The 144,179-nt window shown below is 43.4% G+C and overlaps 1 protein-coding gene and 2 non-coding genes across 4 annotated transcripts; 1 reads left to right on the top strand and 2 right to left on the bottom strand.

The window, feature by feature from the left end:
• Positions 1-33,656: 33,656 nt before the first annotated feature.
• TRNAG-CCC lies at positions 33,657-33,729 on the top strand. The gene has a single exon. It is a non-coding gene; the product is annotated as a tRNA-Gly (tRNA).
• Positions 33,730-42,824: 9,095 nt separating this feature from the next.
• UBL3 (ubiquitin like 3) lies at positions 42,825-91,391 on the bottom strand. 2 transcript variants are annotated; one of them, XM_043477724.1, is made up of 7 exons: positions 77,387-77,390; positions 71,129-71,139; positions 54,606-54,610; positions 54,339-54,447; positions 49,813-49,899; positions 46,148-46,225; positions 42,825-45,844 (listed from the first exon to the last, which is right to left on the bottom strand). In XM_043477724.1, exons 3-7 carry the CDS (start codon positions 54,606-54,608, stop codon positions 45,792-45,794), a joined length of 330 nt encoding a protein of 109 aa, XP_043333659.1. In that variant the 5' UTR covers positions 54,609-54,610; positions 71,129-71,139; positions 77,387-77,390; the 3' UTR covers positions 42,825-45,791. The 2 variants fall into 2 exon arrangements, with proteins under 2 accessions (XP_043333659.1, XP_043333658.1); XM_043477723.1 differs by lacking the exons at positions 54,606-54,610; positions 71,129-71,139; positions 77,387-77,390 and adding an exon at positions 90,305-91,391.
• Positions 91,392-112,338: 20,947 nt separating this feature from the next.
• On the bottom strand, positions 112,339-112,445 carry LOC122447717. The gene has a single exon (XR_006271366.1). It is a non-coding gene; the product is annotated as a U6 spliceosomal RNA (small nuclear RNA).
• Between the last annotated feature and the right edge of the window lie 31,734 nt (positions 112,446-144,179).

Below are 144,179 nucleotides of genomic sequence, written 5' to 3'. Positions count from 1 at the left end.
ATGGCTACTCCATTTCTTTTAAGGGATTCTTGCCCACAGTAGTAGATATAACAGTCATCTGAGTTAAAAATTCACCCATTCCAGTCCATTTTAGTTCACTGATTCCTAAAATGTCAATGTTCACTCTTGCCATCCCCTGTTTGACCACTTCCAATTTGCCTTGTTTCATGGACCTGACATTCCAGCTTCCTATGCAGTATTGCTCTTTACAGCATCAGACTTTACTTCCATCTCTTCACATCCACAACTGAGTGCTGTTTTTGCTTAGTGTCTCTTCATTCTTTCTGGAGTTATTTCTCCACTGATCTCCAGTAGCATACTGGGGAGTATTTAAAGCATCAGTGCCCAGAATATTTTAATAACTACATATCAATATGAATGAACCCACCCAGTAAGTAAGCAGGCAATGGCAATTCACAAAAGAGGAAATCTGAATAGCCAATAAATATACAATGACATGTCCTACTTCACTAGTCATTGAGGAAATAAAAACAAAAATGAGATACCTCCTCACTCGCATAAAACAGCAAAACCTTTTCTATGTGGCGATGTCAAGTGTTGGAGAGGATGTGGAGAAGCAGGAACTGTCATACTTTCCAGGTAGGAGTGTAAACAGGTCCAAGCATTTTTTAGAACAGTCTGATGCTGTCTAATGAAGAGGAAGATTCCTAGCGATGCTCCCGAGAGAAACCCGAACATGTGCACAAGAAGACCCACAGTACCCTCAGATTTAGGCATTGTTTAACCTGGCAACAAAATACCCATCATTGCGAGACTAGACACAAAAATAGTGGTATATTCCCCTACAAAGAACTATATCAGGGACTTCCCTGCTGGTCCAGTGGTTGGGATTTTGCCTTCCAGCGCAATGGGTGAGGGTTCAATCTCTAGTCTAGGAGCTAGGATACCACATGTCTCATGGCCAAGACACGAAGGTATAAAAAAAAACAAAAACAAAGGCAATGTTGTAGCAAGTTCAATGGGGACTTTAAAGATGGTCCACATCAAAAGAATCTTTTAAAATAAATCTTAAAAATAATCTTTAAAAAGTACTATATCATAGCTGAAAATGAGTTCACTAGAGCCTTGTGTACTACCATAGATAAATCTCAGAACAACAGCACTGATCCAGAAAATCAAGTTGTAGCAAAATGCATATAGTAACATGGCATGCAAAACAATGTTTATGCACACAGCATCCTTATAAACATCTGTATAAAAGTCATAAAGACTTTTATGACACTAGAATATTAAGCACCAAACTCAGAACAGAAGGTCTGGGAAAGAGGAAGGGGAATGCAGTGGGGGAGAAGGGGGAAGACACAGCAGGCTGTAGCTGTGATGTTTGATTCATACTCTACACTCATTATTTTATTTTATATGTTGGACCTTTTTCTATGATGATCTACTTTTATCTAGTTTGTTTCACTTTTTCAGCTCTATAATCAGTGCTCCCATTTCATTCAGTTCATATTTTCCAATTTCTCCATCTTTTTTTTAATGTTCTTTCTCAAGCCTTTAACAAGTGTAGTAGAAAAGCTTTATATATGCATATATATAAATAGTATGCATAATGTATATATCTTAGAAAACTTATGCCTATGCCTAACTAAAAATTTTATGACATTTTTGAGTCCCCTTGTTTGACTTAGTATGGATAGAATGCTAGATTTCTAATTTTTTAAAACATAATAGATATGCAAGAAGCAACCCAGGTTTACTGTATAGCACAGGGACCTATAGTCAGTATCTTGTAATAACCTATAGTGGAAAATAATCTGAAAAATAATATATGTGTATGTGTATAACTGAATCACCCTGCTGGGCACCAGAAACATTGTAAGTCAACTATACTTCAATAAAATATATATATTGAGAAAAAAAATCAAACTTTCACCTTGACAATAAAGCCCCAGTCTTGCCCCCCACCCCCTGAGCCTGTCTCTGCCAACCTTTCCAATCTCTCCATCCATCACTCCCATGTACCACTGGGCTCTCGATATACCATATACACAATGACACCATTGTGTCATTTCCTGAATATATTTCTTTTCATAGTGCCATGACTTTACTGTTCCCTCCGTGTGGACCCCACCTGGGAAGCCATTCATCCTTCCACATTCATTTTGTGTATCATCTCTGTGATCTCCCAGGGGTGCTTCTCGAACTCACGTGCCCAGGAGTCATCCTTAGGTCTTCTTAGAACTCAGGTTCTGATTCTGCAGGTCTGGGTGGGGCCTCCATGAGGATCACATGGAGAACTCCATCCTTTTCCTCCAAAATCAGGATTCCTAGGCCTCCCCTACATTCCCTTACAATATTCATTGAATTGTTCTGGGTATGCTTTCTTTTTAAAAAAAAAAATGTATATCCATCTTTTCCATGAAACTCCTATGGCTAGTCATCTCTTAGGGTAGTTTTCCTGCTCTGGACTTCACTGAACCGTCAGCACCCAGCCTTCATTCTCTGACAACCTGAAACATTCCAACATTGAAAGCATAATTGCCTTTTGCATCTCAGGTAAAACCTTGTTAAATCTGTTCAAACATATCTGTTTAAATGATGTTTCATATCTCAGGCCAGTAGCAACAGGTAGGTAGGACAGTAAATGCAATATTGTGTGCAGATCAGGTCTGAATAAGTTCCTAATTACCGTGCTCAGCGCAAAAGGGGAGCTGGAAACCTTGAAAGATGTTCCAATCCCTTAGGGCAGAGAAAGCCATGGAGATGGGGGGAATTACTTACTTAGTCACAGGGCATGGATCTTGCTCTAGGCGTTAAGGTGGCTTATGGGAGCTTTGCAGAACCTGTTCGAAGAAAATAGGCCCTCTGAGAGCAGGAAGAGCAAAAGGGCAAATGAAGGGCTGCCGGATGAGTAACTCTTAATGGCCTGCCCACGGCTCGCCCGCCGCGCTGCCAGTCCTGTCCGTGGGCAGGGAGCCCGCCTGGCTGTGCCCGCGGCAGAGGCAGGCAGCTGAGTGGAGGGTGGTGGAGCCCGGCGCCGCCTGGCACCTGCCTGCCCGAGTCCAGGGCTAGGTCTGGGTCTTGGCGGCTACGCCCCCCTTGAGCAATTTCCTTCATCTTTCAGGGTCCCTGGGTGCCAGATTCAACAAATACAAATATTGCACAGGGTATATGTAGTCTCAAAAAGTATTCCTTATTTATCTGAGGTTCACATATCGTGGGGCATCCATATTTCATTGGGTCACTGTCTGTGGGCCTCACTTTCTTCATTTCTAAAATGGGGATGATAAACTGATAAACCTAATAAAGGTTGTGAGGAAGAAATGACTTAATACAGGGAAAGTGCTTAGAACAGAGCCTGGCTCCGGAGCACACGTTCACCCAGGTGACTTTATTATTCCGCCTTCATGTCACTGTTGTCAGCACCGTTTGTCTGAACCATAGGCACACAAGTTCTAACTGGTCACCCTGACTCTAGTTCCTTTTCCCTCCTTCCTTCCATGTGACGGCCAAGGAGATCACTTGCAAACAGAACTCTGAGCATAATTTTTTGCTTTCTTTCTTTCTTTTATTTTTTCTGGCCATACAACATGCAGGATCTTAGTTCCCCCACCAGGGATTGAACCCTGGGCCCCCTGCAATAGAAGGGCAGAGTCCTAACCACCGGGCAGTCAGGGAAGTCCCCCTGACCACGTGTTTTCAGTTCTACTACACATCTTCTCGTGGCTCCCCAGTCCACCGTTCTCTGACTGGGTGACCTTAATGAAGGAAAATCAGAATGGACCTGCTTTTCTCCACGTGTGGGCGCTGAGGAGGTGTGGCTTCTGCAGGTCTCAACCTGGATGGAATCTGAACTTCTGACCACTTCTCCTAAGGACGATAGCCAGAACATCCTCCAGAAACTCAAGATTCTTGTCAGACCCTTGCCCCACTCACGACAGCCTATCCACTGACAGGACCCCTATGCTAAAGCAACCCGCAGCAGCTTGTCCCTTATGAACAAGTACTCACTTCCTGTGTCAGAGAACAGTCTCATGGCTTTTGCCCCTCTCTTTCGGTTTTATCCCCAATCTGTGTCTCCCAAATTGCAGTTCTTAAAACCCCTCTGATAAAGTTCTTTGTTCTATAAAGCCTCAAGATAGCTTCATGTCCAGTGCCTACAAGACTTGCACCCCCTCACCTTTTCAGCTTCTGTTGCCACCACCCCTGCCCTCTGGGCCCCATGCCTGGCTCCTCTTTCCTCCCTCTGTACCCTTCCCGGGCTACCCCGTCTATCTGGGATCCCCGTCTCCCTGTGGCCCCTGAGGGACAGCCTCGCATCCTCTGGAGCTGTGTTAGAGTGCCTTCTCTGGCAGTTTCTCTAAGCCCCCACTGTGAGACCTCATCCACCTCCACATTTGGGTTCTCATACCTTTATCTGCTCCTGTCATACTATGTTATAATGATTTCCCATTCTTACATTATATTTTCTCTAACAGGATAACATCCGTGAGTACGTTAATCTTAATCCACAGCCTAAAGTTTTTATTTAATATTTGAAGTATCTTAGTCAGGAACTCATACATCAAGGTTGTTATCAAACATTGAAAAACAAATAAACAAACAAAACCCTGGCAGGAGTTTCCAGCCCAGAGGGGACTGCAGCAACTTCAAATACCTTTCTCACCATCTTCACCAGAGGCTGTGCTCTCTGGCTAAGATGCTTTTGAATGAAAATGAAAATGAAAATGAAAGCAGCTTTTCATTTCTGGAGTGGGTGGTCTTGAGGGAATACGGTGGACTTGGATGGACACCACTGTCCTGTCAAGAGTAGAAGAGAGGGAAACCCGAGGTCTCAACCCCACTTCACTTGGTCTTTCCACTTCCTGGAAGTTTCTGCCATCTGATTTGCTTAAGCTGATTTATTGTTGGCATACAGTTTCATTTGCCACCAGTGAAACTTTCATGCAAAGTGTTTATTGGAGAGTCTGAAAGAACAGAGAGCAGGGACTTACCCAAAGTTTTGGAACAGCTGGAGAGACTGATTGGTATTCTACCTGCTTGCTAACAGAAGTTGGTTCATGTTTGGACATGTGGCCTAAGACTTGCTCTCCTTCCTACACACACCTGGTAGGGACGGGGGCGGCGGGTGGGGGGTGAAGGGAGGCAGGATGCACCTGTACCCTTCTATGTATCCCAAATCATTGAGGCCACCATCATCTAGCAAAAAGGCCCAGACACAAACTACACCAAATTGCTTCAGTTTGCATCACCCTCATAGACCAATATTCAACACCTTTTTGACTTTGGCCCCTCCCCCTGCAGCTAGTACCACGTGGGTGTTTATACTGAAGGAGCAGGAAAAAGCCAAGACCCTTTATTGCTGAGCCAGCTTTAAAGCATTGAGGACAGACCCAGACATCTGGTTAGCAAATAGGGTCAGGATGAAAATACGTGGGGCTTCCCTGGTGGCTCAGCAGTAAAGCACATGCCTGCCAATGCAGGAGACATAGGTTCAATCCCTGGGTCTGGAAGATCCCCCTGGAGAAGGAAATGGCAACCCACTCCAGTATTCTTGCCTGAAGAATACAATGGACAGAGGAGCCTGGCGGGCTACAGTCCATGGGGTCGCAAAGGAGTCAGGTAAGACTGAGCGACTAAACAACAGCAACAATGAAAACATGTAGGAAAGGAAAAACTACACAAGAAAAGTTACCTTATGATACCTTTTTCTTGAAATTGTTTCTGTAAGAAACAGCTTTCCCTCTTGAAAATTCATACCAACCCATTAGCAGTTAAGGCATTGAAGAATCTTTTTTGAAAAAAATCCCTCTCACTCACTTTGCCTGTTGGTATTTTTCCTCAAAACCCATAACCTTAGTCTAATCATGAGAAATATCAGGCAAATCCAAATTAAGCCACGTTCTACAACACACATGGATAGCACTTTTCAGAACTGTCAAGGTCATGATAAACAAGGAAAGCCTGAAAAATTGTCAAAGACTGGCGAGACTATGGGGACATGATGACTAAGTGCCATGTGGGATCCTGGATGTGCTCTTGGAACAGAAGGAGGACATTAGTGGAAAAGCTGATGAAATTCAAATATGACTGGAGCTTCGTTGGCAGTACTGCACCAATGTTAACGCCCTCAGTTCAGTTCAGTCACTCAGTTGTGTCTGACTGAGACCCCATAGACTGCAGCATGCTAGGCTTCCTTGTCCATCACCAACTCCTGGAGCTTGCTCAAACTCATATTTATTGAGTCAGTGATGCCATCCAACCATCTCATCCTCTGCTGTCCCCTTCACGTCCTGCCTTCAATTTTTCCCAGCGGGGTCTTTTTCAAGTCAGTTCTTTGCATCAGGTGGCCAAAGTATTCAAAGCTTCAGTTTCAGCATCAGTCCTTCCAATGAATATTCAGGACTGATCTCCTTTAGGATTGACTGGTTTGATCTCCTTGTCATCCAAAGGACTCTCAAGTGTCTTCTCCAGCACCACTGTTCAAAAGCATCAATTCTTCAATGCTCAGCCTTCTTTATGGTCCAACTCTCATATCCATACACAATTACTAGAAAAACCATAGCTTTGACTGTACGGACATTTGTCGGCAAAGCGATGTCTCTGCCTTTTAGTACGCTAAGTTAGCTTTTCTCCCAAGGAGCAAACATCTTTTAATTTCATGGCTGCAGTCACCATCTGCAGTTAACACCTTAGTTTTGACTAACATACTACGATAATGAAAGCTGCTGCTATTAGTGGAAACAACATGGAGGAAATACAGGAATTCTGTATTTTATAATTCTATAAAAAGTTTTGCAGCTTCCCCCTAAACCTAGAATTATTCCAAAATAAAAGCTCATTTAAAAAGGAAATGTGTTTTGAAAATAAAGGTAAATATTTGACTGACTGGATTTCCTTTAGAAAGACCTTTAGGAAGATTAACCAGATAATCTTCACAGTCTGCTTAAGAAACAGGTGAGGGAGTGAACAGTTCTGCCTGATCCCATAAAGAGAGGAAGCCACAGGTCTGCTCCTGAGGGCAGCGACCTGGACTCCGGGCAGACAGACAGACGGACGCTCCCTGTCACGGAGGCGGGACCAGAGCTCTGCCATAGCTCGCCTTTCTCATGGCTGATTGACTTTGCCTGCCCCCTCAGCATACAGTAATCATGCCTCACTCCCCTGAAAGTCAGGGCTTGCCGCTGGACTGTGGGCTTTTCTTCTGAGAAGCCTGTGGTGACTCATTTCCTGGGACCCCAGAGTCTCCATGCCTGGTCTTCTGCTCTTGGACATCTCGAGGTCAACCCTCCATCTTGCCCATCTCTGCACTTGACATTGCTAGGGTAACAGTAGTAATGTCTTTGCTAAAACCGGGTGTGAGCTCCCTGTGCTTCCAAACCTTCACCTCCGTCCTGACCCGCCATGCCATTCCCATCCTTCAGCTCCCCAGATGGCAGCCGCCATTGGTAACCGCCGTGCGCCGAGGTCCTCTCCCATCCTCTCTCCTCCTGACACTTCATCCTCTGTGCTCGGGGAACTTCACAGTGTGTACACCCAAAGCTGTGGCCACCTCGGAGAAGACAGACAAGAAACTTGTAAACACATAAGACAACTCAAAATATAGACTGGCATCGTGAAGGAAATAAACCAGTCTGCTTGACTTGCAGATAAAGTGTCAGGGCGTTTATGTGGCGGCCTCACCTGAGGCATGAAAGGGGGCAGGCCTCGTGAAGATCCCTGGAGAGTGCAACCGGCGGGAGGCATAGCAAATTCAAAGGCCTTGGGGTGGGAATACTTGTGGCATTTGAGGGAAAGAAAGAAAAGCGGAGTGACTGGGGTGCGTGAGTAGGGGTGACTGAAGGATGTGGAGGGTGAAGGAAGGGGTAGGGAGTGAACGGGGGTGAGCAGGGGTAAGTGAGGGTGAGGAGGGGTGAGTGGGTGAGTGGGGATGGGTGGGGGGAGAGTTGGAGTGTGGGGGTGGGGGGATGAGTGGGGTGATTGAGGGTGAGTAAAGGGTGAGTGGAGTGGTGAGGAGTGAGTGAAGGGTGAGGGGGAATGGTTGAGGTGAGTGGAGGGTGAGGGGGGATGGTTGAGGTGAGTGGAGGGTGAGGGGGGATGTGTGTGGAGTGAGTGGAGGGTGAGGGGGGATAGTTGAGGTGAGTGGAGGGTGGGGGGGGTGGGTGTGGAGTGAGTGGAGGGTGAGGGGGGATGGTTGAGGTGAGTGGAGGGTGAGGGGGGCGGGTGGGCCAGGTCCACTCACGCAGGATGGGGGGAGGTGAGGAGACGCAGGTTTTATCCTACCTGCTTCTTGTGTATGGAACCGGGACAGCACAAAGGCCGTGAGTGCTGGGCCCTGACTTGTGAGGGGCACTTGGTTTTCTCCCCCAGCCTCAGGAGTGGAGTTCTATGGGCCAGGCCTCTGTCACATGCCCCACACGTGGCCCTGTTGGGAAGACATCAGCTCCTTCTCCAAGGATGCGGGGAGGGGCTGCAGAGGCTGCACACAGAGCCGCCCTGACAGGCGGGACCACACTTAGGAGGCAAGGCAGAGGGCTCTAAAACAGCTTCCTTCCTCCCGGCTCGTTAGAGCTAGGAAACCAGCCTGGCATTTTACATCAATCAGACCATCCGGAGAAAGTCTCAGTGTCTCAGAATGATTGAAAAAACAAATGTCTGTAACAAATGACAAATAGGTTAGAAAGTGGAAGAATTCATGGGGTGGAAGGAACTGGTTTATAATTCTGTTTCCAGCCCATTAGCCCTGAGCTTTGAGAGGTCAGATAAAGGGGTGTGATCAGTGAATTTCCTTCCTCTTTGTGATCGTAACCGTAACAACAAGCATGTTTTGAACACACCCTGCGAGCCAGGCACACAGTATGTTATCAGGCAGTTTACCTGGAAATTTACAATTTTCATAACCACCCATTTTTCAGATGAAGGCTGGGAGGTTGAAGAATCTGCCCACGATCATGTCACCAGAAGATGTAAGATTCAAACACTGATTATGGACCCTAGGGTCTTAACCCCTGCCCCTGGGTGGCCGGGCACCTCCCGTGTCTGCTCTAGGCCTGCTGGGTGCTGGTAGAGCTGCTCCCTGGGCCTGGCAGCTGCCCCGAGGCTGGGCTTGTTCAAGCAGGAGCCGCCACCCTTTGGGGAGCTGGCCATCACTCCCAGGGCTGAAGGCCAAAGTGAAAGGAGCCCAGGGACTGGCAGAGTCAGGATGATCGCTGCTTACATTCCCCTGAAGGGAAAGGGGGAAGAAACTGTGGTTTTGATGAACGTATTTACCCTGGCCTCTGGTTGACTCCACACCTACCTTATCTAGAAGCTTCTTCCTAGGTGATAGTTGAGATGTAAGTCTTTATTGAATTTGTTACAACATTGCATCTGTTTTCTGGCTGCAAGGAACATAGGATCATAGCCCCCTGACCAGGAATCAAGCCCAGGACTCTGGGTGCATCCACGTGGTGGGTTGAACTGAGGCCCCCATAAGACACGCCCAAGTCCCAGCTCCCAGAACCGTGAATGTAGACTCACCTGGAAAAAGTGTCTTTGCAGGTGTATTTAAGAGGTGAAATCGCTCTAGGTTTCTGTTGGGTCCTAAGTCCTAAGACAGGTGTCCTTACAGGAGCAGAGGGAGGTCTGGGACGCAGACACACAGAGGAGAGGGCACGAGATGAAGCCGAGGCTGGAGTGATGAGCACAGGTGATGAGGAAGTGGGGAGAGGGAACTAGGGTCCTCTTCCTCTGGGGCCTCCAGGGGGCCTGTGGCCAGGCTAGCATCAGGGGTTTGGACTTTTGGCCCCGGGAACCATGGAGGGTGACTCTCTGATGTTTTAAGCTGCCAGTTTGTGGTGATTAGTTACGGTGTCCCTGAAAGCTAACAGGGTTCTGCCACTCTCGTCCTTAGGCCTAACAAACTAGCTACACTGCACCCCCTCCGGCCCCAGGCAATGGCATGCAGTGCTGAGTCGCTCAGTCGTGTCTGACTCTGCAACTCCATAGCCCGCCAGGCTCCTCTGTCCATGGGATTCTCCAGGCAAGAATACTGGAGTGAGTTGCCATGCCCTCCTCCAGGAGATCTTTCCGGCCCAGGGATCAAACCCACATCTCTTATGTCCCCTGCATTGGCAGGTGGGTTCTTTACTACTAGCACCACCTGGGAAGCCCCATCCCCCAGGCAAAGGGTTCCCAGATTCCAGGGAGAAATGGAATGGATAAGGGCAGGCCATCTCTGCCCAGTACACTGGTCCTCATAGGCAGAGCCCCAGGGCAGGACGTGGATGCTGGTTATGGTCCAGCTTCAGAAAGGGCCCTCTTCCAGCACTGGGGGCCCCCTTCTCCCCAGACAGACTCTGGGCAGCTCTCAGGGGTCCAGCCAGACCCTCCCTCCCTGCCAGGGGGCGCAGATCAGTCTGTCTTTGATGATTCCATCTCTTCTCCCTGCTTTAGCCTCCAGGGGCAGGTGCTCCCTGCCCCTCTCTGAACAGGGCCTGGTGGGGCCGCCCAGTGCATCTCACTCCAGGCCACTTTCCTCCTTGAGTCTCCTGAGTGGTGAGTGATTCCAACTTCTCTAGTCCCATGTTTACCAACAACTCCCACAGACAGCTAATCTTATCTTTTCCTTTTGGATTTTTCTAGTTTCACTCAAAGTACAGTTTCCAAGCCCTCGAGGGGCTATGGGGGGGCACCTCATGGTTGGGGCTCCATGGGGACATCCCTCCCCAGCTGTTGCTACATGAGCCGGTGCGACAGTAACATGCCAAAGTGATGTCCGTCAGCTGGCGTTTGACACGGGCAAGTTCATCCTGACGGCGATTTTTCGTGTGTGTGTGTGTGCGAGAGAGAGAGAGACTGAGGATATGAGTGCTGTGAAAGTGTGAGAGTATGTGTGTTAGTGTCTATGAGAGTGTGTGTGTGTGTGTGTGTGAGAGTGTGTGTGTGAGTCTGAGTATGTGAGTGTTGTGAAAGTGTGAGTGTATGTGTTAGTGTCTGTGAGTGTGTGTGTGAGAGTGTGTTGTGAGTGTTGTGAGTGTGTGAGAGTGTGTGATGGTGTGTGTGTTTGACACAGGCAGGTTCATCCTGATGGCTCTTTTCTTCTCTGTGTGTGTGTGTGAGAGAGAGTATGAGTGTGTGTGTTAGTGTCTGTGAGAGTGTGTGCATGTGTCTGAGAGTGTGTGTGTGAAACTGAGTATATGAGTGTTGTGAAAGTGTGAGAGTATGTGTGTTAGTGTCTGTGAGAGTGTGTATGTGTGTGAGTGTGAGAGTGTGCGTGTGAGACTGAGTATGTGAGTGTTGTGAAAGTGTGACAGTGTGTTAGTGTCCGTGAGAGTGTGTGTGTGAGTATGTGAGTGCTATGAAAGTGTGACAGTGTGTGTGTTAGTGTCTGTGTGTGTGAGAGTGTGTGTGTTAGTGTCTGTGAGAGTGTGTGTGTGAGTATGTGAGTGCTATGAAAGTGTGACAGTGTGTGTGTTAGTGTCTGTGTGTGTGAGAGAGTGAGTGTGTGTTTTAGTGTCTGTGAGAGTGTGTGTGTGTGTGTGAGAGTGTGTGTGTGAGTCTGAGTATGTGAGTGTTGTGAAAGTGTGAGTGTATGTGTTAGTGTCTGTGAGTGTGTGTGTGTGAGTATGTGAGTGCTATAAAAGTGTGACAGTGTGTGTGTTAGGGTCTGTGAGTGTGTGTGTGAGAGAGAGTGAGTGTGTGTGTGAATGTGAGTGTGTGTGTGAGACTGAGTATATGAGTGTTGTGAAAGTGTGAGAGTATGTGTGTTAGTGTCTGTGAGTGTCTGTGTGTCTGTGAGAGTATGTTGTGAGACTGAGTATGTGAGTGTTGTGAGTGTGTGTGTGTGAGTGATTGTGTGTGTGTGTTCAGGTAGGAGGCAGTCGCTAGCCACCTAAGATTTTGATGTTCTCACACCGAATAAAGGGGACTTTGAAGTTCTTACTCTTTTTCCCGTCAGCACTAAAACCCTGAGATTCTGTGGAGCTTGTCCCAGAAGAATTTAAGACCAGAAATAACAAGTTCACGGGTGCTTTCAACAGCTCGCGCTTACAGAGAACTCCAAACCCACAAGAAAGAAGAAAGAACCCTAACCCTCCCTCACCGACCCGGTATCTGCAGCGACTGCCTTTGGCAGAATGCACTGCTTGCTGTGAGGGACTCCTGCGGTTGTTTTTAACAACATCTGTCCTTGAGCCACCTTCTGAGGGGCGAGGCTGCTGCCTGCCCACCTGCAGCAGGGCCCCAAGGCCGGTGTGAGCTTCACCGCCTGCCCAGGAGGCAAGTTGTCAGGCAGCCCCCTTGCAGCTCAGAGCACCCATCTTGCGGGCCCTCCCATCCACTCCCGAGCCCTCTTCTGGGCAGATTTCCTTGACTGCAATGTGTGTGTGTGTGCGTGCACTCAGCTGTGTCGGACTCTTTGCAAACCCATGGACCGGAGCCTGGTGTCCTCTGACCATAGGATTTTCCAGGCAAGAATACTGGAGTGGGTTGCCATGCCCTCCTCCAGGAGATCTTCCCAACCCAGGGATTGAACTAGCGTCTCCTGTGTCTTCTGCACTGGCAGGTGGGTTCTTTGCTGCTGAGCCCTGGACCATGGTGCATGCTCACAAATGAGCTGGGATGGGAAGTCTGCTGCTGAGCGCAGCAGGAAGATGGCAGGGAGAAGAAAGCAGAAGGGAGGCTGGAGGGAAGGGAGGAGGAGAAGGAATTCTGGAGTAGGGGTGAGGCCAGGACACAGACAAGGGTTTTGGGGTCACTACAGGCAGTTAGGGAACACCATGTTCTCAGGAAACTGGGGAAAGGAGACAGGAGAGGGAAGGTTTAGAATGTCTTCAAGGTTGAAGTTTGGCCAAGAAAGCCCAGTCCTCCTCCCTCCCTCCGACACATGTGCCAGAACCACATGTGTCTCCTGCATTGGCAGGTGGATTCTCTACTGCTATCGCCACCTGGAAAGCTCCCTGTCCAATCAAGATGGACAATAAAACCAAGGACCTGCAGTGAAGAAAGAAATCATCCCAGAGGCAGGCACATTCAGAAGCAGGAAACAACGTGATGAGGGTCCCACGGCATGGCTGTCTGGCTCTGTTTCATTCACTCCTGGATCCCCTTGGAGTCCCATCCTTCCAGACCCTCAGGACGTCAGAGGGACACTTACCTGAAGATGTTGTGACCTCACGTGCCGGCCCTCGTGGGAGAGCTTTGCGCTATTTTCCGTGCTGTTCCTTCTTCACTTTGTCTGCCCCATGTTTGCAGACGTGATTTAGGAAGGGGCGGAGGGTGGGTGAGTAGGGACTGATCTCCCAGAAAAGGTCCACGACTGTGCCGCCCTCGGCTCCATCCAGTGGAAAGACCAGCCCAGGCACAGACCCCACCCAGTGGTTTACGGGGATTGATGTCCAACTCTGGTTCCCAAAACAGATGATGGCAGAGGACAGAGAGACGGCCTAGGAACATGTGTATCTGGGTACAGCCTGAGAATCACATGGTCCAGTTATGATCTTGTCCTCTTGGCCTCCTTCATTCATTCATTCCATTTGGGACATACTGACTGTGAGCCTTCTCTGTGTCAGACCTTGTGCAGGAAGCTAGGGGGTAGACTGCCCAGTAAACCTATCATGGACCCCGCCCTGGACCCAGAAGGTTGGTTTCCTTTTCAAAGGCTGAGGAAGTGCCCAGGCAGAGGACGCCTCTGTCTCCTCCCTGCCCCCAGCGCATGGACACTGGGGTTCACGGCCTGCCTCCCAGCTCCTGTTTGAACGCGCCATCTCCACCTCTGGTCTGCAGGGAGCTGGAGCTCCATCATCCCAGCACCAAACAGGCTTTTCTGGTCCTGGCCCCTGGCCTTGCTCTTAAGGCTTAGAGCGCCCTCTGTTGATGACCCTGGCCTTGAGCTGGGACTGGTAGCATTTTCTTGTCCTGTGAACCCCATGTATGTGGTTGTCAGTCCATCCACCCTAACAGCCACTGCTGAGCGCCAGACCCTGTCCAAGGGGCAGAGGATAGGAAAATGTAAAGGGAAACTTTCAGCCTTCTAAGGCTTCAAGTTCAACTTGGTTTCAACTAAGGTTTCAAGTTCAACTCCCTTCCCGTGAATGAGGATCCCAGCGCTGGTGGATGGATGGGGCATTTGAGGTCCCATAATCTCTTTCGTTTTTTCCAGTAGTCATGTGTGGATGTGAGAGTTGGACTATAACGAAAGCTGAGCGCCGAAGAATTGATGCTTTTGAACTGTGGTGTTGGAGAAGACTCTTGAGAGTCCCTTGGGCTGCAAGGAGATTTAACCAGTCCATCCTCAAGGAAATCAGTCCCGGGTGTTCATTGGAAGGACTGATGCTGAAGCTGGAACTCCAATACTTTGGCTATCTGAGGTGAAGAACTGACTCACTGGAAAAGACCCTGATGCTGGGAAAGACTGAAGGCAGAAAGAGAAAGGGAGAACAGAGGATGAGATGGTTGGATGGCATCACCGACTCAATGGACGTGAGTTTGAGTAAACTCCAGGAGTTGGCAATGGACAGGGAGGCCTGGCGTGCTGCAGTCCATGGGGTTGCAAAGAGTCGTACACAGCTGAGTGACTGAACTGAACTGAATCTCTTTCAAGGGCTTCCCCGGTGGCTCAGCTACAAAGAATCTGCCTGCGATGCCAGAGACATGGGTTCAACCCCTGAGTCAGAAAGATCCCCTGGAGAAGGAAATTGCACCCACTCCAGTATTCTTGCCTGGAGAATCCCAAGGACAGAGGAGCCTGGCGTGCTGCAGTCCATGGGGTTGCAAAGAGTCGTACACAGCTGAGTGACTGAACTGAACTGAATCTCTTTCAAGGGCTTCCCCGGTGGCTCAGCTACAAAGAATCTGCCTGCGATGCCAGAGACATGGGTTCAACCCCTGAGTCAGAAAGATCCCCTGGAGAAGGAAATTGCACCCACTCCAGTATTCTTGCCTGGAGAATCCCAAGGACAGAGGAGCCTGGCGTGCTGCAGTCCATGGGGTTGCAAAGAGTCGTACACAGCTGAGTGACTGAACTGAACTGAATCTCTTTCAAGGGCTTCCCCGGTGGCTCAGCTACAAAGAATCTGCCTGCGATGCCAGAGACATGGGTTCAACCCCTGAGTCAGAAAGATCCCCTGGAGAAGGAAATTGCACCCACTCCAGTATTCTTGCCTGGAAAATCCCAAGGACAGAGGAGCCTGGCGTGCTGCAGTCCATGGGGTTGCAAAGAGTCGGACACGACTTAGCAACTAAATAGCAACAACAACAATCTTTGTCAAAGGATGCGAGCTGAGGGACCCTCCAGGTAAGTGGACCCTTTGTGGTTGTCCTTTGTGTCCTAGAGTTTCTGACCTGAAATGGGCAGATCATGTCCACTGTGACTCTGTGCTACATGTGGAATAATGGGCTCAACTCTTCTGGAAGATAAACTCCTACCCCCCAAACCTACCTCCACCCCCTGCCCCCCAGGACTCCTCCTTTCCCCTCCCTAAGCAGGAGTCCAGGGGCCATGGGCGTGAGGACCCGCAGGCCCCAGTCCGAATCTCCTGCCACCTTCCCTCCGGTCGATCACTGCTGCTGGGCTCTGCCTACACCTGCTCGCCCCCACCTGCAAGGTACCCCCAATCCCTCCATCTTCTGAAGGACAACCCGCACACCTTGACTCTCAGCAGTGACCGTGGGGAACCTGGAACCCCCTTTCTCGCTCCAACAAGACTCAGAAAAATGCAGGTGCTGTGGTGTGTGCTCCAGGGCCAGCAAGGGTTACCACTTGCCCTCAAAGTGAAGACCCAGCCTCTCCTCCAAGGGACCAGCCCTTCAAGCAGGGACCAGGCCTTCAAGCACAGCCTCTCTCACTAGCAGAAACACAGAGGACAAGCTTTTTTCTGTCCTTTTGTGGTATTTCTGTGGTTTAAATCTTTCTAAAAATATTTTATTGGAGTGTAGTTGATTTGCGACGTTGTGTTCATTTCTGGTGTACAGCAAAGAGAATCAGTTATACAGATCCACATATCCACTCTTTCTTAGATTCTTTTCCCATTAGGTTATTAAAGAATACTGAGAGGCTCTACAGCAGGTCCTCGTCAATTATCCATTTTATGCAGATGCATAGTCGTTTGTGTTTGTTCATCCCAATCTCCCAATTTATCCCTCCCCCTCCTTGGTTTAACTCTTTCCAAGCTTTTAACACAGCATCTTTATTGAGATGGAATTCATATATTATACCAATCACCCAGTTGAAGTGGACAATTCAGTGGTTTTTAGAGTATTCAAAGTCTTACAACTATCACTGCAATCAACTTTAGAACATTTTCCTCCCCCCAAAAAGGAGCCCCCCACCTCCACTAGCTGTCACTCCCCACTCCCCCCCCCACCCCAGTATGTCCTCATCTACTTTCTATCTCTGTAAATTTATCTATTCTGGATAATTCATATTATTAGAATCAGGTAATAGGGGCCTTTTGTGTCTGCCTGGCTTCGATCACAAAACAAACTTTTGTTCCTTATTTTATGTGCACTTTAATTAGACTGGTAATATAGTTTATCAAGAAACATGAGACCCTTGCTGAGAGAAGGGTGCTTGACCATTACCGGGTGACATCAGGCATGAACCGGGCCCTTCCGGCCCGCCTGGCAAAGGCGTGGGCGTCTTGCCTTCATCTGAACACAGGCCGCACCCGCTGCAAAGCCACCTACCTCCCCTTCCCCAAACCAAAAGTCCCAGGTCACCCTCAGCCTCCTCGGGTCTCACCTACACCGGAAGCTAATGTACTTCCGGTGTTGCTCACGCTCTGTTCAACAGCCGAAGCGTGCTTGTGATTGATGGAGAAATAAGACTAATTTCCCCCAAAGAGATGAGAACCAGCAGTTGTATTTCTCATTTCAGAAGCATGAAATCTGACTGCATGGGGTACACACTGCACAGGATAGCAGACAGGGAAGACAGGGCTGTGATGACAGACCTGAAAGGGGTGCCCAGAGCCTCGGGCAGCCGGAATGAGCTCCTCGGAGGCTTAACTGGGCGGGTCACGCGCCACGGCTCTGAAAAGGGCAGCATAATGATCTCCTGCTGGGCTGTTAAAGGCACCTGGCTCAGTGGCATCTCTGGCTGTGCCTCTCCCTCCCAGGACTGTTTCTGGTACTCTGGGGAATGTTCTCAGGAAATGAAAAATTTACTATTTTTTTAATTATAAGTGTCTGCTGGGTGGAGATGGAATTACGCCTTTTGGACAACAGCTTCTCCTTGAAACTGTTGACTCATGGGCACGAGATACAGTTCAGCAGTGGATGTTTTTAACCATCGATACCCTCCCGCCCCCCACCTTGCCTCCCCACCCTTCCTACAGTAAGGTGGCCAAGTACAGAGCTCTGTTATCAGCAAACGTCAGCATCACTGCCTTCATTGTTAGTACCCCCACACAAGAGACGCTCTACACACAATTATATACAGTAATCAAGAAGTCATCTTCTGCAAATCCCTGGCTCTGACCACATGTCTGCCCCAGCCTTGAGCCTAACTTCTGTAAGGAACCAAGTGATGTGTCTAGATTCGTCTATGTTCTGAATTCACCCCCCAAGCCAGTTTGGGGCCACCTGTCACAGTGTGGCCGGGGATTGCCCCGGGTGAGAGCCGGTTTAGATTTCCTGCTTATTCAGATGCAGGCTCCATCCTGGGAGCCAGACGTTTGTCTAGACGCTTCCAAGCCACGAAGGCCCCCTGGTGCTTGACTGGTTCTGGGTCCCCCGAGGCACATGTGCGCCTCTGGTGCCCCAAGCAGCTTTTGTTTGTGTGTGTTTTGTGTTTGAGCGCATCCATCTGGCTCTCCTTCTGCCACCTTTTCTTCTGTTTACACCCACAGTCTCAATTTGTCTTCCAGCTCTTTCCAAACCCATTATGCTAGGGACAGATTTAGTCCATTTCCCAGGCCAGATGCTCAGATACATCGTTTTCTGCATTAAAAATAATCGCAAGCAGGCTCCCAGCCAGCAGCAGGATTTACAGGCCCTTGGAATTCTAGGAGAAATCCACAGAAACTTCTCTGATTCTGGCTCGGTTCCCCCAGATTCATTCATCTGGAAGGAAAAAAGGCACTGATTTCATATGAGCATGGAAAACATCTGAAGTTGTTGGTCTCTCACAGACAGAAGACCTGGCCCGGACCCACCAGTACAGTTCTTTCCTGATGCGATATTCCTCTCTGGTGAGGTCGTGCACCGCTCCCCGACAGGGCGAGCTGCTCCAGAGCTGTCCCCCTGCATTTGTTCATCCATCGCCTCCAGCCTGGGAGGCTGGGGTTTTCTGGTCAGCACCATGCTCTCCACCTTCTTGCTGATTTGGGTGATGTTCATACAGATTCATCATCTTCTCCTCATATGTCGACTGTTTCAGCTGGGACCATCCTTTCTTGTCTCATTGGGAAGCTCCAGGAAAGGGCTTGTTGATGAAAGGGGTATGGCGTTCAGAGGAGAACAAGCTCCCATCATCACGCCCAGGGGAGGAAGCCAGGTACTCGTCTGGAGCTCCGCAGAGAGTCACCAGGACAAGCATGCGATGCTGCGGGCTTCCTCACTGATGGGAGAGTGGCCCCTCAGGCAGGGACCTCTCCGCCGCTCAGGCTCACACGGGGGCCATCCTTGGCATCCTGGAGAGAAAAACAAGTCTCAGAATCCAGTGTGGGAGAGACTGCCACCGACTCCCGGGGACCCCGATGAGGGGTCGCAGGTGAGGTCCAGGAAGCTGCAGGTGATCTGGACTCAGGACTCACCAGGGTGGAGTCTGGCCCCCCTGGGCCACGGCCTCTCTGAATCCTCCAGGCTGCTGAGCGCCAAACTCAGGTGCCGTTATGGCCGGAAGGCTGAGCCCGCAACGAAGGTCCAGTGAGAGCCCGCGGGGCTAGAGCAGAGGGGGCACGCACTGCACATGGGGGCCAGGTGGAGCACCCTGCGTGCCACCCACAGGCACCGCCAGGAGCCCCTTGTCAAACGTAAAGGCACAGAAACACCATCCCAAGTCACCGCCCCCCACCCCGCCCTGGCCCCGGGACCCATGGGTCCAAACGTCCGAGAGAAAGGGAGGGGTTGAATGCCACCCTTGACTGTCCCAACAGCACTGCCCCACTAACCCAGAGGGTCAAGGCTTCTTGACCTCATCTATTCACGGTCGACGCTACCCCTGACTATGTTCTTTGCTGTATGTATGACCCGCTTGAAGTGAAGTGAAAGTCACTCAGTTGTGTCTGACTCTTTGTGACCCCATGATCTATACAGTCCATGGGATTCTCCAGGCCAGAATACTGGAGTGGGTAGCCTTTCCCTTCTCCAGGGGATCTTCCCAGCCCAGGAATCGAACCCAGGTCTCCTGCACTGCAGGCGGGTTCTTTACCAGCTAAGCCACCGGGGAAGTGTATGACCCGCTTGGTGTCTTGTAATGAATGCTTACCCTGGGCCACAAAGTGGGGTCCTTCCTGTGGGAGGGACAGCCTGCGGAGACCCCGAAGAGGACGCTGCTCCCCGTTCACTCACTCCTCAGAGTGGGGTCCAGGGATGGTAGCATCAGCATCGCCTGGGGATGCATGTTAGAAATGCAGAATCCAGGACCCCCAGCCCTCCTGAGTCAGAATCTGCCTTTTAACCAGACCCCCAGGTGATTTGAGGCTTCCCAGGTGACACAACCGAGTGGATGAACACACACACACACACACACGCACACACACACACGCACACACACACACACACACGGCGGGGCCTGCTGTGTGTACAAGTTGGGATTTTCCCACAGGCAGTTTGGCACAGTGTCCTCAGTCAGCCAGGCTTGTTCTCCTGCTTTTTATGAGCGAACAGTTGCCTTCTCGTGCCCACCCTCTCCTAAAACTGTGCCATCACAGGCCACTCCCAGGCTACTCGGTTCTGTGGGGTGGCCCGAGGCAGTCAGCAACCCCTACTCAAGAGAATTTCATTCTCACCATCTGTATAAGGGCTGACATACTAATTTTGTAAGCATGATTTAAGTATTGAGAAAGGTTTGCTCATTGGACAAGCAAAGTGCTTAAAAAAGAAAACATATTTTCCTTATAAACGCACGATGAAACGTTCCAGGGAGTTTAATTAGCCAGAAGTTCTAACCTGCTTGTGTGCTGTCACGTCTGACTTTGTGACCCCGTGGACTATAACCCTTGAGGCTCCTCTGTCCAAGGGACTCTCCAGGCAAGAACACTGGAGTTGAGTTGCCATTTCCTTCTCCAGGGGATCTTCCCCACCCAGGGGTTGAACCTGCGACTCCTGCGTCTCCTGCATTGGCAGGTGGATTCTCACCACTGAGTCACTTGGGAGGCTTGAAAAGTTCTAAAGTCCTTTTGCGGAAAATTACTTGAATTTAAATAAATTTTTAAGTAAAAGAATAAGCTTTGTTAAGTTTGACTCATAAGCTTGAGAGAAGCTGGGTTTTACAATGCATTACTTTTTTGAACACTGTATTAATTGAACACTGTATTAATTTTTTAAACACCAAAGTCATCTTTTTGGGGACTCAATGTCTCCCTTCAGGACCACAAAAATTGTGCAGCAGCAAAGTAGAGAGGAGAAACCAGGTGACATGCTTCCCTGGGGAAACATGGTTTTTCTTACTTGCTCTTCTGAGCCTCATTCTGTTCTCACTGGATCTGCTTTTGCCCTTTGAGGAAGAGAAGAAAAATGTGAGTTCTCTGTGTTGCCGGAGATGGATGATTTCACACGCTGAGCTCTATTTTTCTGCTGGAGAGCAATTCTTTCCACCCCATCTACTCCTAATAATCGATCTTCCATCTTGATTCCATCTCCCTGAGATATCGCATCTCCTTCTGGATCCCGTACTTCTGTGACTTCTCTTCCAAACATCAGACCCCTGATTTATCCACCAGTGGCCCCCAGGACAGGCTGCTGTCATCTTGAATTCAATACCCCTATACCAGCTTCTGTGCCTCCCTCCCCTTTTCCTTGTCCCCAGGCTCAGAACTTCGGGCGTCTCAATGTCTCTGCCACGGTCCCACTTCTTTTTAATAAGTTCATTCTTTCTTAGAAATTTCCTTACCACCCTACTATGTGTGCATGCTAAGTCGCTTAAGTCGTGTCCGACTCTTTGTGACCCCCTGGACTGGGGCTCACCAGGCTCCTCTGTCCATGGGATTCTCCAGGCAAGAATACTGGAGTGGGTTGCCATGCCCTCCTTCAGGGGATCTTCGCAACCCAGAGATCGAACCTACATCTCCTGTGGCTCCTGCTTTGCAGGCAGATTCTTTACGGCTGAGCCACTGGGGAAGTCCACCTCCATTGCCACCATCAGAGGCCAAGTCCTTATTTCCAAACCACAAGAGCATTTTTTGGAGGGAGGGCTTTTTTTTTTTTTGGATTGGTATATAATTCACACACCGTGAAATTCACTCACTTAAAGTGCCCAATTCAGTGTGTGGTTTCTACTGTATCCTCAGATAGGTACAACTATAATTACTGTCTGATCCCAGAACATTTTCATCAACCCCCAAAGAAGTCCTGAAAATGACTTCTTAATGAGCCTTATAGCTGGTGACCTTTGCACTTAATTAAGTACACCTGAAGGTGTATTTCGGGTTAAGCTGTGTCCAGTGCAAATGCCAAGAGTGCTGTGTTGTCCTCACCTGAGGCGACTGTGGTGCCAGGACTGTGGTCCTGACTCCAAACTCAGCAATAGGACATTCACTGCTTTTGTGGCCTTACTATTTCTTGTGCTCAGTTTTATCATCCATAAAGTAGGACGACGATGGTATTTGTTGCTGTTCAGTTGCTCAGTCGTGTCCGACTCTTTGTGACCCCATGGACAGCAGCACGCCAGGCTTTCCTGTCCCTCACCATCTCCTGGAGTTTGCTCAGACTCATGTCCATTGAGTTGGTGATGCCATCTAACCATCTCATCCTGTTGCCCCCTTCTCCTTTTCCTTTGTAACAATGCTATACTACGAGAATAAATAAGATTAACTGGTGCAATGGGAGCAATCCATAAACACAAGTTATTCTATAGATTTCTGATCCAACTGTATAACCTTAATGCATCTTCTTAGAATCTTAATCTTGAGATGACTGCAGATTCACTGACGTTGATGGAATCATATAGAAAGATTCCTCAGCTTTCTCTAATGAGTTCATCCTGAAAAACCACGGTCCAAATCACAGCCAGAAAATCGACCCGGATGCAGACAAGATACAGAATGTTTCTGCGGCCAGAAGGACCCCTTGTATCGCCCTGTGACAGCCCCTACTCACTCTTCAGCCTCCCCCCGGGAAATCCCTGATCTGCTTTCTGCTTTGTTATTTCAATCACGTTAAGTCAGAATAGCTGGGATAGCTGCTTTTTACGATTCCCGTGAGATCCATCCATCAATCCGAGTTGCCGTGTGTCTCTGTCCAATGGTAGATTCACTTTCATCGCCAAGTAGTAATCCTTCGGTGTGGACGGACCACACATTGTTTAACCATCCTCCACCCACAGAAGAAGGACTTCCAAGTGGCTTCCAGATTTTTGCCATGACAATAACGTGTATTTATTCGGACTTCACAGCTTAGAAAGAAGTCTTTCATAGACCTCGCGTGTTCAGTACAGTTGCTCTGGGAGATACACCAACTGCGGGCCTCACTTTAGAGTGAGAAAATGGACTTGGCTAGCGTCCCACAGGACGTGCATGACAGACCTGGCCCTCGGATCATCTAGATAAATACCCTGTGCTTTTATTTTTCCTCACCATATCATTCTGCCTCCTTTATAAACTCATTCATTCAACAAACATTTTCAGAGTGCCTGGTCTCCGGGGACTGAGAAGTGATAAGAGGCTGGGCTTCCCTGGTGGCTCAGTCGTCAAGAGCCCACCTGCCAATGCAGGAGACGCGGGTTCAGTCCTGGGGTCGGGACGATCCCCTGGAGGAGGGCAAGGCTACCCACTCCAGTATTCTTGCCTGGAGAATCCCATGGACAGAGGAGCCTGGCGGGCTACGGGCCGTGGGGCTGCAAAGAGTCGGACATGACTGAGAGACTAAACAAAGACAAGGTAATGGCACCTTACCAAGTTTGTTGCCCAGGGCTCTGAACCCTGTTCCTGTCCAGCCAACACTAAAGAGGAAGAACGCATCCTGGGTTTTTCAGCGGGCAGGATCGCGTTCTATTGCAGGTCACAGCCCTGCCTTGGGCCTTCTTCTCCACGGGTCTCTGCATCTTTCCTTCTCTGCAGCAAAGGGTCCTTCTTGGTTTGCTGCTGAGCGGCTTCTGCAGTCCACTTCCTGCCCACATCAGCTTGGAGGTCCAGAGGCTTCTTTTCATTTTTGAACCGTCTCTGCCCCTTGAAGTTCACACTGGTGATGCACCCATCAATCCAAGCCTTATAAACGTGGTGTGGGTTTCCCCAGATTCACCGGGAATTTATAAAAGTCACACTCACAGATATTTTGAGACAGGGCCCCATCTGGCTTGGGATTTGATGGAGGACACTGTGAGACCCCACCCATGAGAGGCTTAGAAGCCTTCTGACCAGCTAAGAGGTCTCGGAGTTGTGCTCTAAATATTCCTGGAGTCATGAAAGAGGGTACCTTTCCCCTCACGGCCATCTCACTTTGAGAATAATTTGTCTTTCTGGAGAGACTGGGAGTGTGAAGCAATTTAATTCTGAACCCAGAAAATCCTGGCTTTTGAAAATTATATTCTCTAAGTTATATTTGAAAACTGAAAATTTCTTCTTTTAGTTCCTTTCTGTCTGTCCCTTACCTGCTGAAAGACAGCAGTTTGCACTTTCCACATTCTACCTGACACTTCCTTAGCCAAACCCACTGTCCATTGGTCATCGATAGCTTTCTTTTCCAACTTTCATTTCCACATCTGTCACAGTTTAGCAGGTGACAGGTTTGCTAAACTTTTCGCTGCTACATCACACATATTTTTTCCCCCTCCAGCTTCCAATAGCAATTTCCTCACGGCTCTTCCAGGGCTAATAACAATCTTCTGAAATTCTTTAAGCTGTGGCATAGGCTTAAAGCCAAGGCCTTATGATTTACGTTTTTAAATGTCAACGCCCCATTGCTGGTACTGGTTTCCGTTCTGGTTATCTGTCGCTGTGTGCCTCCCCACCTGAAAACGTGGTGTCTTAAAACAACCATGTTTTGTTATCTTTCATTGTTCCCTGGGTGGGCTGGTTACGGGTGAGTGGTACCCGCTGGGTCTTTCATGTGACAGCAGGCAGATGTTCCTGGGGTGTATGAGACCAGAGAAAAAGGTCAGGGTGTGACCCCAGAAGATTTGTGCGCCTGATTAAAGAACCTGAACTTTAAAACACAGTCAACGGGGATTCCTGGAAGAAGTTTGAGCAAAAAAGTGAGGTTATTAGCTCTTTCATAAGAAAATAATGAGAAGCCGTGTGGGGATGGCCGAGGGAGGTTGTTAGAAGGCCTGGGGGTGGGCAGCGGCCACCCCCGAGGGTGGGGGGTGAGGGCTGAAGTGCAAGGACATGGCCACTTTGGTATTCAAAGGCACCTCACAACCGAATATCCAAGACCAAACCCGTCATCTCTCCTGGATGACCCCCACTTCCAGTGTTTACTTTCTCAGTGAAGGGCAACCACAGTCTATCTGGTCGTGCAAGCCAGAGCCCTAGGGTGGAGATCGAGAGTGTCTTGTGTTCATGATTCCCCCTTGCCCTCATTTTCCTGGGGTGGAGTCTGATTCCCTGTCCCACTGCCTTTGCCCTTTGCCACTTGGCGTCCCTGGGCTGATGGTGTATGAGCAGACTCTTCTCAGGCCTTGTCTCACAAGAGTTTTGAAATGCGCTAGTGTGTTTTGGCTTGGCCTCTTGCCCTTCCTCTGTCCACCATGGAAGAGCTTGCCTCAGGTAACTGCAGCTTCTAGAATGAGAAATACACGCATCGGGACTTCCCTGGCGGTCCAGTGACTAAAACTACGCACTCTCAGTGAGGGGGCCTGGGTTCGATCCCTAGTCAGGGAACTAGGTCTCACATGCTGCAACTAAAGATCCTGCATGTGAAACTAAGACCCAATCAGTTCAGTTCAGTCACTTAGTCATGTTTGACTTTTTGTAACCCCACGGACTGCAGCACGCCAGGCTTCCCTGTCCATCACCAACTCCTGCAGCCTGCTCAAACTCATGCCCATTGAGTCAGTGATGCCATCCAACCATCTCATCCTTTGAGATGCCGTCCCCATCTCCTCCCACTTTCTATCTTTCAATACAGCCAAATAAATAAATTTTAAAATTCTATTTAAAAAAAAGAAATACATGGATCCCAACCAACCTGAGACCTATAACAAAGAAAAAGAAATAACTACTGTAACCACGGAGCATTTGGGTTATCCAATATTACAGTGGAAACCACTGACAACTGTTTGTTATTCCACTGTGGTGCAAACCTAATCAGTATAATTATCTTGTACTTCCGTATCTACTCCTCCATTTAGTGCTGTCAGTTTATCTCAGTAATATCTCTGGAACCTAATCACATCTCTCCGTCTGCAAGACCACCATTATCTTAGCCCAAGCTCTGGCCCATTTTTTGCCTGGACCTCGGCAAAGCCTCCCGCCTGGTCACAGCCCTCTGGCTCTGGCCCCTTGGCATAGAGTTCTCTATCTTGCAGCTAATATGACCTTTGAAAAGGACCAGCCTCATTTTAGGCTGGTCTCGCCAATCTCTTGGGCCAGCTGATGCTTTGATTCTCACTCTGCCCTGACTATGGGGGCTTCCTTATCCACGGTGCCCCTGTCCCCATCGGGGTACATCCAGGTTACCATTTCACCATGACCTCTTGCGGACAGAACTGACACATGTCAGGAGCCTTTGAACCAAGGGGGACAGTCTGCTTGGGCTGAACAAAGGGTGAAGTCCCTCTTGCTGGGCTCAGGATGTGGGGAGAGCATGCTGAGAGAATAATGGCCCCTCAGCCCAGGATCTCCCAGCCATGCGCTCTTCCAGGGTATAGACAGGCTGCCATGTGGGCCAAGGTCCCACCTGGTGCTTCTGGAGCAGAGGGTGGGCGATCCCTTCACACCCTCCTCTCTGTACGGTTCCTGCAGGCCAGTAAGTCCCTCTGGTCTCGTGCTCAGGCTCCCCCCGCCCCCTATACAGTCCGGGTTAGGTCTGCTCACTGTAGATGAACTTCAGCCCCTGACGTTCAGCCCCTGGGACATTGCCTTTTGATTCTCTGGATGCTCTGCGCTTACAAATCAGAGCTCTGGCTCTTAAAGCTTTTATCTCTGGACCAGAAGCCCGTGGCCAAACCTTGACCCCGTCTTTTGTCTTTGCCATTCAGGAAAGCATAGCCTTCATCCTCCCCTAGGAAAAGCCACGCAGGTTTAGGAGCTCAAAAAAGAAAGGCACAGTAAGACATGAACAGATTTGAAACATATCCTAGTGCCTGATAACGTCATTGTCGGTCTCCACTTAGGACTACTCCATGGCTTCCTGCTGATCTTAAGAATGAAATCTTAATCGTGGCCCCAGAGAGCCTGAATGGTCTGGCTTCCGGCTTCCCTTCCAACTAATCATCCCCTCCAGCCCCTCCAGCCTGCTTTTCATGCCTTGAAGGAGCCACACTCCCTGCTCTATTGAGTTCTCCTTCCTCTAGAAAGCCCCTCTAGCCCTCCTTCCCCCACCCCTACCACCCCCCCCAACCCCCTACCCCTCCAATTCCTCCCCTCCCCTGCCCACCAGGTAAGACCCTGTGATAAAGTCCCATAGCCTCTCTCCTTTTGAGGAATTCCTCTCCCTTGCTGGGTTATTTGGCCACCATCTCTCGCTCTCTGAGTCTGTAAGCTGTGAGAGAACTAGTATGTGGTTGTCTTTTTCATCATGAGTTTTTCTTTAGTGAATGAATAAATGAATGGGATAGATGGATAAAAGGATGGATGCAGGGGTGGTGGTTACTGGTTAAAGGCAATCTCGTGTCTCTGGGTCCTAATCCAATTTGGTTCATCAGAGAACAGACCCAGCCTGATGAATGGTTGGAACATTAGCTGCCTATTTGGGTTTGAAATGGAAAACTTAAATCCTTCTAAATCACTTGGTCCCACCAACTGGACATTTTACTGATTACTGTTTTTCTTTTGTGCTGGTCCTCAAGATCTTTTACTAAAATTCCAATAATTCTAGGAGACCTCAGTCCTCGAGGGCTATATTTCAGGCAGCAGAATTCATAGCTGAGCCCTGGAGATGAGAGGAGAAGGAGGATGGGGAAGCCAGAGAAATGAGAGGTGGGGAAAGGGGACAGATGACCAGGGAGACTCTAAGAGGGAGTCGAGCCAGAGAAGGCATCGTCAGCTTCTCAGATTTGCCAAGATCCCATCCTCTTACTTTAAAGCTTCATGACCCTGCAAAAAGTCATTTTGCTGTTTTGAATTTTGCCCCAAAGGACAAGGGTACAAAAACAAACAGGGGAAACTCCTTTCAAGGTAACTGGAAGCACATTTATCTATTTTTCATTATTAAAGAAATGTTGTCAGTCACATGCCTGGCCCTGGGCAGGGCATTAGAAATAGAGAATGAATGGAACAGACCATCCTTTTACCACATAGGATAGTGGGGACTTCCCACAAGGTCTTTTAGAGAAAAAGACATGCGTTCATTTGGGTCCACCCAGACTCCCCTGGCTTGAAACTGCCTGGAAGCAGTGGGGCAGGGGTGGGGATCAGGGGACAATTGGGGACCATATTGTTGGGAGTCACAGAAAGCATCGAAAGGGAAAGGAAAGAATATTCTCCTTTCCCATCTTCTAAAATTTTTGGTGCCAGGACGTGGCAAGATGAGGGGAGAGGGTGATATTGGAAGTTCCCACTGGGAAGTCCGGTTGGAAGCCGGACTCCAGGAAGTGTCATCATTGTGGTTGGGATCACTGTGATGGCCTGAAGCCAGCCTGTAGCTTTGAAGCTTTGCTGCAAATAGAGAAAACATGTCTGATCTGCAGAGGAGAGTTTAACTGACTGGAGGTGGGACAGTCAGTTAAATCTGCTGCATCTTATTGCATTTCTCTTATTTCCCTTTGTTCCTGGTTTTCAATTTCTACCCTTCTCCAGTTACATAAGAGCTGGAATCTTCATCTTCTAGCATCCTACCCTTAATGAAATCCCTTCTATTCCTTTTCTTACTTATATTACACATTCTTCCACTGCCCCCCCACCCCACCCCACCAGGCCATTACAGACGGCACGTACAAAATACAGCGATTCTGCAATTTCAATAAAAGCCATGTAATCACTTCCTAAAGCACTGCTGTACTTTGAAAAATCAATATTCCTCCATTGGCAATTTCCCATAATGTGGTTAGTTTAACAAAATAAAATTTGAAAAATAAAAATGTTGTGAGAACAACTGTGTTCTTCCAAGTTCTCTTTAATTTCCTACCCTCCAGTGTTTTTTAGACTCTTTCATGTCCTACCTCACTGCTGGCGAAGGGAGAAAGTCAAGGAGAGCTGACCTTGGACCATTTCAGAAGAAAAAGTATTAGTCAGGGTCGCTTGGTTGTAAGTGATAGAAACTCACCGGGAGTTTAGCCCAGATGGGAAAGGTGTGGAGGGAGGGGCTGGGCTTGTTAGCAGAGGGAGGGGAGAGGGGCTTGGGCAACAAAGTGAGCAGACATCTCCCCACTGAGACCCAAAGCAAGTGGTCCCTTTGCATCCCCACCCTCAGCTGGGCATTTATGAGGGTGGTGGGGATGAAGCTAGAGGAAGACGCTCTCCTGTTTGGAGAAGGTTTCTGGGCTCAGGGATTGAGGGTGGTTAATTGGGAAAATCATCATCTTTTTACCCCAGGGTTCTTCGGGGTCCTGTTCTGGACTCCCGCATTTGGCAAACAGGAAGAGGTTTCAGCAGAGCTATCTACAAGAACTGCATCCACTTTCTCACCAGCAGAGCTCCCAGCCGCCAGTCTCTACCCTGGAACTGTGCGTGGTTTGATCACCCACACCTTCCGTATGCCAACACCAGGGCACTCTACTGGACGTACCTGACCTTTCTTTTCTTCTTTGGCTGTGTCAGGTCTTAATTGCGGCATGTGGGATCTAGTTCCCTGGCCACGGATCTAACCCAGGCCCCTTGCACTGGGAGTTCCGAGTCTTAGCCACTGGCCCACCAGGGAAGTCCCGCCTGTCTTTCTTCTGGAGACACTATTACCTGGGCATCTCCAGTTCACCGGTGCCTGCTTTCTCCTCCTGCACCGGCCTCTCTTCCATGCTCTTCGGCTGGCTCTGCCTTCCCCGTTTGTCCCCCAGATGTTACATCTGCTCAAGGCTGGGTCCTGGGCCCTCTTTTAGTCTCCATGTCCTCTCATGAAGCAATTCCATTGGCGAACATTCCCACTTAGGTGTGCCCTGGGCATGTCAAACTCAACACGCAGAACAGAGCCCTAGAAGCACCTCCTTCAGTCGAGTCCGATCCCTTCCTGCTACTCGTACGAGGCACCATTGCCCTCACCCCCCTATCCCTTCACTATTACCTCTGGTTACTGGGATCCGTCCATGACTCCTTGCATTTCCACTCTCCACTACGGAACTGGATCTCTTGTTGTTTAGTTGCTAAGTCATGTCCGACTCTTTTGTGACCCCATGGACTGTAGCCTGCCAGGTTCCTCTGTCCTTGGGATTCTCCGGGCAAGAACACTGGAGTGGGTTGCAATTTTCTCCTCCAGGGGATCTTCCCAAGCCAGGGATTGAACCCAAGTCTCCTGCATTGACAGGTGGATTCTTTACCTCCTGAATAGGGAAGTCCCTTAGCTTGTAATTACCTCCTCACAATTCCTTTAAGAAAAAAAAAGATAGGGGAGAGCTTTTTTAGTAGCTGCAAAATTTTCAATAAAAATAAGCTCACCCTTAAACCATGGAACCATTGAACCACTTTTTTTTTTTTTTGAGATTGAGCTCTGATAAAAAGGTCAAATAAACTTGCTTTATTTTTCATTACTTACCATGAAATAGTCTTCATTCTATGTAGCTTTTGCTTATTTTTCAAGCACTTCGCTTTTAAGAAAGTTGTCTAAAAGTTTTACGTTTGCATGATAAAATACAACCATTGTAAAAGTTTTCTTTAGTATTTGTATTAAGTTTATAATTTCTCTGATGAGCAAATATTTGTTTTCACTCTTTTTTTTAACTTGTTAAATTTCACACTCATAAAAATATCTGTGAAAGAGAACGCCAGGACTTCCCGATAAATCTAAAGAAATGCTGACGTGACCACCTTGTTATTCTGAACCATCACAGGACACGTGCACTGTGTCTCAGTCACTACAATAACCCCATGGCTGAGTAGCACTGGTACTATTAATATTTTTCAGTTGAGGACACTAGGAGCTTAAGGAAGTTACAGAAATTCCCTAAGATCCCACAACTAGAGAGTGTAAAGTAGGAACCAAGAGCTGAGCCTGTGTGGATCTGACACCAAAGTCCATTCCACTCAGCCTCCCAACCCCGTGGCAGAAACCACCAGAAACTGTGCTTTGGCAATAACTCTGCTCCCAGTTTTCTAAGAGAAAGAGGTGAGGGGACCAAGTGGTGTTGTGAAGTGCTAGAACTGGGATGGAATTTCAGAACCAAGCCCAGGGCTACAGAGGGCGAAAACTGGTCCCGGCAAGTGAGCTGGGTACCCTGCGGTGGCACCGCACCTTCTGCATATGCTCCTAGCCAAACGCACCCTGGAGAAGGGTTTTTATTCTCTTTCTAGTTCTTGCCACCAAGAAGGCTTAACCCATTAGGAGAGAGGGGACCCGCATCTATGAAAACACCTGCAGAGGCTTTTCTCAAGTTTCAATTCCTGTAAATACCAAAAATCCTGTAAGAGTTTAATTACCAATGTATCATGTATTAAGTTGGATGATAAATACTCCTGCTATTGCTGTTAATGCTACCACTAATATTACTCTACTGGTTAAGGTAGAGTTAGATCTGATAGATCTAACTACTCTAGATCTGATAGATCTAACTCCATTGTCTTCTATTGCAGCTTCCCAGTGGACCTGTCATCTCCCGGGTGTGATGGAGCTTTGGAGAGAGGTATGTGAGTGTCGATGACAATTTACAATAAGGAAGTTTTACTGCGTTTTACGGCTTCCCAAGTGGCTCAGTGGTAAAGAATCTGCCTGCAAACGCAGAAGATGTAAGTTCAATCCCTGGGTTGGGAGGATCCCCTGGAGGAGGAAATGCAACCCACACAAGTATTCTTGCCTGGAGAATCCCAAGGACACAGGAGCCTGGCGGGCTACAGCCCACGGGATCTCAAACAGTTGGGCACAACTGAGTGCGCGCACACTTGCTTTTTATGTTCAGAATTACAAAGGTCACATTTTTAATTGGTACTCTAATATTTGAACAAATTATCTTTAAATTATCACTGTTATTTAAAGTTGGATAGTTTCACTATAAACTGATAGATACTTAATATTAACTTACATCAGGACTTTCTGTACACTGTTTGCTTCAACGATTTTTAAATAAAATTCATAGATTTCTTTTCAAAGGACAGAGCACACACACATGTGCATGACCCAATTGCTGCTGGATAGCCCAAGAGATATTTTTTAACCAGCACACATCTCTTCAGATTATTGTATTTGCTTTTGCTTTGGATCTCAAATATAAGCTATTTGCTGCTAAATTGAAAGGGGAAAATGTACGAATAATAATTGACAAAGCATTCATGGCTATAGTCAAAGTAAAAATCCTTTGGAAATGAAATAAAACAATTGGATGCACCAAAACTATTGTGAAACACAGTTAAATCTCTCAAAGGTATTGGAGGGGCTGTCACATCTGGCATGTTGCTCTATGTCTAAAATAAATTTCATCAGCTTTTCTTTGCCCAAGGGTTGATTTTAACTCAAAACACTTTGGATCCATACAAGTTGCAATAAAATGCAAGTGGTCATCAAGCCTTGTACAGTCCCAGGGCTGCAGCTAAAGGCTAAAGCAGGCCTTATGGGCAATATTCAAATGACGTTTTAAGGAATTTAGTGCTAAGAAATCAGAAATCCTTTGTGGTTTGGGTGTAAGTTCTATGTACTGAAATAAGTACACTGTCCTATTGGAGTTGTTTTTTTTTTTTTCCATAGAAACCATCACAATAAGGAATATGGCTCTGCTGAATTCTTAAGAAACTTCGAACTCTAGTTATTTTTGCATTTTTCTTTTTTTGGCCCACAGAGCAGAGTGCAAAACCTCCCCGACCAAGGATGGAACTTGTGCCCCTGTGTTGGAAGCAAAATTTTAACCAGTGGATCACCAGGGAAGTCCTGCGTTCTTCAAAGGCATAACAGTTTATTCACTCATGACTGTTCCTAGTCTCTGCACAAATTTAAAGACACTGGACTCTTGAAACTACCAACTGGACCAGAAGTACTATTTTTTAAAATAAAAACTTTACTAGCAAACACTGGAGACAAATTAAAAGTATATCAATAAGGAATATGATAAAAGACAGAAAGATCTCAGAGCCACACAATTAACTAAAAAAAAAAAAAGCTGCAAAGTAATATGCAAAATACCATAATATTTATAAAAAGACTCTTTAGCTCATACACACATGTACATACACCCATCAAATTGTAATACAGGCTACATGGGGCAAGGAGATGAGGATGGGATAGAAAAGGGAGATGTGTGTATTACGTTCTTGTTTATTTTGGGCATGCTACGTGGCTTGTGAGATCTTAGTGCCCCGGCCAGGGATCAAACCCATGACCCTTGCAGTCGAAGCTCAGAGTCTTAACCAAGAACCTCCAGGGAAGCCCCTGTGTATGCTAATTTGAAAACATTCAGAAGTAAAACCAAACTGAATGCCAACAGGCGAACAAGCAAACCCCAAGGATTGGAAACTACTAACTGTGTGTTAGGTTTCCCTGGTGGCTCAGCTGGTGAAGAATTGGCCTGCAGTGCAGGAGACCCCGGTTTGGTCCCTGGGTTGGGAAGATCCCCTGGAGGAGGAAATGGCTACCCACCCTAGTCTTCTGGCCTGGAGAATCCCAAGGACAGAGGAGCCTGGAAGGCAGCAGTCCACGGGGTCGCAGAGAGTCGGACACGGCTGAGGGGCTGAGCGCAGCACAACAGAGTGTGTTGGTTTGCTGGGACCGTCACAACAGAATCCCAGAGACGGCTTAAACAACAGAGATGTATTTTGTTTTCCCACAGTTCTGGAGGCAGGCAGTCCAAGTTGAGGTGTTGGTGGGGTTGGCTCCATGAGGCTCCCCTTCCCTGGCTTGCAAACCACACCTTCTCCCTTTGTCTCCAAACGGCTTTCTTCTCTGTGTGGGTTTGAATTCCAGGCATCTCTCCCCATGTGCCCTGATGCCCTCTTCTTATAAGGACACCTGCCATCTTGGATTCAGGTCCCACCCTAAAGGCTTCTTTCTTGCTTTAATCAACTGTTTGTTAACCGACTCTCTCTGTGTACATTCACACTCTGGGATACTGGGGATTAGGGCTTCAGTGTAGGAATCTGGGTCAGACACAAGTCAGCCACAATTCAGTATTTTTATTTTATTATTTTACTTTATCTTATGTTATGGGAATTACTAAATACAGCACAATTTTAATAAACCACATTTGGAGAACATGTTTTTGTGAACTTTGAACATGATAACAGACTTAATTGGATGAATTTTCTAAACCATTTTAACTAAAATTATGGTCTGACCATTTTTTCAAAACTTGAAGTATTTTTATTTTAAATTCTAGACCAGGGACTTCCCTGGTGGTCCAGTGGCTAAGACACTGTGCTCCCAATGCAGGGGGCCCAGGTTCAATCCCTGCTCAGGGAACTAGATCCCACATGCTGCAGCTAAGATCTCACATGCTGTAACGAAGACCCAGTGCAGCCAAATAAATAAACAAATTTTAAAAAATAAATAAATTCTAGACTAGATGGCTTATGTGCCACAGTATGTTCATTTTAACAACCATACGATTTTACACTATAGAAAGGCTAAGGGTACACCAAAGATGACTTTCAAAGTGGATTCAGGGGCGTCCCTGGTGGCTCAGTGATAAAAAAAAAAAAAAAAAAAAAAACACCAGGCTGCCGATGCAGGAGACGTGGGTTTGGTCCCTGATCTGGGAAGATCCCACATGCCGAGGAGCAACTTGTGCCATAGCTCCTGAAGCCCGTGTGTGCCGAGAGCCTGTGTCCCGCAACCAGAGAAGCCGCCGCAACGAGAGGCCCACACACCGCAACCAGAGAGGAGCCCCCACTCACCACGACTAGAGAAAGCCCACGTGCGGCAGCGAAGACCCAGCACGGCCAGAAACAAGTGCAGTTATTAAAAAACAGTAAAGTGTATTCTGTTGAAATCTCCTTCATCAGACTGGGACGCACTTTAAAGGTTGTTCCCAGTACTCAAGGTCATTTCTCTCAGGCGCCCTCCTTCACGCTCCCCTGGAAGGTGACTGATCCTGCCACGGTCCTGCTGATGGGCTGCAGCCCACTTGCAGAAGGCCCTGCTAGATGCGTTCCAGTCTGGATCGTGGCAAAGACTGTGTATCCACACGTCTTTCCATCTCCCAGCATCTAGCAAAGGTGTACCCTCAACAGGTGTCCCCACAAATTCATGCGTGGAAGCTCTAACTGCCGGTACCTCAGCACGCAACCTTACTTGAAACAGGTCATCACAGATGTAACTGGTTCAGATGAGGTCCCACTGGAATGGGGGGGTCAGCAGAGCAAGTCCTTGATCCACTATGAAAGGTGTCCTACACAGATATGCAGACACCTCGTGAAGATGGACAGACGCTGAGACTCCGTTACAAGTCATGGAACATCAGAGATAGCCCGTAACCTTGGGGAAGCCCGGACGGCAGTGTGGAACCGTTATGCCCCCCAGCCAAGCCCGCTGACAACTTGGTCTCGGACTTCTGGCCTCCATGAGACCGCCTCAGTGTTTAGGGCACCCAGCTTGCGGTACTCTGTTAGGGCACTTCTAGGAAGCTGATACTGTGAGGATCAACGAACAGAGTGGAAAGGAGCCCTAGCAGAGGTGTCGCCAGGGCCTTCCCTGGTGGCCCAGTGGTTAAGACTCTGTGTTCCTTGCAGGGCAGGAATAGAGATGCAGACGTAGAGAATGGACCTGTGGACACAGAGGGAGGAGGAGGGGGGGACAAATAGAAAGAGTAGCGTTGACATTGGGCTTCCCAGGGGGCTCAGGGGTTAAGAATCTGCCTACAATGCAGGAGACACAAGGGATTTGGGTTTATTCCCTGGGCAGGGAAGGTCCCCTGGAGAAGAAAGGGAATGGTTGCCCAGTTCAGTATTCTCACTTGGAGAATCCCATGGACGGAGGAGGCTGGTGGGCTACAGTCCGTGGGGTCACAGAGTCAGACATGGCTAAGGTGACTGAGCACAGCGTAGCACTGGCATACACACACACTACCATGTGTAGAATAGCTAGCTAGCGGGAAGCTGCCATATGGCAGCAAAGTTCGGGGCTCTGTGATGGCCCAGAGGGGTGGGATGGAGGTGGGGAGGTGGAAGGCTCCAGAGGGAGGAGATAAATGTATATGTGTGGCTGATTCACTGTGTTACACAGCAAAAACTAATGTGACATTGTAAAGCAACGATGTTCCAAGAATAAGAGAAAATAAACATCCTCGACAGAACAACAAACAGAAACCCTCTGTGCTCCCAATACAAGGGTGCCCGGTCAGGAAACTGGCTCCTGCGTGCTGCGGCTAAGGCTCAGCACAGCCAAATTAAACAACAACAAAAAGAAGTGTACCCAGTACAGCAAAACTAACACAAGATTGTAAATCAACTGATACTTCAATAAAATTAAAAAGAAACAACTTTGTATCCAGACAACAGGCATCACTGGGCCATGTGGTTCTCCTTCCTATAAATCACTTGCTGGGCTTGAGTCTGTTCAGTTTCTGGTCCCCTCTCCGCTGTGTCTCCTCCTGATAAGACCGCACAAGGCTCTAAAGCGATGGGAAAGAGACCTGCCTTCCCGTGCTGCACACACCGTCCCCATCTGTCTCGGATGTGGCAAATATTTCTTGAGAGCTGCCGAAGTCGTCATTTGCCCGGAGGAACGCACACCCAAAACAATGGCTCAGAAGAGACGGAAAATGAGCTTTCTAACCCAAATTCACCAGCACAAACTTATTTGCAGACTCACATTTTGAACCAGCCCAGCCTCTGTTTCCGGGCCAGGCACAAACTGTCGCAATGTTGGTTTCTGGCTCCCACACTTGTTTACGATCTTGGAGACCATTCTCAACTGTTTACAGCGATGGCTGCATTTCTTCCTTGGGAACTCGTCTTGGAGTTCCCCACAGCCGTTTTGGGGAACTGAGACAGAGAACCAATTTGCATTCGTGGCTCACGCACTTACCCCCTCCTGTTCCATGCCAGGTCCTGACTGTCCTCCTGTTTACAATTCAGGTGTCCTGGCCCCTGGGGGCCAGGCTCCACAGAGCCCGTATCTTCTTGTTTATTTCTTTGTTCAGTATGGATACCCAGCCTACCTCCCAATGTGTTCAGAAGCAAAAAACAGCTGGGATGGGTCCATTAAAAAAAAAAAGAAGAGGAAAGAGAGTTCACATCTTTTGAGCATTTACATGTTTGGGTTTCTGCGTGGATATTAGCTCATGGGAGCTCAACAATCATCCAACCACTGGGACACCGGGTGTTCTATCCCTATTCACATGGAGCAATGATGTGTAGAGGAGTGAAACTGTGCCCACACTCGTCAGACTGATTTATGGTGGGCCTGGGGCCAAAAGCACGTCTGTCTGTTGGTGGGGCTTGTGTTTTTCCATGTTACCTACAGAGGTTATGTAGAGCCTGGACAGCTGTGTAGACAGTAAACGGAAAAGGAGGCTAAGGGTATAAACAGCTGCCAGTGGGTGTAAAACAGAGCTGAGTTTCCGAGCACCAAGGAACAGATTGCCGGCTCTCGTCTGATAACTAGGTCAACACAATTCATGAAGAAGACACTTTTTTGAGAAATTTGCTGCAAAGACCTTCTGTCATTATGGGGTCAACCCAGTAATTGGTCTGGGTCTTCCCAGACCTTCCCAGACCAAGGTCTTCTACCATTCAGGAACTGTCGAATCTCCCCCTTTGGAAACTGGGGCTGCGCTGGTGTGGGTTTGGTTGTAGGACGTGTCCAGGTATGTGGGCAGCATGGGGAGGTGAGTGGCATCTAGAAGCAGGGCCCGGACACCCGGATTCCAAGGAGCTGCCGGGCCAGAGTCAGAAAGAATGGGCCAGTGCTGGGTCTCCAGGACACGTGAGGCTGGGCCCAGGGGTGTGTGTGTGTATGGAACCAGTGCTCAAAGAGGTCAAGCAGGTGGAAACAGGGTGAGTCTGGAGTCATTCCAACATAAAGGCAATCCACTTCTATGCTTCCTTTCTTTTTTTTTTTTCTCCCAGATATTCCTCTTCTTTTAACTGGAGGATAATTGCTTTGCAATGTTGTATCACTTTCTGCTGTACAAAGACACGCATCAGCTACACGTATACACACGTCCCCTCGCCCTTGGACCTCCCTCCCCCATCCCATCCCCTAGGTCATCACAGAGCACCAGGCCGAGCTCCCTGTTCTATGCAGAAGCTTCCCACCAGCTGTTTCACACACAGTAGTGTATGCATGTCAGCGCCGCTCTCTCAATTAGACCCACCCTCTCCTTCTCTTGTCTGGTCCATGTGTCCATTCTCTATTCGTGCCCTCTAGATAGGTTCACCTGTACCAATTTTTTCTAGATTCCACATGGATGCTCTAATATACAGTATTTGTTTTTCTCTTTCTGACCTACTTCACTCTATAATATCCAGATCACCTTCTTCTTTGTGTGTGACGGACTTGGGGTAAAACAAAAGTGAAAAAACACTTTTCATCTCTTCATCTTTAGGACTCTTTGAATTCTTTATAAAAAAGTATTTTGTAAAAATACAAAAGCAGTTTGGTAATTCATAATTTATTACGGTAGAAAGGCTGGAGGGTCCAAGTGTCTTCTGGGGGTGTGGATGGGGGTGATCTCAGTGCTCCAACCCCCTGCAGGCAAAGTCCAGATTTCAGAATTGGGGGGCTGCTGCGGAGTTTCCCCACACTGCGCTCCTGGCTGGTTTTTCAAGGCTCAACTTTCTCATGTCCTCCCCCTCAAAGTCAGGGACTTGGTGTTCTAGCCATACTGCGTGCATGAGCAATCGCTCAGTTGTGTCCAAGTCTCTGCGAGCCCCTGGACTGTAGCCCACCAGGCTCCTCTGTCCATGGGATTTTCCAGGCAAGAATACTGGAGTGGGTTGCCGTGTCCTCTTCCAGAGGATCTTCCCAACTCAGGTTTTGAACCCGCATCTCCTGCATTGGCAGGTGGACTTTACCACCTCGGGGCTACTCACAGTTTCCTGGCCAGCTCACCCACTCTCGTGTCTGGGCCTTTGCATTTCCGTTTGATCGCATCACTCCCCGCCACCACCCCGACCTTTCTCTCTGACCCTTCACCATGCTCCTTTTCCTGGGTAAGGCCTACTCATATTTCTGGGGGAAATAATTAATTTTTTATTAGGTTAAAATACACATAAGACAGAATTTACCATATTAACTATTTTTAAGTGTACAAGTCGGGGCATTACATACTTTCATCATGTTGTGCAAACACCACTGCCATTCATCTCCAGAACACTTTGGTCTTCCCAAACTGAAACTGAGTCTCTATCTCCCCAACCCGGCATTCCCCAACCCCTGGTCACTTCTATTCTACTTTCTGGCTCTGTAAACTTGCCTATTCAAGGTACTTTGTCTGAGTGGAATAATTATTTGTCATTTTGTGATTTCTTATTTCACTTAGAATAGTACCTGCAAGGCTGTTGTGTTGTAGTACGCATCAGAATTGCCATCCTTTTTAAGGTTCTGTTGTCTGACAATACCACACTTTGCTTCTCTATTCACCTGCTTGAGTGGTTGCCATCTTTTGGATACTGTGAATGATGTTGCTATGAACGCTGATCTGCAAATCCTTCTCATTTTTATGATTGCACTTCGACACTGTCTACTCCCCAAACCAGTTCTGAACTCCCTACCATTCAGGTAACCTTCCCCCTTTGCCTACCAAATTTCTGATTTTTTTTCTCTTTCCTGTTGTCCTGGGGTGAAAACAACCAGTAAAGCCTTAGCATGTAGGCTTTGCCTCAGTCTCTACTCCCTAGGGAACCTCAGCTCAGAAATATATACAGTAAGTCCTCTACATATGAACCTTTAACTTTCGAACTTTCAAAGATGCAAACATGTGACCTCACGCCCAATAGGTAAGTTAGCTCCTGAGCCTGGCGTACATTGTCTTGTGTGTGCATCTTCTACAACCATGTGTGTGGTTGTGCTCTTCTGTGCTTCACTGGACAGTACTGTACGGAGTGAGGCTTCCCCAGTGGCCCAGTCATGAAGAATCCACCTGCCAACGCAGGAGAGAGTTTCGGTTCCTGGTCTGGGAAGATCCCTTGCAGAAGGAAACGGCAACCCACTCCAGCATTCTTGCCTGGAAATCCCCAGGAACCTGGTGTCGGAGTCCAGCGGGGTTGCAAAGATACAACTTAATGACGGAACAACACTGTACAGAGTACAGTAGTTCAGTATCTTTATTTCAAGCCTTGGCAGGATGTCTGGAAGTAGTGATGTAGCTGGCACTGCTGAGAAGTGCCAGCTGGGATCCTGCACTGCTGTACTTTTCAAGGAACTGTATAGTCCACAATGTTTTTTATGTATTATTTGTGTGAAAAGTACTATAAACATACTACAGTACAATACTACATAGCCGATTTGTGTCAGTTGGGTGCCCAAGCTAACTTTTTGGACTTACGGACAAACTGGATTTACAAACATGTTCTTGGAATGGAGGGCTTTCCTTGTGGTTCAGCTGGTGAAGAATCCACCTGCAATGCGGGAGAGCTGGGTTCGATCCCTGGTTTAGGAAGATCCCTTGGAGAAGGGAAAGGCTACCTATCCAGTATTCTGGCCTGGAGAATTCCATGGACTGTATAGTCCATGGGGTCGAAAAGAGTCAGATACAACTGAGCAACTTTCACTTTCTTGGAATGGAACTCGTTTGTATGTAAGGGACTTACTGTACTAAGGGATGGTCACATTTCAGCTAAAATGTGATGGTAGTTCTTTGGAGACACTGAGGATGAAGGAAGTCTTAGTAATTATGTAGGGGGTCCCAAGACAATCTTCACTGGTAAGAAAGGCCACACTGGAGGGGAGGAGGAAGGGGTGGGTGCCTAGAAATGAATGAGGGGTGTGGTGAGAGAATAATCCTGCAGAGGACAGAAAGAAACAGAGAAACTCAGGAGGGAGTCAGATTTAGCTCCTGTGAACTAATCCATTCTTGCACCCAACGCGTGACTCTCCTCTGCACCTGCCTGCAGGAAAGGGCCTTTGTTCTGACAGCCTCTGCTCGAACACTTCCTATAACAGCAGTCTCACTACTCAAAAAGAGCTGCTTTCATTTCTGCAGTTCAGAACCAAACGGAATCAAAATCTGCCTACTTGCAATTTCTGCCCGAGCTCTGTTCTGACCAGCAGCTCACATGAGGTACCATGCCTTGCATTACAGACCTTCAAACATGTGAAAAGTTATCTGCTTCTGTTTTTTCTTTGGGAGTTTAACAGCTCACTTGTGACATCATTTCCAGGTCCTTCGGTACCCTGGTTGGTCACCTTTGGACACACTCAGGTGTGTCACTGAGCCTTCAAACATGGGGCCCAGCACAGAACCCAGACACAACGCCCCAGGAGGGGGTCTGGGGCAATGGTGGGAAGTGGGCAGGGGGTGGTACTGCTCAGCCAGCATGCACAACGGCTCCTACAATCCTGCCTGGTATGTCCATCCGGCTTTGGTGACTTGAACCCAAGGCGGCCGAGTTCCTCATTTCCGTCTCCAGCCTCTCATCCCATTTCCATTTCTATTTTAACACCATTTGTTGCAGTCTTTCCAATTTTCCTTTGTGTTTTTGGTCTTTAAGTGGTTCAGTTTCTGGCCATCTGCAAAGAAGGTGACCATTCCGAGCCACGAGTGTTCAGGTTTCACTCAGCTGATGTGAGAAGCCCAGGCATTAACATGAAAAAGTGAAAAATTAAAAAACTACCCCCCCCCAAAAAAAAAACTCCCCAGGTGGTTCCAGCGTGCAGCCAGGGTTGACACCCAGCAGCATATTGCTGCCCTGTCCTTTGCAAACACAGTAAACATGTACTTCTTATTTCCTCTCCACCCAGCTCATTCCAAGCGAACATCATTCTCCGAGGTGTTAGACACTTACTAGACTCACCCTTGATTTACGTAGCCAAGCTCCCCGTCTGCTCGTGCCTAAGTTATGAGACCGGAGAGCTGACTTGTTGCCTTGATGATCTTTTCAATGTCTTTTTTCCTTCCTCATCACGGTAACTTCTGACTATATGGTCATATTTACTTGTAAGAGATCTGCATGCCAAACTTTCATTTTTTCTCTCCTTTTCCTAATCTACTTCTTCGGAACGTCTAGAACCACATGGGTGCCTGGCCTCTACTTCCATCAGAAGGCCCTTTGACAGGGTTGTGGATTGGTCAGGTAAGTTCTTTGGTCGATCAGTGCTCTAAATATTTATCTTAAAATAATCCTTACGACCCTACAAAATAGGTATTATTCTCACTCTACACATGAAACCACCAAAGCCCAAAGGTTAAGGAAATGGACCCTGAAGCCCTGTGGTTTTCCTGCATGGTAACCTGTGTTCTGAGGGCTGAGGGGCAGGGGTAGTCAGGATGGAGATGTGTTAAAATAACCAAATTTTTTAAAATGCCTGAGAAACACTGGTAGAAAACAGCACGCTGATTAGTGGAGCTCTGTTAAGAAACCCCACCTCCCACCCCAGAGAGAAAACCATGGTGCGTGATGAAGAAGGGGGGACTATGAGGAGGCAGGCTCCAGAATGCCAGAAAATCCACCTTATTGAGCAGACAGCTGAGAATGAAATAAATCCCTCTATTTTATCATCACGTGGAACATGTGGCCAGACCAAAGAGCAGCATGGATTAAACCTGGAGGTTCCCACTCTGCTTGTGGTCAGCACTGTTCCCCTCTACATCCTGCTCCCTCATTACTTAAAATGAGACTTCTTCTACTACAACCTAGACTCCCTGTCCATCAAAATAAGATGTCTGTAGAAAATATAAATCAGATACTGAATGTCTGAATGTACACTGCACTCTAGAATTAAGTCAAGTCTCTACCTGAGACACTGTTTTCAAAACAAATTACTTCTAGATCTACATTAATAAATAAATGTGTATTTTTCTTTTTTGGCTGCACCAGGTGGCATGAGATCTCCCAACCAGGGATCAGACCCCGGACCCCTGCAGTGGAAGCACAGTGTCCTAACCACTGGACTTCCAGGGAAGTCCCTCAATTTCTGCTTTTTATTGGTTGAATCAAAGGAGAGACTGGCACCCCCCCTTTTCACAGCATTAATTTACAATGCCTACTGTGTATTTCTTTAAAGTTGTCATCTTGAGAAAGAGGCAGAATTATAAAAAATATTACAAGACATTTGATGTCACTGTCAAGAGCCACAAAATAACTTAATATCCACTGCCCATGGGCAAGAGGCCTGCTCTGCCAGGACAGGGAAACTGCGGAGGAGACGACCAGCAGCCTGCGGTGTGGTTTCAACCATAAGTACAGGCTATGTGCGCTCCTTCAAGCCCTCCTCCAACCCCCAAACACCTAGTTTGGCTAACCAGCGACTATATCACAAAATAATGGGGAAAAAAATTAAAGAAATGCCTGTGACAGTTACCAATAAGGACAGTGTGAAGGCGTACTCAATCTTACTTGATCACTTTCTCTTTGGTTTAGGTAACACAGAAGAATAAAGGGCTGACACAATACTGATTTTACTGAAGAATGTAATGAAATAAACTGAAGGAAAAAAAGAGGAAAATAGTGGAGACACAAAATTTTACACCAAAATTACAAACAGAAGTGATTTAAAAGAAGAGAAATATTCTACAACAGATGAAGAAAGTTTTAATTTTTCACATTAAACATCGTATACCACAATCAGCTAACAGAAATTACTGTAACATTGGTCAAGATGACATAAAACTAAGGATAAATGTTTGTTATGAGGAAACCTCATTTAATGTGAGTGATGATGTCAGATACTATACTTTTCATGATAAGATACAATTTATCTGGAAGAGAAAGCAAATAAGTCAGATGAAGGAGACATGCTGAGGTTTTAACAAAGAAGAAAAGCTTTGCCTTTCCCAGAATGCTTGAAGTCCAGGACAATTTAGGTAAAAGACAGGACTTAAACACCAAATGCTAGGAGGGTCACAGGTCCGTAACTCAGGCCTGAGTTACAGGACTGAACCTCTGCAGCCCTCACCTTTTGGTGAGCGAGCTGTTTCTGGCAGAGGGATCTTCACTGGGATGTGGTATTGATTTTAACCGTCCGGCAGTCCAAAGAATTATTTTAAAAAGGGACAGTTGAGTATTTTCATGTATGCACTATTAAGGCATCTAAATTTTTGGTGTTTTCAGTATATAATCTTACTGCTATTTTTTATTCTTTTTTCATTTTGCACAACAATGATATTAGGTATTAAGTGACACATTTCTCTACTAATGATCCAGTTTATCCATTTTGCAAACTCCAAATTGCAGTCTTGTGAAGGGAAATTTAGAACGTGGGAACTCACAGAAAAATACATAGAAAACCAATAGGGAATGTGGTTAGCCATCATAAAATTTCAATTATAATTTAACTGATAGTCTTTAACTTTGGAAAAATAGAAGAATAATTAGAATTAAAATAGGTATTAAAAGTAATTACCAGTAGTTTATATTAGGAAAGAATACAGCCATAAATGGCTTAATTGCCCAATTAAGTAACCAGCAGATTCTTCTTTAGTCAACACTAACAGAATTCACATTTGAGCCAGTCAACAAAGCATATAAATACTTAACATCTCGAATAGAACATCTTAGTGATAACAGAGACTACGTAATTCTACCCATTGTCATGACTGTGCACAAATTAACCAGGTTAAATATCAGAGATACACTGGGAATCCTCCCAAAACTAACAATAGAATATTCAACAAATTTTCTTAAAGATTCAGAAATAAAAATTGAACAATTATAACATGGATGAGACAGTACTTAAACAACTATCAACCTAATCAAAGACCTTTAAGATTACCACCAAAATGCACTGATATTTTTTTATTTAGTGTACAGAAAGAATCTATAAGTACAGGTTGCAGAAAGAAAATGTTTAGTGCTATTTACATTCATTTTAAAACTCTGCTCTATACAAATTTAATTCTGATCAGTATGAACAATATTTTTGTAGATCTACTGCATATAAAGCCTTTTCATCAAAGCATTAACAATGAATAAAATAACCTGATTACCTTTAAACAAAGCTGACTGAAACCATTTACACTTACTGCTTGGGACACTCGTTTCAGTACAGAACATTATGTCAGCCTGCAACTTCATTTTTATAAAGGCTAGAGTTATTTATATGGAATATTGTTCTATATACTACACGCCAATCTATATTTAAGTTCTATAGTTAGGTATTTTATGAGGTTTTTATTAAATATATTCTACATATATTCGCAATTTCACCCAGGAAGAATCTCTTCCCAGTGACAAAATATAAAATCTTTTATATTTTTTTAACAGGTTTAGATGAAACTAGCTCATGCTTTAGTGCTGTGCAAATTGTTTTTAGCATATCAATTTTTAAATTATCAGTACAAAACAAAAGAATGGCATCCCTAATCAAGTATGCCTTGAAAATCAGCTTTTGATTTTAATACAATTGCAAGCACTAATACCCAAGGCAAACTACATAAAGAAACAAAATCAGTCCTATGGAGAATTTTTAATTTTAAGAATTCATCTGAGCTCTCATTAATGATTAAGTATGACACGGGACACAGAGATGAGCAATAATTACGGAAAATTCAATTTGCTGATATTCAAATACATAAAAGTGGTGAACCAATGAGGTTTTCTAATATTTCTGTGCAATCATGGAAATCTACGAGTGACTGGAACTCCCCCCCCGCGTTAAGGCTAGGACGTGCGCGCTCCCTCTTGTGCTGTGTGAACAACCCCCAGTCAGTCTGACTGGAGCGCACGTGTGAAGGAAACACTAATTTCATGAGCCCTCTGCCGAGCACTTCCAACAACAGGCACACTGTGTCTTTTCATTTGTTGCAGTGAGAACAGCCGCGCTCAGGGCAGGATTCTGGGCCAGGGCAGCCGCCATGGCTGACTTCGGTAGAATTCACCCAACATTTTAGTTTCTTTTCCATTTTTTCCTCTCAAGTTGGCCCAGCAATTAACTTCATTAATTGCTGAGCGTCTTCCAGTGTGGATTTGCACATATGAGTATTTCTAGGTACCATAAACCATGTTATAAATTCTGCTGATGAAGAAAATAATTGTCAATCATTTTTAGTGCAAAATTGTATTTGGAACACTTGACTTGTTAGTTCTGGTGATGAAAACTTTTGTGGCAGCAAAATGGTTTCTGCTATGAAAAATCATTTGTTAACTTTTCCCCTGGAGATTGACTTGCATTCAAAAATCAATTTATCTTTATATTTTAAAACTGCTTAACATAAACAAAACTACTAGAAATAAAAAGTCATAGTGAAAAATGTTCTTGGTTCTTTTTACTTTCATGAGAGAAGATGACAGTGTTCACGTGGTAGTTGAGGTCCATGGGTCTACAGGCAGACTCTTCCTGAAGGTTCTGAAGCAATGCCGGGTCTCCCCTGGCCTGGCAGCATGAAACACAAAGACCACGCCATACAACGCCAGGCAGACCAGTTACAGGATGACACAACAGTTACTCTCTCCAGTCTTTTCACGATTCCTCTGACCTAGAGAAAATGAAGAGAAGCCTTGTTTATAAAGATGCTTGGGGGAAGCAGAGGGATTCCAACATAAGAAACAGGGTTTTTTTTTTTTTTTTTAATTAATGTTGGCATTTTTTAAAATTAAAAGGCTATAATAAATACCCTTTTAGTTTTAGCCTGTTTCCAAAATGCCTGGTTATCTGATTAGCGAGCTCTGACCATACACTATGAAAACATCCTTTTCCCAGAATGTCCAAGAGAACTGGAGCCATTTGTGAACGCCTGCCTCTGTGGGGCAAGGCAGAAAGCTCCCAGCACACGGCTCACCTTGGGAATTTGGCTCTGGCAAGGTCTCTCTGGCCACCAAATGCATCACTGTTGTTTTGCCAAAAGGAAGCTTTAATGCTGTGTGAAAAGAAGACCGTTTGTTACATATACATCAACCTGTTGGAATCACTCACCAGAATTGAGACCACTTTAAAAATTGGCTGCTTTCTGTATGATTTCCTCAACAGATAGCACTTCTTACTGGATACAGCATTTCTTACATAATTAAATTAGGTTAGTATTATCAGAAGCAATTTTTAGAATTCAGAAATTATTCAGCTATGACTATTAGTTTGACATATATAAACATATTGTGTAAGAAAAGGGAAAGAGAAAATACATAATTGCTTAACCTAATTTTATTTAGTCACCTAATAAAATTCCTGCATCAAAGAGGTCACCACAATGTAGAAATAAAAGAAATGACATATTAATGATTTTAAACATAATAATAATAATAATACATAATTTTATTATTTTTAACCTTATATTCTTCAGTTAGAAAACAATTTTCTTTAAAAGGTTACTTTAAATAAACGAATCACTGTTTGGCATTATTAGTAATCACTGTTTTCTAATCAAGCCTTTAAAAGGCTTTTCTCATTTATAAGTAACAATTTTTATTATGAAATATTTCAGACATAGAGTAATATAATGCACCCATGTACCTATGAACCAGTCACACAAAGTAAATCCCTTTGTCATTCTGTGTATAAAATGAGAACCAGACAGTGGAGCTATGGCCTGGAGCTGTTTCTGCAGCTGCAATGTTCTAGTTCTGAGTTTCAATCTACTCCCCTCACTTGGAAAATTGAAGGCAGGCTCAGATTAGTACTCAACAAGCTCAGTCCTCCTGCCACCCCCTCTTTAAATCTTCTCTATAGGATGATGTTAAGAAGAGCCCTAATAATCTTCAATATTCCTAATATTTCATATAATCAAGGTGACTTTCCACCTTATTTAACGCTGCTGCTGCTGCCAAGTTACTTAACGCTAGCCAGCCACTATTTGGTCTATTCTCTTAACTTCCGAAGTTGAAGTGAAGCATAATGGCCCCAAATACACAGTAGGCTGAAACAAGAGGAGTGCCCTTACTGGATAATCTCCTGGGCCTGCTTTAACACTGAAATGCAAACAAAATTTTATATTACCAATCATTTCACTAAATGTATTGGGAAAGCCTGACTGAATTTGCAACGTCTACACACCACGCTGTGTGCAGACGACTCTCACACCGCTTCCTGACCACAGGCAGCCGGCCCTGCGTTAAGAGCGCATGCCTGCCACTCACAGACTGTGAGATGGCTTCTGAGTGCTATCTGCCTCCTCCTGATGCCTCAGTTTCCCCCACCCAAACTGGGAGACGAATTTGAGCACCCGCCCCTTACCACTGTACTGATTAAAAGAAACAATCCAGGGACGTGCCTACCTCAGGGCTTGGCCCAAAGAAGCACCCCATAAATTTTATTGCGATCACCATTATCATCTTTCTGAGCAGCAAGAAAAATGGGTCTCAGAGAACAGGTATGCAAACTGAGATGCAAATATGGAGAAACATTGTGGTCAGGCCTAGGAAGCTGCTGAGGGGCTTACGGATTCAGGCTACCCATGTGATTAATGGGGACGGTTACTGTTTTTCTCCATCTGAATTTTAACTCGAAAGAGCAGACACTGACACTAACGGTATCAGAGCAGAAAAAGGAAGAGGGAAACGAGACCTGAGACGCCCTCTCTCCTTCATGTGGGGCTCTGCCTTCTGCTGGGGCAGTGCACAGCAGCCGGCACAGGCCCCACGCTTCACACAGGAGCCAACGGGGGCGGGACACCCCGAGCAGACGGGGACGGACTGGGCGTGCAGAAATCTGCACTTAAAGGAAGATTCCAGCACCCATGGGGTGGCAGGGTTACAGTACAGAGCAACCCTCAAACTGTGGAGAGCACGCTCAGGCCTGCTCCATGCTGGCCATTCAGTCGTATGACCCTGTGCACTGGCTCCTCATTACTCACATTCAAGAATACAGGAGACAAAGAAACACAATAACTAAAACCCCCCAAGGGGTGAATGTCATTACCCAGATTTACTGATCAACTTAGACGATCCAGGTTATACTCTTAATGTTATTTGTCTAAATCACAAGACCGGAGAGATGGTTTGGTTTTGAACAGACTGATAGCAACACAGTAAATAATGTAAGTCAATCTATTAATCATTCAAAAACAAATTCCAAAAAACAATCAATGATTTGATTTCAACACAAATTCTATGATCTTTAACATGAAGTTGGAGCTTTAGGGCCAAAACAGAGAGGTAATTAAATTAAGTAGGTGAGAAAATGCTCACACAGGTCAATACTTAAAGGGAAGTGGAGTCTCAAGACGCCACTCGTGGAGTCAATAGGTTAATTCAGGCCACATCTCCCAGTGACATTCCAAGAGTTACCTGAGGCACAGATAATCAAAGAAAGACTAAAATACGGTCCCATTTTCAATGAATGTGAAATACAGCCACGGACAACACTTGTAATTACATACTGAAACATTCTATTTATCTGTCATAATAATCATTTGCATTCATCCACTCCAGCCCTCGTCACACAGTATTTTAACAGTGAATTTTATCTGCTTCTACTATCTAATACCAGAGTACCCTGAAGGAAGACAGTCTATCTTTTTCAATCCTGTATCTTTAACTGTTTAGCACCGTTGTCACATAATAAATAAATAGATGCTGAATGAATGAGTGAATGAATGAAAATATCCTACCTTTAAGGAAGATCAGATTAAACACTTCAATTGTTAGGTTTAGAGGAAAAAACTCATGACTATATGTATACAAAGATACATTAAGGTAGATCACTTCCTCTGCCTACAAATTTCTATTGATAATTATCATTATATATTTGGAATACTTGTACTTAAAGAAAAACAAATTCTGCTCATGGTGGAAACTGCTCCCCCATGAGGGGGCACTATTGAGCCACGTCTCTATTCACACATAAAGAGCAGTGATAACTAACGAAGTGTGTAACAGGTGCCAAGCACTGTTCTGAGGCAGGCACTATGGTTATTCTAACTTACTGACGAGGAAACCACGACACTACGACAGCAAGCAGGGAAGGGACTGGCTCAAGGTTAAGGAGCCAGTGAGCAGTGGAGCTAAGCTCCAACATAGACAACCTGGCTCTAAGGTCTGCTCTTACAGTCACTTGTACTTCACTGTTTCTCTAACATGACTCACTTACCTGTATTTCTGCATGATTAGCCATTCCACCAATTACAGTCAAAATGAAAACATCCCTTTAATATTATATCTGAAAATCCACCATCATAAACTTCGCCGAGTTTGTGTGTCTGGCTTTAACTTAAAAATATGACATCTAAACTATATTATCCAGAAGTAAAATTAAACTACATTTATAAAATAATAAGTGTGGACTCCCATCTTTAATGGCTTAAGAGTTTATTTTACAAGATGGTAAACACTTCAGCATAGAGCTGAAATTAGAATGCAAAATGCAAAAATGTAGACATACCAAACCTAGGCAAAATTCATAGAGTTTGAAATTGTATGTTTTTAGCAAAACCAAACATAAGCATCTAAACAAACAAATGAGTGATGCTGCTGCAAGACGGGCACTAAGTCTCATTACAAAGGTGACCATTACCTCCTAATGTGACATTTCCGTGCAGAAATCGTCCTTGATAAATAAGGCGTAGAATATTTGGACTGCTGACCTGCTCTTCTTCCCAGTCTGAAAAGAACCAGGGAATTGTTAGGTGCATTTCAACGTAAAATTAAGGTGTTACCGCATTGTTCCAAAATTCCGATCTCAATCAGATGGAGAGTATCAGAGCGGTCACCTGGAGCTTCCTGCTAACTGAAATGACCACAAGTCTCGCGAGCACTGCTCTCGCTGCTTCTCACTGCACAGAGGAACTGCTTAAGATTAGTCTTTGCTTCTGAGAGAACACAAAATGTGCCAGAACACGGTCCTGAAGTTTAAAAACTAAAACAAATGAGCTGGGGAAAGTCTAATCCTAGTTAAAAAGATGTCAGTTGAAAATTAACTTTTATTGAAATAACAGAAAACATTGCAATGTTCCAGTATCTGTACCTGTTAAAACATGTGTTTGAGGCTGGAAACAGTAGGTTTAACACAGATTTTTAAAAGCATTAGGATATTGGTAAAGAGCATAACAAAAAAAAATTATACCTCAGTAACTAGAAAATAAAAATTTTAAAAAGCAGAACAGTGTCTACTTTTTGATAATGTGGATAACTTTATTGCTTTTTTAAAAGCCAATTGATAAACATGACAGAAGATACAATTTTAGTTCACTTTACCCAAAATTCTCAGAATGAACTTGAAAAACAATAGATATTAGAAGGTACTATAAAAGTGTGAAATCTAGGATAATGTACAAAGACAATCAAAAGACAACTGGTGTGTAGAATGGATAACAAAATACTTCAGTTTAGCATATAACTTACCTTATTATGGTAAAACATGGAATACGATTCTGTCAAAATAGTGGTTTGAGGACACTCTATCATGACAAAGTATGGGGTTAGTAATTTTCACTACCTTGTATATACAGAATTTAAAGTTGTGATTTTGATAGAGATTTGAGAATTCCATCATCACCTTTCTTAAGAATTCTAGCATCATGTGTGTGTTTTCTACAGAAGTTCCTGCTTTCATGAGATAACTGTCAACACAAAGACTAGTTTAAAGCACTCTCTCAAGAGCAAGTGACAGAAGATAAAGGAGGTGAGTGCAAGGCTCTCCCTGTTGCCTTGTTTTGACTGTTCAAAATGAAGAACATGAGTTTGATACAACCAGTGCCTGTCGGTGACTCAGCATGAATGGAGAGGAGAAATGAACCTCAGCCTCACCCCAGCCCCGCCCCCAGCCTCTCCTCCCATCCTGTCCTCCTTCAGTGCCTTCTGACTCCCATGATCCCAGGTCCCTCTCCTCCAGAAGGAAGATCAAATAATTTGTTAACACTTTGGTATGGATTACTTTGAATTCATCACACCCAAGATTATTGTAAATAGAATATTTCCTTTTTTTCCTTTAGCATTGTTCATTTGTCAATAAATTTGGAAGACTCAGCAGTGGCCACAGGACTGGAAAAGGTCAATTTTCACTCCAATCCCAAAAAAGGACAATACCAAAGACTGTTCAAACTACTGCACAACTGCACTCATTTCACATGCTAGCAAGGTAATGCTCAAAATCCTTCAAGTTAGATTTCAACAATATGTGAACTGATAACTCCCAGATGTACAAGCTGGATTTAGAAATGGCAGAGGAACAGGAGATCAAACTGCCAACATCCACTGGATCATAGAAAAAGTAAGAGATTACAGAAAAACATCTATTTCTGCTTCACTGATTATGCTAAAGCCTTTAACTCTGTCAATCACAACAAACTATGGAAAATTCTTAAAGAGACTGAAGTACCAGACCACCTTACCTGCCTCCTGAGAAACCTGTATGCAGGTCAAGAAGCAACAGTTAGAACCTGGACATGGAACAACAGACTGGTTCCAAATTGGGAAAGGCATTTATGTCAAGGCTATATACTGCCACCCTACTTATTTAACTTATATGCAGAGTACATCATGTAAAATGCCAGGCTGGATGAAGCACAAGCTGGAATCAAGAATGCCAGGAGAAATATAACTAAGATCATGGCATCCACTCCCGTAACTTCATGGCAAATAGATGGGGAAACAATAGAAACTATGACAGACTATTTTCTTGGGCTCCAAAATCACTGCAGATGGTGACTGCAGCCATGAAATAAAGACACTTGCTCCTCGGAAGAAAAGCTATGATGATCCCAGACAGCATATTAAAAAGCAGAGGCATCACTTTGCTGACAAAGGTCCATATAGTTAAAGCTATGGTTTTTCCAGTAGTCATATACGAATGTGAGAGTTGGACCATGACGAAGCTGAGTGTCAAAGAATTGATGCTTTTGAACTTTGGATTTGGAGAAGACTCTTGAAAGTTCCTTGGGCTGAAAGGAGATCCAACCAGTCCATCCTAAAGGAAATCAGTCCTGACTATTCATTGGAAGGACTGATGCTGAAGCTAACGCTTCAATACTTTGGCACCTGATGCGAAAAGCCAATTCACTGGAAAAGACCCTGATGCTGACGAAGACTGCGGGAAGGGGAAGGAGGAGGCAACAGAGGATGAGATGGTTGGATGGCATCAATGAATCAATGGACATGAGTCTGAGCCAATGCTGGGAGATAGTGAAGGACAGGGAAGCCCGGCACACTGCAGTCCATGGTCTCAGAGGTGGACACAACTCAGCCACTAAACAGACAGCATCACTCTCAGACATTTACAAACGCTTTTCACAGTCTCACTTTCCTATCCTGCCTGGCTGTGAAGACGATCCAGTATTCTAAGTTTAGTTACTTCAGCTCTTCTGAAATTCCTTCTTATCTATGACCTTTAGCTCCAGTCTCTTTCTGATTCAGGAGCTAGTGTTGACTTGTTCCTTGGTTATCAGCGAGAAGAAAGACCCAGTCATTTCAAATTATTTGTCTAAAGCAGTGTTTCTTAAACTCAGGTCTATGAATCCCTAAGACAGGTTCTTTGGGTCTCAAAGTCCTCGTCAAGAATTTTTAGATTGTGTTTTCATTTTAATGATAACCTGGATGAGATTATCTAGATAATTCAAATTATTACCTTACAACCAAGAACAGCCTTGGGACTTTAGTGCTCATGTATGCATTTAAGCTTATGATTGTACTGGTGCCAAGCAGTACTTCTTTAATTGTCAAGAGGTTAACAAGAACAGAACAAAGGTTGACTTAATCCATAAATGACATGTTCCTGTCAGTGAAGGCTGAATGACAGTTTGGTACACTGTGTGAATGAAGGGTCTGTGGTAAATCCACACATACCTGGGTTCTCATACAGCCAGCGGGAGAGGAGGCACGCCGTACTCCACAGTACCATATTCATGGGGCAAGCAACGAGTGGGTTTTAGCAAAAATATGCCACATGGCACATTAAAGTTGTTAATTTGAACATTACTGGTTTTAGAGCTATATTTGCATTTTCTTTGTAGATCGGTTTTAGTTTCATGGTTGTATAGAAGTTAATAAGGATTAAAGAGTTTCTTCTAAAAGAGTTTCATATAATATTATTTTAGGTTGAGCAGTACTGATCTAGTTGATTCATTTTGTATACACTGTGTTCTTTGTTAACACAAGTCTTGTGCTTTAAAAGTACAAACTGTTTTGGCTAGTTCCTCTGTCCATGGGATTCTCCAGGCCAGAATACTGGAGTGGGTAGCCTTTCCCTTCTCCAGGGGATCTTCTCAACCTAGGGATCGAATCCAGGTCTCCCGCATTGCAGGTGGATTCTTTACCGTCTGAGCCACCAGGGAAGTCCAGTAAAATTAGTGAAATCAGCACAGTCATATCACTAGGTACATGCAATTGAGAGGATCAAAATGACTTGGGTTAGCTTCACAGGAAGAACATAAGCTGAAGACTCATTTGAGGATGGCATGAGTCTTATTACATGGAAAAGAACCAGAGAAAGGATCTCTCTCTCTCTCACACACACACATACACACACACACATAAACGCACACACTCCAAAATTCTGTCCTGGATATTGGCTTGAAAATGCAAAGCATAAATGGATTTTATACCTCCTTGACCTTGTAGTAGTTCAAAAAACACAGGAAGTGACATGAATGAGATATTCACTTTCTGTCAAATGCCACGCTAAGCAGGTTGTGTATAGAATAGACCAAAAATAAAAAACATGTGTTATAATTTGTTAAAGATAGTTTTTCTTTGTTTTTACTTTGTACTTTGGTGTAAAGAGAGTTACTGATATGAAAGTGTGTGTGTGTGTGTGTGTATTGGCTACCTTGTGTTTTCCTTTAAAAAATAATTTTCTTTTCCATTAAAACAGCTATAAGGCCACCCAGCAACCTGATGCCCAGGCTCCTTTACCATTCTGCACTGAGGGAGCTGAAAGGCCAAACCCAGCAGGGATGCAGCAGCCCCTTCAACTTTAAGCCTTGTACCCTCAATCATTCGCTTGTTTTTTTATATTTTACTTACAACTTTTTCAAAATGTCTCTGAAACAAGACAGGGCATAAAGAATCAACATTATTCATTCTCAAGAGAAAAACACCACTCACCCATCGGCCAGTTGTCATACACGTGCTTTGCGATGTCAGAAGCAGAATCATTAGGAGAAAATAGGAACTCTTTCGTTTTCCCGCTTACCAAGATGAGGCGCAAGTTTATCTGAAAGAAGACAATGATTCTTTTAAAGTCTTAAAATTTTTAAAGTAAAGTAACGACTCATAGCCTTTTCATTTCAATCACATTCTCAATTATTACTAATGCTATTTTCTGTTTTTATTTTCATTATTTAATACGTGTGTGTGTGAGGATATATTTACCATATAAATGAACAAAGGGAAAGCAAAATTCATTACGCTTTTAAATTTACTCCAGCAATGTTCAGAATTGGACTTTTACAAGTTATCGCTATAACTATAAAATACACATTTTCCACTGAACAGCTAATACAAGTTGTTACCCTGCAGATCACATCACTAAATAGGAAAAAAAATTCAGTTGCTAATATGCTTCTCAGAAAAAAGGAAGAGAAAAAACAAACTACATACAACTTTTTATCCTATAAAAATCATTCAAACCTAAACAAATTAACCAGAAACTGTAATTTTGAAGAACTTTATTAGAGTTAATTGAAGATTCAGTAACAGTAGTTACTTTAATCCCAATTACATGATCATTCACTTTCGTGGAGCTCTGTGTAACAAAGAACACAGATTCACCCTCAGTGGAAAACCTAAGAAGGACAATAGAATTAACATTCTTGAGAGCCACTCGATTTACACTTCCAAGTCAATATATATTTGCTTATACCATTCTTAATACAGTTTCCAAAATGTTCACTTTAAAATTTTTATCTTTGTCCAGAATTAACAATTTTTTTCAACCACAATATTCATTCATCTCCCTTATAAGTTACAGATATATACGTGAGGTTTTCTATACCTGTAAGGCCTCTGTTATACGAGAGGAAATAACACGTTCTTTAAAAAGAAGGGTACAGCCAGAGCCCAGTTTCTCTACACACAGAGCACAGAGACTGCCAATGCACCAGGTTACCCAAGTTCTCCTCCTCAGTTACTAACATCTTTTTATTATTATTAAAAAGAAAAAAAAAAACCAACCCAGTAAATCTGTAAGATGACAAAGTCTACAATGAATAAACTGGAATCCACTGCAGCACCACCAAGATACCAGGTCACTCATTTACTATCTGCCACCACCATGGCCACTGTTATTCCCAGTACCTCAAAATCACCACTTTGAAAATGTATTGATAATTATAAAATATCTCCTCTAGGAAAATGCTATACACACCCAACTCTGCATTCAACGGGATGTAACTGGATTTCACAGCAGATGGAGTAGAATCGGGTTCCATGTTAGAATCTGTATTCTAACTGCTATGTACCCTATTATCTCAATTTTTAAAGTATTTCAAAAGATAAAAGAAAAAGAAGTCTACATCTCAGGTGAAAAGCCTTTTCGATATGACCTGTGAGAATTTTTGCTGCCTTTCCTAACTAAAATGAAATTATACCAAAGAACTTACTACAGGAAGAGGTCTGATGAAACAACACTGTTGGCAAGAAGTAATTTGATCCAGGAACTGTAAGTTCCATCAGAATAAAATTTAAGGAAGAGTTTACAATAATGATTCAGCTGTAAGAAAGCACCACCTTCTTTCTTTCCCACAACAAGTAAGTAACGAGTGACTGCTAAAGCACGGAGCCTAATGTCTACACAAGACAGTGTGAATTTTAGTTCTCACACACACATAACTATTCAACACTGTCTCTGTAGGTGTGAATATGGGTAAATATCTATTTGCTCTGAACTTACAAGGAATCTTTTAATAGCTTCAAACTACTGTGGAAGGGCACTTCAGCCATTAATGCCCAAGAAATTATGCCCTTCAAAATGGGTCAGCCACATGGCTGCTTCAATCAGAAAGAAATATAATTAAATTCAGGCTTCCGAAGAGTTATGTAAATAATAGGAACCTACTATTTCCTGGGATCAACTTTGAAGTTAAAAATTAATTTCTACTGAGCTTTTATTCAAGTTATAATATTTTAAAATAATGAAGAAAATAGGAGAAGAGGACTTAACCATTATTTTCCGCAAAGGTTACACTGACACATACTTTAGATTTTCCCTAATATCCATCAGCAAGAAAATGGAAAAATAAATGATAGTGCATCCTTATCATGGAAGCTTCCTACAATCATTAAATGACATGAGATACAGACCTATATGATTTGATGTGGAAAGACATCCACAATGCATTAAACAAGAAACAATACACACACCTCACCTCATAAATACATAATGCTAACTGCATTCATGCTGCAAAGTTCTTGGCTTTTCCTATTTTAAACCTGATACAATCACTGTCACTAATAAACTCTTTCACATTTCAAAATCAACGGTTTAACAAATTTATGTTTATCAAGATGATCAGAATGTTGAAAACTTTTGGCCTGTAGATGTGTCTGACACAGTTAATTTTTGTTTTAAATGTTTACAGGTGGATATGAACTTTTCAGTTTGACACATAACCTCTCAATTTACTCATGCTGGTCTGCTTTATACACTTATACCTGGATGGCCACAGAAATTAAGTTTATAATTCATGGTACAGTTTGAAAGTGGCTTTGAGCTACAAATTGAGAAAAAAAAGTCGAGTAAATCTTGAAGCAATCATCCAAACATCTAGCTACATGGGTTGGTCAGTAGTTAATTGTTCTTATAGTATAGTTAGGATTTCCTCAGTGGGTAAAGAGGGCAATGCAGGAGACAAAGGAGATGTAGGTTTCATCCCTGGGTCAGGAAGATCCTCTGGAGAAGAAAATGGCAACCCACTCCAGTGTTCTTGCCTGAAAACTCCCATGGACAGAGGAGCCTGGTGGGCTACAGTCCACAGGGTCGCAAAGAGTCGAATACCACTGAGCAACTAAGCAAGCACAGTATAGGTAGAATCTATCATGCTTATTCAGATTAAATGTTAATTACAGCTCCTCTCAGTAAAACATATAGCAGTTTCTACAAATGTGAGCTAGTTTCTTTAGAAAGATTAAGTATTAATTATTTGAATACTTTTTAATGAAAGACCTTTTTTCTTCTTTGAAGCCAAGGTAAGTCAATCTATAAAATACCTTAAAAATACCTCTGCTTGTGAGGTACTGGGATTCTCAACACATCAACAGTGGGTTACAAACAACACTCTTATTTATAGCTTAAAATGTGATATACTCATATACATACTCATCTAAAAACAAAACTGTTCATCAGGACTCTGAATGACTTGGTAGGAGATGGAGTTCTTATCACGGAATAACATACCCAGGGGATGGCACTTAGACCATCCAAATGAATGATATACATTTTATAATTACTTTGGAGGCAAAACAAATCAAGACAAGACTATCAGTGAAGCAGAACTACCAGGATCATTTCCTGTAAAGACAATGGAAACAAAAGAAGCTCTTTCATGCATGTAATTTCAAGTTTGTTTGTTCTTTTTAAGATTTTCGGTCAAACTGATTGCGATTCCTATTTGTTGGATTATAACAATTTGGAGAAAACTTATCTACAGCTTAATTCACTCAACCATTTGTTCTGAGTAGGTCAGGATGGAAAAAAATTAAGAGGAAAGAAAGAGGGGGAATGGAAGACGGGATTAACTGGAACAGCCTTTGGAAATAAAACAGATTATGGAGATGGACCATGCCCTCTGAAAGAAATATGACTGTTTTTCACAGAGATCAACACACTGATCAAAAGGGGAACTCCTGACTTCTCCAAGAGTCTCTGAGGAGCAGAGTGAGTCCTGGGGCACAGAGGGGAGGCCTCTGCCTGTGCCTTTGTGGGGCTCATTCCTGCCTGTTTTTGCTAAAGGACAGGTAAGTGGCCAGTGGGAAAGAGGTTAGACTTTCTTTGCAAATCACTTTTAAAAAGTTCTCAATTTATCTCAAGGGGATTATATTGAGTTAAAAAAAAAAAAGTCAATTCAAAAGATGACACCGTATATATGATTCCATTTATACAATATTTTTGAAATTACTAAATTAGAGATGGAGAAGAGTGGTGGCCGGGTTCTAGGAAGAGGGGAAGGGAGACAGTGGCTGTGTCTATAAAGGGACGTGTAGGGATCCTCGGGGTGGAACCAAAACGTGTGCTGCTGGGTAAGCAGCCTGTGAATCTGCACAGAACTACATACGCACAGACACTAATGAAAGCATGCGAAATTGGAGAGCTCCGAATAAAGCCTGTGGATTTTATCAGCGTCCACTCCCTGAAGCTACTGAACTAGTTATAAGATGCTAGCTATCATTAGGGAAAACTAGGTGAAGGGTGTATGGGATTTCCCTGTACTATTTCTTACTATCCCATGTAAATACATAATTATCTCAAAAAGATTATTTTAAAAAATTAAGAGCTTGACTTGCTAAAAATGTATATGGTATTATATGTTTGTCTTTATTTATCTTTCTTATTTTCACCTGAAGGTGAACAGTGCTTTTTAAAAAATAATCCTGTATCAAAATAGCCGCTTGATCTAGAGGAAAAATATAAACCATCAGTGACTTAAGGTATGAGGCTGAAAATAGATAAGCGTATTTTTTTCCCTAGAACTATGGACTTAAATGGCATGTTTTGAATTTCTGTTAACTGCATGTTAAAGAAAAATGGAACGAAGGAGGAACATGTTCACGTTTCTACACAGGACTGATTAAAGACAAATTATTCAAATAACTGCAGTGCTTAGAGATGATGATTACATATTCATAAGCTTTCTTTTAGTTTTTCACTTATTCAGACATTTTCTGAAACAGATCTGCACTTGGTGCCTGATTACAAAATATTTAACATGAAACTTCTGGAGATTTCATACCCTGGAAGCTAGGAGACATACAAACAACTGATTGTGGAGGAGGGGGTGGCTACAAAGGGCTCAACAAGTATCTGCCAAATGAATATAAAAGAGAAAAGAGAGGAGAACCTTTTGTGAGTTGGAAATTCCAGGGTAGGGCATGTATGAACAGTGGCCAGAAGTAAAACTGCTACTACCCATGCTCCCTGAGTACTTTAGTACTCAGCCTAGCGGACTCTGACGCTACCACCCACATCTAGAGTCCTGGGAATGACAGGAGAGATGTCAGCAAGAGGGAAGCTGAGAGCTGAACCCAGACCACCACCACCACCAGCAATACCTGCTGTGTGCCACCATGCTCAAGAGACCAGTGGCCCAGGCAAACTCCTCAGCAAGGTCTCCATGATTATCCTCTGTCACCCCGACCACTCTTGCCCCCACCATGCCCCAATCACAGGGACCCTCTTTCAGTGCCTCAAGCTGCCAAGTTCTTTGCCTCAAGGCCTGTATCCAGGCTGTTCCTTCTGGCCGAAATGCTCAGTGCCCAACTCCAATCCACACACACCCTGGGCTCACATGTTTGAGAAGGGATGGCATAAAAAAATTCTCCTGTGCCTAGTCACCCTGGATGAAGTGATAAACTATATTTTCAAACAAAGAGCAGAAGGAGAATTTCAAAATATAACTGAAGAAGCCAAGAAAGCATTCCTACTTTTTTTATTGGAATGAAGAAGTTTTGTGAGGCATTCTTTGTGAAGAAGTTATTGTAAGGCATTATGAAAACAGATTTTAACTTCTAAGAAAATACACCTGGATTCTTGTCTCTGAATTTACTTGTATTATGTACTCATAAACTAAGGTACACTGAGATTTACTAAATGGATTAAAACTATGGGATCTTTACCTTCTTTTTAACACTTAAAATGATGAAAATGATGTAGATTCTAATGTACATGAACTATTAAATCTGTAGCGGTAAAAACTCAATGGGATTCCTTATTTTTTAATTGTAGAAACACCTACTCAGAAATATAGGTAAAGGAGAGGTCAAAGAGTCCTCTAGCTTAAATTCCCAAGTAAAATTATCAGGGAACACAAGCCCTGCAACAGACCACAGTGATAAAACAAAAACAGTTGCCCTGACGAGGGAAAAAAAGAGCAAGGCATTTAAAAAATCATCCTATTCTTTACAATATGTTTCTCAGTCAACTGATTATTCAAAAGTGATAGCCAGCTCTCCTGTCCAAGAAGAACTCATTCTGGGCAGCCATGAAGACGGCGATTGTCTCGGCCGCCTGAATCCGCAAGCTTATTCAGCTCGCAGACGGCTCGCGTCGACCTGTGACTAGGGATCCCGTCACTCAGTGGTGCCCCAGAGAGCCATGACCTCATGTGCTCCTGACATTGAGGTTCTCATTTATAACTGGACATCTCTGGAACACTCGTGAATTCTTACTTGGATATAATTGCTTTATTACTTATTATTTATTAAATTTTAAAGTCACAATAAATGATTTTACTTCAGTGTGGCAAATTACTTTGCCGCGAAACTCCACGAAACGAGCAGAAAATGAAAAAGGCAAACATGATAAATGCGTCTACATCAGTATATAATGTCCAGTACAACTGCCAGTAGAAGACAGCACAAAAGTCTGCATCTATGCAGGATATGCCACCTGAGCTGAGAATGTCTATCATTTATTAACATAATCACGGAATGCCCCTCATTAGGGGTGAATGCATCAAGGCTATTCATTTAGAAAAACACAAGACCTGTGTGTTACTGAAGTTGTTACTGAATATAAATCCAGCAGCATCAAAACATTTAGCATTACAATACAGAAAGCAAATGCAATAGCAGCAGATGGCTTCAAGGAGATTGTAAACTCCTCAAGGGCAGAAATCACAGCCTTGGATTGCAGGAGGCCCTGGTTCAATTCCTGAGTCAGAAGATCCTCTGGAGAAGGGACAGGCTACCCACTCCAGTGTTCATGGGCCTCCCTTGTGGCTCAGCTGGTAAAGAATCTGCCTATAATGCAGGAGACCTGGGTTGGAAAGATCCCCTGGAGAAGGGAAAGGCTACCCACTCCAGTATTCTGGCCTGGAGAATTCCAAGGACTGTATAGTCCATGAGGTTGCAAAGAGCTGGATACAACTGAGCAACTTTCACTTTTCTTTCTTTGGATTCCTTCTGTCTTTACTTCCTTCTACTTCCTCCCACCATCAGCCAGTTTTTTTTTTTTTTTTACAGATTAGGTATCTGTGGCAGCATTACGTATTAAACATCCTAATGAAGGCATGCTACAAGTACTGAACCAACTAATCATGCTCCCTAAAGTGCGTCAATAAAATCATCAGGGGGCCATTAGCGAGGAAGAGAAAGAGACCATGATCAGGACGCTGTCTCTAAGAAGCCACAGCAACACTGAAGAGGTAAGCTGACAGTCCGAGTGCTTACTAACAATCCTTATTCCAAAGTTTCAAAGCCCTCTGAATGTCTGCAGTCGCCCTACACACTTTGCAGTCTTTAAACTGCTATTATTTTGGGGATTTAAATCTGAATAAGTTAGCCCGAGCATGTACAATTAGAAAATATGTGGAAAACAAAAACTTCTAAGCAGTCTTGCTATGCTGCAGCACAGCTATTATACAACACACCTGTATACGTGAATTACTTCTCAAATGAGAATTTAGCAAAGAATTCAAAACTCTGTAAGACTCAAACTACTCATCAAACTACCATTCTGGTCGTTTTTGTTGTGCTTGATGTTACTGGTGGTGGTAACAACAAAAAGATTTACTGACTACTTAGCGTGTGTGAGAAACTGTGCTAACTACTGTTGTATAAAGCAGATAGTATCTTTATTTTCCAGATGAGCAAACTGAGGCTTAACTGAGGTTAAACATCTTGCCCGAGGGAGATTTCTCCAATTGACTACACAGCGGGAGTTTGGTATCAGCCCGACCGCTCACCAGCTGTGACATCCCGGACACCGTGGTAGCACATCACTGCTCTGGGAGCTAGGTTTGTTAGTTGTAACACCACTACCACCAACATGTTTCAAACTGCAGGGTTCACAAAAATTTATATACAGTCTCTGGATACTCACACCACCCTCATTTTCTCACCCACCCAAGGTCACGTGCCTGGTGGCTAGACGAGGGCTTACATACAGAGAATACCCTAACTACTCAGAATCTACTTTAAAGCTCAAATGAGACCGTATGTGAAAGTATTGTTAACTCTAAAACTTTCTGTAAAAACAAAAAATAGCATATTATTATCCAAGTTCCCCGATTAGGGAGGAAGTGATTGTATTCAATGATCTCGAGAGTTCCATTCAGATGTAAAACTGCAAGTTACAGGAGTTAAGTTTTCCTTTGCCATTAGAAGCTAATTTTAAAAAACAGATTCCCACCATAGGACTATAAACATTTTTTACACAGTATGATCATGCTCAACAGAATCTTTCTTTTTCTCAAAATAATGTTAAGAATCTCTCCATGATATTAACCATGCATTCAGCCAAAAAAATAATTAGTACCTACTACACACAAACTGGGTATGTAAAGAAGCAAAAGAACCAAAGATCACCTGTGAGGAGGTGCCATGAAACAACCAAGACTCTGGAACAGGCAGCTTCAGGGGGACTTCACTGAAGGCCTCGCTGAGGACCTAAAACAGGACCCAGGGATGCCAAGAGTGGGCAGCAGGACACTCCAGGCAGTAAGCTGGGCGCTGGACACTCCAGCGCTTAAGAAGACTTCAAGGAACAAAAGGAAGAACCTGAAAAGTGCAGGGGCAGACTAGCGACTGAGGAAGGGTGGCACAAATGCAGCTGAAGAGCTCGCAGGGGCTAGATCCTCTCACACAACCTGGGAGGCGTCTGAGTGTTCACAGTGAACTGTGAAGCCATTTAAAAGTTTTAAACAGCGAGGCTCATAATTCAAATGCCACTGAAGATCACCTTGACTGCTGTAGGGATAAAGCGGCTGATGAGATGACAGCCCAGACTGACCCCTGAAGAAAGCTAACACTTTCAAAGCAAATCAGAGAGAGCTGGCAAAAGAAACTGAGAGGGGGTAGCTGAGGAGACAACACAAAAAAGCGATGCATGTGGGGTCCCGGAAACCGAGAGAAGAAAGTGTGTAAAGGAAGACCAGATGCTCTCTGCTGAGAGGCCAAGTACCGTGAAGACAGAAAAGCATTTCCTGGATTTATATCCTAGAGATCACTAATGACCTAGAATAGTTCCGGGGCATGCAGCCCATTCTGTGCACAACCTTTGTAAATATTTAATGACTACTTAATTTCCCACTAAGTGAAAATACAGCCATTTTTTCCTCTAAAAATGAGTTTCCTACATAGGAATTGGATGTTTTTAAATTCAATTAAAGAACATGATTTACCTTATTTGAACTAACATTGCTTATAATACAAACCAGGATGAACTCGCTCTCGACACAGGAAAAGGAGCTGTACAAAGGACACAGGGACACAAAGCTCCTCTGTCTGAAAGGCTGGCTCCTGCGCTGGTGCTGTTTTCCCTCACCACCAAGACTGATGAATTTCTAGCCTCTACAATCAGGGCCTGAAAGGGCTACTCAAATCTCCAGCACCACGTATGCCCAGGCCCTTGACAACTCCAGGTCAGTGGGACAGAGGTTACAGTACTTGGGGAGGAAGGCCCTTCTCAAATAAAGCACTGCTCAGGAAAAGCCTCTTGCCTTTCCATCTTTTCACCACCTGGAGCATAATGTGATGTCTGGAGTTACCTTTAGACCACCGGACAGAAATCCACAGGCTAAGGAGAGAAGAGCAGAGAGACAGGAGGAGCCTGGTCCCTTGAGATCAGCATCAGGCCACTGTACTAACCCTAAACGGTCACCATCCAGATTTCTTGCTGCAGGAAGCATGTAAACCCCTCACTTTTTTAATGCCACTAAGTACAGTTCTGCAATGATGTTAACAGTTAAACACAATGCTAACAGGTTCATACGACGTTCATTTCTTTCCTTCCTCATAGAGTGTAAGAAGCAACCTTTAATACAAAAGGACATCAGAACTGTAGCAAACTTCACTGCAACTAGGAGTGGCCATGTATCTAGTTCTGACCAATGAGGTACATGGAAGACTGTCCCAGGCGGCCCAGTGGTAAAGAATCCACCTGCCAATGCAGCCAATTCGGGTTTGAGCCCTAGGTTGGGAAGATTCCCTGGAGATGGAAATAGCAACCCACTCCAGTACTCTTGCCTGGGAAACCCCATGGACAGAGAAGCCTGGCGGGCTACAGTCCACGGAGTTGCAAAGAGTCAGACATGGCTGAGTGACTAATTCATTCTTGCTTTAGAAAAATTATGAATTAAAACACCCAAAACCTGGGAAATGTTCTGCCTAATTCTTTATACAAAATTGACCCTGCTTTTTTAAAACTGACCCTTACAAAATTCTATTTGTTTCAATATGGAAATGGTGTAAAAATTAAATTAGTCTATCCTTCCATTAATTAATGTTGAGTAAATAAATATTTTAAAAATATTACTATTAGTTCCCAAACTACATGAACTGACGCAACCCTGGGCAAAACAAAACAGCAACTGAAATGTCAATCCGGTGTAACTCAGCACTACAGCGGAAACCCTGTGTCATCCATCAGGCACACAGAGCCAATAAACACCAACACAGACTTACAGGGCCGAACACAGCATCCCAGAAAGGCTCTATCCTACACCGAGAGGTCAGGGAGTTCACCTGGTGGAAAGTGGATGACGGGAAGGACCTCTTAAATACACCTGCTTCAAACTCCTGAGATCCTCTCATTTGGACGCTACAGAGCCATAAATGCACACACTTTGAGAAATCATCATGAACTGCCAATCTGCCATGGATCAAAGGAATCAAGGCTATTAATGTTAAAATTACTTTACCATGTTAGAAATTTCCTGAATAAATTTGGGAGCCCCAGAAACCAAGGAATACATTTAACCCACTGCAAAGCCAAAAAACATCTTCATTTTATTCTCAGTTTTCTGAATACTATTTAATCCCCAAATATGTACTACCTTCTCAACTCAGAACCAAAAAACAAAAATTCAGATGACATTACTGGCATTTTGTGGAAATTCTCAGGAAGTTGTGCTTCCTGAATTGCACAGAGATCTAAGTTACTAGATGAGTTCCATACCAGGGCAAACAACTGGCTTTATCATTCACAGGCTGATTAAAAGATTCCAACCCACAGAGAGAAGCACTCAGTGGAAGACGTCTGGAAAACTATCTTAAGGCAATAGGGGAAACCCATGTAGTTCTTTCTTAACTTTATTTTCTGAGACCAACTTGTGAACAGCTGCATGATCCATACATGTCTAGGGGAGATAAGCTTAGCGTCTTTCAATATATATCAAGTAACCAGTCTCTGCAGGGCGCCATTATAAATATCGTTTATCAACAACGATGCCTTTAGGATCTATTAGGTAGATGCTCAGGGACATTTCCCCCCAAACTTTCAGGATGCTGCTGCTGCTGTTGCTAAGTCACTTCAGTCGTGTCCAACTCTGTGTGACCCCACAGACCGCAGCCCACCAGGCTCCCCAGTCCCTGGGATTCTCCAGGCAAGAATACTGGAGTGGGTTGCCATTTCCTTTTCCAATGCATGAAAGTGAAAAGTGAAAGTGAAGTCACTCAGTCGTGTCCTACTCTTAGCGACCCCATGGACTGCAGCCTACCAGGCTCCTCCGTCCATGGGAGGAATTGTTAGGAATTCTGCCACTTTTTAGGATTTTTTTTTAAGCCAGCAGACTCTCTGAATTAGAGGAAATAATCTAGAGTTCCATGGTTGCCTAGTGGTTAGAATTCCAGACTTTCACTGTCATGGCTGTGGGTTCAATCCTGGGTTGGGGAACTGAGATCCCACAAGCCACATGGTGCAGCCAAAAAAAAAGAAAAAAAAGAAAGAAAGAAATCTATCAAATAAAACACTTGGAATGAAAGCATTTTGTTAACTTTATGAAAATCACTCCATAAATATATTGCAATTTCATCAGTATTCTTTATGTCAATGTTACTGTTACTATGTTACTATGTATAGAGTTCCTTCTTCCCCTCAGTTAAAGCACTGAAGATACTGAAGAAACTAATTATGAAATATAATCACAGAATTCAGGGAATTTACTTTTAGATCCAACTAACAGTAAGGAGATTTTATCACAGAAGTTGCTTGTGGTGGCTATCCAGAGAGCTTCTCTCTTGCTACAGGCTGAGATAATCAGTTTTAAACTGTGTCTAAAATAAGAGCTTCCCTGGTGGCTCAGTGGTTAAAGCATCTGCCTGCAATTCGGGAGACCTGGGTTCGATCCCTGGGTCAGGAAGATCCCCTGGAGAAGGAAATGGCAGCCCACTCCTGTATTCTTGCCTGGAGAATCCCATAGATGGAGGACCCCGGCAGGCTACAGTCCATGGGGTCGCAAAGAGTCGGACACGACTGAGAGACTTCACTTTCACATGCCATCGATGCTGACCTCTGGAAATCTTATAACCAAAATCAATTTGGTTATAAAATTTGCTGTTTGGAGGCCTTCATTGTTATCTTCTTGGTCTTAGCTAAACTCTACACAGCAGAGACTGCTATAGAAACAGCAACCTATTGTTGTACAGACCGCTACACAGACAGGTAAATTAGGGGTTATCTATCCCATGCTGTGTTACATCCTGATCAAGATATGGAACACAAACTATCTTAGGGGCACGTAGCAATCCTCAAGGGCAAGAGAACACCATGGCAATGCTGCTATGTCACGTCCTCTTTATCCCCAGACAATTTGTTCTGAGGACTGTTCAATTCCTAGCTACAGTGCAAAATGCTAAACCACTTCAGTTTTTAAAATCAGACGCAGAAGGTGAATATATAAATTTAATTTGTCTGCTTCATTCTTTCTAGAATAAAAGAACAAGAGCATTTTCTAGTTTAGAGTCTGAATGTCAATGTGGAGAAAGGCTACTACTAAACAGCTCGGTATGCTATAATGTTAAGAATAAAAGTATAAATTACAATAAATAAATTTCAGCTCCTCTGTTTTGGTCTATTTCCTGTTTGACAGATTTGTAGAGGCAGCAGAAACTCTGAATTTTTAAAAATCTGATTTAAGTTGTTCAGGCTTGCTCTTGCGATGTGTGTTTCAGTCCCCTCCCCACCCTTGGGGGTGGGGTGTGTGTTGAGAAGGACAGTCTCAGTAATGGTAATAAAAGACTGGGTCTCTCAGGGGAGGAACAGGGAAAGGGCCACAAACAAAATTGTTTACATGTATTAGAAAGGATAGGGTTTCCAGAGGCTTTTGATATTTTAATGTCAACCTGTGATCCAACTCTTCAAGCAGAAAGTAATCACAGGAGAAAATACATCTCCAGCCAACAGAAGATCATCAAGTTTGCTAAAAGCGATATTCAAGTGCAAATCCACAGGTACGGATAAACTTGCACATGGCGCCAATCCCTACTCAGATCTAGAACTAGGTCAGGGTTTTGAGACAAGAGCAGGTAGCTGGGTGAATGGCAACCAAATGCCTTCTCTGTAAGCCAGGGATGCCAGTGAAACTCGAATTCAGAGAAGTTTTTAAACTTCTGCTTTTATTCAGCTCAAGGATTATAGAAAAATAACTTCTAGCTTGAACTGTTTGCAAATGTTTATTTTTAGCTCTCCATTCACCCTTAACTGCATAGAGTGGGGGGAAAAAAAGGCGGCAGCAGCAAAACAAAGCTAAAAAATAAGAAAATAGCCATACTTTACCTCCAGTTCAGATACACTCACAAACTTTCTAATTCATGATGAACTCTAAATTTAGACAAAGGAAAAAAGATTCTATCCTATACATCCTCTTCAGTCAGGAAGAGAAGGTTAATAGTATCTGTGAACCACAGGAATTCAGAGACACTTAACATCAATTATTTAAATAACTACTAACCTATTACAGAGCAAAGGAAAAAGAGAACAAACTGTTTAGGTCACTGACCAGAGGTACAAGCACAATTTTCTTCCTTTTCTTTGCAATAAAAAAGGAAGATAGCAACCTAATAATTTCCCACATTAACGCCAATTAATCACCTGAAATATATTTCTCTGTCCAAGAACTATTTTTACATCTTTAGGCAATTTTTTTAGATTTCAAAGATAGATTGTTACTTATCGAAAACATTCTTACTTCATATAATCTGAATAAGTGCAATTATGCTCAAAATCTGTGGTCAATGTTTAAGTTTGTATATACTGACAGCAAAGTGAGAACATTTTCTACTTCTTTTTAGAGGTAAGAGAAAAGATGAGAATGCTAAGAATATTGTCTACAGCAGGATTAGAAAAGAAAGTTGCTACACTATGCCTTCTTCAGGTCTCAATGTTCATAAGACAAAAAAAACCACTTTAATATTAAACAGCCTTTGAAACATTAAATTTTTCAGTACCTTCAGTTCAAAACTACTAAAAAGTGGCATGAATACTTGTCTTTATATGCTTTGTATCTGTAAGGCTGATAATGTTAGGTAATTATTGCTAATTTTGAAGCCGTAATGATTATTGTGGTTGTTTTAAAAAGTCATTATCATGTATATTTCATTCATACATATCAAATGTCATATGTAATATGATCTGTTTCAAAATCATCCAGGAAGAGCAAGTAAACATAACTGACCATGAGTTAATTATTGTTGAAACTGGAATGTGGATACATGGGGGTTTATTATACTTATCTCTCCACTTCTGTCTAAAATTTTTCATAAAACTTAAAATAAGTATTTACAAAATCCCACCTAAGGGACTCTTAATGTTGTAAGCTAAAGAAGTTGAGTCAAACTGTAAAGCTGGTCATTTAACTCTGCGACAGAAAATGAGAAACTATCATAGCATAAGATGGAAGTCAAAGACTAAATAAGGTGTTTTGTTGCATCTATATCAGAAGTCTTGGCATAACAGTTATAGAGTTTACAAGGAATGCAGCCACCAGGGAATAAAATATTCCACCAAATCCATGAACTAAGAAGGATGTTATAACAGAACTGTTACAAATCTGGAAAAGTTAACCTACCTATTCAGACAGAATACTTAATAAAGCAGCTATATACTTTGTCCAATCCATCCCAGATAATCAGTTTACTTATAATAATAAATTAATGAAACTAGTAGGGCATTGCAAATTATGTAAATTTCTTTCTTCTGAGCAGTTTTTCAAAATAAAACAAAATGTGCTCTTCTTTCCACCAGAAAGATAACTGTAGTGTTTGAAAGCGAAAGGCGTTTAGTCATGTCCAACTCTTTGGGACCCCTTGGACTGTAGCCTGCCAGGCTCCTCTGTCCATGGAATTATTCAGGTCAAAAGACTGGAGTGGGTAGCTGTTCCTTTCTCCAGGGGATCTTCCCAACCCAGGGATCAAACCCAGGTCTTCCGCATTGCAGGCAGATTCTTTACCATCTGAGCCACTAAGGAAGCCCAAGATTACTGGAGTGAGTAGCCTATCCCTTCTGCAGTGGATCTTCCGGATCCAGAAACTGAACCGGGGTCTCCTGCATTGCAGGTGGATTCTTTACCAGCTGAGCTATCAGGGAAGCCCTGTCACTAGAAAAGACACCATTTAAAAAAAAGAGAGGGAGAGGAAAGTTAGAAGAGAATCTGATTAGCAATTTGGAGAGAACCAATCTAGAAAGATATCCAAGGACCACCCTCCCACAAAGAATTAATGAACAACACTCACTAATGTTAAAGGTTGACTAAAGGAGTGGAGATCTCCATCACAGGGAATAAATCAAGGGTAATAATCCCTTTTCCCCACTCGTTTTTCTACAGACAACTGTGAGGATAAAATGTCAATCACTTAGAAATGTGGAAGATTCTACAAAGCTTAACAGAATGATTTATGTTGTTTGGATACGCCAAACAATTCCTCCTAACTTACGGTATTTTCTTTTCTGGAAAGAAGCTTCTCTAATGAAGATAGTGAGTAGTGTGTTAGCAACCCTGCAGAAAAGATGTACTGGAGATAAGCAGAACCTGAGAGGTCCTCAAAGACTTTTTTATACTAAGAGAGAATGAATTCTAGGTTCACACTACTCCCAGATTCCTTGCAGTCTTAGTTTATTTTACATTCATGGTTCCTATATCTGAAATGGTATTAGAAATTTAAAAAGATTAAATTCAAGTTGTTTTTTCCTTGAGTTATCTTCCACTCTTTGTTCTTTCAACTTAAGGAATCAGATATGGACACCGTTCAAATCAACATGCTAGGTCACAACCATGATATAAACAATAAACTCAACTGTGTAATAAAGACATTAAAGATGACCCTTTACCTGGCTTGCTATTCATTTGTTAAATAAATGCTGCCTTTTTTGTGTGTCCACAAAATGAACTGGCTCATTTTTAATACACACAGTAGTACTGAAGAATACAGTATACCTTCCCAGAATTCCCTGATAGCTCAGTTGGTAAAGAATCCACCTGCAATGCAGGAGACCCCAGTTCGATTCCTGGGTCGGGAAGATCCACTGAAGGGATAGGCTACCCACTCCAGTATTCTTGGGCTTCCCTTGTGGTTCAGCTGGTAAAGAATCCACCTGCAATGCAGGAGAGCTGGGTTTGATCCCTGGGTTGGGAAGACCCCCTGGAGAAGGGAAAGGTTACCCACTCCAGTATTCTGACCTGGAGAATTCCATGGATTGTATAGTCCATGGGGTTGCAAAGAGTCGGACATGACTGAGCAACTTGCACTTTCACTTTTCCCAGAATTCCAGAGATGTTACACTCATAGCATAGGCTCTGAAAAGAGAATACCTGGATCTGAATCCTGGTTCCACCTGTCACCAAGATATTGCTTAATTTCTCATGTTTCAGTCTCCTTATTTGTAAAATGGGGCTAATAATTCCTAGCTCATAGCACTGTAGGGAAATCCTACTGAATGAATGTGTGTGAAGCACCTGGGATAGGGCCCGCCTGGACACTGAATACTAGGATAAACTATTTACATTGAAAACAACAAAAACTACACAAGGCGGCTAATCAACCTAGGTTCCAAAAGGACTGTGTTAATAAGACTGAAATCTAAGCAATGTTCCAATACATCTGATGTTACTTGTGCGTTTTTTAAAAACCTATTACTTGAAGTATCTGATTTATTACACTAAGTTCATCAGAGAAAAATAAAATACCTCTGAGGTACAAAACTGTAACACAAATCAGGACTGAACTTGTGTTTATTATTTATAACTATACTATGTCATTTCACAGTAGTCATGGTTCTTGGGTAACCAAACAAATTGCTTAGGAAGCTATTCTGCCAAAGTTTCTTGGTAGGTCTAACTTTGCTGTTTAGTTGCTCAGTCATGTCCGACTCTTTGCGACTCCATTGACTGTAGCCTGCCAGGTCCCTCTGTCCATGGGATTTCCCAGGAGAGAATACTGGAGTGGGTTACCAATTCCTTCTCCAAAGTCTAACTTTAAAACTCTTAAGTAAGAGATGGTGTTATTATTGCTTTGCAGATATTAAATTTTACCTTGAACTTGGAGAGTCAATCCTTTCCAAAAAGATCATGCTAATTTCTTTGGTTGAATTTTCTACCATTTTCTATTGTGTATCTTTTATTCATTGAATATGTATTCCACAGTTAGCAAAGTTTAGTACGCCAATAAAAAAACTTTTAGTTGCTCTGTATTTCTCTAATACAAGGCCATAATAAAAACTCTTCAAACTTCCAGTTTATATTAGTATTGTATACTGATTTTGTAAACAAATACATGTTATGAATTTACTGCACATAAATCCCCCAAATAGAATCATTAACAGTGCCTCTCAAGGAATTTAAATGAAATTAAGAGTATTTTATAAATAGTTGCCAGGTGATTGCAACTGGTCCTCTACAGTCTTATTAAATTACTTAAATTAGAAGATCTAGAAATCTGATCTCCTTTAGGACTGTTGAGAAATAGTGTTGATGTTCTTAATTTTGATATAATTAATACCATCACTGGAATACACTACCTCGGTAGAATACATGTGGCAGATAAAATAGCTTATAAGCTAGCAGAGCCCTAACTCAGTAAGTCAATAACCTTACACAAATGTGATTTCTGAAGAGCAAAAAAAAAAAAGTGTACATTTTGTGAAGTACAGTTATTTGTACTTTAAAATTTGTAAAGTACAGTTAGAGACTCATTTTTACTTATTTTTGACAGATGACTGGAGAGTAAATAAAATTAAAAGTATAAGGTTTTAAAGTATAAGGATTTAAAAAAAAATCATAAACATATATAGATATTATTATCTTTATGTATATACTTCCAAACCTAGAAACAGGATAAAACAAAGTACTAGCTGGAGAAGGGAAAAGCTTTAAAAAAAAAAAAAAAAAAAAGACAGTTGAGATCTTTTGTAAGATCAGAAAGATATTAAGCATTCCTACAAATCTCAAATATTATTCAATAAACTCAAACTCCTCCTTCTTTGACTCTACTGAAATAAAGTACTCTGATTTAAGTGAATTTTTGTTTTGCTTTCACTTTAGGGGAACTACTGAATTAAAATTAGCAAAGTATTTCTAGTCATTGGTGCTCCATATTAGACTCCACAGAATCCCCAAAGATGACGACTGCATTTTAAAAAGCAAAAATGTACACTCCAGTGTTCCCAGCAGCACTATTCACAATAGCCAAGACACAGAAATGACCTGCAAGTCTATCACCAGAAGAATGGATAAAGAAGACGTGGTGTATGTATATGTGTGCGGGGATTTCATAGTAGACTGAGATGGCCACTTGAACTATTCCAGGAAGACTTCAGTGTACAGCTAGTGGTTCTACTTGAGATTTCAGATATGACTCATAAAAATAAAAAAATAATAATAAGCTTACATCTGCACTCTGTAGTATAAACAACCTAAGAATGAGCCCATCTCCACTTTAGAATATAGATATTTAGGGAGAATGTTTTCCCAGTTTTCTGTCTTCATTGGCAGCCTGTCCAAAATCCCACAGGAGTGAGGCAGGCAGGGCTCTGGGAAGTCTAAGAGCTGTCTGCCTGCTTCCTCGGCCAGCTGGGAATCTGACAGAACCACCAAGAGGCTAGATGTCTCAGTCTCTTAGTAAACCTGTCTTTCTCTGGGTGTGAAGAGTTAAATACGGAACACCTCTTAGTAAACCCTGCATCAAAGCACAAACTCAGTGGCTGCTACTGAACCAACAACCCTCCCACCAGGTAACAGAGAGACTCACCTGGGCAGGATTAAAAAGGATCAACTTCAGAGCAGAAAGCAAGTATTATTAACGCTTGTCCAGATTATATATAATAGCAAAGCAAAATATTTTGACAGAGAAGGTTAAGAAAAGGTAGATATGGACACAGAAACTGAAAAACTGCAGTGACTTCAAAAAAAAGTGGACATGCTGAATTTTTCTAACACTTCAATATGGAAGAAAACTCTATGAATTATAATGAAAACAATGTTTTGACTACAGTAAAATATCTGACAATGAGTTAAAATCCATGCAACCTTCACCAAATTACACAAAATGAACTTTAATTGGTCCTTATCCAATCGCCCCTGCAATCTCTGCTGTTGCCCACTGCTACTCTTGCTTAGGTTTTTCCTTGGATGGCTTTCCTCAGAGTCAAACTTTAAAAAACAATTTTTCACCATAACTTCGTTCCTTTTCTCATTTAAAAAATTATGCTACCTCTAACTAGAGGCACTATATACTTTTGGGCTGCTCTCTCATCTCTTAGTGAATTCATCTAATGTCATTTAGGTATTTTTTCTTCAATTTAATGCCCACATTAATTTATATTTTTAGCCTTCTCTCTTCTTTTCTGAGGGCTATTCCACATTCTTACTTAATTCTTATTTCACGTTAGGAAAGGCCAAAGATGACTTCCAGGCCCCTATACCATTTGCTCTTTCTAAAAGAACTCCATTAGCTTGATTACATGTCTTTCTATGTCATGTAGACTAAAATCCAAAAAGTTAAAAGAAAGGTGATGACAGTGTACACAATGACAGTAGCAAAAAATGCTGACAGTGAGAGAACAAAAATTACAAAAAGTAAAACCAAAAGCTGAGCAGTTTGGGACCATCTGAAATACAAGCCAAAAAAAATTTAGAGAGCTCTTTGGTCCAGTGAGAGAAATAATTATGTAAACTATATAACTGCACTTGAGAGAGATAGTTATGTAAACTATATAACCACACTGTCCAATACCACCTGTAACTATTCATATTTAAATTCATTAAATAAAATTTAAAATTCCGTTCTTCAGTCACACACCACTTTCCAAGTGCTCAACAGCCACGTGCAGCCAGTGGCTACTCTACAGGACAGCACAAATACAGAATATTACGATCACTGCAGAATGTCCCACTGGACAAAGCTGCAGCGCTGGCTCAACACTCACCTGGCATTCTCTATACAACAGGTGCGGTGCTATTATAATAGTTCCTATTATATAGGAACAGGGGTATAGAGAGATGAGGAAGATAAAGCTTCTCTCTGCCCTCAGAGAGTACACAGTCTGTCTAGTGGACAAACAAAAATACTGACAAGTGCTCAGTTCAGTTCAGTTCAGTCGCTCAGTCGTGTCCGACTCTTTGCAATCCCATGAACCGTAGCACGCCAGGCCTCCCTGTCCATCACCAACTCCCGGAGTTTACTCAAACTCATGCCCATCGAGTTGGTGATGCCATCCAGCCATCTCATCCTCTGTCGCCCCCTTCTCCTCCTGCCCCCAATCCCTCCCAGCATCAGGGCCTTTTCCAATGAGTCAACCCTTCGCATGAGGTGGCCAAAGTATTGGAGTTTCAGCTTCAGCATCAGTCCTTCCAATGAACACCCAGGACTTTATTTCCTTCAGGATGGACTGGCTGGATCTCCTTGCAGTCCAAGGGACTCTCAAGAGTCTTCTCCAACACCACAATCCAAAAGCATCAATTTTTCGGCGCTCAGCTTTCTTCACAGTCCAACTCTCACATCCATACATGACCACTGGAAAAACCATAGCCTGAGTAGAGGTAATAATGTGGATGAGAGAAGGACTGACTGAGAAGCTCAGCTCTTGGAACTCCAGACTAATCAGCTGGAACTGCAATCCTTTCACCTTAGTTTCCTGTGGACCGGACCTTGTTCCTTGGCTGTTATGATGGTACAACAGGTAACGCTGAGACTCATCATTACCTAGCAATTGTGGGCTCACTGGAACCAGAGATGCTGAAACCTGAACAGGAAGTGTGTTAGCTCTGTCCCTCTGGACTTGGTGCTTCAACTTGCTGGCAGCCCTGGAAGGAGAAGGCCGTGCTGCCACTCTTTTTCCCCTTGGTCCTTCCCAGGGCAACAGCTGTGCCTCCACTGTCCCTTTGGTTTGGACCTCCTAGCATGTGCTATACTTAGAATGACCAAGCTCCTGACCAAGTAGTTAAGGCATTACCAAGGAATTAACACTGCCACGAAGCACAAGTCTTCAGTGCAAATAAAGCAAGAAGGGAGGGGGGAGGTGCCCCAAGGCAGAAAGGGTAGGCTAAGCAAGGATGAGAGAAGCAGGAATGTTGACTGAGGGTCTGTGGGCCAGCAGAGAGTTCATTATAGCCCCCCACAGGGCACACACAGCGGGCAACTGTAGCAGATGAGGCTGGATCGGAGCCCAGATGCCAAGAGCTTTAATGCCACCACCTAAAGAGCTGGGCGTGGACTGGCCAACCATAATTAGGTAGAAGAGCTAAACAACGAGATCTCTGTAATGAGATCTGTGTTTTCAAAAGACAAACCTGGGGAAAGGGTGAAAGGCAGATAAACAGGAGTGGGGGGGGTGGATAAAGGGGGATGATATCTGGATGAAAACACGGCTGAATGCAGTGGAGATAAAGAACAGGAAATTCATTCAAAAGACACTGTGTGTGTGTGCTGACATCAGAGAAAACTAACTGGCTCCGACTACCGACAGGGTCTATCTGGCACACCGGCAGGCGACAAATGTTTGCTGCACAATTAGTGAGGAATTAGAGTGTCATCACGCAGATGACACAGAAGGGCAGGGAACAAAAACCATGAGAAACACAAAAATTTAAGGGAAGGACTGACAGTGAAAGAAACTGAAAAGGAACAAGGAAATCAAACAAGGACATATCCTACTGCCTGGCATGTGATCCCCCAAGACACTGGATGGCCCGCAATGCCCTCAGACCCCTTCCCAACGGTCTCCCCTGATCACCCTATGTAAAACTGGGCAACACAGCAACTCTCCCTCAACACTCTCCAAACCCTCTCCCTTATTCTTCCCTGGAGAAAAAAATACCACCACCTCACATACTATGTATTTTACTTATTTATTGTGTTTAATGTCTATCTCCCTCACTCACTGCTGTACACCAGAGCCTAAAAATGTGCCTGGCATAAGCACATGCTCAACAAATACATACTGATTAACTAAAGAACGAAAAGAAAGAAACAGAGCAGGATTATTACCCATAGACAAGTAAGCATGGAAGTACAGTGATAGCTAACATGGAAATTGTATCGATTACATTGAGTGCTAAAGGTAAAAATCTATGTAATAGTCCTTTAAGTACAAAAGGCTCAAAGACCATTTTCTTCAAATATATGTTTTTATATATATCAAATATATGCATTTAATAGTAACACAGGCTTTCTATTTCATCACAAATAATGAGAGAGATTTTATGGCTTGAAAAACCACTCATAATACTTGGTAGCTACACTGCAAATCCACCACTTCAAGTATTTAAATCTTATTAATATTTCTTCAGCTTCCATTACAAATTTCTAATTTCCTTTCTGAAATTTTGGTTATTTTAAAATGTTAAGCAAATGCAAGAAGCTAAAGTTGAAATACCAGAATATAAGTATAATCACAGTCATTAGCTTTGAGATATAATGAAGATGATATAACATTAAAATGGTGAAAAGTTAGAAATGCAAAAATATCCAAGAACACAAAACGGGCCCACCTAGCTGGCTGGCTTCGGGAAAGTGACAAAATATCATTAATTCTCACCTTCCTCATCAGTAAAATGCAGCTAACACGAGCACCTACCTACCTGGTAAGCTTGTTCTGAGAGGTTTTTTTTTTTTTTTTTTTTAGGATTAAGTCTGTTTCAAGTCATTAGCTTAGCACAGTGCCTACAATATAATTACTTCTTAAGCCCACAAATACTTATGAAAAACCTACTATATAAAAGGCATCATACTTACTGGCCACAGTGGCCAATGAAAGAGATATACCTACCCTAACAGAATTGTTGACAATTAAAACAAATCTAAAGACAAACTAATGAATTACTAAGTGTGACAAGTGCCACAGAGGGAGCCCATGGGGTTCTGAGTCAGAAATGGAGAGATGAGGGAATTCAATTTTAGATGTGAACAGAAAGAGTACCTCTGAGGACAGGAAGCAAGACAGCACTGCCCACAGATGTAGGGTACAGAAGGACACTGAGGAGGATTTCAGGCTCAGCCCAGGTGTGGGAAAGAGACTGTGACCTGTCTGAGAGGACCCAGGATAACTGAAGCATAGGAAGTCAAAGGAGATAAGATTATAGAGACAGGCAAGAGCCAGATGATGCAGGACTCTGAAGGGCCACTTTAAGGATCTGTGATTTTATTCTATGGGAATTTATTCCTCAATGGAAAGCTGCTGAAGTTTTCCATTTTTTTTTTTTTTTCCAGAAGGAAAGATGATCCAATTTATGTCTCACAAAAATCACTTACGCTATTTCTGGAAAATGCATCACAGGGGAACGTAAACAGAAGCAGAATAATTAGCTCCAAGACTAATGCTGTGTCCAGGAAAGAGCAATGGTACTTGCAATGCGGTGGTGGCATGGAGAACAGGAGTTGATGGATTCCAGATGCAGTTTGAGATGGATTGAATTTGGGGGATGAGGGAAAGGGAGAGATCAGAGATGACTCCTAGATGTCTGACTTAAGCAACTGCCTGGCTGATGGTGCCATGGTAAGTAACACAGTTAAGTACTGAATTAATTTTAGCTACTCATAGCTACTATCAGGATAGAAGAGAGAGAGGGGAAAAAAAAAACTTGGTAATCTTAGAGCCAAAAGGGAGGCAGGGGAACTAACGCACACAAAGGGCAATTAGGTCAAGCCATGAGGAAGAGCAATATCAGACCAAAGTCCTCACTGAAAGCAACTACAAAAGTGACATAAGATACCAAACAAACAAACTGAGCTATCTGAATGCACACAGAAAACCACCGAGAGAGCCAGGACATCACATGCCGAGAGAAGGGACACACACGGATGGCCCCTGTTTTCCCCTTGAGGCATCTGCCAGTTACCAGTACAGGGCATCCAGGCCAGGCAGAACAGGAGCCGGGAGCTTGTGGCAGTCCCGCTGGGATGGGAAGGCAGAAACTGGACTTTTGTGCTACACCAGAGGAGCCAGGATTGAGGATCCCAGATAAAAAGGAACTGCGAAGGAAATGGCAACCCACTCCAGTGTTCTTGCCTTGAGAATCCCAGGGACGGGGGAGCCCGGTGGGCTGCTGTCTATGGGGTCGCACAGAGTCGGACACGACTGAAGCGACTTAGCAGCAGCAGCAGCAAAGAACGAGCCCAACATCCTGCTCAGTGTTTGCCCTCCAGGAATGTGCTGAATCATAAACAACATGGACTGAAATGCAGAAAAGCTCCTCAAAAAGATGTTGCAGAAGATAAAAAAGCTAAGCAGAGCTTTTATCAGCCTCATCATATTTAAAATTCAGGGCTTGCCAAGGAAGAAGAATCTTGGTAAACACTTTAAACTTTTAAATGAGACCTCAGAAGAGCTATGTGTTAGAAGGCTATCTGAATTTCCTGATCACCCTGAATTCAGGCTTATTTCTTATTAATCACTAATGAATCAAAGTGATCAATGTTTACCTAACTACCTGCCAGAGAATATTAGTATTTTTTATCTGAAGAAAGATAACATCATTCAGACCCACTATAATGTTTCATCACAATGTTATTAAAACATTACCAGGCATATTGGGAAAAAGGATCAAATGATCAAAAGCTAGACAACAGAAATGGACTCATGGATGATGGGGATAGTATCACAGTTATCAGACAGAAACACTGCAACAATGTTTACATACTCAAGAAAAATAGGTAAAACGTGAGAATTTGAATCTGTATAAGTTTTAGGACTGAAAATACAAAAACTGAAATTAAGAACTTAATAATTGGGTATAACTGGATACTGGACAGAGAAGATAAGTGAACTTGAAGACAGTTCAGCAAAAACATCGAAATAGATACACAGAGGGGGAAAAAAGAATGAAAACTGAAATGACCCACCACACATGCATTTGTAGTCCCAGAAAGAAAGAACTGAATAGAAACAGTACTTGAAGAACCCTAGCCTACAGAGAGGGTGTGGAGAAAAAGGAACCCTCCTACACTGTGGGTGGGAGTGTAAACTGGTGGGAGTGTAAGCTGGTGTAGTCACTGTGGAAAACACTATTGAAGTCTCTCAAAAAGCTAAAAATAAAATTACCATACAATCCAATCAGTCCATCCTAAAGGAAATCAGTCCAGAATATTCATTGGAAGGACTGATTCTGAAGCTGAGACTCTGGCCACCTGATGTGAAGAACTGACTCATTTGAAAAGACCCTGATGCTGGGAAAGGTTGAAGGTGGGAGGAGAAGGGGATGACAGAGGATGAGATGGTTGGATGGCATCACCGACTCAGTGGACATGAGTTTGAGTAAACTCCAGGAGTTGGTGATGGCCAGGGAGGCCTGGTGTGCTGCAGTCCATGGGGTCGCAAAGAGTCGGACAGGACTGAGCAATGGAACTGAAGTGAACAGAATGTTCACAGCAGCACTTTTCACAATAGCCAAGACATGGAAACAACCGAAATGTCGATCAACAAATGAATGGATAAAGAAGATATGGTACATATATACAATTGAATACTATTGGGCCACAAAAAAGAACAAAATAATGCCATTTGCAGCAACATGGATGCAACTAGAGATTTTCACACTAAGTGAAGGAAGTCAGAAAGAGAAAGATAAATACCGTATTAATACCATTAGTATATGGAATCTAAGATATGCCACAAATGAACCCATCTATGAAACAGAAACAGAATCAAGCACATAGACTAGACTAGCGGTTGTCAAGGGGAAAGGGGTGGGAGAGGCTTGGATCAGGAGTTAGAGATCAGCAGATGAAAAGTGGTATATATAGAAAGGACAAACAACAAGTTCCTACTGTATAGCATAGGGAATTACATTCAATATTCTGTGATAAAGCATAATGGAAAATATGAAAAAGAATGCATATACATGTATCAATATAACTGAGTCATTCTGCTACAAAGCAGTAATTAACACATTTTAATTCAACTATATTTCAATAAAAAATAAATTTAAAAAAGAATTCCAGCTTAGAAAATTCACAAAATGACAAAAATAGCAAGCCATAGACTCAAAATGCTCTACAAATTCCACGCATAAAGAATACAATAATAGCTATGGACAAGCACATAGTTAGTAAAACTGCTAAAAACCAAAGACAAAGATAAAATCTTGAAAATAGCCTAAACACATTAAGTTCAACAGAAGTTAAACAGAAAACACATTAACTTCAAAGGAAAAATAGTAAGACCACAAGTTGACTTAATAAAAACAGTGGGAGCCAGAAATTATAAAATAACTTAAAGGTGCTAAAGGAAGAGACCCTTTAAAGATGAAGGTAAATAAACACACTTCCAGGCAAACAAAACTAGTTATTAATAGAAGACCTGCAAGACAAGAAATCTGAAAATTGACTCTGTGAAAGTCAATAGAGCAAGAAGCAGCACAAATTACCAACAATCAGATTTTAAAAGCACATTTCATTACAAATACTACAAACATCAAAAAGATAATAAAGAGATATTGTAAAAAAAAAACAAAACAAAAACTTAAGCCACATTGGAAAATTTAGAAAATAGATAAACACCTTGAAAAGCAAAACTTGTCAAATTGACAAAAAAGTAATAGAAAACATGTATAGTCCTACATGAATTGAAGAAACAGAATCAATAATCTCCACCCCCCTCCCCAACGAAAACTCCAAATTCCTTCACCAGTGAACTCCTCCAAACATTTATGGATGCAATAAAATCAATTTTCACAAACTCAGAAAATAAACATTTCTCAGGTCATTTTACGAAGTCAGAATAACCCTGATAGCTAAATGTGTCAAAGACTTTACAAGAAATTAAAAATCACTAGTCAATCTTTTTCATGAACAAAACTGAAAACAATGTAAATGAAATATATTGTAGCATATTAAGAAGATAATTCATAATGAAAAAGTTAGGTTTATCCAGAAAATCAAGGATGCTTCAAAATTAGTGAGATGTGTATCCCTACCTCACCCCAGTTGTTAGCACATATCTAAACATACAGCCGCTACATTCCTAAGAATTTTATCCTAAGAAAGTAATCAGACAAGGCACAGAGACATACTCTAAGATAGGCATTACAACATTGTTTTTAATAACTTTTAAATGCTTTATGAATATGGAATAGCGAAACAATTTTTGTACGTCACTCAGAATCAGTTCAAAATTATAACATGGTTCTATACTTATTTGTATGGATAGTTGTTAATGATATATGACTAAATGAACAAAGCCGGAACATTTCTATGGCAAAAACACTAACTTTATAAGAGTAAACAAAATCAAACATCTGTCTTGACAGAGCATTTTGTCTAGACATAATGAATTGCCATGTTGATTTATGTTCATAAATACGATATAATGCCTAACTTAAGATAATTTTCCTCAACAGAAAGAACATTTTCTTTTCAAAACCTAGTTATAGAAGACTGCCCATGTATATATTTTATTTAGACCATAAAAAAAATGCTGCTAGGCTGTAATCAATCAACAGAGAATCTGCATCATACATAAGCAGATATTAGTAGGAAGACAAAAACAAAACACCCTGAAAGCACTAAATCAACCTATGTGTCTGTCACATATATAATGCAACCACTCCAGTGTTCTTGCCTGGAGAATCCCAGGGATGGGGGAGCCCGGTGGGCTTCCATCTATGGGGTCGCACAGAGTCGGACACGACTGAAGTGACTTAGCAGCAGCAGCAGCAGCAGTCTTTGAATTCAAAGTGTAAGTTTATAGGAAAAAAATTCTATTGTATAATATATATACAAGAGGACTCAAAGCTCCAACAAGTTTAAAGAAAATTCCCTTGAATTTAAGCAGTGAGTAAGAAAAGCGTGTTACTCGCTGCTGAGTCGTGTCCTACTCTTTTCGATCCCACGGACTTTAGCTCACCAGCCTCCTCTGTCCATGGAATTTTCCAGGCAAGAACACTGGAGTGGGTTGCCATTTCCTTCTCCAGAGGATCTTCCCAAACCAGGGATTGAACCTGGGTCTCCTGCATTGCAGGTAGACTCTTTACCATCTGAGTCACCAGGGAAAAACCCACCTGCATTACAATCACTCCAACCCATAGGTTACACAGCATTCTGCAAAGATACCTGGAGCAAGGTGTTGGGAGGAGATCCAGGTACTCTGCTGAACAGAGGGCCTGAGGGGTTAGCACTGTCTGCTCAGGTACACAGGGGAAAAGCATGGGGTGTTTATCACTATTGCCATGAAACCCAAATTCCTACCCTCGCTCTGTATTTTCCTAACTATGTGATTCCAAAGAAGATCCTTACCCTCTCTGAACCTAGGCTGAGAGAAAGTAAAAATAGCTCTGCTGACAACCACTCTGTGACAGACAGACAAGGCCGGTAGAAGACCAACAGGTAATGAACTCTCCCAGGGCCGCACTACAGCTCCACAATGACTGACGAGCTCCGTCAGCCCGCTTCCTTTTTCCTGCCTCCTAAACAAAGACAGCTGAAAGATCCAACTACCAACCCACTTCCACTCTGTCTGCAGCATTCTACCCTGTGCTAGTCTCCTCTCCCCCGGCTCCCTCATCAGCATCATGAGGCAAACCCCACTGAGAACCTCTGCGATACCCTCTTCTGTGACTGCGTGGCTGCAGCAAGTCAGTAAATTCGACTTGTCCCACTACAGATGTATTCCTGGTGCTCTTCACCAGGGGGGCAACAGCGGCCTCTTTTTTTACTTACCAACCTATTTCTCCAGGGTCACTGAGAGGATGAAACTAAATGTTATCCTGTCAAATGCCAAGCATCTGCCTGGGAAACAGTTAGGACACAACAAATATTAGCATCTCTCCCCTCTGAGCTCAAAATAAAGCTACCTGTGTAAATTTATTTTTAAAATTATCTATGGAGTTCATCCCTGCAAAAATCTACATCTCTCCAAAACTCAGTCAGGAAATAAGCCCCTCAAGTAAACAGAACTCTTAACAGCCAAAACAGACATGACCAAGTCCATGAAATAAAAGACTATGCACTTTCCAATAAGAATGCCTGAAAATCCCACTTGGACGTCGTTTACTCCTTTTTAACACTTTGTCCTAATAAACTTTGAAAATCTGATTTCTACACCCACAGCAAATTAGAATCAGCAACTATGAAGTCAGAGAGGGACAGTTAGGCATACTGACCACAGAAAAATACTCAACAAGGCAGGAGACGGGAACACTATATCAAACAGAACTCAAAATACTTAGAAATCTGAAGTCATCTTACAGCTTATAAAGTTTGACTGAACATCCCAACCATAAAATACTTCAGCATACAATGTCAATATATATAATATATTCATTTATAAACCATACATTTTATGCAAATTATAAAACACACTAAAACAAAATTAAAAGATTAAAATTTTGTTTTAATTTTAATTAACTATCTTAAACATTGTTTTCATCATGCAACCACTAAAAACACTATTACTCTTAACATTAAGACCACTGTTACTGAGTATGACTATTTTTTGATCAGCATCTAAGATATTCATCTTAAGTAAAATAAAAATGTGTTGTTCAGTTTTGAGTTCTACAACTCTCTGTGGTACTTTGACAGTGAACCTCTGCTCCCCATCTCCATTCAAAGTATCATAGATTCTCTTAAAAAGTACCTAGGGCTTAGAGAAATGCAAATCAAAACCACAATGAGGTACCATTACACACCAGTCAGGATGGCTGCTATCCAAAAGTCTACAAGCAATAAATGCTGGAGAGGCTGTGGAGAAAAGGGAACCCTCTTACACTGTTGGTGGGAATGCAAACTAGTACAGCCACTATGGAAAACAGTGTGGAAATTTCTTAAAAAACTGGAAATAGAACTGCCATATGACCCAGCAATCCCACTTCTGGGCATACACACTGAGGAAACCAGAGCTGAAAGAGACACGTGCACCCCAATGTTCATCGCAGCACTGTTTATAATAGCCAGGACATGGAAGCAACCTAGATGCCCCATCAGCAGATAAGGATAAGGAAGCTGTGTACATAACACCATGGAATTTTACTCAGCCATCAAAAAGAAATTCATTTAACCAGTCCTAATGAGATGGATGAAACTGGAGCCCCTTATACAGAGTGAAGTAACCCAGAAAGATAAAGAACATTACAGCATACTAACACATATATATGGAATTTAGAAAGATGGTAACGATAACCCTATATGCAAAACAGAAAAAGAGACACAGAAATACAGAACAGACTTTTGAACTCTGTGGGAGAAGGTGAGGGTGGGATGTTTCAAAAGAACAGCATGTATACTATCTATGGTGAAACAGATCACCAGCCCAGGTGGGATGCATGAGACAAGTGCTTGGGCCTGGTGCACTGGGAAGACCCAGAGGAATCGGGTGGAGAGGGAGAGGGGAGGGGGGATCGGGATGGGGAATAAGTGTAAATCTATGGCTGATTCATATCAATGTATGACAAAACCCACTGAAATGTTGTGAAGTAATTAGCCTCCAACTAATAAAAAAATTAAAAAAAAAAAAAATACAATGGTTACCATAGAAATATGAAATAAAAGGGTTTTGGCAGTAAAAAAAAAAAAAAAAAGTACCTAGGGCTTCCCTGGTGGCTCAGTGGTAAAGAATCCACTTGCCAATGCAGCAGACGTTGGTTTCATCCCTGGTCCAGGAAGAACCCACATGTCACAAGGTAACTAAGCCCATGAGCCACAACTATTAAACCTGTGCTCTAGAGCCCGGAAGCCGCAATTACTGAAGCCCATGAACCCTAGGGCCCATGCTCTGCAACTAGAAAAGCCAACAAGAAGCCCCTGCTCACTGCAACTAGAGAAAAGCCTGAGCCGCAACAAAGACCCAGCACAGCCAAACATAAATAATTTTTAAAGAACCTATATAAAAGACTATCATAAAAAAACTGCAAAAACTATGAGAAACTCATAGTCTTGCTGTCTCCACATTACAAAATTCTCATACTGTCCCTCAGGAAAATGTTCATTAGAATGTGGACCTAGAGAAGCCTGGAGGTTTTTTAGACCCAATCTATGTATTAATAAAAAAAAAAGTTCAATTTCTCTTTCTTTTTGGAGCACAAAATAAACTAGAAGTTCTAATATTTTTATTCTCAAATCGCAATTGACTTGCCTCATCTTACTTTGCCAATTACTAGTAGTGAAGGGGCACAAAGCTTCAAAAGCTGTATCAGATGCTGAGCTAAGATGCTGTAGTTTATAGAATAATGACAGTACATTATAGAGAAACAGTCAATGAACTTCATTGAACTGAATCAATATTATTCAAATGATGGCTCGAAGTCACCAAAAGTAAGTTAAATTATGTGCTGCATATTACATGTAAGCAAACAGGACAGAAATCCAAAATAGACTGGGATATTCCCCAAAATAATGATCATGTATCCAAAAAATTTACTGATTCAGAATAATTTATTACCCAGGGTCTCCAGTTACCATGAATTCTAGTCACTTTCAATTTTCCCCCTCCAGAAAGAGAGGAATTCTTAAAGAGCATGTTGAAGTTCAGTCTCCTAAAACCTATTTACTCTTTCATGTTATGAAAACTAGTAAAGCCATCAGTATTTTATCCACTAATTTAAAATAACTTCCAAACTACACTAAAAATACATTTTTCATATTTAAAGTAGTATCAGACATCACAGACTTCATGCTTAACACCATTATTAGTAGTAGTAGTAGTACGGGACAATATTTATGTTCCCCATAAATAACAGAAAGAGTAATGCCTTATGAGTCAAGAAAATCACTCAACAGTTTTTAAATGTTTTAGAAATTACGGTAGCTATAATAAATACAAGACATATATTCATGTAAATTTGACATCATGTAAGAATATGAAATAGACAGAAAATGGTTCACAGGAAGGAAAGATCACTGTGGACTAGAATGGACTAAAAGCCAGTTTCACAAGAGAGGGAGATGAGCTGGAGTAGGATTCAGAGCTGGAAAGGAAAAGCCATTCAAAATGGAGGGAAATAAAGTGCTATTTGTTTTCTCAATAAAAATGTCTAATTCAAGATACCAAATTTAAGACACATTCAAGTAAAACAATTTAAAGAAATATACCATAAGAGATATACCTTTTTCGAGCATGACATTTTCCCCCTGGTATACTCTATATCTGTCATTTAACTTAGAAAAGTGATAAAACTTCACTTTGAAAAGAAATCCATTTGAATAATTTCCTGTCCACTAGAGGGCTCCAATATTTCTTTCACAAATGGAAAAGATATGACATTACAATAAAAATATTCATTAAGCACTGAAAAAAATCAAATTATCATTAGCTCACTTAATCCCAGACTAAACATGGTTACATGTGCTACAATTTTACATTCATAGCTTAAAAAGGTACAGGATTCTTTATCACCTAGAATGCTTCAAATAACCAAAACTGCTTTGCCATTATTCTCACACTGTCAATGTCTCTCTTACATAGGGTTTTCAATTTTATAGATATCATATAGTTCCAAACAGTAGTTCCAATTTTTATATAATAATTTTATAAATATATTATTTTACATCTTGAAAACTTTCCAAATCCAGAAAACGAAATTACCAGCTTATCTAACCAGTCTTAGGCTTTATTACTGATAGAAAGACTAAACACTTTCTTTCAGAAAGCCTAAATCATTAACATAATTCATGCTACAAGTATAAACAATGAATACAGCCGCATCATGAGCTATGATTTGGGCTGAGAGGGAAAATGAATCACTTAAATACAATGTTTTCTAATGACACTCGGTTCAGGATATTTTCATATTTTTCTCACAAATTAGTTATTACACTGAAATGTCAGTAAATCTCAATTCAAACTCAATCACCTTTAGCAAAGAAAAAGCCAACATTTTAAGTAAATACATTTATACCATTTATAGAACATCTTTACAGAATGTTAATTGAAAAAGTATCAACTGCAAATTATTTTTTGTAAAGAATATAGCAAATCCATTCACTAGGGGTACCTACCATTCGTACCCTCCCCTAAAAGACAGACTTGCTAAATTTGGATTCTAAGAAAAAGAGACCCCTTATGGTACACAAAAAAATATACTGAATGTTTAAAAGTAAATTTTAAATATTGGTTATATGTACAAAATAAAAGTCATGCTAAAAAAGAATCGATTTTAAAAAGTGAGTCACAATAATTGCTATCAGGAGACTTTACCAAAAACATCAACTGCTTTAGCAATTATTAGAACTCAAGAATGAACTATCTCTATTGAAACCATGACAGGGTTTATTATAATTTCACTGCCCCACCTCTTCTCCGAAATAGGATTTTCCTATACAGCTGACAAGCACCATTAACAGGTGAAAAAGCGTAACATTTGTTTCTAAATAGCACACACTGTCACCAAGGAGAAACTTAAAATGCTTACTGCATCTAGCAAATATATGTATTCATACTTGCAAGAATATGCATCCCAATCAATTTAGAGTTATGCTTCAACGGAAGTATCAGACTGTGGAGAGGTGGGGCTGAGAAGGCTGATGCTTTTCAAGAGTGGTGGCATTTTCCTCACTTTAAGTCAGAATGTAAGTGCAGATTGTCAATTATTGATAATGAAAACTTTAACAAACACGAAGTATTGAGTCCACGACCTCTAACCGGTATTTATCATGTTATATTTCAAAAAGCTGTAATTCTAGGTACATATAAAAGGAAGACACTTCTTAAACAAAAATGCAAAATGAGTAATAGCAAATGACGGTTTAAAAGGTTTTAATGCTGGAAAAAAATCCTGAAGGCCTCCAGCGAGTTGTATGGCTAGAAAATGAAACATAAAAATTATTCAGAATCATCTAATCTGAGCTGTACCTTAGACACATTCTGAAACGGCATCACCAAGGAATTATATGTTTATTACATAATACTGCTTTGCCCTTGCCTATCACCTTTAATCAAGGGATCTCAAAGCACCACAGAATCATCAAGGCCTTAAAATACAGTCCAGAACAGAAACAGTTGTATTTGATAACTACAGCTATTAATACAACCTTGCCATCCCTTCCCAGCACCCCGATCCTAACACTAGCTTCCAAACCTCCTCTCTGACTTGGAAACAGTATTCTCCAAATCACCCCAATTTGCGAGTGAAGCTACGCACATTCAGCTCCTTCTCGTCACTGGGCCTAAATAAAGGAAGTTGTTGCACTGTTTTAATCTCACAGATCTATTGCACGACAACTTCTGTGACAGACATATAGTACGTAAGGTGATCATATCGCACAGTGTGCATGATGATATAAGACGGAGGTTTTAGCCAGAGAGCAAGTCTTTGCTGGAGGGTATGAGCCCACAGAGTATCCATCGGGGAAAGAGGGTTTTCCTGCTCCATCCAGAGACCTATCTAGGCAACTTCACCAACAGGGTGAAGGAAATCCAGTCTGGCTAGCCTTAAGCTGGCAGGAGACTATGCTCCGGTGTGTAAGGGAAAGGAAAACTAAAAGGACAGTGCTCGAGTTTGAAGACTCAGGAAGGAGAGTGTTGGGCTGCTCTGTGGCCACCCAGGAGACAGAATATTGTGGTTCCTTTGCATTTAAACAGTGCACTGAAAGGGAAATCAAACACAAGCAAAATGTCTTTAAACCAAGGTCAAAATATGCCATTTAGAGCCATTTAATTTTACAGCCCGTAAATGGGGTTCATTCTAACTGAAACATCTGACATTTTAAAATTTAATCCTCAGCAAAGTTCAATTTTGTTTCTTCACTGAAATATACAAATGCTCAAATGTTAACTTCGTATATATGAGCATAACTATGTTCACTTCAATTCTTTCATAAAGGAGATTATTCTCCTCCCTGTTAATTGCATTACGTTTGTCCCCAAAACAGCAAACAGTAATTTCACCTCACACAAACCCACCTTCCCAGCGCTGTAAGCCTACACGGTTCCTGTTAATCAACAGTCTCATAAGCTTAACCTTCTTCATGAACAAAAAGAAAAGCGTCAGTAAACAAGAGTACTTTGGTTTCCAGTTCTTAACATTCCAGGATCAAGGTTCAATCAATAATGTGTTTTATTAGCCTTTAAAAGCCCAGTGATGTCATACTACTAAGTATTTGGTACTAAAAGTCCTGGAATATTCATTAAAAGTACCAAAATACAGTCAGCCTGGATTTGTGAACATTCCAAAACGTCTATTTCTGTCGCCGTACTTGTTCTCCCAAACGTTTCGAAAAAGCTCACAGCAAATCCTGGCCGAGTTTCTAAGAGATAAGACGTCCCCACTTCTTGGAAATACCCAGCTTGCACCTACTGCATCCATGACCAGTGTCACAGGGCAAGATCCCCGATTTCCTGCCAACCTCTGTATCCAGCAGGGACACCCGGCCTCAGCTCTGTCGTTTTCAGAAGCTTTCAGACACAAGTATTCAGAGGCTTCTAGCAAAGCGGAAGAGATTTTTCTCCACTTCAAGGCACCTTGCTACATGTTCCCAACTTCTCCATTGTCTTTAACCATTTAGAAAACGCAACCAAGTGAGAAGATCCGTATTAAAAGCAGCGCTTTCAACGAGAGCGACACCAGACCCTCCAACTTCTTCCACAATCTCCCAGCACCGTGGCTTCCCCACCCCCACCCCGCAAATCTTCACCCTACGCCTGCATCCTTTCTGATTAAACGAGATTAGAAACCACAATTAAATCAAAGGCTGTCGTTAACTCTTAATCCTTCACTTACCATATCCGCCGGGACATTACTGGACATCTTGCCGTTTGACATATACCCAGATGTTTACGCAAAGAAAAAAAAATTTTTTTAAGACAACAAATTAAAAAAAAGAGAAGTCTTCGAGCTAACAGAAATCAATCTTCAAGATTGATTTAATCTTAATTAGTTCGAGATGTGCTCTCCAAAAATAATTTTTTTAAATAAAACAGTAAGTTCTTTCCGAGCCGAAGTGCCGGCCTGGCCGGGGGCAGAGGAACAATCGCCGGCAGAGCTGTGGCCGGAGCGGAGCAACTCCCGGGTCTCTGAAGTCAGCAGCAGCGGCAGCAGCAGCGCCAGGACCGGCCGCGCCAGGTGGACCGAGCCGAGTGACACACGGACATGGAGCGGGGTGGGAGGGGGTTAAATCGCCTTCCTCCTTTCCCAGCCCCGCCGTGATTCACACCCGCTCCCGAGTCGAGTCCTCATGAAGCGGGAGGAGGATACCCGGGCGCCGCGGCACACAGAGAACTTATGTGGCTACACATGGACGTGTCCCCGGCGACCGGCGCGGGCAAACGGCTCTCAACTCGCGCGGCCGGGGCCGCGGAAACCCGCGCTCAAGGGCATTTAACTCGTTGGCAGCCGAAGCGCGAGCCCGGGCCGGAGAGCCCGGGGCGGCGAGCGGGGGGTTGGGGGTGGGGGGGAGCGCGGGGCGCTGGGCCCGCCAGGAGCGAGATCCCCACGGCCCGTCGGGGCTCAGGCCGCGGGCGCCTCCGGGCAGCCGCGGGGCTCGGGGCGCATCGTCTCCGGCTTCCCAGCGCTCCTCTCCCGCCTCCTCCGCCTGCGCCTCCCCCCCACCGTCTCCGCCTTCCGCTCCCCTCCCCGGCCTCGCGAGTTCCCTGCGACGCCGACTTCGGCCGGACCCCGGAAGAGGCCGGGTCCTTCCTCTCCTCAGCCCGGGAACCTTCTCCTCTCAGAACTCCGTCCCTCTGCCTCCTCCTCCTCCACTTTTCAGTCCCCGACGCCGCAGCCGCCTCCTGTCATCACCCCTCAAGCCAACATGGCGGCGGCGGCGGCAGCTGCTGGAGCGCGAGCCGGGGGCCCGCGGAGAGCACGGCGCCCCCTCCCCCCTACCTTCCTCGCAACCACCGCCCCCGCCCTCCTTCTCCCCACCACCCCCCTTTCCGCGAACACCGAGTGCGTCACTACGGAGACCACCCTGGAGCATCACGGGAAATGTAGTCTACGCGGTGGGGGTGGGGTGGGGAGCGGGACACCAAACGCGTTCTAGCCGGACTCCGAGGCCACGCCCCTCCTAGCAACAGTCGCTAGGAGAGGAAAGCTCGCTCTAGCCCGGCGACTGCCCAGGAGTTTAGGGAGATACCTGCTGCCAGGAGGGCTGTGATCCTGCGAATTACTGGGGGGGAAATGATTCTGCACAGAGAAATTCCCTCATGCACAATATACTCGCAGACTTAAAACATGGTTTACCTCCAAGCAGAATCGTTCATTTTAACGACAGCGTGCTCTCCACATCCTGCAATCTCAAAGCATTTCATATAGTGATTTCATCTAGGTCTCTCCTCAACAATACATTTGGAGGATCAGAAGCAATCATTGATTTCCAATAAGGTCCTAGAAGTTCAGCAAGAGTAAGGATATCATTAAGCAGGGAGAATGTTTGAACATGTGTTTCTTGACGACCCAGGGCCATAAAACTACAATCCAGTTAATTGAAATTACCCAAAACTACATTCAAGACAATAGTGTGTGAACAAAAAACTGTGTTAGATACAATAGTGTATGATGCAAAATCTCTATCAGGAAACAGCTACCCATGCCAAACCACATGGGGTGACACGAGTTTACCAGGCTAGCCCTGAAATCCCACTTAACTCAGAATGTTTTTGAAAACTTATACACCTGCAGTGATTAGCAAACAACAGAAAATAATACCATCAGTGAGAGACTTAGATGAAGAATATGTCTACCCTAGATTTAGGAACGAAATGCAGAGACCGCAAACGTCTATCTGACTCATATCTCTCTTAGTTCTCTGAGTGTTTTAGGAAAGGCCATCTCAATAAGATACCTGTATAAAAATGCCAACAGACTTAAGTATCTGAAAGCCACCTCTCCAACCTCCAGCTCTGTGACCTCATCTGTGAAACAGTCTTGCCTACCTTCCAGGGGTCAAGTAGGGGCAGTTGTGAGGATGAGTCCATGCATGGGAAATAAATCACTTTGTAAATAATATGCATCGTTTGATGTGAAATGTTACTACTTATTCATTCAGCAAACCCTCCAGGCCCTCAGCGAGGCACCGGAAGTTTAATAGATGACTAACCTAGGCAGTGTCCTCCATTGGCTAGGAGCCTGTGTCATTCTCCCAGCAATCTCTTCAGTCAGGTGTGTCTATCATGATGGAAACCCTCAGGAAGTTTAGAGTACCTACCTCTTGAATAGCCTGGCTGGAGAAATTCCAAACACTCCCGGGGGTGTACATCATCCTGGGGTGAGTTAGGGTGGTAACCAGGAAGGAGGAGGGTATGTCAAATTCCCAGAAAGACCAAAGGGCAGAAGACAAAAGAGACCCAAACCTTGCCTGGAGTAGATTTCAGGACCTGATCTAGATATGTCTAAGTCTGTAGCTGTGTGAGTCTCCCTGGCCTCATTCCCCACATGTAGCAACCTCAGCGCCCTCTCCACCAGCCCTCTAGGAAATAAGGACTGCCAAAGGTGCTTCAAGGAGCTCACCAAGTTCATCCCCCACCCCACTCCAAATCCCAACTTTCATCCAGCTGCTGCCCTGGCCAAGGCTCTGCTAAGTCTGAAAGTAGAAAGACAAGAAGGAGAAGACAGCAGGATGTATAGAAGCCTCAACCCACTTCCTCTGCTCTTTCCCAATAATCATACAATGATAAGAGAGGTAATGACCTCCGCCGCCAGCCCAAAACCTTGGCATCTCTGACACATGGTACTCTGTTTGCTGCCACAGCAAAACGCCACATCTTTCAAAAGTAAAGTCCTCACACCTGGCTGTGTTGCTAATCATTCTTCTAAGAGAGGCTGCGACATTATTCTCCATAAAATTCATTATAGCTCTTCCCTAATAGTGTTAAGGCATAAGGAAGCATGACCGGACACCACCACAGATTTTTGCACTCTCCTGTCTACTCTGTACTTCCCGGTTCAGGTGGGTAAGATGAGAGGCTGGAGAAAGAACCCCTGTGTCCACAATAGAAAAGGGTAGCATCTTTTTGATACCTTCAATCCACTGTCAGCAACAATCTAAAGAAAGTGAATGACACAGCATTTTTTAATTGGGAAAAGCAACTCCATGGGAAATCAGAAGCCTTGCCTCTGCCAATGAATTTGCTGTGTGACCTTTGCCAAGATGCTTTGCTTCTCTGAGCCTCAATTTCTTTATCTGCAGAGATTGGACTAAAAGTCTCTAAGTCGCTTCTAAGAGTCTATGAAGTCAAGTTCCGGAAGAATAACACATGACACCCATGATCTGTTAAAAATATCTCTCCCAAGTGACTGCTCACATGTATAAGGGTTTTTTTTTTTTTTTGGAGGTGGGGTGGGGTGGAGCCGAGTGTGATGGAAATATTCTAAAATTAGATTATGGCAATGGCTGCATAATTCTAGAGTAGATACACCATAAACCATTGAATTTCACACTTTATGTGGATGAATTTATTTTTTATTTTTAAAATTACAGTTAAATATACATAATATAAAATTTACCATCTTAACCTTTTTGGGGCACACAATTCAGTGGTATTAACATTCCCTTTGTTGTACTACACTCACTACCATCCATCCACAGAACTCTTTCATCTTGTGAGACTGAAACTCCAAATCAATGAACAACCTCCCATTCCCCTTCCCTCCAGCCGTTGGCAACCACCAGCCCCTTTGCCACCTCCATCCAATGTTGCCCAAGGCTGACCCGGTCTTCTTTGGTTCTAGTGTAAGAGTCAGTTTGATGTTTTACTTTGTAAAAGTATACTGCATTTCTTTCTCATGAGAAAACCTATATGAAGCCCCCTAATGCCAATGTGAAAACTATCAATAGAAGTGTCCTCAATAAATGTCACTTTCCTACCATAATAAAAGATCAAGGACTTTTTCTCTGAAACAGGAGATAATTTGATAGTTACTGGTTTAGTAATGGACTTTCCTCTTTTAGTCATATATATATAATTGACTATGCCGGGTCTTAGTTGCCGCACGAAGGATCTAGTTCCCTGACCAAGGATCAAACCCAGGTCCTCTGCATTGGGAGCACAGAGTCTTAGCCCTTGGACCGTGAGGGAAGTTCCCCCACCTTTAGTCTTTACTCTTTCCAGAACAGAATGAATATACTATGTGTGTTTGTAGATTTAAGAACTGTGCTATGAATACATTTTTTGGGATGTGAAAAAAAGTTAAATTGTCTAAGGCAAGGGAACAGGCGGACACGTGGCTGGCCTGTTTTCACTCCTGAGGAGACCCTTACACAGGAGTCGCAATTATGTCTAGCCTTTTAACCTTACACTCCCCTAACCAGACATTCCCAACCCTGTTCCTATAAAAATCACTAGGAGCCATTTCAAAAGATGGATGCCCCACCCCTACCCCAGCACAAGTAAGTCAGACTCTCCTGAACCACACATGACGCCACTATCTTTCAAAGCTCACCCAAGTAATTCACTTGTGTAGCCACAATTGAGAAACACTATATAAGTCAAATTCCTTCAAGTTCAGCTTCTTTCCTATGTGATCCAGCAATACCAATCCTGGGCACATACCCTGAGAAAACCGTAATTCCAAAAGATACATGCACCCCAATGTTCATAGCAACACTATTCATAACAGCCATGACATCAAAGCAACCTAGGTGCCCATCAACAGAGGAATGGATAAAGAAGATGTGGCACATATATACAATGGGACAATAAAAAGGAATGAAATTGTGCTATTTGCAGAGACATGGATGGACCTAGAGACTGTCATATGGGTGAAGTAAGTCAGAAAGAGAAAAACAAATATTGTATATTAACACACATATGTGGACTCTAGAAAATGGTACAGATGAACCTCTTTGCAAAACAGAAATATAGACACAGGCGTAGAGAACAAATGCATGGACATAAAGGGGGTAAAATAGGCGTGGGATAGATTGGGAGATTGAGATTGACATATTAATATGGACACTACTATGTATAAAATATATAACTAATGAGAACCTGATGCATAGCACAGGGAACTCGACTCAGTGCTCTATGGGGACCTAAATGATAAGGAATTCAAAAAAGAGGAGATACATGTATGGCTGATTCACTTTGCTATACAGCAGAAACAAACATAACACTGTAAAACAGCTCTACTCCAATGAGATCTTCCCAGCCCAGGGATCAAACCCGGGTCTCCCACATCGCATGTGGATTCTTAACTATCTGAGCCACCAGAGAAGCCTTACTCCAATAAAAATTCATTCAAAAGTAAGATCAGCCTCCTTCCTCTTTGTCAGTCTTGTCTTAATAATGAGTGACAACCTGCAGGTACTGTGATTTGCAAAGGCGGCCACAGTCATAAAGATGAAAGGAATAATCATCATTGCCCTGCTCTCCCCTCCCCCACCCCACTGTGCTCATTCAGCCACCCAGATGTTGACCTCTCCTCTGATACAGCCCGAGTCTCTTTATCTCAAGACATTTCCCTCTTTGCTTAGAGTCCAGTAAGAGATAGAGATGGGGAAGGTGAAATTTAAAATACCATGTCATGTGTTGATAAATGCCACCATGGGAACTAGCACCCAGCACTCAGAAAGCACACAGGAAATGAGGCAAATTTAGCTTTGAGGTATCTGGGATTGAACTGGGTGAAGGCTGGTTGAACAGTGGGGTGATCAGAAAGAGCACACACACACATATGTACACACTCCACCCAGATAGGAAACCCCTTACCTTTAGAAACTTTTGATCTGTCCAAGACTGTGTATGCTAATTTATTGTTCAGTCGCTCAGTCGTGTCCAACTCTTTGCAACCCCATGAACTGCAGCACGCCAGGCTTCCCTGTCCTTCACTGTCTCCTGGAGTTTGCTCAGACTCATGTCCATTGAGTCGGTGATACCATCCAACCACTTCCTCCTCTGTTATCCCCTTCTCCTCCTGCCCTCAGTCTTTCCCAGCATCAGGGTCTTTACCAATAAGTTCGTTCTTTGCAACAGGTGGCCCGAGGATTGAAGCTTCAGCTTCAGCATCCCAGTGTGTGTTCAGTCATTTCAGTGATGTCCAACTCTTTGAGACGCTATGGACTGTAACCTTCTAGGCTCTTCTGTCCATAGGATTCTTCAGACAAGAATACCGGAGTGGGGGTTGCCATGCCCTGCCTCAGGGGATCTTTGAAATCCAGGGATTGAACCCGAGTCTCCTGCAGCTCCTGCATTGCAAGTAGATTCTTCACCAGAGTCACTGGGGAAGCCCTTCAACATCAGTCCTTTCGATAAGTATTCAGGGTCAACTTCCTTTAGGATTGGTGTGATCTCCTTGCTGTCCTTTGGTTGAAAAAAATCCTGTTCCTTGTGATTTTTCATTTTGCATTGAGATGATTTCTATCTGGTCAAACCTTTCCCTGTGTGTAAGAAGTAAACATTTCTGAAGGCTTGCCTTCAGAAACAGGGCAGCAAGCAGAGTAAGGTCCAGGGCCAGGGTGGAGCAAGCCCCAGAATCTTGCCTGATGCACAGCTGGAAGGGGCCCCCCACAGCTGGAGGATGCATCTTCCCCTGGCTGGGCATGGGTCACACGACCCTGGAGTTCCAAGGGTCTTTTATTTTGCTGCACTGCCTGGCATGTGGGATCTTAGTTCCCCAACCAGGGATCAAACCCACACCCCCTGCACCGGAAGCGCAGAGTCTTAACCACTAGACCCCCAGGGAGTCCCTTAAGGGTCATTGTAGTACAGCTATCAATCAGGTAACAGAAATTATTTCCTTCAGTTCAGTTCAGTTCAGTCGCTCAATCGTGTCCAATTCTTTGCGACCCTGTGGGCTGCAGCACACCAGGCCTCCCTGTCCATCGCCAACTCCCAGAGTTTACTTAAACTCATGTCCATTAGTTGGTGATGCCATCCAACCACCTCATCCTCTGTCGTCCCCTTTTCCTCCTGCCTTCAATCTTTCCCAGTATCAGGGTCTTTTCAAATGGGTCAGTTCTTCGCATCAGGTGGCCAAAGGATTGGAGTTTCAGCTTCAGCATCAGTCCTTCCAATGGATATTCAGGACTGATTTCCTTTAGGATGAACTGGTTGGATCTCCTTGCAGTCCAAGGGACTCTCAAAAGTCTTCTCTAACACCACAGTTCAAAAGCATCAATTCTTTGGCACTCAGCTTTCTTTATAGTCCAACTCTCACATCCGTACATGACTCCTGGAAAATCCATAACTTTGACTATACGGACCTTTGTTGGCAAAGTAATGTCTCTGCTTTTTATTTATTTATTTATTTTTGTCTCTGCTTTTTAATAAGCAGTCTAGGTTGGTCATAACTTTTTCCAAGGAGTAAGCATCTTTTAATTTCATGGCTGTAGTCACCATCTGCAGTGATTTTGGACCCCCCCCCCAAATTATTTCTTTATTTACAAATAATTTACATACCTAATACAGTTCCTGGGCCACAACATCACGAGTGAAGGAGGTGACACCCAGTTTTGCTACAGATAGGCAGCTTTATTATTCCTCTTTTGGGCTGTAGCCACCTTTCCTTCCAACTATCCGTAACCTCCTTCAGGGTCTGAGCTGGGTTTTATTCATCTCTGAAGCCCCAGTGCTTAACATATTGTAGGAATAGCACCCAATAACCTTGTCAGTAAGCACACAGAAGAGACGAACCTCTACACTCTCTTCCCAATTCGGTGATTTTGCAAAGTCAGGGATTATCTTTTGATGTTCTATTCAGACCTAGAAGTGTGCCTCATTAAGGCAGAAATGATATTCAGGCTTCGCTCATTTGCTTTCCCATGACTAAGAGAATATGCCAATGGAAAGAAGATTTTTGTGTGCAGGCTGGAATTCACCTTGAAAAAGTGAGTTCTGTTTTTTAATGGTAACATGTTTTTAACAAGTCTTTTTGCAAACATACAGCCATGGGAGTTGGGCAGACTATATTCACGGGCCACCAGAAAAGCAGCCCCCATCTGACCTCCTGCTGATGTCCTACAATGCTTTTCTTCCCGACTCAACCCCACTTTGCCCACACCATTGCAGGGTTTTGCCTGCACTGTTGAATATCTAAAGTTGAATCTAGAAGGAACCTTAGCAATGGCATCATCTCCAATTCTTTCAAAAAATGAGGAAATAGAAACTCTTAAAAGGTACCCATGTCTTCTCTATAATTTTCCAATGAACATAAGAATGAGTTTCCTCTAAGATGTTCCAAGAAACCAAAAGGCAGAACGGTTCCTAGCGGCATTATGTAATTGTTGAATTATTACATGATTCTGTGTTAAGTCATGACAAATATACCAAACGAATATAAAATGCATCATCAAATTGATTTCCTAAAATACAGTCATTATGCTTGGTTTTCATTGCCATGCAAATCAGTCCACCATCATAGGATTATTCAATGAAAAGGCATTTTTTAATGCCAAAAGTAATAAAACTCTATTCAATAATAAAAAAAAAAATCCTGTATAAGATTATACTCTCATCAATGTAGGCAAGAGAATTCTCTTGATTACTAATCTTGTGGCATGAACTGGAAATTCTATTTCTTTTATACCCTAATAACCTCTACAATAGTCATTGGACTTTTGTTTGTTTTTATTTTTTTAAATTGAAGGATAGTTGATTTACACTATTACATTAGTTTCAGATAGTCACTGTTTTTGAGACTAGTTTTTTGATTGATTGACCCATACTAAGTCCATGCTGTTCAAACTGTGTTTTTTTCTTTACCAAGGGAGACAGTGACATTGTCCATCAATAAATGTATTGCACATTATATTAATATCTAAGGCAGAGAAATCCAGGAAAGATTTCTCCAAAGCCTTGTGTATGCTTGTGAAGGCTTCCAGTGTATCACATTGACAGGGAGATAACTAATCAGAAGGGCTGGGACCAGAGAGTGGCCTCTGTCATCATCACTGATTCAGCTCTTGAGTCAGGCCTTGTTGGGCAACCACCCATGTGGCTGCATTTCATGACCATGTTACATGGAATAATCAGCACGCGCCTCCTCCAGCATGCCAATCAGAGACTTCACACAGGAGCCGGGACCTAACCATCTCTCAAGGGCAGCAGTGATAAAGGAATTGCCCTGTTTAACTGGGCATCTCCTTCAGCAAGTCAGGAGGCTTCATGCCACATCACCTTCTCATCTTTCTGAGGAATTCAGATGTCATAAATTTATCACAGTGGCAACCTTTGATGTAAGGTCACAGACAAAAGTGTTAGTCATTCATTGCATCTGACTCTTTGCGACCCCATGGACTGTAGCCCACCAGGGTCCTTTGCCCTCGGGATTCTCCAGCCAGGAATGCTGGATTGAGTAGCCAGTTCTCTCCTCCAGGAGATCTTCCCAACCCAGGGATCAAACCCAGGATTCCTGCATGGCAGGCAGATTCTTTACTGTCTTATCTATCAGATAAAAGAGAAGACCTAAAGTGAACTTAAATCAACAGATTCCAGTGAAAGAGAGAGGGGAAAGTAACATATTGGTTATGAATGTGGGCCCTATATTTAAATCCTGGCTCTGCCACTTACTACATGTGTAAATGTGGGTAAGCTACTCAATTTTCTCATCTAAAAAAAATTGTGAAATAGAAAAATACATACAAAATACAAAAATTTAAAAGAGAACTCTTTCTAGCACATGATAAGCTCTCAATAATAAGCGATGATGACCATTATCATAATAAAATGAGATACACTGGGAGAGACTTCAAGTGTTTGTCTCCCTCTCTTTTTCTGCTGTACTAGGATTTTCATTTGTGATAGTAACTTGACTAAACCAGCTTCTCTTAGGGCCTGAGTTTTCAGCTATTTGTTCTTGTTCAGCTGGGATCCAGCCATACTGTCTGCCTCTTGTTATAAAGACCAGTAGAACCACACTGATGAAAAGCCTGGCCTCGTGGAGATATGGGTTCGATCCCTGGGTTCGGAAGATCCTCTGGAGAAGGAAATGGCAATCCACTCCAGTATTCTTGCCTGGGAAATCTCATGGACAGAGGAGTCTGGGGGGCTACAGTCCATGGGGTCGCATAGAATCTGACATGACTGAGTGGCTAAACAACAACAACTATATGTGTGTGTGTTTATGTGTGTGTGTATAACTGAATCACTTTGCTTATACCTAAGCTAACACAACATTGCAAATTAACTATACTTCAATTTTAAAAATGATTTAAGGGACTTTCCTGGTGGTCAAGTAGTTGGGGCCCTTCACTTCCACAGCAAGAGGACTGGTTTGATCCCTGGTCAGGGAACTAAGATCCTGAATGCTGCATGATATGGCCAAAAATAGATAAATAAAAAAGCTTTAAAGAGAGAGAAGGAGAAGGAAAAGACAAGAGGAGACTAGAAATAAAAAGGGGGGGAGGGGCAGCAGAAGGCAAGCTCTCCCAGGTAAGCTCAGGCACCATTCGGGTTTTCACATACTTTATTTTGTGTAATCTTTACAACAGCCCTGGGAGGTCATGTTGTTTTGCCCATTTTACAAAGGAAGGAGAGACCCAGGAGTAAGACAACTTTCTCAGAATCACTGGGATTCTGACTCAGATCTGTTTAATTTTGAGGATTCAGGAGAAGGGCAGGGAACAATTAGAAAAAGCACCCTGCGGCAGTTTGCATTAACTCATGAAGACAGAGTTAAGTTAAAAATCTTAGAGAAGCAGAAGCCTCACTCTCCTTCGCAGATGCAGACACGCTTCTCTTCCACAAACAGCAAAAACAGGCAAGTATCTATAGGAACCCAGAAATAAGTTATCGGCTTCATAAAATACTGGCCTTTGAGTTTAGTTTCTTCTAAGGTTATAATGACAGAGGATCCTGGCAGGCTAAGGTCCATGGGGTGGCAAATAGTTGGACGCGACTGAGTGACAAGCATATAATTTACCCATTAAACCCACTCTTGGGGTTCTCATATTCCTGGAAGGGTGTTCCTTCTTTCTGTACAAATATGATTCCAGGTAGCTCTGCATCATGACATAGTCAAAGAAATTGAAATGAAACTTTGCCAGTTATTTAATAACAAATCACACGACTAACATTTATTAGCACAAAGAGATGGCAAGCTTCAGTGAATCTCCTGACACCATAAAATACTTGCAGGCCTGAATGGATCTTCTGCCTTTTTACTCTTTTCTTGCAAGCACCATTCCTTTAGGACAGAAGCAAGTGGCTCAAAGCTCATTTTTTAAAGTGTTCTAAAGAAGCGCTTGTCAAATTTCAAATTCAAATTCCTTCCAGGCTGCACATTGAACGAAGTGAAGGATGAGTCTGTTGAAGCTTGAGGGTGCTTTCTGCTACACCTAGTGGTTCTTTGGGGCCAAACGTCTGGTCATTAAATTAAAAGGCCAGCTTACTCTGAATAAGATTATTCCTTTGAAATATGCTAAATAATAGCTACAAAATACTTTGGGGAGAGTTTTGTTGGCATTGGAGGTGCCTTTTTCCCTCCCAAATTTAAATTCCAGTTATAGCGTGACTTAGAATCTGCCTGCAATGTAGGAGACCCAGGTTCGATCCTTGGCTTGGGAAGATCCCCTGGAGGAGGAAATGGCAACCCACTCCAGTATTCTTGCCTGGAGAATCCCATGGACAGAGGAGCCTGGCAGGCTGCAGTCCATTGGGTCACAAAGAGTTAGACACAACTGAGTGACTAACACACATGTTCTTTACATGGGTACGTGCTATTTGGTTTTAGTTTCTATGTTAAGTCAAATGTGTGAAGCCTCAAATTCACAAATAAATTGTAGTGACAATAATTCTTATGAGGCTCAGCATAAGATTAGAAGTCTTGATTATAAACCATTGGTACCTGTATTGTCAGCGGTGTGCTCTGGTTCTCAGCAGAGCTGCCTGCTGGCCCCCATGTTTTACTGGGTTGTGATGCCTTTGAGTTGGCACCCTATTCACTCTTTATTTACTGAACTTGGGTGTGTTTATTTTCATTCTTGTAAAAATTTCTGCTGACTGCAAGATATGCAAAGCTTTCACATCAAGGATAGGGACCTACCATTTTTGGAATCAATCATTTTTTTATAGGATGGTTCATTATGGATTCTTTAACTCAAGTAGATGGTCTTTTTCAGCCTTTGTTTTTTGCTCAAATAACCTAACTGGCTGTGGGTCTGGAATTCACTTTATCACATGGATAAGTAAAGGGATATATAGTCCTGGGTGGAGGATTGGCACTTGTAGGTTTTGATCAGCCAATGTATTCTAATTCTAGTCTGATTGTAGAATCAGAGGAAAACTTAGAGAGGCACAACCTGTAAGGGTTAATCCATGAGGTTTCCAGCTTGAGTTCCTTCATGTCAGGGATCTGAAAAGATGGTGATGGGGAAGGGAGGAGGGGGGAATCCTTGAAATACTTTCAACTCTTTAAAATAGTTAATAGGAATTCTATATTTAAAACTGATAAGGCTGCTCGGGAGAATCAAATGTCACATTTTTTGGATTTTTGGCTGAAACATGATAGCATGATTCTCTCATGGAAAAAATCTATTAATAAAAACTTAATAAATGCAGTTTAGGAGATAAAAATCTTTCAGAAAAAGGGGGCACATTGGGGAAAGATAACAAAAAATTATGCAAAACCACTGACTATTCATTGCTTTAGTGTAAACCCTTAGCATCTCCTATGAAATGATGTGGCAGTGGACACAGGTCTACAGAGTGAACAAAAGACAAACCTCTGCTCTTGTGATGATAAAAAGTTAGTGTGGAGAGACAGAAAATAAATAGGCTATCCAGACAGCATACAAGTAACTGATATGGGTTGAATTGTGTCACTTTCAAACTCTACATGTTGAAACCCTAACCCCCAATGCCTCCAAATATGACTATCAGTCAGTGTAGTTCAGTCGCTCAGTCATGTCCTCATGGACAGAGGAACCTGGTGGGCTACAGTTTATAACGTCGCAAAGAGTCAGATGCAACTGAAGCAACTTGGTACTTTTTTTTAAGTTTGGTGTTTTTTTCATCACAGTTCATTTCAGTTGCTCAGTCATGTCCGACTCTTTCCAACCCCGTGAACCGCAGCACACCAGGCCTCCCTGTCCATCACCAACTCCCGAGTCCACCCAAACCCATGTCCATTGAGTCAGTGATGCCATCCAACCATCTCATTCTCTGTCGTCCCCTTCTCCTCCTGCCCTCAATCTTTCCCAGTATCAGGGTCTTTTCAAAGGAGTCAGCTCTTCGTATCAGGTGGCCAAAGCATTAGAGTTCCAGCTTCAGCATCAGTCCTTCCAATGAATATTCAGGACTGATTTCCTTTAGGATGGACTGGTTGAATCTCCTTGCTGTCCAAGGTACTCTCAAGAGTCTCCTCCAATACCATAGTTCAAAAGCATAAATTCTTTGGTGCTCAGCTTTCTTTATAGTCCAACTCTTACATCCATACATGACTATTGGAAAAATTATAACTTTGACTTGGAGAAGGAAATGCCAACCCACTCCAGTATCCTTGCCTGGAGAATCCCATGGATGGAGGGGCCTGTAGGCTATAGTCCACAGGGTCGCAAAGAGTTGGACACGACTGAGTGACTTCACTCACTCACTCATAGCTTTGACTAGACGGACCTTTGTCGGCAAAGTAATGTCTTTGCTTTTTAACATGCTGTCTAGGTTGGTCATTGCTTTTCTTCCGAGGAGCAAGTGTCTTTTAATTTCATGGCTGCACAATTAGTTTTTTTATTTTTTTAAAGAGATTTCACAATATCCTTGAAGTAAGTGGAGTTGCCCTGGAATATTACATAACTAGGGTCTTGGAACTAGGATGAAAGTTATGCTACTATCACGTCTTACATGACAGGAACAACATTCTTTTGGTGTTTTGATGGAGCAATAGTTTTGAGAAGCCAACAGGAAAAAAAAAATGCCATTGTTTGCCTGGCTGATTTTAAAGTCTCATTTTCATGGAATGAAACTCATTTAAATGTCATTCTAAGGCAGTTTTTAGTTATTACATTCTAGTGATGGAGGAGTTTGTAATGTATTCATAGAAATAATTAAATGCTCATAATAGAGCTCTTGTTCACCATTTCTGAACACTGCATTCTTCTAAACTATAAAAGCTCAGAACCCTCCTATTATCTCTGATTGATCTCCCAAAATGCCCTCTCGTTCAATTTGAAGTAGTAAAACACGTTGAGGATTTTGAGAACCCGAAAGGGAAGTTCATAGAGGTTGATGGAGCTAAGCAACCAGAATTAGAAGTTTTCTTTTGAAAATGCATTACCTTGAACAACATTCAGCTAAAACTCTTGAGGAAAATGTAGATAGTGGGAGAGACAGAACCTTTAGGTGGGTTAGATTTCCCCCGCTCTGTGTTGTAGGGATAAAGTTCCAGAAAGAAATCATCAAAGCATGAAGGGTCTAGGCCACCAACACAGCAACCTTCATCCCAGGGAACATGACTAAATTTCTCCTGTCTTAGTGACTGAAAGGAAAATTCTTCTTCTGCAAAACCTGCTCTCACTCCCACCATAGGATTGCCTCAGATTTGTAGAAACTGTGTCAGCATTTTGTGAAGGTGAAAGAGCTCTGATACAAAGGGCTACATTTGCTCTGAAGGCCTGGCAGGGACAAAGCAAGATTCTTTTTCTCCCTGGAGGGCTGGATGGTGCAATAAAAGACGAGCATGTGAGTAAGGGGTACAAAAGAGAACTATGAAGGCACAGTCCAGTCCTTTTTGATAGGAAGGAGGTCTTATTTTTAGTTTTCTATCCTCCTGGTTAGAAAAACATGCTTCATCAACTAATTTTGACCTTTTCCATCTCTGTGGTTTTGTTTTACAACATCAGTTTACAGATTTCCGTGTTCTGCCCTCGTGTCTCTTTGTGCTAGATTAACCCACTCGAATAGAATCAGTTTTAAATGCATTCCTACTTTTTCAGCTCTGTGGAATATCAGGATTTTCTTTGTTTGTTTTTGTAGGGTGTAATCTTCCAAACGGCCTGGTAAATTTTAAAAGAAAATCAGAGATATTCAAACTTCAGCTGTGCAAGGATCTTTTTTTTTTTAAATTGAAGGATAACTGTTTTACAATGCTGTGTTAGTCTCTGCTCTACAATGAAGTGATCAGCTATATGTATACATGTATCCCGTCCCTCCTGAACCTCCTTCCCACTCCCCACTCCCATCCCAGCCCTCGAGGTCATCACAGAGCCCTGAGCGGGGCTCCCTGTGCTACACGGCAGCGCCCCATTCAGCTGCCTATTTCACACATAGTAGTGTTTATATGTCAATGCTACTCTCCCAATTCATCCCACCCTCACCTTCCCCTCTGCGTCTACAAGTCCATTCTTTCTGGCTGCCTCTCTATTGCTGCCCTCTCTGCAAGGATCTTGACCACCCTGCTCTGTGGCACAGGGACTTCAGACCACTTCTGTGCCTTATGTTTCCATTCCATTTACACCAAATTACCCCTTACACACTGATCATCAATGCTGCCAGAACTAGAGTGTGATTGGAGAAATCGATGCTTGTGTTCTTTAAACTAAAATTAAAACAATCAAAAAATGGGCCAAAGAACTAAACAGACATTTCTCCGAAGAAGACATATAGATGGCTAACAAACACATGAAAAGATGCTCAACATCACTCATTATCAGAGAAATGCAAATCAAAACCACAATGAGGTACCATTACACACCAGTCAGGATGGCTGCTCTCCAAAAGTCTACAAGCAATAAATGCTGGAGAGGGTGTGGAGAAAAAGGGAACCCTCTTACACTGTTGGTGGGAATGCAAACTAGTACAGCCACTATGGAGAACAGTGTGGAGATTCCTTAAAAAACTGGAAATAGAACTGCCATATGACCCAGCAATTCCACTCCTGGGCATACACACTGAGGAAACCAGATCCGAAAGAGACACGTGCACCCCAATGTTCATCGCAGCACTGTTTATAATAGCCAGGACATGGAAGCAACCTAGATGCCCATCAGCAGACGAATGGATAAGGAAACTGTGGTACATATACACCAGGGAATATTACTCAGCCATTAAAAAGAATTCATTTGAATCAGTTCTAATGAGATAGATGAAACTGGAGCCCATTATACAGAGTGAAGTAAGCCAGAAAGATAAAGACCAATACAGTATACTAACACATATGTATGGAATTTAGAAAGATGGTAATGATAACCCTATATGCAAAACAGAAAAAGAGACACAGATGTACAGAACAGACTTTGGGACTCTGTGGGAGAAGGCGAGGGTGGGATGTTTCGAGAGAACAGCATCAAAAACATGTATATTATCTAGGGTGAAACAGATCACCAGCCCAGGCTGGATGCATGAGACAAGTGCTTGGGCCTGGTGCACTGGGAAGACCCAGAGGGATCGGGTGGAGAGGGAGGTGGGAGGAGGGATCAGGATGGGGAGTATATGTAAATCCATGGCTGATTCATGTCAATGTATGGCAAAAACCACTACAATATTGTAAAGTAATTAGCCTCCAACTAATAAAAATAAATGGAAAGAATATATAAAAAAAAAATAAAAATAAAAAAATAAAATTAAAACAAAAGACCAATGCTCAGAGAAACAGATAAAGAAGGGTCTGCCTGCTTTAAGAAAGTCTGAAGGATTACCTTCCAGATCTGCAAACCCCATGCATTAGGAGGCGATTATTGGCTTTGTAAAAGAATTCTTGACTTTGCAAAGGAGCCACTAGAGGATTGTTTGAAAGCTCTGTTGTATTGGAAATCATTTGGTTTACCTACCTTTAATTTACACCAAGAACTCTTCTCTTGGGTAAAGCCAGTGATACCCTGCAAATGGCCAAGGATGCCAACCACTTACCAGAGAAATCTGACAGGTAACAGCTGTTAAAACTGGGTCGGCAGGAATTTCTTTAAGGATTAATGACGGGCAGACATCCATACATTGCGCTAAAATGTCCCCACTTCCAGGAAGCAGCCTGGTCTTGTCTGTCAATGAAGATCTGTTTGACTTGGTGAGATAATTATAAGCTGCTGATCTCAGATCCTGGCTGAGATAATATGGTTACAAAAATACACGAGGAGAATTAGTTCTAGTACAGAACCTTGAGATGAGAATTGTAGGGAGGGTCCAGAATCATTATAAAAACTGTGAACGTTTTCAAAGAGTTCCTGTTGTGCATTTTAGGCTCATCTCAATGGAGAAGCACAAGGTGAGTTGATGAAAAATGTGGAATGCTCAGATCATAGCTTAATTATAGTTTTGTGAAAAATAATAAGTTAACATTTACCGAGCATGAGACACCATGGCCAGCCAGTGTATACTGGGCATTTTCTATCCCATTGAACACAAAGTCATAAATTGATGAACCCGACAATTTAAACCATGTTTAAAGGCAACCCTTATTTAAGTTAGAAGCAAAGTCTCCCTTACTTTAGGCTGGGATTTTCTTCTTAATAGCAAGGATTTTACATTTGCAAAGGGACACATAATGTTGAACTCATAGGTAATTAAACATTGACTTTAGTGCATCTAAATTATAGCTTCTTTTATAAAAAAGCTTAGAGTTAGGCATTATACATGTGTGATATGGCTTAAAAGTAAGATTAAAGCCTCATTTCACTTGCATTTATTTCCTCAAATAGCTTCCTAGGGTTTCTCTTTCCTTCCTCTTCTTGCATCCCCAAGGATTTTGCCGCAGAAAAAAACTCCAAGCTCTCTTACAGACGGAGACAGAAGAGTCATTCTTGCCCAGTGACGGACATGGCTTTCCCACTGTAGAGAAAGGGCACCCATCGGAGTCCTTTCCTCCTCACGTTGCGTGTGTGCTAAGTCACTTCAGTCGTGTCTGACGCTTTGCGACCCCAATTGTAGCCCACCAGGCTCCTCCGTCCAAGGAATTCTCCAGGCAAGAATACTGGAGTGGGTTGTCATGCCCTCCTCCAGGGAATCTTCCCAATCCAGGGATCGAACCTGCATCTCTTTACCTCTCCTGCATTGGCAGGTGGGTTCTTTACCCCTAGGGCCTCCTGGGAAGCCCTTTGTCTCCCCACTGGTGCTGAATGTCTCAAAACTGAAATTTTACGAAAGACCTTAACGGGATTAAGCCCTGGCCAAAACAATCGCCCTTGGCAGTTCTGCAAACTCTCTCTGAAGTTGGGGTGACTCACAGTGCCCTCACTGGGCCCTTCCGGTTCTTACACCTCTCTACCCACCTACTTCTTTACTCACCTGAGCTCTATTTTTAGGCATCGATGTTATTTCATGGACTGACTTATAGCATGACAGCCTTGTTAGTTACCTTCAGCTGACATTGTTTTCTCATTGCTGCATGCATCCTGTCTTGTCTCCTCCGACAAGACCTACCTGTTCATCACGACAGGCGTGTCAGAGGTGACTCACACTCCCCCACAGAGTCTGGGAGAGCACGAGTCAGACAACACATGTGCTTCTGGCTCTCAGCTCTGTGTTGGAGGCTTGGATCTCTGACCTGGTGAGCTTGGGAGGTCAGGGCTTGAAACAGTAACAGTTATTGATATATAGGAAGGGATGTTATTTTTTGAACTTTTTATTTTATATTGGGGTATTGCCAATGAACAATGTTGTGGTAGTTTTAGGCTAACAGAGAAAGGGGTCCGCCACACATATCCATGTATCCATTCTCCCTCGGACTCCCCTCCTATCCAGGCTGCCACGTAACACTGAACAGAGTTCCATGAGCTATACAGTAGTTCCTTGTGGCTATCCATTATAAGTATAGCAGTGTGTACATGGGACATTATTTTTAATATTCACATTTATTCAATATTTTGAAAGTGAAAGTCAGTCATGTCTGACTCTGCGACGCCATAGACTGTAGCCTGCCAGGCTCCTCTGCCCGTGGAATTCTCCAGGCCAGAATACTGGAATGAGTCACCATTCCCTTCTCCAGGGGATCTTTCCAACCCAGGGATAGAACCCAGGTCTCCAACCTTGCAAGTAGATTCTTTACCATCTGAGTCACCAGGGAAGCCCTATGTGAAAGTTCCTCAGTTGTGTTTGACTCTTTGTGACCCCCCTGGACTATACAGTCCATGAAATTCTCCAGGCCAGAGTACTGGAGTGGGTAGCCTTTCCTTTCTCCAGGGGGTCTTCCCAACCCAGGGAATCTTCCCAACCCATGGATCGAACCCAGGTCTCCCGAATTGCAGGCAGATTCTTTACCAGCTGAGCCACAAGGGAAGCCCTCTTCAATATTAGATCTTGCCTAAAAGTTTCTTCCTTGACAGGTGAAAATTACATTGACTTCTCCTATTTCACCTTCTCAATATACTTGAAAAGGTCACAATTCTACAAATATGTCATAATTCTACAAATGTCATGCACTTCAGAGCCAAGACATACACCATACCTTAGTTTCTTTAAATCAATAGCAAGTTACATTGTTGCTAATGTTTCATCCAGCCCTTAATCTCTTCCCTGCATAATACACCAGGCTCTCTTTCTCCCAGTGCTTCATCTGACTGTTTACATGTTTGAATTTCTGCTTTTTCCTGGTTACCTTCCTCTAAGGGCCCTCTGTCCCGCTCCAGCCTGAGTTACTGCCTCCCCAGCTTGCTTTGTCGTTGTTATTCAGGCTTTCTTTCAGCCCTGTCCTCACTGGATCCACTTCTCCTACATCCTTTCTAATTTTAGCCCCTAGTTTTGCCAGAGTTACCATTCTCCAATATCTAGGAATGTTACTTGCATGAAATAATGGCTTTATTTTACTCAACTTGGAATTGCTAGTTTTGCAATGCAGGGGATGTTTCTTCAGGAGAAAATAAGAGAATGGGGGAGGTAAGAAATTTTTTTTTTTTTTATCGTGGGTAACTTAAGATGTGTTCATAACTTTTTTTAAAACTTGTTTCCTGCCAGGGGTCTACTGTCATAAACGACAGTGGGATGAAACAGAGGGAGAAAAGGAAGAGGCTGGCAAGATAAGGATGCTGAAAGAAAAAGAGGCCACCGAGTGACTTCCCCGGTGTTTATAACCCTGCTTCCACTCTACCTGTATGGGTTCCATCTCTAGTTAGGAAACTTAAGATACCGGCCAAAAGAAAAAAGGTCACTGTGAGGTCACTTCCTCCTTGTTTTCCAAGGCCAACCTTGCATTTCAAGGTACTGTTATCTTCAAGGAAGCTGATTTACAGTTACATGCCTGTCATAAGCTGTTGCTTCAGAGTTGAAGACACAGGCTCAAGTGACTGTATTTCTACTGGAAGTGATGCCAGTGGAGGCTCAGGCAAGTGTGTTTATGCAGGTGGTATTTGGTGATTCAGGTGGGCTCCCGTGTCTGCTCGTTGTCTAGTTCCCAGGCTGTTAAACAGTAAAGTTGGCTGTGATGGTTTCAAGAAGTATTGGTTATCAATATTGGGTCTATCAGGGGTAGCCCCTGACTTCCAAAGTGGAGGATGTTGGGGGGGGGTCACAGTTTTGCTGGAAGGACTGAAGCCAAGAGGCTTTTCTAGAAGCAGTGGTTCTATATGGCACTCACTGTTTTTATTTATTTATTTTTCTTTTCCATTTATTTTTATTAGTTGGAGGCTAATTACTTTACAATATTGTAGTGGTTTTTGCCATACATTGACATGAATCAGCCATGGATTTACATGTGTTCCCCATCCCGATCCCCCCTCCCACCTCCCTCCCCATCCCATCCCTCTGAGTCTTCCCAGTGCACCAGCCTTGAGCACTTGTCTCATGCATCCAACCTGGGCTGGTGATCTGTTTCACCCTTGATAGTATACTTGTTTCAATGCTGTTCTCTCAGAACATCCTACCCTCGCCTTCTCCCACAGAGTCCAAAAGTCTGTTCTGTACATCTGTGTCTCTTTTTTCTGTTTTGCATATAGGGTTATCGTTACCATCTTTCTAAATTCCATATATATGTGTTAGTATACTGTATTGTCTTTATCTTTCTGGCTTACTTCACTCTGTATAATGGGCTCCAGTTTCATCCATCTCATTAGAACTGATTCAAATGAATTCTTTTTAATGGCTGAGTAATATTCCATGGTGTATATGTACCACAGCTTCCTTATCCATTCATCTGCTGATGGGCATCTAGGTTGCTTCCATGTCCTGGCTATTATAAACAGTGCTGCGATGAACATTGGGGTGCACGTGTCTCTTTCAGATCTGGTTTCCTCAGTGTGTATGCCCAGAAGTGGGATTGCTGGGTCATATGGCAGTTCTATTTCCAGTTTTTTAAGAAATCTCCACACTGTTCTCCATAGCGGCTGTACTAGTTTGCATTCCTACCAACAGTGTAAGAGGGTTCCCTTTTCTCCACACCCTCTCAGCATTTATTGCTTGTAGACTTTTGGATAGCAGCCATCCTGACTGGCGTGTAATGGTACCTCATTGTGGTTTTGATTTGCATTTCTCTGATAATGAGTGATGTTGAGCATCTTTTCATGTGTTTGTTAGCCATCTGTATGTCTTCTTTGGAGAAATGTCTGTTTAGTTCTTTGGCCCATTTTTTGATTGGGTCATTTATTTTTCTGGAATTGAGCTGCAGGAGTTGCTTGTGTATTTTTGAGATTAATCCTTTGTCTGTTTCTTCATTTGCTATTATTTTCTCCCAATCTGAGGGCTGTCTTTTCACCTTGCTTATAGTTCCCTTTGTTGTGCAAAAGCTTTTAAGTTTCATTAGGTCCCATTTGTTTATTTTTGCTTTTATTTCCAATACTCTGGGAGGTGGGTCATAGGGGATCCTGCTGTGATTCATGTCGGAGAGTGTTTTGCCTATGTTCTCCTCTAGGAGTTTTATAGTTTCTAGTCTTACATTTAGATCTTTAATCCATTTTGAGTTTATTTTTGTGTATGGTGTTAGAAAGTGTTCTAGTTCCATTAAAAATATGTTCTAGTTTCATTAAAAATATGGAACGCTTCACAAATTTGCGTGTCATCCTTGCGCAGGGGCCATGCTAATCTTCTCTGTATCGTTCCAATTTTAGTATATGTGCTGCTGAAGCGAGCACTCACTGTTTTTATTTAGATGGTCTGCTTCTTTGGGGTAGCGGAGAACTGAACGATGGAGATTATAGAGATAGCCTGACTTTCCAACACACGTTGTGGTGCTGGATGTGGGGGCCTCCTTCAAATACCCTTTCCAATTTCATTGGTAGGAAAATGAAAAGAATACCATGTCTGAAAGCGTTCAAAGTTTCCAGACTGCAAAATCTCACATTCCCTCTTACCCAGGCCTCATGTACCTTATTTCGAACACCATCAGCATGGGTTTACATAAGTAAGCAATCCAAGGAGAAAGCTGAGATGGGTATCTAGGAATCCTAATTGAATCTGACGTGCTATGTATGTAAACTTGGAGCTGGCTGACAGTTTGCTGAATTATATTTCTTATCGGTTCAGTTCAGTTCAGTCATTCAGTCGTGTCTGACCCTTTGCAACCCCATGAACCGCAGCACGCCAGGCCTCCCTGTCCGTCACCAACTCCCGGAGTTTACCCAAATTCACGTCCATCCAGTCGGTGATGCCATCCAGCCATCTCATCCTCTGTCATCCCCTTCTCCTCCTGCCCTCAATTCCTCCCAGCATCAGGGTCTTTTCCAATGAGTCAACTCTTCGCATGAGGTAGCCAAAGTATTGGAGTTTCAGCTTCAGCATCAGTCCTTCCAATGATCACCCAGTACTGATCTCCTTTAGGATGGACTGGTTGGATCTCCTTGCAGTCCAAGGGACTCTCAAGAGTCTTCTCCAACACCACAGTTCAAAAGCATTAATTCTTCGGCGCTCAGCTTTCTTCACAGTCCAACTCTCACATCCATACATGACCACTGGAAAAACCATAGCCTTGACTATACGGACCTTTGTTGGCAAAGTAATATCTCTGCTTTTTAATATGCTATCTAGGTTGGTCATAACTTTCCTTGCAAGGAGTAAGCGTCTTTTAATTTCATGGCTGCATTCACCATCTGCAGTGATTTTGGAGCTCCAAAAAATAAAGTCTGACACTGTTTCCACTGTTTCCCATCTATTTGCCATGAAGTGATGGGACCAGATGCCATGATCTTAGTTTTCTGAATATCAGATGTCAAAAAGCTTGCCTGTCTGAAATGACTTACCAAAATTACTTACTAGGGTAGCCATGTTAGTCATTCCTTAGGTCCTGTTACCCAAGACCCTATTAGGATGCTATATTAGAATAAAAATACTCATTATGTCCCATGAATAATTGAGTATAAATTTAATGGTCACATTACCTAGTCAGTCACCTGCCAGATCCCAAGGGGATAGAATGTAGCATTGGTGAAAGTGTTAGTCGCTCAGTCGTGTCTGACTCCATGTGACCCTATGGAATGTAGGTTCCTCTGTCCAGGGGATTCTCCAAGGTAAGAATACTGGAGTGGGTTGCCATGCCCTCCTCCAGGGGATCTTCTCAACTCAGGGATTGAACCCTGGTCTCCTGCACTGCAGGCAGATTCTTTACACTCTGAGCCACCAGGGAAGTGTTGGCAAATCTGGAAAATGAAGAGTGATCAGAAAAATTGCAGAGCATGGGCTCTTCAGTGGAGAGTATTAGTGCAGAGACAGACAGAAAGTATCAGAAGACAGTGGACTCTGGAAGAAGATTCATGAAAGAGGGTCCAGAAGATGTAAAAATCAATTCCCTAGTCACTATTTTCCCAGGTGGTACTATTGCTAAAGAACCCACCTGCCAATGCAGGAGATTTAAAAGATGTGGTTCGATCCCTGGGTCAGGAAGATCCCATGGAGGAGGGCATGGCCACCCACTATAGTATTCTCGCCTGGAGAATCCCATGGACAGAGGAGCCTGGTGGGCTGTAGTCCATGGAGTTGCAAAAAGTCAGACACGACTGAAATGACTAAGAACACACAGTCACTATTTTAATTATGGATAGCTCTGTGTTTTTAGCATATAATTATGATTAAATTTGGTTGCAAGTAACATATAACAGTGATTCTTAAGCAAGATTATTTTTCTCTTACATTCTGTAAGCCCAGAGACAGTTACTTTTGAGATAGATTGTACTTCATAGTTTCAGGAGAACCCAAACTTTGTTTGTTTGGTTGGTTGTTTTTGCATGTACAGTTTCCATTCTCCAGATTATCTCATGACTCAAGATTGCTGCTGGAGCTCCACCCACTGCAACTGCATTCTCATCAACAGATAGGTGGAAGGGAAAAAGAAGGATATGACCCCTCTCCTCCATTTTTACTTACATCTCTTAAGCCAGAACTTAGACATAAGTTCTTACATTTAGCTGCAGGAGGAGTTCAAAAAGCATGGTCCTCCTTTTGTACTGTGAAAATGATGGATTCTATTACTATAGAGAAATCGGGGAAAATTCTGAGTCTCTGCCACAGGATTGCAGCTCCCATCTATCCATCCCATCCCATCCCATCCCATCCCAACCATTGTTGAGGTTCAGGCACACATCAGCATTTATACTGATTTTGTAGGCAGTGCTGGCTAGAAATCTGATGTTTGCCAGTGAGGTGGGAGACTGAGGAGCCCGTGAGTGACCAGAAGTGCTGGCAGGGTGCTGGGGGGCCATACCCCCAGGGACATGGCCGCCAGTCACTGGGCCTGCAGGTGTGGCACTCTCTCAGGGAGGACAGGGCTGGGGCACCAGGGAGGTGGAAAATAAACAGAAATAGCACCACATTTGCCCCCTGGAAATTCAACCGGGCTTTTCCACAAGCACATGGAACACATGGGAAACTCTCAGAAACATTTGTAGACAGAGAGGACCTTGCTTTGGACCAGGATCCAACATCAACTATCAGGGCAAAAGGAAGTGAAACACTGCTGAGTTATATCACAGTTTAAAAAGAAGTTCTAACTGTGAGATTAGGTTATGGTTTGGGCAGAACTTACAGAAGCACGTTTCTTCACACAAGAAAATGTGTCTCTTCAGAAATACAGAACAGACTTTTGAACTCTGTGGGAGAAGGTGAGGGTGGGATGTTTCGAAAGAACAACATGTATACTATCTATGGTGAAACAGATCACCAGCCCAGGTGGGATGCATGAGACAAGTGCTCGGGCCTGGTACACTGGGAAGACCCAGAGGAATCGGGTGGAGAGGGAGGTGGGAGGGGGGATCGGGATGGGGAATAAGTGTAAATCTATGGCTGATTCATATCAATGTATGACAAAACCCACTGAAATGTTGTGAAGTAATTAGCCTCCAACAAATAAAAAAATTAAAAAAAAAAAAAAAAGAAAATGTGTCTCTTTTCTGCTTGGGAAACTTAATGGTGATTTAATTATCCCCAAATGACTATCCGCAGCAGGTGAGGTCTGATCTGGTCCTTTTTTAAACTCTGTCAGATACTAACATCAAAGCCTCCATGGACTTTGTCACTGTGAGTATTATACTTGCCAGTGTTTTCCGCTCTGTGCTGTTTCTTCCTTTTATGCATAAGAACTAAAGACAGAGTTATTTCAAAGTTATGGTCTCAACAATTAGGGTTTTCATGGTAACGTTAATTTATTTCCTCATTTTCCATGTCCTGGTCTAAGATTTTGCAATTAGCAGGATAATTGGAAGTCTAAAATAACATGGTCAATATGCCCAGTTTAATGTTTTGTTTTTGTTTTTTATAAAAACTTAGATGGTCTAATGTTATAGCTTTCCATGTTTTATGGCTTTCTTATAGCCTCTGCAAAGGTTTTGTCTTAATATATACGAAAGTTCTTAATCGTTGCATCCGCTGACATCTATTTTACTTCTACAATAACAAGCAAGCATGCAAAAGATGAGATTAGAACTTTGCAATATGCACAATTTAAAGAACATTGGTGCTGTGAATAACTTCATTCAGGCTTAGTGCCCTTTGTTTCCCTCAGCAGAGGGCATAGATTATTATATTTGCTTCTGTATTTTATTAGAGTAGCTCACTGATATAGATAGAGTGTGCAGTGTGTGCACACACAGTGTGGCAGGTGACAGACATTGTTAGGTGTCTACCCTACCATCCATTCCAGACTTTCTCTTTCCGATTAGAAGCCTGCTGGGTGAAAGATGAAACTTCCCATCCTCTTTTGTATGGAGGTGCAGCTGCAGGACTAACTTTTGCCCAATGAGGTTAAGAGGAAGCCTCCTACAAGGGTGAAGGATGCTCTTCTTTGATTTCCCTTCTTTCTGTCACCTGGAAGGTAGAGTTTACATCATGAAGTGATGGACTAAGGTTGCTGAAACAAGAGAACAGAAGGAGCCTGGATTCCAGAAGAGCCATCATCTTAGTCCTGGAGGCAAACTCTGGTTTTTTACCTTAAAGAGAAAGTTTGATCTGGTCTAAGCACGCCTATTTTAAGTTTCTTCAATTAGGCACCCAAGATGTATTCTAGTGGATGGGCTGGGGCTTCTAAAACATGGGATGGAGGACAGAGGTCAGAGATAGAAAAGACGAGAATCTTCTATTCTACTTGTTGTGGGTCCTAGTTGGGACTCACAGTCACCTGTCAAGCTTCTAGACCAAGCAGCATTCGTCAACTTTTCTATCTTCTGCAGAGACTGGACAGTGCTTGAGCGGGAGCACAAAATAGCTGTTGAATGAATCAATAAACAAATGAGTGAAGGAGAAGTCTTATTGTGGGTGGGGAAAGGTGGAAGGGCTGATTTTTGCTCATTTGATCAAAAATACATGAGAAAACTTGCTTTGGGGACTTAAAATTAAATTCATGATGGATGAACATGCTTCAGAGTGATTCAAATGCTAAAGCTATTCCTAAACTTGAAATATCTATAATTAGCCCATCAGGTATGTGTTGAACACCTATGTAGGGTATATAACAGTTGGTGCCTACAAATAATTTCTCATTTGTGATATGTGATCTGTAATGAGGTGCCCTGGAGCTTCATTCTTGCTCTTTCTTTTCTATAGGGTTGTTTTGAAGTGGTGGTAAGTCAAGCAAGAGCATCAGCAGATATTGTAATTACCCTACATGCATGCATGCTAAGCTACTTTGGTTGTGTCTGAATCTTTGCAACCCTATGGACCATAGCCTGCCAGGCTCCTCTGTCCGTGAGATTCCCCAGGCAAGAATACTGGAGTGGGTTGCCATTTCCTTCTCCCAGGGATCTTCCCTATCTATCAATCGAACTCATGTCTCCATCATTGCAGGCAGATTCTTTACTGTTTGGGCTACCAGGGAAATAGGGATGTCTGTAAATCAACACTGTTTAAGAGAACTTTCTGCAGTAAAAGGAATGTGGCTATTGAACCCTTGAAATGTGACTAGTGTGCCTGAGGAAATGGTTTTTATATTTTATTTAGTTTTAAATGATTTAAATAGCTGCATGTGGCTAGTGGCTACCATACTGGAGAGCATAGCTCTAGAATTTTGTATTCCTGGTTACCATCAATGTGTCTAGAGAGCAGGGATTTAAAACCTCATCCAAAGGAGAATACTGAAGTCAGCCAAGAAAAACGCTGCCAAAATGGGTGGTCAGGCTCGAGAGGCCATGGCAAGGAGTCAAAGCTGAGTGCAGAGGACCAACCGGGGCCAGAGAGGGACAAGGCCAGATGGAGGGAATGAGGGCAGAGTGTCCAGTGGGACACACTGGCAACTTCCCCTAGGCCCACAGCTCGGGACTTTTTGGTCTACAGCTGTATTTTTGTTTGTTTTTAAAATTTTTTATTTAAAAATAAAATTTAGTTTAAATAAAAAATAAAATATAATTGATTTACAATGTTGTGTTAGTTTCAGGCGTACAGCAAAGTGAATCAGTCACACATATATCCGCCCTTTTAGATTCTTTCCCCATATACGTCATTACAGAATATTGAGTAGAGTTCTCTGTGCTATACAACAGATTCTTATTAGTTGTCTACTTTACCTATACTAGTGTATATATGTCAGTCTCAATCTGCCGATTCATCCCTTTTTTGGGGGGTAATATGTTGCTTTGGGGTTTTCCACGGGCCCATTTTTTTTCTCTTGGTATGAGAAATTTTATTTTGCCACAAATCAACCAAATACTAAAAAAGAAAATTTGGGATTAAAGCAAAGATATATTTTTCCAATTCAAAGTGTTCATATTTTATCTAGATACTGATCAGTTAACGTTCCCATTTTAAATAAGAAAGTATGTGAAACCCTATTTTAAAAATTCATAGAAAGCCCACCTGACTGTGCCTGGCATTTTCAGTTGCCCTGGAAACAGGCTGGAGACTTGGCTCCATTGTTTCAACTTAATAGGTCAATACAACAGTCCACTGTCTTTCGGATCTGCTGTTTCATGTGTCTTTAAATTTATCACTGTAGATACTGGGTACAATTAACAAGACTTTGGAAGGAGGGCTCCTGAGAGCATTAACATCACTAACATCGTACCTTTCTAGTTTTTCTCAATGTGAGAATTTCTTTCTTAGGGAAGTGTAGAAAAAAGTCCGGGGAAAACGTAACCACACAGGGAATTGGTCTTTGAAAATCCTTAAAGTAAAAGGACTCTTCTTGAAGAGTTCTTATTTCTCAGCCAAGGTTCATAATAGCTAAATGACTGGGCTCAGGACTCTGGGGGAGAGAAAATAACACTGATGCTCCTTCGGTCTCAGACACGTGAGATCAGAAGCGATTAGCCATTATGCCTGCTGGCCAAGCTGATAAATTAGCAGAACCAAGTCTGCGGCTGGGAAGTTGTGTCACTGGGGGTGGGGTAGAAGCAGGAGAGCCAATCCCGTGCATGGACACTGTGTGATTGGCAGAGAACTCGACCTATCCGGGTATGGTGGGGAAGACGACCCTTTTAGGATAAGTGTACACCACGGAGGAGAAATCGGATTTTGCTAGCCCGTTTCGTGGGTCTAGTTGTATAAATCACTTGGGTCTTGGTTAGAGAAAAGATGGGCTGATTTATACTGAAAAGGGCAGAGAACAACTCTGTCCTGACCCTGGGCCGCTCTCCTGATAACATGGAATAAGAAGGTCTGCCATTGAGGTGAGAGTTTTGTGTTGAAAGGGCCACCCAAGTGATTATTATCTTCGTTCTTGGCGAAGGACCGTTGTCCGAACTGATGCCACCAGAGAATAGAAAGGTACACTTAATTAAGAGTAGACTTCGCAGCAGTATGTATGGGAAGAGGCCATGGATTTGGGTCTTAGAGATAAAGACTGTACAGAACACCCTGGCAGGTCATCAGCACCAGTGTCATCTGAGAGCTTGTTTAGAAAAGATGCAGAACCTTGGACCATACCCTAGACCTGAGGGATCAGAACCTGCGTTTCAAGGAGATACCCCGTTTCCTGAAAAAACTGGTCAAGGACCTCCATTCAAGCGTCCACCAGCTTCCCATAGTGGCAGGGGCAGAACACCCTGGGATGAGGAGCCAGGGCTTGGGGACTTCCCTTCTCTGGTAGTCCAGTGTTTAAGATTCCACAGTCCCTACCCAGGGGCCCTGGATTCAATCCCTGGTCAGGGAACTAAAGCCCACATGTTGCAGCTAAGACCCAGCACAGCCAAATAAAATAAATAAATATTTTTTTTTTTTTTAAAGAGGGAAAGCCAGGATTTGGGAGCCACACTACCTAGTTCACATGATCTTGCAATCCCTTGCATGCTGAGCCCATGGGCAAGATGCATGAATGCTCTCTGTGCCTCAGTTTCCCCATCTATAAACTGGGGGCAGTAATATCCCCACATTGGCTGTTACAAGGATGAAATCATCAATCCACATAAAGCACTTATCTAAAAGGTTGTAGGTGTTCAATGAACACTAGATAGACCCTAGTCATTTTTCCTTAGATGGTAATGTATCAGACCGATCTCTTCAGTTTTCACATTGAGAACCTGAGGGCAATGATAACTAGTCACTGGGCTGTCTGGAGGGTTTTCAGAGACATATGTGTTCTGTGGTCTGTAAACACCTCTCCAGGTGTGAAGATACTGTCATTGACAGCCCACCAGAGGAAGAGGACAGGTAGGAAGGTAAAGCTTTCAACCAGCCTGGGCAAGAAGGCAAGACCTCCTGAGGGGTAAGGGACCACCTTGGTTTTTCTGCAACCAGTGAGAACCAGACCACCCTCAAGTAAGTGATGAGGTAAAAGGTCAGCAGGCTCAAGTCATCCTGTCCTCTTATTCTCTCCAGCTCCACCAGATCAGACCACCCACAAAGAGACGTTTGCACAGTGGCTGGTGGGTAAATAACACCTTTGTGCAACACTGCCTGGAGTGTGGCAAGGACCAGTGTGGGTGGACCACCCCCAGCGCTGTCCGAGAGTCCCCCAAACTCCCCTCTTTCTTTCTTGTCCTAGACAATCCTCGGGCAAGCTGACAGCTCGAACTTTGACACCTTCGGTTCCCATTTTCATTTTGACGTCCCTCTGAGCAGGCATCCGAGGAGATCTGGGATACATTCTGTTATTTGCAGGACCGAGAGACAGATAAAATCTTTTATGCTCACTTCCTGTAGCTGACTTAGTGCCTACAGGGCATAAAAGCTGACCCTGGATTTATTGCTGCTGCTGAGAGACGTGGGAGGTGTCTTATAACAGCATCACTTTTTTTTTTTTTTCCATTATGGCTCAGCTGGATGGAAGTGCTGTGGTTAAGACTCAGTCCCAAGGGCCTCGGAACACTGTCTGGGCCAGGGTGCAGCCAGTATAGGGGCCCCTAGAGGCCTTCCAAAGGGTCTGTCTGAGAACATGCCCCAGGTGGGAAGGCTGATCTATGTCGAGTCATCAGGCACTGACTGCTTATGTGTGTGAGTGTATGCTCAGCGCTCAGTCCTGTCCAGTTCTTCTGTGAGCCCATGACTGTAGCCCATCAGGCTCCTTCTGTCCATGGAATTTTCCAGGCAAGAGTAGTGGGGCGGGTTGCCATTTCCTCCTCCAGGGGATCTTCCCGACCCAGGAATCGAACCCAAGCCTCTTGTGTCTCCTGCGTTGGCAGGCAGATTCTTTCCCACTGTGCCACCTTGGCAGCCCTAACTGACCTCTTGATCCCTGTGAGATCCTTCGCCTCAGGACTTGCATTCTGCCTGGAGGACCAAGTCCACAGCACCTCCTTCTGTGTCTTCCTCCTCCTCCTAGATAGTCTCTCCATTTACAGTTGCAAAATCTAAAGCCCGAGTGAACCCGTGAGGAATGTAAGCTCTGCCACGCACAAGTTTGCTTTTCCCTTCGATCATCCATTACCCCATCTCGAACCGTCTGTCAAGCCTTTGACAGCAGAATGCCCCCCTCCACCCCGAGACAGCATGAAATTTGAGTTTAACCAGAATGGAAATGCTGGTCCTGACTCTCTTCAGTCATCTGATTTCCTGAAGGAAACCCCCAGCCTTACCCATCCCGAGTGGTCCTACTATGTCTTTCTAGTTGGGTGAAGGACTCTTCTGTCTCAGGAACAATGTCCGTTACTGTTTAGAAGAAGTACTTGTGATGTCCAAGGTATTAAATAAGAATGCCCTGCTTCTCCCGATGGGAAAGGACTGGATGGTTTGCATCAGAGAAGCAGCATCTGCTGGTCTCAATGCTGGGCAACCAGACCTTCTTACTTGTCAGAAAACAGATGGCATGGTGGGAGGGTTGGTTGTGTAGCAGGGCATTGTGTGTGTGTGTGAAGGTTTTCTCCCCAGCATCCTGTATAAGAATCCCATGTCAGGAGGTGAGTGCTCAGATGTAAGGCAAGCACCTGGGACGTGGTACCCATTTACTGGTCCAGAGTGGCTGATTGGACCCCACTTTCTAGGGCGGCATAGCTTCTGGATCCTTCTGGTGTGTTGTGGGCGCTGACCCTGGCCAGCGTGGGGGCTCCACGGTCCTGCTCAGAGCAGAACAGGTGGTGAGGCTCTTCCGCTGGGAGCACCAGGCTGCTCTGAGACAGTTTTGTCCTTTAAAACAAAAGGGTCTGTTGATGTAAAAGAAAATGCCAGTCCTAACTTCTTAGTTTACTCCTGGTGGGTAACAAGCCTCCCATTCACTCTCCAGAGGGTCCCTTTCCCTGGAGCCTCAGAGAAGGCGCATTGTTAGGAGACGGGAAGGTGGGGACCCGTGCTTCAAGCTCTCAGGGCACTGAAATCCCAGGAATTGGGCCCCTCCCTCTGCTTCCAGGGAGAGGCTTATTCAGGTGGGAGATTTAGAAACTTGCTTTTTTGTGATGTAGACTCTTTTGATCCATCAGCCATGTCATTTGGTTTTTTTCTCAGACCAGGTGAAAGAATGACTGTGATAAAAACAAGGCTGGGCTTTCCTTATTTATGACAAACCCATCAGCTGGACAAAAACAATTAATTCTTCAAACCCCCAAGACATCGTTCTCTAAAGAATAGAGGGGAGTTGTTTATAGACAGATGATAAGTTTCTCAAAACAGAAAGGAATGTATTCTTTGGATAAGAGCAAAATTTCAAATCGTCCCTTTTTTGCTGGAGGGAAAAGGTTCTGGTTTAAGGTCTCCTTAAATCTCTTTGGCAGAAGCCCAGGAGCATTGACACAAAGAAAAGAAACCAATTTTCAAATGGAATGAAAACACTAATGTTGAACTACATCCTCCCTGTCCTATTCCTTCAGCTCTCCTCTCTCTGTGGATGACTCTAATACCTGTGTCTGGAGGCCTCTCTCTAAACTCCAGATCTGCCTTTCCAACACTTGCTGGATTGGCCCACCAGTGGGTAGCTTCAGTTCAGTTCAGTCACTCAGTCATGTCTGACTCTTTGCGACCTCGTGGACTGCAGCACTCCAGGTTTCCCTGTCCGTCACCAACTCCCAGAGCTTGCTCAAACTCATGTCTGTCGAGTCGGTGATGCCATCCAACCATCTCATCCTCTGTCATCCCTGTCTCCTCCCACCTTCAATCTTTCCCAGCATCACGGTCTTTTCCAATGATGGGTAACTTGCTGTCCCCGTCCCCGAACTGAATGTGTCTGCCACTGAACTCCACCCTCCCCTTTGGAAGGGTATCTCCTACTGACTTCCTTGTTACAATCAACTATTGTAACCAAGCAGGATGCTATGGGGCCTTGCTGGGAGAGACATGCCCATGTCCTCTCCCTGCCTCTTGTCTCTAGAAAACCTCTAGTCTCCCTGGCCTCTCCCAGATTCCAAAAGGTGAATTTAATCAGAGAAGTGAGAAAATACAGTAAGAAAGTCAAACAAGACAAAATAATAATACTTTAACCATTAAACAAAGTGAAGGACCTTTAGTTTCTCCTCAAAAGCTGCAGATAATATTCTGAGCCATGTCCTTTGAGCTGTTTGTAAATACTGAAAGCCCCACCGGGTGGAAGAAGTTGACTGTGTGTTACCCACAAGCATGTGGACCCCAGTCCAGTGGGAACCAGGAGACTGATGGTGTTGGCTCCCGAATACCTCACCACCAGCCGGTCAGGAGGCTGTCCGGGAGCTGATCACACACCTCACAACCCTCCCCCTCGTCCTGCCTTTAACAATCTGTCCCTGAGAGCTGTGGGAGAGTTCAGGCCTTTTAAGTGCTAACTGCCTGGAGTCCTCTTGGCACCTGCAATAAACATTGCCCTTTCCTTCACCACAACCTGGTGTCAGTAGATGGGCTTCATTGCAATTAGGCAAGTGGACCCAAGTTTGGTTCAGTGACACTATCATTGTGAATGTTGTTAGTCCTGTCTAGTGATTTCAGAACCTCCCCACTCCCTTGTGTTCCCACCATTAACAAACATGGTAGTGAAAGACCTTGTCACTACTTCCTTTGACAAGTGGAACAGGCTCCTCTCTCGTCCATCCTTTTTCCATGCCAATCCTTGTCCACAAATAATGACGAATTAATTTTCCTACAAGGGCTTCCCAGGTGGATCATTGGTAAAGAATCTGCCTGCCAACACAGGAGAGGAAGGAGAGGTGGGTTCAACCCCTGGGTTTGGAAGGTCCCCTGGAGCAGAAAATGGCAACCCAGTCCAGTATTATTGTCAGGAAAGTCCCATAGAGTAGCCTAGAGGAATCACAAAGAGTCATGTCTGACTGTGCATGCATGTGATTTTCCTAGTTATAGCCATCTCCTTGCTGTAATAGATTTCGTCTGTAGAAGCTGCCCAACATCATTGAATACCCTTCCATATTTGGGGACAATGTCTTCCTAACATTGACATTAGGAAACCTCATACCACAGACTCTTTTGCAGCTAAGACTCAGGTATATGATTTCAGGGATCCATTCTTCTGTTAAATGCAGGTGGGAGATTCAGTCTTCAGGAGTGTTGGTGGGATGTGTTTTCATGATGTAGCTCTGATTTTCTGGCTTCAGAGCCAAGCTGTAGAGCTCACCTGAGGTTTCTATAAGCTACTTAATATTGTGTGATAAATTCTCATTCAGCTTGGAGTAGGCAGAGTAAATTCTGTTGTTGGCAACCAATAAACACAAAATTAAAAATAAATATTGGTGACCCTTCAGGGACTAATGAAAGAAATTAGTCCCCCAGCTGGCATCCACATTTCTCTACAATTAAGTCTCAAAACAGCAGACCTTTCAAGGTCATCCAGTGTATGTCTCTATTCTTATTCTTGCATTGCCTTTACAAGGTGCATGTCCTCCCTTAAACATAGGTTTCCTGCATTAGCTTCTACTTTGGTTTAACCACTTATTTTCTGAAATAACTACCAGGAGCAAACTTTTTTATGACAAAGACATTCCAAAATTCAGTGCGTGACTCTCCTCTTTCATTTTTAGATGTTGAGATCAACAGCTTCCAAAGGTCCTCAATTGTGCTAATACATGTCCTATACTAAATAAATATAAAACCTATTTAGTTTTGCTTGGAAGAAAACTCTAAAACATTAAAGGGGAACTTTATTATCATCAAAAAGCATTTTTGATGATGTCTTTCCACACGCCTTTCATTTTCTTCTCATATTCTCCTATCTGTGACTTTGTCTATGCAACATCAAACACAGGAATGAAAATAAAAAAAATTTAATCAAAGAAGTTTTTCATGTTATGCTGGTAAAACATCTGGAAGACTTAATTTCTTCTTTTCCACCATACAAATGGTCTTGTAGAGAATTAGTTATATCATTTACCAAGATAAGTACTTCCTTGTCTCAGTCCATCCTTCACCTTCATGTGAATTTTTAAAAATCTTTAATTTTTGAGGAGCTCTTTTCTAGTTTTGAAAGACAAAGGCTTCACCAGACTTTTGAGGATGCCCTCAGAAAGAGATCCCATATTTATTGCCAACCTGCCTCTTGCTTTGATACTGTTGGAAGTTAGGAATTGAAGAAAAGGATGTTTGGATGAGAACAGGAAGGTCCTGACCTTGCTAAGTCCTATGAATATGGAAGCAATTGTCAACATCAGCCCTGGACCCTCCGCTGGACATGGTTTATGTGAAGCCCACATAGGCATCGTTGTTCACTGACTGCAGAAAGGCCTAATACTGTCTGTAACCACGGCGTTGGAGCTGATGGCACGTTGCTGACATTGACTCCCAGCCATATTGTTCTCTTTGGTAGCATCCAACTGACTGGAGCTGCCCTGCCCTCCCTCAGTGTGACTTTCGAAGCTCTGTATGAAATCTAGTCACAGTTTAATAGCTTCCCTTTTCTTGGCAAAGAAAACACTTTTCTAAAATCTACAGTTATCATCGGTGCCAAGTTCATTTAGACTCATTATTCCTTCTTCTTCTTTTCCCATTCTCACTCCCCATGCATGCCACAGATGTCCCTGGGAACTGGCAATATCAACCACACCACTGGAAGCCCAAGTGTATCAAAGAAGGATGATGAAAACCCATATAACCTTTACACTAGCAGGTAGCAGCCTTTGGATTATGTTTTTTAAAGGTTTTAACTATATCAGTCTAATTTTAAGAATGGTAGGACTTTCCTGGTGACCCAGTGGATAGGAATCTGCCTACCAATGCAGGGAACACAGGTTTGATCCCTGGTCTGGGAGAATTCCACAGAGCTTCCACTGAACCCGCACCCCCCAACTATTGAAGCCCATGTACCTGGATCCCATGCTCTGCAACAAGAGAAGCCACTGCAATGAGAAGCCCGCACACTGCAAATAAGACCCAGCACAGCCAAAAAAAATAAAGAAATAAGTAAAAAGTTAAAAAAAAAGAATGGCAAACATTGCAAAATTCTATTGCCAATATTTTCCGTAAGTCTTCACTGTTTGAATTTTAAAGAGAAAAAGCTTTTCTTTTTTAACCTAAATTAATTCAAGTTTTCTTTGTTCTGCATAGTTTAACTACCAGTACCATAAATAGATCACTGGTTTTGTCTTCATGAAACTGTTGAGTTCCCAAGATAACTCACTGTGCATATTAAGAAGCTGTTATTTTATATAATTATATAATAATTATACATAACATCTACATAACATACTATGTATGTAAAAAAGCATTTATTATTTATATCAAATATTTATACATATGTATTATAAATAAAATATAAATCAAATTGAATTAATTTGATTTTGAATTAAAAATATTAAAATCTATATTTAAAGCTTCTCCTCTAGTGTGGTGAATGAAATGTTTATCACCAAGTTTTATGGAACAATTGTTCAGTGGCTAAGAGTAATGTTTGCATTTACTCCCAGCTTTGCTAATCACGTGTCTCATAACCACCAGTTTGTTGGATGTGATGATTTAGGGCCTGTCAGAGTCAGTGAGATTTTACAAAAGAGGTGTTCACTATCTTTCCACACATTTCAGGATGATCAGGCTTGACCACACTACCTGGGCAACCATGTTGCCACAGCAGACTTAATTTGTTTCCTGGTTAATAATCTACCTCATACCTTGAACAAAACTGGAAAATCTGGTCATCTGGTTGCCAAATATGCTAAAGAAAATTAAGATGGAAACACTGGAGTTCAGTTAATACTTAAATAATTTGAGTTTCATTTTTTTTTTTTTTTTGAGTTTCATTATTTTACAAAGCTTTTTCAGATAGGAATCAAGCATATATGTGCTTTTTTTTTTTACTCTTTCCAAAAATTTATTACAATCCAACTTGTTTCCATTTAAAACACTAGAATACCACTCAAGATGCCATCTTGGAACCCCAAGACACACAGCAGGAGTGAAGTGATCATAAACATAACCTTTTAATATTATAGATTCTGTCCGGGGCTAATCTCAAAAGACTGAGGAGTAACCTGTGGTTCAATGGTTTGATATCTAACTGTTTGTACTCTTATCAAGTACCTGAAATACATCAGAGATTTTCTGTTTGAACTGAGGGCCATGGTCAGGATGGACACACATTGGTTATACTTTGGGCATGATTATAAGCTGTCTTCATGCTTGAACTCTTAGTGAGGTGAATGCATTTTCTCCTTCCTTTATGAGGCTCTCATGAGCTTTGTAGAGCCTGGTAATTAAGGACCATGATGATATAGTGGAGGCCCCTCAACTGCATGCCCCATGTGAAGCTGAACAACATGGTGGAATGAGCTGGGGAGGTATGGCTGGAGACTGTGGTCTTGAAGGCCAACCCTGGCACTTACGAGTGGTTTGATATTGGACAGGTCTCTCCACCTCTTTCCTTTCTCATCTGCAAAAAGGGGATAATAACATGTTCTTTCCATACTACTGGAAGAATGAAATAAGACAGTATATGTGAGTACATCTGGCACCTGGTAGGTCTTAATAAGCATTAGTCGAACCTGAATCTGGACTCAAATTCACCAAACACTGGACCAATGTGTTTGTTGCCCGAACTGGGCCAAAGGAGGATGCGTGCATCCTGAAAGAGGTAGGGCCTCTGTTGGTTTCTTGTTTACTTTGGAAATTCCAATGAACAATGGAGGGTTAGAGGCATCAAGTTTTAGGGAGAAACAATTTGGTTTGGAAGTCTCTGGGAAACTTTGGAAAAGGAATGTTCTCTGCCTTCCTGGGTACCCTTCAGGTTGGATTGGGAAATTCTCAGACCATCACCCCCTTCCCAGAGACGCTTATGCATTGAACAGGACTTTCGGACCTCTTGGTAGGGAACTAGAATCTCTTTGGATATTTGGGAGCTAGAATGAGCTTCCAGGGGTCGAGAAATCTTGGTCTAAAACTGTAACATGCTTTTGGTCACTCTGAGCAACACAAGGTCCTCCCTTGTCATGCAGACATCATGGAGCTTGTTCTTACTCTTCAGTGAGTCACCACTTGCCTAGTCCAAAGGCCCTCCTATTATCTGAAGAGGCAGGACTGGAAGGAGAAGGTCCCTGGTGGAGAATCCCAGTGATTTGGCAGGAGGGTCACTCACTAAACAGAGTAGGAGGAGCATGGACTTCACAAATGCACGGCATCAGTTGGAGTCTTAGCAGTCCAACTTGGCCAAGGTCTTCAGCATGAAAAGGCCTCAACTTTCTCATCTGTATAGTGGATAGACTGCTACCTATCCACAGAGTGATTGTGAAGATTAAATGAGATCAGAAGTGTTGAAGAATCTACACTTAGAAGGCATTTGATAAGTCTCAATTCTCCTCCCTCACCCCCTCACTAATTCCTTCATTATTTTCAAGTAGTCTCAGACCTTGGACATGTGCCCCAACCACTCTTCCATTCATAATTCACCCTGTTTTCCTGGGGCAGGGGCTCTATACTTACAAGTCTCCCCTTTCCCACCTAGTTTCCACATCCTGACTTCTTTTCCCTTTGGTCCTTGAGGTGTTCCCCTGAAAGTCACTATGTCCTTCCTGGCACTTTCCATCTCAGGTTTTCTCATGGAACCGCTTTGTGACCCTCCTGCTCTGGCTTCCTCCAGGTGGCTGTGTGCCTCTTGGAGGGCTGGGGTATCCCGTCTTATTGGTCCTCAGTAAGCAAGTGGGCAGAGCCAGGCAGAACATCAGCTATTAGGCCAGTGTGGAACAGACCCCCTGCCCTTCTGGTCAGGTGGGGAGGACAGCGCTTCCAGCCACTGGGCTGGGTCTGGGGGTGTGTAGACAAGGGCACTCACTGTCTGCATGTGAGAGGCCTTCTCCTGGCAACAGGGAGAAGAGAAGGTGAAACATCATGCCGGCTTGTGACTACAGAGCACCGTTCCTACGGCTGCGTTTACCTGCCTGATTCTCCCCATGTTGTCCGTGGACCAGGCAAACAGATAAAGGCAGGGGAAACAGAACAGAGGGACCAGCTACAGCGAAGAGGAAAAAGCGTTGGGGTGATGCACGAATTGATTTGATTCCACATACATTTATATCAGCTCTTCTACCCAAAAGTAGAAAGATATCAGAATGTGGGAGCAACCAGAGCCAGGGAGAAAATGGAAAGAAATCCAGGCTGGAGTAAGAAAGCACCCTTCAATACTCCTGCCCTTCCTTTCCATGAAGGACTCATGTGCTAGAGAAGGCGGCTGGGTACATCTGTGTCAGCACTGTTCTTCAGACTGCGGGTCCCAACCCAGCAGAGAATCCTAAGATCATCCAGGGACTGAGAACCAGCATCTTTTAAAACTTTTTAATTGAAGCATAATGTGTACAACAAAGTACATAAATCTTAAATGTACTATATAGCTCAGAAATGTATATATGTTTATATATATGTGTGTGCAGTATCTATCTATATCTGTATCTATATCTGCATAACGGGGCATCCTTGGTGGCTCAGCAGTAAAGAATCCCCCTAAATGCAGGAGCCACAGGAGACGTGGCTTTGATCCCTAGGTTGGGAAGATCCCCTGGAGGAGGGAACAGCAACCCTCTCCAGTATTCTTGCCTGGAGAATCCAGTGGACAGAGGAGCCTGGTGGGCTACGGTCCATAGGGTTGCAAAGAGTCGGACATGACTGAAGCGACCTAGCACATGTTTATACATAAAACCAACCAAAGCCCAAATCAAGGTATAGAACATCTGCAGCAGCCCAGGAAGTGCCCGTTTGCAACATCCCAGTAAATACCCACTTACTTCCCTAGAGACAGACAAACACTGTTTTGTGGTTAGTTTTGCCTATTCTTATTTGGAAAAAAAAAAAAAAAAATTTTTTTTTTTTTTGCCATGCTGTCGGGCAGGTGGGATCAAGTTCCCCAATCAGGGCTCGAACCCGTGCCCCCTGCACAGGAAAGGGAAGTCTTTACCACTAAACCACAAGGGAAGTCCCATCTTGCCCATTCGTAATCATCATATAAGTAAAATCATATAATGATACTCTTTTATCTGGCTTCTTTCAACCAAATGCTGTATCTATATGGCAGTTGTTCTCTTTTTTTTTTTTTAATTGCTCTGTGGTAGTTTATTGTATGAATAATTTGCATGTTAAGAAATTAATTCAAATGGTTAAACATTTGGTTTATTTCCAGCTTTGTGCTATGACTTTACAAGTCCTTTGATGGACATAGTCACTCATTTTTCCTTGGGTATGTGCATTTTGTTCAGTCGCTCAGTCGTGTCTGACTCTTTGCGACCCCATGGACTGCAGCACGCCAGGCTTCCCTGTTCATCACCAACTCCGGAGTTTGCTCAAACTCATGTCCATAGAGTCAGTGATCCCATCCAACCATTTTATCCTGTCGTCCCGTCTCCTCCTGCCTTCAATCTTTCCTAGCATCAGGGTCTTTTCCCACAGTCAGTTCTTCACCTATGACTGGAATTGCTGGGTCCCAGGGTTGGGACATATTTATTTCTAGTAAATACTACCGAGCAGTTTTCCAAGTTGAGCTATCCAGTATGATAACCACTGGACACAGGTTGTCCTCATGGTTATTTAAATTTAACTTCAAACAAAATTTTAAATTGAGTTCTTGAGTTGCACCAGGACGTTTCAAATGCTCAATAACCCCCTGTGGCTCATGGTCCCTGTTTAGACAGTGTAGACAATGCCCATTTCTATCATCAGAACTTTCTCTGATGTTCCAAACAGACTTGCAGCATTTTTCAAAACATGAAATCAAGTAGAACATGAGAATGTATTCTATAGAGTAAGGCTAACTATTGTTTCATGAGACTTTTATTTCAGCCATATTTTTGTGGATATGTGTATTTGGTCATGATGTCAAATGTAGTATTTCCAACAGCGAATCCTAGAAAACCCTCTGTCAAGGTACAAGTTTTTGTGATCTTCAGAGTCGCTTGGTCTACAAGGAGATCAAACCAGTCAGTCCTGAAGGAAATTAATCCTGAATATTCATTGGAAGGACTGATGCTGAAGCTTAAGATCCAATAATTTGGCCACTTGATGCGAAGAGCTGACTCATTGGAAAAGACCCTGATGCTGGGGAAAGATTGAGGGCAGGAGAAGAAGGGGGTGATAGAGGATGAGATGGTTGGATGGCATCACCGACTCGATGGACATGCATTTGAGCGAGCTCTGGGAGATAGTGAAGGACAGGGAAGCCTGGCGTGATGCAGTCCATGGGGTCGCAAAGGGTCGGACAAGACTGAGTGACTGAACAACATATACTTCCTATAAGTTTCTTCTTCCAAGTGAGTAGAAGAAACAGGAGCTGCTATATAGCTAGAGGTGGTCTCAGCTTTCCATCCTTCTCAGCCAAAGGGATCTACTTACTCAGTGGAACTTGACTAGCCCTGCATGGGGCTGACTCACAGGGTTACTTCAGTGGCCCACTGGGTCCATGCAGGTGGGTATGAACCACCTCTGATGCCCAGAAGACAACTGCTTCTGTGAAGTCAATGCCAATGATAATGAAATATCAGATGAGCTTTGCAGGCTTTCAAACTCTGATTGCATGCCATTTGGTCACCTCTTCTTCTGGTGGTAAAGTACATTGTAGATGTACTTTGAAAGCTCATTAAATATAAACAGTCCCCCAATATTATTGTGATTGTACAAGATGTTCCCAATATGAAATTGTGCTTTAATCAGGAAACAGTGACTCTTGCATAGTTTTAATGGAAATGGAAACAGAAAATCAAGCAATTCTTTCAGACTTCTGAGCAAAGTCACACTAAACTCTTGTTAGTTCCAGCATCTTTGATTCAGTTCAGTTCATTTCAGTTCAGTTCAGTCGCTCAGTAGTGTCCGACTCTGCGGCCCCGTGAATTGCAGCACACCAGGCCTCCCTGTCCATCACCAACTCCCGGAGCTTACTCAAACCCATGTCCATCGAGTTGGTGATGCCATCCAACCATCTCATCCTCTGTCGTCCCCTTCTCCTCCTGCCCCCAATCCCTCCCAGCATCAGGGTCTTTTCCAATGAGTCAACTCTTCACATGAGGTGGCCAAAGTACTGGAATTAGGTGGCATCAAATTCTAGTCTGGTCTCCAAGAGCCTATCTCAGGCGATGGCTCCATGTGGGTCTAGGAGGTGCTTGGTCGTCTCTGAAAAGCCTTCCACCCTGGGTCTCCCTTGGTTCCAAGGTCCTTGGGGTGATGATTTGATTCCAGAGGCAGGTTGCTCCAAGTGTGTCAAACCTTTCTGAAGATGCCACGTTCCAATGAAGACACAGCATCATGCCATCCTAACAAATGCTAAATCACCTCACGGAACAGACTATAAGAATTGGGTATAAAGATCTTTCCTCCTCCACTTATATTTTTCCTCTCAAGAATATCAGGAAACTTCCCTGGTGGGCCAGTGGTTAAGACTTTGCCTTCCAGTGCAGGGAGTGTGGGTTTGATCCCTGGTTGGGGAACTAAGAGCCCATGTGCCTAGGGGGCCAAAATACCAATACATAAAATGGAAGCATTATTATAACAAATTCAGTAAAGACTTAAAAAATCTGTTGTTGTTCAGTGTACACCTCTTTGTGACCCCATGGATTGCAACACACTAGGCTTTCTGGTCCTTCACTTGTTTCTGGAGTTTGCTCACGTTCACATCTGTTAAGTCAGTGATGCTCTCAAACCATCTCGTCCTCTGGCCCCTTTCTCCTTTTGCCTTCAATCTTACCCAGCATCAGGGACTTTTCCAATGAGTCAGCTCATCCCATCAGGTGGCTAAAATACTGGAGCTTCAGCATCAGTCCTTCCAAAGAGTATTCAGGGATTATTTCCTTTAGGATTGACTGGTGTGATCTCCTTGAATAAATAAATAAATAACAACAACAACAAAAAAAGATTGTCAATAGCTAAGCCTTTCTTTGATAAACCTGTTCTTGAAAAGTCATGTCAGTTAACTTTTGATACATTGAATTCTCACTTCTCTGGTCGAATACTCCAGCATCAGTTTTATAAATCCTCCTACCTTACTGCTTTTCTATAAATCCCAATTCTTTTATATAACTCCCAATGGTTATGCTTCTTGCCCTGCTCCCTCTTTTGTCACAAAGATTATAAATAACCCTTTGCAAGTTTTGGATATATATGGGGTGGCAGTGGGATGCTGCTTTTTGAAAGCGTCTTGTTATTTTATGAGTTTGGGTTTTCAAAGTCAAGTTTCCTTAAAATGAGGCATGCCTGTACCATTCATTCCAATCTGATCTACGGTGTGAACCATAGTTCCCACATCACACAGAACTGGTGAACAGCACTGCGTTTATTAAGTCCATCAAATTAATACCTAATTTTCTATGGCAATTGTTGACTTAGCATATGATCTAAATTCAAGGCTCGAGCCTACATTTTAAGACTCCTGGGGAAAATAAAAGACTCCTGGGACTTCCTCAGTGGTCTGGTGGTTAAGACTCTGTGTTCCTACTGCAGGGGGCACAAGTTCAATCCCTGGCCAGGGAACAAAGGTTCTACATGTCTCACAGTGCAGCAAAAAATAAAAAAGACTCTGGCTGTCAGGATACATCAATTATAGGAAGGATATTGCAGCAAATTCTCTCTCGAGGCCAGGTATCCTCCACGTATCACAGCCTTCCTTGCTCTGGGGCTCCATGAGTCTTCAGAATCTTTCTCAACACAGCAGTTTAGGCACCCATTAATCAGTATTCAGAGTTAGTGAGATGAAACGTATTTGCCTGCTCTGGAATCTATCATTTATGGATGAATTCCCCTTCAATGACTCTTAGGCTGATAAGAAATCTCATTAGCTTAGACTGCTTTGTCTGAGCCCTGGCCAGGGCCCATTTATAGAAGAGAGAATCATGTATTCTTTAGTCAAATGGTGGTCACAGCCCTATCCGTTTGCTCTTGGCATAGAGAGGCACCAGAGCATAAGAAAATCAGATGGACCTGAATTCAAATCCTAGTCCTGCAGGTTTCTTGCTGTATCACCCTGAACAAATGACTTAACTTCTCTAAGCTTCAGTTTCTACAGCTGCAAAATGGGATAATAAAATCTCCTGCAGAGCGTTGTTTCGAGGTTCTATCAGGAAATATTAATATAAATCTTAGCACTTTGTAAGTACTTGATACATGGTAATAATTATATTATTTTCAACTGCTGTGACTAGTTGTAGGTCTTAGGTTCTTCTGTGATGGAATTTAAATAAAGACGTGCATTAGTCATTGGAAATATAAACCCAGTCCTCCAGTTCAGACCTAGGAGGAGCATGTCCAATGTAGAGACAACAAATGCAACCTCAGCTGGGTGATTCTCTCCAAAGCATGGCTACTCGGGTGGGATCCAAAATTAAGCCATTAATGAAATTAAAAGATGCTTGCTCCTTGGAAAAATAACTATGACACACCAAGGCAGTGTATTAAAAAACAGAGACATCACTTTGTGGACAAAGCCATATAGTCAAAGCTATGATTTTTCCAGTAGTAATGTATGGATGTGAGAGGTGGATCATAAAGAAGGCTGAGCACCAAAGAATTGATGTTTTTGAACTGTGGTGTTGGAGAAGACTCTTAAGAGTCTCTTGGACTGCAAGGAGATCAAACCAGTCAATCCTAAAGGAAATCAGCCCTGAATACTCCTTGGAAGGACTGATGCTGAAATTGAAATTCCAAAAATTTGGCCACCTGATGCGAAGAGTTGACTCATTGGAAAAGACCCTGATCCTGGGAAAGATTGAGGGCAGGAGGAGAAGTGGGTGACGGAGGATGAGATGGTTGGATGGCATCATTGACTCAATGGACATGAGATGAACAAACTCTGGGAGATAGTGAAAGACAGGGAAGCCTGGTGTGCTGCAGTCCATGGGGTCACAAAGAGTCGGACACAACTGAGTGACTGAACAACAACAAGAGGCAAGGGAGTAAGCAGACATCTGTCACTGCAAAGCTGTGTTAGCCTCTCAGCCACACCCCTTGGACATGAATCAGAGAAGCAGATAACATATGAGACACTGCATATTCAGCAGCAGAACAAGCCCTTTGACCAGGGAAATCCTGGATGTGGCTCATGCCATGGGCAGACCTCTGCCCACACAACTGTGCCCAGGCCTCCTAAATCTGATAGGATGGCTCATTTGTATAATTACTTTATCAGCTAAGGATGATGCTGTGAGGGAGAAAGAAGGGAAGTGGATAAAAGAAGCAAGTTGATATCCTTATACATAGGAAGCGTTGGTTCTAAGTGAGCCATGTAGCTCTAGCTTTTAGTACCTATTGAATGGCATCTTCCACAGTTATTTAGGGTTTCCAGAATGCCTTTTGGCAAGCTTAGGTGGGCCATGAGGTCTGGACTATAGCTGTGTCCTAAGAGCACAAAGACATTCTGATCAGAGATCAACAGCAAGAGCAGGTAGAGATAAGTTTAATTTGAGTCCTTTCCATTGAGTTCATTCTAGAAGCCAATGGAAACAACTTTAAATCATCACCATGTTGGACTGAGAGCGTTGAATATTGTCGGACATCCTAAGAGAGTAATATGACTGCATCTCACAGAAATAGACACTGAGGCTGCCACAGAATTGGGTATTTGGTGCAAGTAAAAGCTTCTGGAAAATCCTGCCCATGGGGTAAGGTTCTGTCTCACTCACTGGACTTCCTTAGAACATTGAACGCCTTCCACCTACTGTTCTTGGTTCTTTCACTCAAAATGCTGCCAGTAATTCCTCCCCACTCCCCTATAACACAGTCATACACGAGTCCAGTCCTCAAACTTTAGGAGCCATAGGAACCAAGTAGAGGGCTTGTTAAAGCACAGACTGAGACTTCCCTAGTAGTCCAGTTATCAAGACTTTGCACTTTCAATGCAGGGGGCTCAGGTTCGATACCTGGTTGGGGAACTAAGATCCCATATGCTGAGTGGCATCACCAAAAAAAAAAAAAGATAAAAATTACAGAATGAAAGAAAATTCCCCCATAGACTTCTGGCTCCCACCTCTGGAGACTGTGATTCGGTACTTTGGTGGATGATCTGAGAACTTGCATTTCTAACAAATTCTCGGGTAATGCTGCTATTTCTGGGCCCACACCTTAAGAAGCACTGTTTTAAGGATGTGTGCACAGAGCTGGTGTTAGTGGCTGATTGTGTGAATGAATGAGTGATAAATGAATGAATGAAAATCCTCCTTAGCCACCTCTTTAATATCCTCAAGGTTAATATTTTTTTTCCTATAGGAATATCCTCTGCAAAGCTTACTTCCCACAGTAGAGGAAGGTTTTTTTTTTTTTTTCTCTTCTATTTAAGACAGTCTTTTTCATCCTACCAGGCCAAATATCCTGTGATAAGTAGTTTAGTCTCTCTTGCTAATTCCAGGGCACACAGAGTCCTCAACTGTGAAGGTGCCAGAAGTTCTCTGGATTCAAAGTGTTTCTATCCAGATGGACAGATTGGGGAGCCAGGCTCTTCATTGCTTTCTCTGCTCTAAAAATTCCCAGCGCTTCATTTGAACCCATCAAAGCAGCCTGGGATGAAAGACTAAAGGAGCTTGACACTACAAAAATGGTGCTGTTTGGGCTCCATGACACTTGAGCATGGGGAAGGCTGGTCTCAGGCCATTGGCCAGGGGGAGTTTCACCTGGCGAGCCTGCTGCTGCTGGCCTGCCTTTTGGCCTTGGTGTGAGCATTTTTCACCCAAATTGGGCCACTCTTCACCCTTGGTAACAGAGTAACAGCAGGTTCTGTCAACCGTGATTGTTTCCCAGCTGTCTGTAGACATGTTTCATGGCACCAGGCTTCCCCTTTGATCATTTCAACAATTAATTTTATTACATTTTGCCACTGTAATAGAATGCTGTATTTCTATAGAAGAGTAGAAAAAAGGGATCAATCACTTCACTTCCTAACACCATTAAAAACAAGGCCTGTTGTCATTGACATTCTGTATGTTTCTTTTCAGTTCACTTTCTGTACTCAGGATTATTCACTTTTAATATATATGTGATGAGTCTGTATCTGTATCTTCTGCCAAACACACTTTCTACAGAAAAGGAAGGCCTTTGTTTTTAAAGATTGTGTTTTTTTTATTCTGCCTTGTCAACTGACCTATAGCAGGTAGGTTAGTCTCTCGTTAATTCAGGACACATAAAATTCTCAACTGCAAAGCTGCCAGAAGTTCTCTCTTGCTAGCTTAAAAGATGATTTTATAAATGAGATTTGCAATTTTCCCACTTCAAAAAGCTGATTCTTAAAATGTGATTGCTTAGAATCATAAGCTGATTTTGTGTTCTACTTTTTCCACTTAAAGGAACATGATATATATTTCCCAGTGATCATATAAACTCTTGTAAAATTGCTTTAAAAGTCTCCTTTGGACTCTCCTTACTCAGATTAGTTACAGCCAGAAAACACAAAACTAAACTAAAAACCAGAACCAAAACATTGGTGAGATATAAAGTGTGAAAGGCAGGACTGAATTCTATTCAGTGTACAATGCTGAGGCTGTTCCAATGAGCCGGTGAAAAACGTCCTTGTGACCGTGAAAAGCAGACTAATTAGTTAAAAATTAATCCTGAAGCCTGAACATTAAGCCTAAAATAAATTCAACTTTGAGGCTCAAGTTATCACGTTCAGTGAGTCTTTATGAAAGTCATCAAATGCCTACTTCCTTCTGGGTAGTAGAAACCAAGATGGTGAGATGAATTCTCTGGTTCAGGTTGTGTAATCTCCAATAGGTCTGAATTTAAGTCTTAATTCTCACCTGTAGGGGATGATTCCTCTTCCTCAAATTGCCTTCAGGTAGCATGGTGCCTCAGTGGCACTTTGAAAGTGTTACTCAGTCGTATCCGACTCTGTGACCTCATGATCTGTAGCCCACCAGGCTTCTCTGTCCATGGGGTTTTTCCAGGCAAGAACACTGGAGTGGGTAGCCATTTCCTTCTCCAGGTTATCTTCCCAACCCAGGGATCAAACCTGGGCCTCGCACATTACAGGCAGATTCTTTACCATCTGAGTCACCAGGGAAGCTGCCAGAGGGCAATTTTCTTCTCCATCAAGGGCTGGTAATCAGACATTTATGATGACACAGGGTACCAGCTGGGCATTGGGTGGCACTCGAGACAGTAACATGGCCCCAGAGCTGTTAAAATGATAAAAATGTAAACATGGGTCACCTTCTTGTGGAAAATTTTGAATTATTCAATTCAATTTTGAAAATAAAACAAAACTGAACAATTAAAAAAAATGAAATATGACTTAGTGGATGGATACAGATATGCACGAACGTGTGTGATTAATCTTTTTAGAACATGGAATGAACATACATCCCCAAGACAACTTTGAAGACAGCAGTCCTATCAAAATAAAGTTGCCATTACTGAGACCAAAAAAATGTTCCCTTGGCTGTAAAGGACCTAATAAAGTTTGTTCCAGTTATGCCAGCCTGGCATGAGCTGACCACTCTGTTAGCTTGCTAGGACTCCAGAACAGACGGCAGTGTACTTAACAGAAATGTATTCTCTCACAGTCTTGGAGGCCAGAAGTCTGAAAGTCTGGTTGCTGCCCCCAAACACATTTCACTCATATTCCAACTTCCTTGGGCAGTGGCACCACCTAAATCAAATCTTGTGATGAATATAAGGGGAAATTTCTGCAGCGGTCCAAGTGGGATGGATTTGCATTCTTCCTACATGTGACTTTGCTTTAGACCAATAGCTGAAGGGCTTGAGAGGCTTGTATTCAATGAATCTACTTTACCTCTGGATTTCTGAATATGTCATGATACTTCACTGATTTATTCTTGGTGTATAGAATGAGGAGTGTGTCCCAAACGACTCATCTCTCTGTTGAGATATATGTTATCTGTCTCACATGAGTGTGCCTTAGAGGTGAGGCTGGATGCTAGTTATTAACTTCTGACCAAGATTTACCTGGAGAATAGTAGTTATTATCTTTTAAAAATGCCCCTTGAGAAAGGAAGGCTTTCTATAGGCTGAGACTGAATCACCTGTGTTCCATACTAACCCCCCAAGGTACCTTCTTCCATGTTCATGTCAACTTAAAAATTGTACACCATGAGAGTTCTGAGATAAGTTTTATCTGAGATAAGTTTTATTGGACTATAGCCAAGGAGACAGCACTTCAGATTGCTATGAGAAACTGCTCCAAAGAGGCGAGGGGGTGGGGAGGTCAATATATATGTGATTTTGGTGAAGGGGAAGTACATGCAATCAAGCACATAATTTTTTTTGCAAAAAGTTCCTGCCAGTCACAAGAAGCAGGTGTCACCATGAAGGATTTTAGTGCTTTTCTTGATATGAGGAGATATGAGAATTGGGCTCATAAAGTCGACCTCTGAAAATATCTAACTATCTGAAGACCTGTTCTGCCAGGTTTCCGCCTACACCCCACCCCCACTCCACCCCCCCCACCCCTGCCCACCAGCACAGAGTGCCTCATTCCTGATCGCCACCCAGAACTCCTTTCACGGGGTGTTGAATATCAGCAACACATGATTTAATCCTTGTAGAGGTAGATGCCAAGTGCCAATTTATAGTTGATGTCCAGGTATAATGGGCAAGGACAGCCTTTCAAGTTTCCATCTCTTGCTTCCAGAGGTGTAGTCAGAGCTATGGGAAGATCACCTCCAGTGTTGTGACCAACTGGCTGAGGACAGAAGTGTAAAATGTGGAGGGAAATATCCTAGAGCCAAGGTAATAATAATAAACACACTGAACCATCAGAGTAAAAGCAAACCAACCAAACAAAAATGGCTTTGGGGGAAAAGAAAAATTCTCAAAATCTGCGTATGTCTAAAGGCTGCAAGCTCAATACACATCATCAGAAGAAAATTTCCCCAGGGAAATAATATCCTATTGGTACTACCTCTGAGCCAGTCAGAGTATTCAATGTGAAAAAACCTGGCACCTTATCCAAATGCTTCCCTGCTCCTGGGATGCGCATGATTGAATGTGTACAGAGAGCCTCTCAATCACGTGTTTATTCAGCGTCTGAGGACCAAGTCTGAGTTTGGGGTAAATCAACGAGACATCATGACCGCCAAGGTCTTGTGATGGAGACAATTGAGTAAGCCAGTCCTGAGGGGGCTTTTCTGAGTCTCTGCACGAGATGGAGTCTCCTGTTTTACATTCAGAGTCACAAATGCCCCCACAGAGCCATGCTGGGAACATACGGACATTTAAACGGCTGGCCTGGTATGTAGAAGTGAAGCGGCTGAAAGCACGAAGCCCAGACTTAGCAGCAGGGAGCGGAGTGAAAGTGTTCACTTGGCCAGGCATTGAGATGTGCACCCAGAGGAGGAGCGGTGAGTGCGCAGATGGGAGCGATGCAGCAATTCTTGACAAGAAGCCATACCGAGCAGGGCCCAGTGAGGCTCCTAGACACAGGTCTTTCTTGGTCCCCATTTCCTTGATTATAGGAAACAGCCTTGATTCAGCCTCCATGACCTTCCCTGAGTTCCACGGGGCAGATTCAAGCAGTGGAAGCACGGAGTCTCAACCAGGTAGTCCTAACAGCATGCTTATTCTTAATGCCCTGGTTGTTTTCGGTCCTCCTCCTCTGTCTTCGTGAACCGCAGTAGGTACAGTGATCGCCCTTGGGTACCCCTGGTTCTCTCCACACAGCAGCACAAGCCGTGTAGCATTCCACCTTCCAGACTCCTCCTGATTTCCAGTCCCTATTACAACATGCTGCCTCTGCTGTCTGGCAGGGCTGATCTGCGCCACCCCCACCCCTTAATAAGGGCGAGCTTTGGAAGGTCTCCTTCTCTGGATGTGGGCAGGGGGAGCAAAAAGAATTACGCCTTCTATGTGCCTTGCGACACCTCATTGAGTACTTTTGACCATCCTGGGAGGATGGGGATATCAGCCCCATATTCCAGAAGAAGCTCAGAGAGGTCAAGAGATTTGCTGAAAGTCTCACAGCCAGTCCAATAGGAACCAGCATTCTAGCTCGGTTGGTTCAAAAGAACACCGTACTTTTTTCCCACTGCACACTGGGGCTGGTGGGGTCATGGCCAGCAGCCCCCTGCGCTACGCCACGGATGCCTGCTGATCTGGTGCGATGGTTCCAGGCCCCTGGAGAGGCAGCAAAGCCTTGAGACCTGTTCCCTCCCGTGTCCCGCAGCTCCAGTTATTGCCTCCTCTCCATCTGGAGAGTCTTCAAATACCACGATTGCGGGATTTGTGAGGCTGGCTCATGCCTGTAGGATCAATAGAGTCATTCTAATGGGTATTAATGCATTGCCGTGAAATGCACCTACCAACGGTGTGGTTCTGGGAAGACTGAGTCCAGTGGGCTCATCACCGGAAAGACCGGGTTCCATCCTGCCACCGTGGTGCGCGTGTGAGCCGCGCCTCTGACCTGCACAGCTGGGGCCAAGCGTCTGCACGGGTTCAGGGGGCAATTAGCTTCCTCATTCCTGCAGCCTAACCAAAGCTGATAGTAGAGAAAGTGAAAGCACATCTGTTAGCTTGACGATACAAGGGACACAGTTTTAAAAATGCCACTTCAAATCTGCAAAGCCTGAAAATTATTCTTATTCTTCTGACCCAGGGTAGGGATTTAAAAAAAAAATTTTTTTTTACTTCCACAGGAAAAACAAATTAGTGATTTTTAAAGCCAATGCTCAATGATCACAAGAGTAAGACCTAGATTTAGCTTCCATGCCATAGTCTCCAAATGTCACTTCAACCATTAGGTCCGACCCTCACGCCCATTAATCAATTTAACCAGTTACCAGAAGCATAAGTGGTGGATTATTTTCTTTCTGTCTCTATCCAAGAAAAAGGTCTAGAGGCAGCAAGCATTCTAAACTGAGGGTTTAGAATGAGGTGGAGGTGGCGAGTGTCAATCATCTGGACTATTGATCGTGAATTATTGATCCCAGTTATTGAACAGATTTTTATTTGGCATCTACCACGCGGCCCTGGCTCTGTCATGGTTTCTCTTTTCCTCAGGGCTGTGCTGCAAGATGGCCCGAGGACCTGGTGATGCCCTTGGTCTGCCAGGAGCCCCCCAGGGAGGGGCTCATGAAAGATGGAACAAAGCCTGGAAGGAAGGAGAGGTGGGAACCTCCTACAGAGGCCACCCACAGTTAGCAGCTTGGGATGTGGAACGAGGACTTCCCCAAGCTTTTCTGGGAAACGTAAACAGAAAACCACAGTGGATAAGAGTCCACTCAAATGGCTGTTTCCCCAGTGTTAGAGCAATCGAAGGAGCCCCAGAAGGTGTGTGCCTGGGGTGGGTTAGGGGGAGGAACGGGAATCTGGACCATGTTGTCGTTTAGTTGCTCAGTCATGTCCCACTCTTTACGACCAGGGACTGTAGCCTCTAGGCTCCTTTGTGAACAGGGTTCTCCCAGTAAGTAAACTGGACTGGGTTGCCATTTCCCTCTCCAGGGGATCTTCCTGATCCAGGGATGGAACCCGTGCCTCTTGTACTAGCAGGTAGAGTCTTTATTGCTGAGCCACCAGGGAAGCCCAGGGAGTGTGTAAGAGTTTAGCTGGTTTTGAGGGCTCCACTCTCCACCAACATCCTGCCCACCCCCGTCCCCCAGCCAGGCTCACATTCATTGCCCCCTGGAGGAGTATGGTTTGGAACCCTCTGGGCTGCTCCTTGGCTGGCTGGCCTGGAGTCCCAGACATGTCACACCAGGAAGTGTCCCCCGTCTGAGCCTCTGCTGATGGGTGTGGCCCCTCGCCCCAGCTCCGTGCTGGCTCAGGGGGTGACCAATGCTGACCAGGCCTCACCACATTCTGCCCCATGAGTCATCTGGAAGGAAGGGCTAGACAAACTTTACCTCTTGAGGTTTCTGGTCATGACTGTCTTGCTATAGCTGCTTCTGCTCCTTCTTGGAGCCTCCCCAAGCTCCAAGTGTATCCCTTGGTGTATCCCCAAGCCAAGGACATCACACTGCGATTATTTCTAATAGAAACAGGATGTAGCATCCTGCTTTCATTCCATCATTCCACCCACGGGCATGGGGCACCACCATGGACCTCACACCACGCTTAGTTCTGGGAAAGATGGCTAAGGCCAGTCCCAAATGTACAACAAGGCACAGGTTTATAAATGAAAGGATAATCACAACAGACCATGATACATACTGGATGATCTCATTTATGTGACATTCTGGAAAAGGCCAAACTAAAGAGATTGGAAACAGAAAAGTGGTTGTCAGGGGCTGGTGGAGGGTGGGAGCATGGGTAAGGGTTGGGACTCTGTCAGTGTCAGTTATATTTAAATACAAACTGTGTTTATTAAACATGCAGAAATGTTCACTAAAAAGGATGAATTTTACTTCTCAGGTGGCTCAGCGGTAAAGAATCCGCCTGCCAACGCAGGAGAGGCGGGTTCGTTCCCTAGGTTGGGAAGATCCCTGGAGAAGGAAATGGCAACCCACTCCAGTATTCTTGCCTGGGAAATCCCATGGACAGAGGAGCCTGGCGGGCTACAGTCCACAGGGTCACAAAGGCATTGGACACGACTTAGTGACTAAACAACAACTGTAATAACATTTTTTTAATAAGGAAAAAAAACAAAGTAGAAGGTAGTAAGTGCTGCAGTAAATAGGATGATGTGTCAGAAGGTGCAAAGGAGGAAGAAACCAGGTCTTTCTGGGAGGGCCGGGGAGGTGGGCAGGGAAGGCTGGACTGAGAACAGGGCCGTGGACTTGAGG

This window comes from Cervus canadensis, chromosome 9, assembly GCF_019320065.1.
Source record: "Cervus canadensis isolate Bull #8, Minnesota chromosome 9, ASM1932006v1, whole genome shotgun sequence".
Taxonomy (NCBI): domain Eukaryota; kingdom Metazoa; phylum Chordata; class Mammalia; order Artiodactyla; family Cervidae; genus Cervus; species Cervus canadensis.
Note: the sequence above shows the minus strand (reverse complement) of the source record. Positions and strands in the feature narration are given on the sequence as shown.

Bases quoted from the DNA above. Each gene is read 5' to 3' on its own strand.
- UBL3 (XM_043477723.1), bottom strand. From the start codon at position 90,346: ATGTCAAACGGCAAGATGTCCAGTAATGTCCCGGCGGATATG. The intron at 46,226-49,812 runs GTAATGGTCACC...CTTTTCACACAG, and splicing joins CGGAAATGTCACATTAGGAG to CATTAAAGCTTCCTTTTGGC. The intron at 45,845-46,147 runs GTGAGCCGTGTG...CATTTTCTCTAG, and splicing joins GCCAGAGCCAAATTCCCAAG to GTCAGAGGAATCGTGAAAAG.